The 144,179-nt window shown below is 39.2% G+C and overlaps 5 protein-coding genes across 11 annotated transcripts; 3 read left to right on the top strand and 2 right to left on the bottom strand.

Moving 5' to 3' along the window:
* Window positions 1-45,215: 45,215 nt before the first annotated feature.
* Window positions 45,216-50,130, top strand: SGO1 (shugoshin 1). Its single transcript, XM_009086367.4, has 9 exons — window positions 45,216-45,473; window positions 45,806-45,948; window positions 46,031-46,227; window positions 46,639-46,743; window positions 47,213-47,277; window positions 47,440-47,579; window positions 48,143-48,988; window positions 49,178-49,352; window positions 49,582-50,130. The coding sequence occupies exons 2-9, from the start codon at window positions 45,813-45,815 to the stop codon at window positions 49,712-49,714; spliced, it is 1,797 nt and encodes a 598-aa protein (XP_009084615.1). The 5' UTR covers window positions 45,216-45,473; window positions 45,806-45,812; the 3' UTR covers window positions 49,715-50,130.
* A 1,111-nt stretch (window positions 50,131-51,241) lies between these two features.
* Window positions 51,242-91,713, bottom strand: KAT2B (lysine acetyltransferase 2B). Of its 3 annotated transcripts, XM_018909773.3 has the most exons (18): window positions 91,404-91,712; window positions 82,499-82,625; window positions 77,008-77,153; window positions 76,420-76,509; window positions 74,522-74,703; window positions 72,066-72,257; window positions 69,568-69,674; window positions 68,833-68,958; window positions 67,266-67,402; window positions 65,284-65,492; window positions 62,966-63,092; window positions 60,624-60,734; window positions 59,478-59,621; window positions 57,789-57,903; window positions 56,988-57,024; window positions 56,565-56,628; window positions 56,383-56,467; window positions 51,242-53,252 (listed from the first exon to the last, which is right to left on the bottom strand). In XM_018909773.3, exons 1-18 carry the CDS (start codon window positions 91,623-91,625, stop codon window positions 53,059-53,061), a joined length of 2,415 nt encoding a protein of 804 aa, XP_018765318.3. In that variant the 5' UTR covers window positions 91,626-91,712; the 3' UTR covers window positions 51,242-53,058. The 3 variants fall into 3 exon arrangements, with proteins under 3 accessions (XP_018765318.3, XP_030087427.2, XP_050826490.1); XM_030231567.2 differs by lacking the exon at window positions 56,383-56,467 and having other exon boundaries at window positions 53,144-53,252; window positions 91,404-91,713; XM_050970533.1 differs by lacking the exons at window positions 51,242-53,252; window positions 56,383-56,467; window positions 56,565-56,628; window positions 56,988-57,024 and adding an exon at window positions 57,033-57,058 and having other exon boundaries at window positions 91,404-91,713.
* A 9,163-nt stretch (window positions 91,714-100,876) lies between these two features.
* PP2D1 (protein phosphatase 2C like domain containing 1) lies at window positions 100,877-106,688 on the top strand (the record flags this gene model as incomplete). The annotated part of the gene is given in 6 exon segments (XM_050971001.1): window positions 100,877-101,181; window positions 101,183-101,275; window positions 101,277-101,324; window positions 101,326-101,551; window positions 104,891-104,918; window positions 104,921-106,688. Coding segments are annotated over 6 exon segments (852 nt in total), but the record flags the coding sequence as incomplete, so codon positions are not given.
* An 8-nt stretch (window positions 106,689-106,696) lies between these two features.
* On the bottom strand, window positions 106,697-122,499 carry RAB5A (RAB5A, member RAS oncogene family). 5 transcript variants are annotated; one of them, XM_018909588.3, is made up of 6 exons: window positions 122,478-122,499; window positions 116,452-116,704; window positions 113,048-113,199; window positions 111,858-111,980; window positions 109,949-110,042; window positions 106,697-107,576 (listed from the first exon to the last, which is right to left on the bottom strand). In XM_018909588.3, the coding sequence occupies exons 2-6, from the start codon at window positions 116,612-116,614 to the stop codon at window positions 107,461-107,463; spliced, it is 648 nt and encodes a 215-aa protein (XP_018765133.1). In that variant the 5' UTR covers window positions 116,615-116,704; window positions 122,478-122,499; the 3' UTR covers window positions 106,697-107,460. The 5 variants fall into 5 exon arrangements, with proteins under 5 accessions (XP_018765133.1, XP_009084356.1, XP_018765130.1 ...); XM_009086108.4 differs by lacking the exon at window positions 122,478-122,499 and adding an exon at window positions 122,324-122,471; XM_018909585.3 differs by lacking the exon at window positions 122,478-122,499 and adding an exon at window positions 122,216-122,372.
* A 5,926-nt stretch (window positions 122,500-128,425) lies between these two features.
* On the top strand, window positions 128,426-142,864 carry EFHB (EF-hand domain family member B). Its single transcript, XM_018909771.3, has 13 exons — window positions 128,426-128,491; window positions 128,802-128,861; window positions 129,657-129,800; window positions 131,139-131,319; window positions 131,947-132,057; window positions 133,656-133,782; window positions 134,136-134,219; window positions 135,947-136,014; window positions 137,398-137,552; window positions 138,355-138,562; window positions 138,929-139,132; window positions 139,619-139,800; window positions 142,657-142,864. Exons 1-13 carry the CDS (start codon window positions 128,426-128,428, stop codon window positions 142,819-142,821), a joined length of 1,755 nt encoding a protein of 584 aa, XP_018765316.2. The 3' UTR covers window positions 142,822-142,864.
* The last annotated feature ends 1,315 nt before the right edge of the window (window positions 142,865-144,179 follow it).

Here is a 144,179-nt window from a genome sequence, read left to right as displayed (position 1 = left end):
TGAGGTGCAGGGACATCTTCTAGGTCAGGTTATGCAGAACCCTGTCCAAACTGACCTTGAATGTTTTCAGGGATGGGGCATCCACTTCTCTGGGAAACCTGTTTCAGTTTTAATAGCCCCATTGTAAAAAGTTTCTTCCTCATATCTCATCTAAAGCAAACCCTCTCTAAAGGTTTAAAACCATTGCCCCTTGCCATATCACAACAGCTAACATGTTTGCCCTCGTCTTTCTCATCAGCCTTTTTCTATACCTGAAATAAAGTCTCCCCGGAGCCACCTCTTCTCCAGGCTAAACTCTCAGCCTTTGCTTACAGGAGAGGCGCTCCAGCCCAGTGACCAGAGCTTCACGGCTCTCCTCTGGACTCGCTCCAGCAGGTCCCTGTCCCTCCTGTGCTGGGACCCCAGAGCCAGATGCTGCAGGTGGGGTCTCACCAGAGGGGAGCAGAGGGGCAGCATCCCCTCCACGACCCTGCTGGACTCGCTGCTTTGGCTGCAGCCCGGGGTGCAATTGTCCCTCTGGGCCATGAGCGCACGCCGCTGCCCCACGGGCAGCTTCCCATGCACCGACACCTTCCCGGCCCTTCTCGGCACGGCCGCTCTCGGTCCCGCTCTCCATCCCTTTACCCCCAGCCTGTGTCGATACCGGGGGCTCCCCCGAGTCCCTGCAGAGCAGGGACGGCTGCAGCTCGCGGTTGCGGCTGGAGCTGAGCCCCGGCCCGGCTCGGTCTCTGCGGGGTCCGCGGCCGCGTCATGAGGGCCCCGCACGGCCCGCGGGCAGCGCCCCCTGCCGGCCGCGCTCCGCACTGCACCGCGCCCGGGCAGCGCCGCCGGGGCACCCACCGGAGCCCGAAAAAAAATAAATAAAAAATAAAATAAAATAAAATAAAATAAAATAAAATAAAATAAAATAAAATAAAATAAAATAAAATAAAATAAAATAAAATAAAATAAAATAATAATATAATAATAAAATATAGGAATAGACCGTGCACGCACGCACAGAGTGACCCTGGATGCTTCGCGGTTATGCCAGAGACTACTCAATGCTCGCAGCTTCAACTGCTAAATATTTGCTGCATGCCGCTCTGGTCAGGCTGGTAACAGCATTGCCTTTCCCAATAGTGAGCCTCTTAATAAAATTAGGAGGCAGTTCATTGTGCTCCGTATTTAGGCTTTTTCTTCTTTTTTTCATCTTTTTTTTTTTTTTTTTTTTTTTTTTTTTTTTTTTTTTTTTTTTTGGCCTTTTTGGTGTTTGGGTTTTTTTTTTTAGAGAAACTTCCCTGGTGTGTATGTTTGTATATATATTCAAGTCCTTGACAATTTCGGACTCCACTGGAGCAGCAAGAAAGCTAAAGTCAAATTAATCAGAATAGATTACCTAGATGAGACAGTCATTGCTGCTGAGCAAACCTTTAGGGAGAAAAGTTGTCCTTGAGAAATATTTTATGAAGCTGCTGCACTAGGAAAGGGGCTAAATCTATGAATAAAACAGCCACAGAGAGCTCCAGGGTCCCCATTGGCTCAGTGTGTTAAGCAGAGAGAGGCAAGGGGGAAAAGGGAGAAATCGAGAGGCTGACAGGGAGAATTCCATTACACACAGCAACTCAAAACACCTCTAAACCCAGAGAAATCTAGGAGTCTGTCCCACCGAGTACAAGAATCACAAACAATGCTTTGCCCCAAGGTATTCCTTGAGCTAGTCAAAGCATTTAAAACCCTGGGGTAGGTATCAAGGAAGAAGAAAGGAACTTCCTTCCTAATCATATTCTGAATCACTGGTTTGTCTTGGGGCTCTGCCTCTATTCCATAGCCAGAAATAGCAATAGAGGTGTTTTCCAGGTCAGAATCCAGCCTGGGGACACCCATTTCTCCCATTCTGACTGCAACTTTTGCTCGAAGTCAGTTCAGTATGGGAGGACTCTTGTGCCATCCTTAATTCACATCAGATTCAGCTCACCTGCATTGGAGGCAGCCCAAGGGACCATGGCAAAGTTAGACCAGGATATCAAGAATCCCCCATCTTTCAGTCTCCCCCTGTAAAGCATACAAAATTATTTTTTTCCATTTACTTTTAACATTTCTAGAAAACATAAGTGATGCATGCTTCATACAACATGCACCTACAAATTTGACACGCAGGAATGATTTGTCTGGACAACTTGAAATTCAGTAAATGAAGAGCAGGAAACCTGGCCACACCAAAGATCCAGCTGACCCAATAACCTGTCTCCAGCTGACCAGCAAAAAAGTCAAGGGAAGAGGACAAGAAGAGTAAAAGTTTGAAGTGACAACCCTTCAGATTGCACCCTCACACCCAGTTTTTTGTAGATCAGGGACCTCATGAAATGAAGGAAACACAACCATGCATAGGGATACCTATTTTATTGTTTTCCTACTCCCATGTGCTTGCACATTTACTTTAGGCACCCATAGGAATTTTCATTTTTTGCAACACCCTATTGCAAAGAGTTCCATCACTTTATTCTCTATTTCTTGTATGTCACTTACAATTTTATAGACCTCTATCTTCTCTCTTATCTCCCTTTCTATACTGAAGTCTTCTCCTTTTACACTTTACTCATTTTCAATCATCCAGCCAAGTAACTGAAACAATACCACACAACTTAGCAACCTAAACACACACCTGTACTAAAAAATATTTCTTTAAAGGCAGGGCTGGGGGTAAAAATGTTTTTCAGGTGTTTCTTAAGTGAAATATGGTTCAAGTAAAACAGTGCTGAATAACAGTAGGTTCCAGGCATTTGTTTTTCTTTGAGCAAATTAGTCACAAGAACTAAACACTTTATTACAAAGGGTTCCCCTGGACATAGTAGTAAAGTATAAAATACTAGGGGAAAAAAGGAGGCACGTTATGATTGGGAGATGGTTTGGTAACCTGTCATTTAAGCAGCCAGTTTCCTCTCAGACTGTTATTACAACATTTTGCACTCTAACAGTAACAATAATAGTCTTTCTCAGGGGCATTTGTCAGCCCTCCTCTCATGTAAAACAAATTATATCCTCAGGGGAATATTATTTTTATATCACCACTATGGGTTTTAATAACTCGATAGCTCCCTGCAGAAACGTGTCCTAACCTCTGCGAGTGCCGTGACAAAGGTGACAGCCCTGAGTCAGCCCTGCTGGGGGTTCACTCAGAGTAGAGGGTGAGCACCACCAGCTCCTGCTGAAGCCAGTCAGCCCCAGGAGTCCTTGAGGACAGCATGAGGAGTGCCCTCAGAGGTGACTGAGATGTTCAAGAAGAGCTGTACTACTGCTGGGCTCACTGAATGCTGTAGGGTACAAGCCTCCCTCTGAACCCAGCCACGCACTAAACTCTGCCTGCTCCCTAACAGGAATTGTATGTCCAGTGATTAGGACAATGGCAAACTTAATGGCATATTTGATAGGCTATACTCATCTCTAAACTCATTTTTCCTATGACTCAGTGAAAGTAACACTAAAAAAGAAAAAAAAAAAAAACAAACCAAACTCATGCTCACCTTGAAAAGCACTGGGACAAGTTGACATCACAGAAAGCCTGTCTGTCGTAGTCTTTGCTCCCTCACTGCTTTATCACTTCCAAAGGACAGTGTGGGGATGTATGCAACTTATTTTTCAGTAGCTGAAGTGATTAATTGAGTAATGAGAACCATGCACATTTTTATCTGATAAAGTCAAACCCACTTTACAGAATTTTTCCTATTTAATGTAAGTCTTCTGGCAGATAATACTTTCATCTCAGTACCTTCACCATTGCTCTCTAGGTAAGCAGAATGTGTATGACTATACAAGTTTGGTTGTGAAGGGTTTCTTTGGAGGACAAGGCACGGTATAATGAAAAAACCTCCATGCTAATATTGTCAGACTGGAGCAGAGAGAGGTTCAGCTGATATTGGGACCAAATATATTACCAAACACAGCTTGCTAGGAATTTTCTAACCCAAATAAATTTACTGACTGAGGACAACGTGAACAGTGAAATATATGGATGTGTTCACCCTGAGCCAGCACAATCATGTCTTGTACTGTCAGAGGTATCATCCTACAGCAGCAGCAGAAAAACAAAGCCCTGATGACCAATATCATGAAATGTTATCACAATTCTTTCTGTGAGGATAAGTGATTCTCAAAGTGAATTCAAGCCAAATTTTCTCCTATGCAATTTAACTGTGTTTCCCTTTCTTCTAGCAGCATTGTGTAGTAAGAATCAGCACCTTCCCAATGCTTTCCTGTGTGGGCTGTGCAGCAGTGCTGGATTGTATGCTGCCCCTCAGCTATCCCCCGGCTGCAGGACTTCAAGGAGGATTTTCCACTGTTATTTCAGTGAAGTTATTCCCACATATGGTTTATAAAGCACTGTGAGATCCTAAGGGAGGAAAGGTGCTATATAAATGCAAATTGTTGCTGTTGTTATGCATGAACCATGGCCAGGTTTTAAACTAGACTGACTATGAAAAATGTCATTTATTCTGACCTTTCCTGATGAGAACCACTGTGAATAGAAAATCTCTAAACTTTTCGGACATAAAGACAAACTCCACTTTAAATTCTCTGGGAGGTAATAGCAATACTCAAAGTGAGCAAATGAGTTAAAGGAATAAGAAAAGAATGCTCCCTGACTTAAGCAATACTGATAAGAAACCAGCCTTCAGGCCAAGGAATTTGGGCTCCAATTTTGACCCTGTACTAGAGTCTAGGACAACTGGGAGGAAATCTGTTCGCTGTTCTGCGCTTCTGTTCCCAACTCTCCTCCTCCCTCACCCACCATCTGTTTTGTCTATCCATATGGTACATGTCTATCTACATTGCAAATTATCTCTAAGCTCACTGTTTATATAGTGCTTACCCAAAACCTCCTCCTCACAATTTCCAAGTGAACAAAGCCAGCTAAGTAGCTGCAACCCTGTCAGGTGCCCAGGCAAATGTAATTGGATGGTACTAATGGGAAAAGTGGAAAGCAGGGCCATGGCTCTCCAGTACACCACCTTCTTCCTCTCAAGTAAATATTTAGATGCTTTACAGCACTATTTTGGGAAGTGTGAGCTAGCTCAGAGTTAATTAGCTGGGGCAGAGCATTGCATTAATGTAGTTACAGTGCCTCAGGTGTAAGCTAGATTGTGCAGAACCAGACTGGGAATCACAGCATGACTGCACTGGGCTTTGAAGAGTTATTTTCAGTACTCACTAAGGAAAAATTAAAAAGATACAGAACAAAGAAACTGAGGAAGAAGTACAACATCTTCTTTCACTGATGATCTTGAAAGGGACTTCCATCAGTCCTAAAAGCTGACAGCCTTTAACATGCCCTCTCCACTAGATACTTACTGCTCTTCTACTCCGTTGTGCAGACACACATTGAGTTGCCTGTTGAGCCATCTGCTCTTGGAGGAAGTTGAATATGTTTGTCAAGAGACACCAGAGTAATTGCACCATAGCTGTTTGCCAACTATTACCTGACCCCTCTCCAGGATAGATTTTCTAACAGAAGTCACATCTTTAGCCAGACATGATAGCTGTAAACACCAAGGCAAAGTGCTGACAGTCACAGCTGGTAAGAAAAGGATCAGAGATGTCTTTCATACAGTTTTACTATTGAAAGTACATTTTCCTGTATTAATGCAGAAGATACTACCATTTTCTTAATTGATATTTCATTTTAAAATATGAAATATCAATTAAGAAAATGATGACTGAGAGGTTAATGTCAGGAGTTAAGAAAATGGATTTCCACCCTTTTTTTTTAATATGAGAAGGTGCAAACCTTTTACATTTTCTAAGGGTCAGCTTCAGCCCAACCTAATTTCATGGGTAGTAAAACACACCACTGTAAAGCCAGCAAGACTACATCAAAGCAGATGTTGGTTCATTTTGGCCCAGAGTAAGAAGGAAGTTCCCATTCAACCAAGCAACCCATCTCACTGTATTGATTCAGCCTTTTCTGGACAGCTCTCACACAAGAAATTATGAAGTGTGAAATTAAGGGAAGACTCTAGAAACTTGTCACTCCATATTGGCCATTAAACCCTCTCATTCACAGATCTCTTCTTGACATTGCCACAAACTCTCTCAGTGTCCCAGACTTGGACAAAAATAACCAAGTGACCAAACATTGCATCTAGTGAAACACCCAGTTTAAAATTAGGCTGGTGGTTTGTTTGGGGGGATTTTGCTTGTTTGCTTGTTTCTCCCCCTAACAAAAAATTTCACCTCTTTGGGCACTCTGTAAGTGCTACCTCACATACAGTGGTGAGTACTCTCTGACTAAATCTAAGAATTATCTACAATCATGGGACCCTGTGTGATAAAATTACTTTCATTGGAAACTTAGAGGCATCAAGAATAATATGATGAGAACATTCTAATCAGAAACCATATCAATCAGAATCTTATCTTTTTGCAAAGTAACATATAAAAGATACTTATTCTGGTCTCCAGCCTTAGAGATAACCAACTACTCTGTCTAAAATAGAAAGCCCTTGGGCTCCAGAACCTGTCTGGAAAAACCACATCCACCTTTATATGATTACAAATGAAATGAAAACTTCATGTAATTAAAAGAAAAAAAGGGTTTTAATCAGAAAAGTTAGACATAAGGTTAAGCAAAACAGAGAATTTTGAGGAAATTTGCATTTCAGACTGTCAGCCCATCTGTAGGCCCTTAGATTTCAAAGTGAAGAATTTGTCTTCCTGCGTGTGACATTAAAAGTGTATTAATCACAGCTTATTGCCATCACTATTCTGAAGACATAAGCACAGTTTATATTGCCTTGAATGGGATGTGCAGAAGATATTGTTAGAAGTAAACCATTGAATATCTCCTGTTTCCCCTTCTACTTCCAAAAAAGTATCCTTTTTCTTTAGGTTTCTATTATAAAAAAATGTTTTCATCTGGTCTAGGACAAAACTGCTTCTTGTATTATTTCACAGAATATGTGTGCATTTCCTTTACTGACATAATACAGAAGATAAATGTGTAAATTATTCAATGTATAAATATATAACCAATGCTTCCATGTGCTGATTGCATATACCAAAACCTAGAGTTTAGCAAAACTTCCCCAATGGTTGTTAATTTAAAACACAGTTTCAGTTTGAGAGTCTCCAGTTCTGAATTCTGAAGCCTAAAAAAAGGAGGCTATTTCTATACCTCCTTGTTGCATCAACTTTTATTAATCTAAATATTGCTACTTTTTTTTTTATTTATTTATTTGGTAGTTTGGGATCAAATGTAACTCTGTTATATTGTTAGAGAGAATCCCAACAGCCAAAAGAATTATTTACCTCTCCAGGTATACATGTGACCAGCTACTGAAACTCAGCTGGTGCTTGGATACTGAGTAAGAGCGACTCCTATGCCTGTGCCTTCAAACTCCTACCTTCTTTATTCACTTGCCTGTATCTTCCTCATCTTTCACAAATAATTGCTTAATTATTTTCACTTACACAGAACTTCCTCCCTTTTTTACGTACATGAAGCTTACCATGTGTGCCTTAAGCCAATGCCTGTCCTTTCAGCAAAGACAGATCCAGCAGCAATAGTGCATGACAATGGTTCCTGTAGCATGTACGTGACCCACACAGAATCAGGGGCACACTGTGCCAGATCCTCTCCAAACAGCAGAAGATCATCTCAGGTTTGAACTACATTAAGGGGTGACCAAACACCCCTTTAGGCTTTAGGCTTCTGGCTTTAGGCTTCTGAACATGGAGGAATAAAAACGACTTGCTGAAAAATTAAGGACTAAGTCAGGTGCAGAATCAAGGATAAAAACAAGTCTGCAGAACCCTAATCCTAACGCTTAAGGATGACCTATTTTCCATAGTGGAGAGGCTCATGACAAATAGGATTAGTACTTCTGCTATACAGGGTACAGCCTGTGCTGTTAGCCCTCCAATTATATGCTGTTTCACAATTCAGAAGGTGGGCAGGTTGAAAACATGTCATTTCTTCCTTTATGAGAAGCATTGTGACATCCTTTGAAACTATCCTTCAATCCATGCTATAAAGGTCATGGGAACATATGCTGCAAAAAAAAGTAGTTATTTAACATCTGAAACAACTGAGAAATGTGTTGGCATTTTCCTTCAACTGAGTATCTGTCCCTTTTTCACTCACAGTTAGTGAACAGTTTTTGGGAGTTGATGAAACTGATTGCCTGAGCACTATATAATTTCTGGAACCTGTTTGTAAAAGCCTATTTTATGACATAATGTAAATTACTTACATTTTACTCCCCTTTCTCTAAATAACCTTTTCAGTACCATCCCACACTCTCTTCTAATAAAATGCATTTCCAAAGAATGAAGATTTTGCAGCCCAGAACACTGGGTCTTTTTGCTCCAGATCTGAGAAGATTTGTCATCTCTTTAAAATTGCTAGGAACAGCATCCATTCATGTGTTAAGAGAAAAATAATGGGTTTTTTCCACTCTAGATATCATACTTTACAAGTTACTCCATAGATCAGTCTGTGGAAATATGTTAGTGTCCTTAGAAGATTTATGTGTTTGTGGCAAGAAGCATAAAAATTATGTATTTGTATATTTTATTATTCTTGCTGCATAATCCTAGCTGAAAGATGCTGGCTGTTACCATGGTCTGTAACACTGTATATGACTGATGCACCCCAGCATGACAAAGATTGATCACAGATATTCAACTGCGTGACCTAAGGACTTGCCTTACGTGTTTTATTTAGGGTATGGAACACATGGAGCCATAGCTGGCTTTGCTGAAGGACCACAGTACATTATGTTGCTTGACCTATAAAAGAATCCTTGCACAGGAGAAGTAGGGAAGAGCAAAAAGAACTATGTGAATGCTTGCTGAAAATTATAATATTCAAGATGTAAGGAACACAAGAAAGAAAGGAGATGCAGCGACGAATCAAGCTTCAGTATCTGGTATATGAAATGGGTCAGGATGTTGATGTCAGTCAACAGCTCCAACGCAAATGAAGGAGATAGCAGTGTTTGTATTTTCAAAATTTTGTCCTTCCCCCAAGATTTTTGGTTGGAGTTTTTGAGCCAGAAGTCAAAGGTCCTTTCATAGTACACAGTTTGTATTTTATAGCTGAAAGAGTTCTGCCTCCTAACCTAGACCACTCTTGGCTACATCAACCCTTCATTTGCACTTGCCTCTTTTATCTTTAAGCAGGATGAGCCAGCCTATGCCATACTAGTAATAAGCTTTGGGATGGCAGAATAATTCAAACAATGTCTTATTTTACTTATTTTACTTTGAGATGAATCCGTAGCAGGCAGAAGAAATGACCAGAGGAGGAGTTGAGATTGATATGTATTCCTTGTCATCACTTTACATCTGCTGCAGAATTAACCAAAATAGTTTAAGTGCCACATAACAGCCTTATTGTCACAGACTACCTTCCCTCACACTAAATTTGACATCTAAATCTATGCAGCTATATCATGGCACAGAGGCATTACTATCTAGAAAACATCCCAGAAATTAATTTAATTGCATTCATATTCATAAACACCAGGAGAAGCAGGTGGCTTTGTTTTAAATCACTGTTTTTATTTGCACTCAGCTAACAAACAAAATATATATTTCAAAAATTCATTTTATGTGGTATTAAAATTATTCATAAATGAAAATGATGAAGAATGTTTTCATGTAAAGAGGAGTGCAAGTGTATGTGGCCTAATACACAGTAAAAATTTCTGCTGCTGATTTGGAAGTGAACAAGTCTTTCCATGAATCTATCAAAACCAGAGTTTATGGAGGAAGTTCTGTGTCTGGGCTAGATCTCTCACAGCAAATTGGGGCAGAACTGCAGGATGCACTGAAGAATAAAGCAACACTGCCCAGCAAGAGCAGCCATGGAAAGCTCTTTTCTGGAATATCTAAAGGGAAACTTCCTTGTATGCACCTTTGCCATAATTCAGCTTCCCAAAGTCAACAATAAAACCCTCTAAGAGTTGTTTAGCCAATAAATATTTTTTCAGATAATAAATATCTTACTTGTGGATCACTTCAAATATTTTTTATTTGTATTTTATAACTATGACTTTACATTATTTTTATATAATCTACTTGTTATATACCCTAAAGTCTAGGACACAATTTTTCTCCCACAGGGCTAAAAGTGCACCTGACAGGACCACGATCTGATATTGCAAACTATGACTATAACACTGTGTAAGATCAAGTGCTGTCACTTGCTGAGCATCCTTATCCCCTTAGAGATGAAACTGGTCCAAGGGTTCATACAGAGAATCACACTGTAAGGCACAGAAACACTGTTATGCATCTTATCCAAGTGTTGGAGGCTTTCCTGCTGATAGGAACAGTAGGGATGAGAAAAGGGGGAAATTAAGGCAGCTGCACAGTTCTGTTGCTTTTTTATGACTCTTCACATGGGAATGAGCTGGAGAAAATCTATATGGCAGCATTAGGAATGCAGGAATTGTTACCTTGAGAGCAGAAAAGTGTGATTTCAGGTGTACACAGAGCAAGAAATGTGACTGAAAGTCCCCTTGCCTCTTGATGAAGACAGCTCCTGATCATCAGTGAGACAGCTTGTCAGCATAAATTTATAAAAACCTTTGTAACTATTTAGAAGTTAATATTCTTAGGTCATCTTTAGTGGGGGGAAAAGGAGAACCAAACAAACCCCAGGCTGCCTAACTTGGTTTTAAAACACAGTTTCTTTTGCTATATTTAAAAAGTCCAAATTTCATTTTTGACAAGTTCTTACTTGACATTTTATATCACTCATGTCTGTCACATTGTATTTTCTAATGCAAAGTGACATGGGCAGCACTAAGTCAGAGTCACCTGTCACACAGTTGTGTCTGCAAGAAGAATTTCTACGAGCTGGAATTTACTTAATTTCAGAGGTGAAGTAAGGGTGCCTTACAATGAACTTTTCCTTTTCTTTCCAGAAAGCAGATGATATAGTGGAGAACACCTTTCTGATCCCCTGCAGTTTTATTCCCTGGCATAGGGAATGAATTATTCCTATAAATGACAAAGAGGATACTGGCTCTTCTCTCCATTTAATAGTTTTAGTTTTAGTGAGCATCGTAATCATTAATAATCTACTTGACTAAGATTAAACTAAACTATGCCAGATGTTAAAACAAAATGTTAAAAATGTTAAAAAGCCAACAGCTGAAATGGGAATGGAGCAGTATAAATTATCCTTCTAGTACCTAAGAGAGGCAGTCACAGAGAGGATTTAAGCACTCTCTCCCAAAGGAAGGAAAGTGACAGAGCAAAAAGCAACATGCAGAACCTGGGGTATTACATAAAGTTATTTACTGTGAGAGCAGTTAAACATTGGAAGAGGTTTCTAGAGAAGTGGTGGGATCTCCTTTGCTGGAGGTATTAAAGACTTGGCCCTACAGGGCCCTGTTTAACCCAGTCCAATAGCTTGCTTTCAGCTAGAACTTGTACCAGATGATCTCCAGAGAGCCTTTCCAACCTAAAGGTTAGAAGAAAAGAAGAAGCTTAAAAATATTTCTTTGTCATAAAAAATAATTAATTAATTAGTAGAAACCAGGGACATCAGATGAGATTGCAGCAATAAAACTGCTTAAGATTTTCTGGAAAGGAATTTTTAATATAGAATGGGACCAGTTTACTGGCAGGGCTGTCAGGAAACTTGACCTGTTTTGTGTACCAGAGTAACTGTATTTTTTAGTAACTAATTTATTTCCCCAAAGTGCTTATTCAGTTGACATTATTGGTAGAAATGCTTATAAACTAGCAAATGCTCCCAGTTAAGTTAAAAAAAATTAAATACATTTATCCATTTCTATCCCCTTCCTCTTGCCCTTGTACTTTCTGGGAGATCCTGCAATTCAGTTTTCTTAATAACTCTTTCTTGAGAGGTGAAACAAAATTCTCTTTTTCCATCTGCCCATATCATATCAGGTATCTTAATCAAGACACTCATATTTACCACAGGAATGCCCTAACTACCAGACCATTAGAACAGTCTATCCCAGAATATCCATTCTCTCCTTTTGTGTTACACTTAATATTATATGCAAATGGGACAGCAATGCTCCCCTCTCAACTGAAAGATTAAACTACCCACCACCCCCACTCTCCCTGATACTGCTAGTACTCAATTATTTATGTCCCAAAGAAGTTTAAGAATCAATCCCAAGTGACACACATAACCAATTCTTTCTCTCTTTTCTGAATCTCTCATTTATTTCTGCATGTGTTTCAAAAGTAAGCCCATCTAAATGCAGAGCAGAGCAGACTCAGAAAAGGGTCCATAAGATAATTTTATTCCTAAACAGGCCAGTTAAGATCTGCATATTTTTGTGTTGATCAAATTGACATCAAATGATCTGCTGTTGTTTTAACTTTGTTTCTGGTGGAAACCTGGTATTTGCTGGCTCCTAACCTGTAAGAAAGACCCCAAGCAGACTATGGATAAATACCTAGTTGTGTCCCCTCTGGGTCAAAGTCCCACCTGCCTGTTTAGAAGTTCAAGGACCCTTCCAAAGGAAACACCAGATCAGACAACCCTACTTATTTGGTTTCAGGTTTTAAGAAAACTCTTCTGTTTTGCCAAAAACAGAAGTCAAAATTTGGAAAAGTCAAGGGCATCCCTTGCTGGAATGGCATGTCTGTCTGCACCAGACCCATAAGACAGAACAATCTCAGGTATAAAGAAGGAGTTTTCTTGGAGTAATCAGTAGTTCCTAAAAAGCAAAATTGGTTGACTTCAACAACCTTGGTTCAAACAATTTCTTACATTTTTTATTTACAATTACATTTACAATTTCTTACTTTTCATTTTAAAGATATTGAAGAAGTTACGATCTTAGGATCCAAGCCTGCTAATGAAATCCATAAGTTCTCCAGGAGATTTTTTCATCATTCTTCTCAAACAATTCTTTTTCTTTCAGGAAAAAAAAATAATATACCCCTTTTGCTTTTTATAGTTTTCAGGTAGGATGTATGTATCTTTCATTCTTTTAATATTCTTTTAGGTTCCTCTTGCTCACTCTTACCCATCTAATTCAACAGTCTCATTACTGAATGTTTTTACCTCTTTTTATTTTTTTACCATATATTTTTGTGGTTATGTTAAAGACAATTCTCTGAAAAAAAAAAACACCAAGATTTCTTGTCATTTTATTTCTATGTAAGCAAACATACACCATTTAAAGTTAGGGGGGGAATTGGTGGGGATTTTTGTGGGGGATGAGGTGATTCAGCCCTAACTCTCAAGAAGTATATAAGAATCCCATTCAGGATGTTGGATTAGTCATTGGCTATTTCCCTGACTATAAGTCTTTCTTTGAACAATTGCACTACAAATTTAACAGGCTGAATAACCATGCTGTTGAATTAATTAACATGTTACATTTATTAAACATTGTTACAATGTGTAAATAGAGCAATTCAAGTGTTCAAGGAGGATTTAAAGGAAAGGAAATTTCAATTAGTTCCTGAAGTTACAGGAGAAAAAACTGAGCTCTTTCCTACCAGAATCATATTATCCTTTCTATAAGATGAACAGACACATAACATAATTGAAAGAACAGCTGAGATTTAAGGACACCACAGGAAATTTCTACAATAGTTTTGCAAAGAAGATATTAAGATGAAGAAATCAAGTGCACTTTCAGCAAATTTCCAGATGACACCAAGTTGAGTGGTGCAGTTGGAACACCTGAAGGCTGGGAAGCCATCCAGAGGGACCTGGACAAGGTCAAGAAGTGACCCATGGGAATCTCATGCAGTTCAACAAGACCAAATGCAAGTGCTGCACCCGAGTCAGAACAACTCATGGTATCAACACAGGCTGGGGGATGAACAGATCAGAAGCAGCCCTGGAGAGAAGGATTTGGGGGTGCTGATGGGTGAGAGGCTGGACATGACCCAGCACTCACAGCCCAGAAAGCCAAACTGGTCCTGGGCTGCATCAAAAGGTGTGTGACCAGCAGGGCAAGGGAGGGATTCTGCTCTGCTCTGCTCTGCTCTGCTCCGGTGACACCTCACCTGCAGTGCTGCATCCAACTCTGGTATCCCGAGCACAGGAAGGACAGGAACCTGTTGGAGCAAGTCCAGAGGAGGGCCACCAAAAATGCTTAGAGGAGTGCAGCACCTCTTCTACAAGGGAATTCTGAGAGAATTGGGATTTTTCAGCCTGGAGAAGAGAATGCTCCAGGATGGCCTGATTGCAGCCTTCCAGTACCTAAAGGAAGCCCACAAGAAAGATGGAGAGTAAATTTTTACAAGGACCTGTCGTGACAGGAAACTAGGGAGTGGTTTCAAACTGAAAGGGGATGGGTTTAGATTTGATATTTGGAAGAAATTCTTTACTGTGAAGGTGATGAGGTAATTGAAGAGGTTGCCCAGAGAAGTTGTGGATGCACAATGCCTGGAAGTGCTTAAGGACAGTCCTGTTTAAGGACAGTGCCTCAAACCCATGAAAACCCAGGAAAGTTGCAAACCAGATTCCTGTGGCAGTATTACAGATTTCTCATGATGAAAATACCAAATACCATAGCTTGCTTTATACTTGCACAATACAAACACACTATGGGTCCTTCCACAGAGATTACTGTATGTGGTTGGTTAGTGTAATGACCTTTAAATTTTCTTCAGATAAAGGTAAACCAGAACAGCACCTGAGCTCTCCAAACCTTTAAATTCTCCAGTGAAATTATGGGTCTATGCCATTCAACAAAAGCATTTGCATTAATCAGACCTAGGCACCACTTTTAATCAATGAATATCATAGGCTTTCTACGAGTCAATGGAGACAGAAAAGCTCCTAAAAGGGGAAAAACCCACAACATCCAAAATTATTTCACAATTTGAATTGCCCTTTTGCACAATGCTGTGATCACCCTTTTTTCCAGATTCAGAAAGCACAAAGGAAGAGCAGTGAGGTATCTGTCCTGGATGTCATTTTCCAGCAGTGACACCAGCTTCCCATCCCAGTCCTAAATCATTCCTCACCAGTCTAGCAGATCCAGATTTGCCTCAATTTATCATATGGTCATTTAGGCCTCTGCTGCATGCCCTTCGCCTCTTATTGCTGTCAGAAAGATAAGAAAAAGAACTTTTTACAGCCCTGAAAGATATAGGAATGTCATTAAAATGAACATAACATTACTAAAACAGCAGAAGGGGAAAATGAGCTCTTACTGTTTAGTCAGCCCACTTAACAGTTTGGATTTGTTTTATTATTCTAATTTCACCACTCTAATTTTACGAACATTTACCCTAACCCTCATCTTGTTCAGATTCCTCCTCAAGTCCCAAGTCATGACTGTTTGCTTAATACTTGAGGGATTAAGCCAGTGAAATTTAAACAATTTACCACAGGTCTTAAAAAGGTTTCTTTTCAGTTTTACTAGCGGCTTACTCACTTGATAGATCAGCCTGTTCCTAAAGCTCGCCTCTGGTCCTGACACATTACCACAGTGGGCAAGCGGATTTATCCAAAAGAGATCTTATGGAATTCAAGTCTCTGGCTGCAGCCTTTGCAGGCTCAAGCTTGAAGGTGTGCTACAGTTTCAGCTGTGATTTCCAGGTTGTGAAAGATCCTCTGTCACAGAGGACGAGTGGAACATCTGGCTTGAAACATGTGAGAATTAAATTGTAAATTGAGGCTATGCAAACTGAAGAGAAGTTTGGGCATCCTTCTTTAAAGTTCCCTGATCTGTTGGAGAGTTTGAGCTGGAAAAAAGGATGATGGAGCAGAGTGTAGAAGCCTGTGACACACATTACATGCCACTTGGGCCAAACTGCAGATATTGACACCCATGAAGTGCAAGCAAAAAAATAATACTGATATAATAGTGTCTTTGTGCCTACTATGCTTTGATAGAGGTAGCAATGTGAGATACAAATTAGCTGAGAACCAGAAATCCTGCATGATCACATACAACTCATTTACCAGAGATTGGCTATCTGAAGGTAAATGGAAGTCAATCAGGTTAACTCCTACCCTGCATTCTCCTAAGCTGTCAGTCATATAAACAGACAGAATGCAAATGTGTTAAGCTGATGTGAACTGAAATGAAAAAAAGCCAATAATGACACCAGAATATTTTGAACAAAACCTCAGACTTGCAGTCATTCAACTTTTTCATTTTTCTGCATTTAAAATTTATGTTTTGCTTCATGTTATGGGAAATGCAATAAAAGCAGTTAACAACATGATGTTAAGCTTCATTTGTGAACTGTTTGAGAAAAATCAGAATCTGCCCAGCCCATTAGTGAAGTGAAAATTGTACAGGCAGAATTCCAGCACTTTTGAATAATTGAATCTAGATTTGTTCATTAGAATAACCTTCAGGGAACTATAATGCAGATCCATGACATCAGCAGCTTTAATAGGAACAAAAATGTGAATTTGTCCAGAAGAGCACCATAAGGCTGATCAGGGGGCTGGAGCAACTCTCCTATGAAGACAGATGGAGAGAATTGGGGTTGTTCAGCCTGTAGAATAGACAGCTCCAGGAAGACCTTAGAGCACCTTCCAGTGCCTAAAGGGGGCATACAAGAGAGCTGGGGAGGGACCTTTTACAAGGACATGCAGTGACAGGCCAGGGGATGATGGTTTCAAGCTGAAAGTGGGTAGGTTTAGATTAGATATTAGGAAGAAATTATTTACCATGAGGGTGGTGAGGCACTGGAACAAGTGGAAGTTGTGTATGCATGATATCTGGAAGTGTTTAAGGCCAGGTTGGATGGGGCTTTGAGCAATGTGTTCTAGTGGAAGGTGTCCCTACCCATGGCAGGATGATTGGAACGGAATGATCTTTAAGGTACCTCCAACCCAAACCACTCTAGGATTCCATGGTGGCAGATAGTCTCAAAATTTTTCAACAATACATTTCATTTTGCCTACATACAAGTATACGCTCTTTAAATCCCCTTACACAGAAAGTTATTAACATTGTCTCATGCCACATGTTAGTGGGAGAGAGTGACAAATATAAATATACATAAATGTTTTTTCAGGCATGAGAGCAGCAGCTGGGGTGTAAGTCTCCTCTGCCATCTCCCATTACAAGGTTCTCAAGAGGGAATGACCGTGACAGCGTCTCAGTCTCAGACATCCATGCCTATCAAGTACCAGCCACACTTGTCCCCTGATTTCTCCTCTGCCTGAGCCTATCCTCACTTTTTGCCCAGTCCTATGGCCCATCAGAAATCTGTATTTTCTAGGCCTGTATACCTGCAAAAGACTTCTTATATCTTGTTCTCAGCTTCTGAGTCTTACCTTACTTCAGTTGCTTCTAAAAATTTGGCACTAAATTGGATGGGAAAAAAAGTTTCCAAATGGAAGTATAGGGATCTCTTACTGTATTACGCCTTAGACTAATGACTGCATATCTTAATCCTCTTCTCTCTTGACTTCTTTCTGGATGAAGTCAGACCCATTTGAAAGGGATAGAAACATTTCCTTTAGTGTGGGAGCAGGGTGGCAGGGGAAGAGCAAAACTAGTATCACATCTCCCAAATCCTCTCTTGCTTTTCTAGTCCATCAGTAGGGTGGAAAGAAACATGTGAGAAATGGCTGTGGGAATGCTTTATGTGGATAGCTGAAGCAGACCTGTGAAAATGACAAAATACCACCCTACTTTTGTAAGCAAGTGATGCTACATGTACAGATAAATTGGGTATTTCACTAAATTTGGCGGTCCATGCAATATTCCCCAACTACAAAACTGCCTGAGTCTCTACAGTTTGAAACTATTGCATAAGAGACATAACAGGGCAATCAAAATGCAAACAGTTTTTACTGGTTACGGCTTTCCATTATTTATAGCTTCATGTCCCTTTTGGGAAATGCCATCCCAAAATTAAACTTAATTTTAGTCTCCAAAATTAGGCAAGTCCTATGACTCAGTGGAGGAGAGAATGTTACACATGCATGCTTCTAAATGGAGCGGGCAGTTTAGTCTATTAGAATTCATTAGAGACTGAGTCATAATTGTGAAACTGAATTTACTTAGGACAATAACCTTCAAGAGAAAATAAGTATGACAGTGAGCCAGTTCTCATTTCAACAAGAAGTCAGGCAGCCTCCAAGCTTCCTTAAGTGCGCTAATCCCTTCAAGTTCCTGCCTGGCAGGATTTAAGCTGCCTCCTCTTCTTTCGTATATAAGAACTTTACCACATATGACACCTGCAAAAAATGTCACATGAAACTGGCATTTGGCTGCCTGGAGTGTTTAGTCTGTGTAACATCATTATCAAGACACTAAGAATTCATTCCCAGTCTAGTTAAGGATTAAAATTAGAAAGGGACCACATACAAAAATAACATGAATAAGTGGAAACAGCTGAAATAATTCCCTCTGCATACAGCAAATAAAGTCTAATAATAATTTATTAAAACAAAATGTTAAATGTCAGCTGAAGATCCAAGGTTAAAGTTAAATATTGGGAGTAGTATTCCAAGAATGAGAAGGCCTGAGTACATCACACTTGATCACAGATTATTGACTGTTACTGACTTAAAAATCGGTGCCTAGAGAATCAATTCATTGTCCGTCAACACCTTCTCAGTTTGGCAGGAGAGAGCTGCACCCCACTATGGAAGAGTTTATTTCAGTGCTTAATTCTCCCAGGTTGAGCAAATTCTTCAGAGTCAGGTTCTTTCTCCATTCTGACTTTGGAAAATACCTGGGGAAAGGATAACTTTAACAGCAGAGAATTTCCATCTATTTGGCCTGTTATGGTGTCACAGAAGCAACACTGGTGAAGACAGTTTAGCTCAGTTCCAAACTTTGACAGTGATTGCAGAACAGCAAGCATTCGCTTTTCATTCATTCCTGGTTGAGTGGCTGCGCAGTGTGTGATATTCATGTACACTCAGGTGGTTCCGAATTTAATTTTGTCCCTAAAGTACATCGTTTACAATTAATACTGATGCTTCACAATTCATTTAAGCATACAGCAGTCTTCTGTTTTCCACAGTGGCAGTTACGTTCCAACTCAATTGGGACCCTCCCTAAATCTATCCTCTAATAGCTTGTTTAATTTTATTTTTGTATTCCACAGCCCTTGATAACAGCAAGCTAATTTCTGTAACTCCGTTTGATGAAAATGTGCTGATGGAACTCATATTTCACTTCATTGACTGTAATGAGCTATTTCATCAAACTGTCCATGTGACACTATTATACAGAAAATGATAAATTTACTAATTTATTCACTAGAAATTTCATTGGAAATTTTAAAAGGAAAAGAAAAGAGCCATGAAGTGAGTTACATTAGACTTCCACCAAATGATATGTCAGGGTTTACATGAAACAAAAGCACTGACTACTGCTACACTTAATGAGGTGTAAACATTAAGTATGTGTTGATTAATCAGTAGGTTGCTTGAAACTAAGAACAAAAACCTGCACCATAATAGAGGTTTTCCCATGTAAATATTTACAAGCTTTACCTTTTCATCACATGGGGTGCTGCTACCATTAGAAATCAGAGCTTCATTTACACACCTCCTCCCTGCCAGTGAGACCTCTTACCATGTTAGGCACATGGATTTGGATGAATTCAGCAGCTGACAACCAAGCTGTCATAGCAAAGAAGTAATTCCTCCAAAGATAATTTTAACAAAGATTATTTGCATTTGCCTCTTTTAAAGAGGAGGTACTTGCAACTACAGCGTTGTGTGGGATGAAACACTACTTTGGAAGAACATCAGGAAGTATGTAATTATATGAGGCGATTCATCTCATGCTAATATTAGGCCTGGAAATAGAGACAAGTATCACACGGCCTGCCTGGCTTATTTTAATTAGATGTCCTCCACCTGCTATTACAGCTCTGATCCACATCTTTGATTGCTCTGCCACAGACCATCCGGAAACCTGGGAACTAGCCTGGAGAGCCTGCCACTGGAAATGCACAAAACCAACAGGGACAATTATTCATCATTTTCCTTGCATCACATTTTGTACCTATTTGGTGGCTTTCTTCATCTGTACTCAAACCTGCAGCATACTCCTCCTGCAATACTAACTTCCTACACTTGATCGTTTTGGGAAAGGATTTTGTAGGAGGTTAAAAAAAATCATTTTAAAACCCACACAATTTTAATTACCTTCAAGAAACTATAAAAGCAATACCAAGGCCTCAAAATAAAATAATATTTCATAGAATGGTTAATTAATTATTTTTCTGGTCCATATAGTTTAGAGGAAACCATTTTACACAGAGAAGTGTACTAGGGGCTTTTTTGTTTGGTTGGTTTGGGGTTTTAAATCCACTTGACTGTCACAGTATCACAACACATAAAACACAATATTAGAATGAAATGTTAATTAATACCTATAAATTTCTAAGCACACTGTAACTAATCCCAAGAGTAACAGCATCCTCCACATTCACAGTTGCATACACACCACTCTCTCACAGGTCTCGAGGGCAATGAGCCCTCACCATTCTCTTCTGGGTGTACAGTTTCCCCTACTTGCTCCCCCATCCTGCTGGAAATGTGGGTGCTCTTGCTTTGTTTGTATCCCTCACCGATCCCTACGTGGCTGAGACATCACACCACTAGTTAGCACACACAGATCCTTATTTTTTTTGCTCCCAGTCCTCTGACTGCAGTGGCTGGATCACTCCAATGCGAAGGATGCTCTGTTAGGTCTAGACAGAAATTGTCATGCCAGAGGATAACTTCTGGAAGTAACAAAATAGGTTTTGACTGCTGCTTTCTTCCCACTTCCCCATCCAGTCACAAATTTACATGATGCTTTCATACTTCCTTTCAAGAAAGTATAAATGACTCATTCATTTATTTTAAAAAATCCTTGGTTAGATGGAGGGTACCCCAATGAGGTTGTACCAACTGGTCTAAATAGGGGAAAAAAACAGTGAAGAAGCTCTTCTGGACAGTTTATTAGTTTCAATACATTTCTACCCTCATCCATTTGAATAGCAGCTTACACTCCATCAAGGCAACATTTGGGGTAGACTCATGGCAGGGGTTAGCAGACCAAGAACATGGTGCATTACACTGCTACCAGACTCTTGCTGGATTGCACTCTCCCTGCCTGGATCAGGCATTGGGAAAGTGCCATTTAACCTCCTTCTCTGGCTTCACATTTAATTAGCCCTCAAATTGTCACAACATTTAGTCACATGAAGGATCAGCACCTTGTTCTGCTAAGGTACCCAGTCCGTAGGAACATAACCTCCATAGAAGGTACTTTAGAAGTTCAAACTTGGCTTTAAAACTTGGCAAACACTGAGGAATGGAAGCTGCTCTCTTTTTATGAGAGCAAGTTCCCCACACTATAATTGAGATGTATAGTTATGTAAGTCCTGAGGGCATCAAGCAGCAAGAGAGTCTTCCTAAGAGATTTGTGTGTAATAGGCCAATCAGTCCCTAGATCCCTACCCTGGATTTTGAAAACAGTGAGAAGATCCAAGAAAGACTGATTTTTTTTTTGCTATTAGTGATACATACCACATACCCATCTTCATGCATGCTCAACAGTAACCACTATGCTGATGATACTTGTTCAGTATCTGTCTGAGGAGAAAAGTTCTCTTTCAGCAGCCTTTTCATAACACATAATTCGGTGAATTTAACTGTCCCTGCTAAATCTGCAGTCTCCAGAATTCCACTGTATGGTTAATTTACTTCTCTTTGTTCCAGACCTATTGTGCTGGTTTTTGTATTCCATGGATTGATGTAGCAACCGTCTATAAACATGAATATAGTCATGGCATAATAGGAAAAACACACAAACAAGCAAACAAACAGTTTCCTCTGCCATGCAAAGGAATACCTTTAGCTCAGGCCAGATAGTTTTTATGCAGAGCACAGAGGTAAGTAGGAGAAGAAAGTGGCCTCTGAAAGTCACTTTTCTTCTCTATGCTATACCAGGGAAGCAGAAGACACAAAATAAAGGAGATATTAAAGATACTTTGGTCCTCTTAGCCAAAGAGCTGAGCCTGGAGACTGTTACTATAGGGGTTTAGCCTGCTAATTTAAGGGGTTTTCCTGGTGGAGTAACAATCTGTTAAGAGTAAAAAAAAACCAGTAAAACAGACACAGAAATATCATAAGCCTCCCAGTTCAATGCAGTCAATATTAAATATTTAATCAAGTCTATTAAAATGGATAGCAATGCAAGTCTTCAAGGAAAACAAGAAAAGTAATTTAACAGAAAAGACTTTTAAAATAATTTTCTGATTCTGTGAGCAGAGTAACCAAGCATCAGAGACTACAGATTAGACAAGTCTTTTCCTGGTTTCCTTACACATGTTCCAACCCATACTCAACTTTACAGCAAGATAGGTAGCACCCATCCATAAGAATATGAAATAACCCATTTGCAACACTCTCAGACCATGCTCTCCCCACAATTCCTCAAGCATCAACCATGTACATCATCCCAATGCCTCTAATTTATGTCCTGTTTCTTAACAGCAGTGACGAGAGTGATCCTAGAATCACTTTGCAGTGGACTATTAGTGTGAGAAAAAACTGATCAAAAAAAGCTCACATTAAAAAGTCAACTACCCAGCTGTCAGTCAAACGTCTAAAACACACATTCTTTTAATGGCGGTAAATGTAAGACCCTTGAAATTGAAGGGCTATTCAAATAGCTCTATATAAGCAGAGGCATACAGAAGTAAAAAATTATTAACAAATCTCAAAATGAAAACTGCATAGAAATTTTGACTTGTCAAGCTGTTGGCAGTGCAACTGAAACAGCCATTCCTTGGCTAAAGTGCCCTTATACCATGAATATCATATGCAATAAATACAAAGTAAACCTAGCAAAGGAGACCAGTCAGAACAGAATGATGTTTGACAATCACCAGGGTGAACTTTCAACCACAGGAAATTGCCAGTAATCAATTCTAATACTGAAATATCTTGTTTCACAACAATTAGAACACAATTTACATAGCACAGAAATTATTTAAAGTTACGAATCATCATAAAACACATTCTTTCTATGAGGTGGTAAATTCTGCCAACACTAAGGTCTGCCTATATTTTGCAGCATGCAATTCAGCTGGCATTTCAAATTTAAGTTTCAGTTATTAATATGATGCCAAAACACCCTTGGTCAGCAGGCCTGGGACTAAAACATGCCTGCTCATGATTCAATTGCACTCTACCTTTGGGTGGCACAACCCATTTGTTGGGCAGCTCAGACAAAGTTTGCAAGCCTAACCAAGCAGGCTTTTTCATCAGCTCAGAAGAATCTCTTGTTGACATGGCTGTCCATGTGGCAGTATAACTTGTTTTGGTCCTGTTTGCACAGACAAGATCAAAACACTGGTCATGGTACTTGGAAGCCAACTACAACTTGCATGTTCTATATCTGTAGGGAAAATATGAACAAATTAAAGTTTTAAGAATGCTCCTTAAAATGCCAGGTTTTCTTTCAGAAGACAGAAAGAAATTTTTAAGCAATGTTTTGGACATCTAATCTGAATCATATTACACACTTGAGCAACTTTGAGAGCTCAGAAAGAATAAAAATTAACGGCATTTAATTAAAGCAAAATTTCTTTGGCAATTTCTATCTTGCTAACCTTAAAACACCAGTTCCAAACTGGATTCAAGGGACATTTTATTGGTACAGAAAGCAATTTCTTGCGCTCTATCACTCTTTGGGGATGGACATTTAACAACCTGGCTGATCAAGTGTATTAATGAGGCACTAAAATGTTTTAAGGCATAAAGTAGGTATTAAAATTTCTTTGATACATTGTATGCATTTAAAGGCAACTAATTTAAAAGTTTCAGGTCTTTTTGATGACTATATAAAAAGGTTTGTTATCCTGAGTTTTTTCTCATTATTCTCTTTCGGAGTTCATTTACCCTTGATTCACTCATTAATTCCAGCAGGCTTCACTGTTCTCAGACAAGGAAAAAAACCACCAGTTCACATACTTTGGCACAGTTATGGTAGATTAGGAAAGAAAAAGACAGGAAACAGAAGAACAATCCATAACCCAAAAATGACAATAAACTTCACCTACATTGCTCATTTCTCCTCTAATTTATCTATCCTGTAACAATGACATAGCTAAGGGCTGAATTCAGAAGGCTTCAGAAGAGAGAGACACTGCTCTTTCCAGGAGCAAGGTGAACTGGCCCAAACTATTGCAGGGATAATTGTGCTTCACTAGCAAGAGAAGAGTTTTCAATGAACCTGTTCATTAATTGAAATTCAGGGAGATTTTTTTTGCAGTGCAAACCAGCAAGAGTTTTGCTTTATTTCCTGTACAAACAAGCAGAAGGTATGAATCTGAATTAACTGCTCTTCAGGAAGAAAGGAAAGACCTAAGCAAGGCTCTGAATAGTTATCAGCTAGGGAAAAGCTGTAAGGAATAGCAAGCAACAAAATTGTCTGAATTACAATTGATTGCCTTACCTACTCCTAGAGAAATATTACAAAAATTTAGGGAGGTTTTCAGGACTGTATCCTTAAATCTAGATGTTTAAACTCACTAACAGCATCATAAACTTTTTTTTTCTTTTTTTAGATCTATGGAGATCCACTTCAAGTCACCTGTAGGTTTCTTTGCCCTACTATCATAAGCATTTTGTTCTAAAAACTGCTTGTAAATCTAGCTAGAAGCCTTTGCAAACTCTAAGCCTATTTTTCCTTATGGTCAAATTTTACTTATTTCCCTTCATATCAAGGCCAGCACTTACCATTCTTTTCTTTTTTTTTTTTTTTTCCTTCTCCTCTGTGGTATATCTGGACTCAGAAGCTTTGTCTCCACCTCTTGTTTGTTTTACTAAACATGAACACCAGGCTCTCCAAAATCATTACCCTGGGAAGAGCTGCCCACAAACAATGCATCAAGGTGGTTTTACAGCTGTAGCAAACAGCCCTGCTGAGAAACAACACCTCTTAGCCCAGGGATGCAGTTAACATAACCATGCTGCCCCAGACAGGCTAATATCATTGGACACTGCTTTTGGGGTCAGGGCCACTCTTGGTGATGGACCCCTTTGTTCTGGATGTTTCTGGGATCTGCCAACAAGTCCCTACTTTTGGATGATGTAATTTCCATAGAGCTTGCCAAAAGTCTCATTTGGGTAAGCAATCCATCAGGAAAAGCAACACATCTCTGTGAAACTGTATAATGGACAGAAAGGAAGCAGATATTAAGCGCAGATAAGCCAAGATACCTTTTACCACTTGAGGTACTAATGATTGAACTGTGCAGAGTTTCAAGGCAGAGTTGCACCAGAATCCTAGATCTTGATTCATCAGTCTCATGTCAGTGCTATTTATATATATGTTAGAGTCTGTCCAGAAATGAAATTCCCAAGGTTTTACTTGCTTTAGTTATACTAGTTGTAATTTTGTGTTTGTAGTTTACTAGATGTTGGGACAAAAAGCAAAAGAGGACATTAGCAGTGGCTCATTTTTCATAGTAGTTTTTGGTTTTTTTTAAGGGATTGACAGAGCCTTTTTCCCCAATTATAACTGCTGCTTTGAGCAGACAGTCAAATAACAATCCCCATATCCATGGCATAAATCTTTTTTTGTTAGGCTATGTTTTACCATTACCATTTGGCCTTCCAATGCAATTACAGTTCATCAAGCACAAAAAGTATTTGTCAGTCTATTAATTTTCTGCTGGAATCCCCCATTATTGCTCACTTGAGTGTGCAGATCAAGCTTCTTCAGGATCCAACTGGTAGTGACCCCTGTCATTAAAGAGGAATTCCATCCACTGCTCAGCCCTCCCCTGCATCAGTGGCTCCTAACTTTCTCATGCAAATTCTGTCAAGCCAAAAATGTCTGCGCCTGTTCTCAGTCCAGTGATGAATTATTTTGGAAAGCATGAGTAAAATCAATTCAGTCACTTGAGTTAAGCCAGCATGAAAAATAAGCTGCGCTTTTGCCATATGTGCTGATTGAAATTTTCAAGCATGGAAATCTTAAAAATGGCTAATTCTCCACACATCATTCCAGGTTGTTTCATAAATCCTCACAGAGGAAGAAAAAATTATTCATGGCCAATGAAAAATGGTTCAGTAATTGTAAACTTATGAGCATTTAAAGTCACACATTTGTTTAAATTTTCCCTGAAATAAGGGATGAGTTAATGCTGCTCAACTTTAAAGCTAATCAATTATCAATAATGTCTCTTTCTCTAAGTCTGTTTTAGTGTACAGTAAGTGCGGCTGTATCTCGTTTTTAAGGGTTTTTTTTTTTTTTAAATACAGTAAATAATACTGACATGACATTCATGAATCAAGATCTAGAATTCTAAGGTATTCCCAGAAATACGTGATTCCTTCAGTATCAAATCTACCATATTCAAAACACTCAGCACTTACAGTGACAGCTCTGCACTGTGTGAATCTTGATGACCTATTTTTTTCTGTTATTTAAACTGCTGTTATGCATAAAATATACAGAAAGAATACAGCGGCTAAAACAACAAAATAATGCCAGTGGTCATGTGTCATGGGTTGGGACAGGGACAGCTCCAGCCAGAAGGGTGAGAGGGAGGAAGAACTGTGCAGTCAACACAACCATATTACCTTCAAGATGGGGTACACCAAACTTGTGAGTCACCACTTAGAGAGAAAAGGGAAAGAAGCTTTGTGCTTTTGGACCCCACCCCACTAAATTAGCATTCACTCTTACAGTGCAGGAGCCAAAATTTCCTTGAGACACCACAGAGTCAAATGAAGGGAGACAAATCCTACTTTAGGAGCTTTCAGATTTGAAGATAATTGAGGCCTAGGGAAAGTGAGATAATATGTCAGTGGATCATTACAATTATGGCAGTAACTGTCATCTTGGATTTATTTTATTTGATGGACACAAAGGTAAAGTCCAGAATTATGGCAGATATAGGGTTAAAACAGTCAGAGAAGTATTAAAGAAGAAAGTAGGGTAAAAATACTGAGATGAAGCAAATGAAAAGAGCTATAGTACAGAGCATATGAGAAGATTAAAAGACCTACAATCCTTTAAGGAAATACCACTACCTAAATGTAAATAAGTGAAGACTATTGAGCTAAAGACTATTTTTCTCCCCCAATTTCCTAACTGATCTCTCTGTCAAAAGTTTGATCCATCTAGAATAAAAAGAAGAAAAAAGTGCATAAAAGTGAAATAAGGATCTCAGAGTTAGGCCTCTAGTATTTTCATCTGACCTATTTTTCATCAGTAACAAGCTACATCTTTATGTTAGAAAGGTAAAGCATCTGTGTAATCTTAGTCAATAGTGTTCTCATTAGGAGTAACTAATGGTCTTACAATTGTTTGAAACACTTTATTTGCAATAGGAGCAAGGTCAAAGTCTTGCAGAAGTAAATTCAGTGTAGCAGTGTTTGTGCTAGTTGAGAACACCTGCAGCTATTCCTGAGACTCAATGGTCAATGACACTAACCTAACCTGGGGAGCAATGATATGAAAGCAAGGACCTTGTCAGTTAAATTATCTTCCTGGTTTTAAAGATAAGGAATTTAAAAAAACACACACACACACACACACACACACACACACACCCCGCCACCCTACAATATTTTAGCATAGCTAATACCTTTTAAATAATGATCCAGCTCTAAAATCAACATCATGGGATCAGTACCTTCCATGATGCTTTTTCATCTACATTTATTCCTTTATATTTTATTTTAGTGGGGTTGTATGTATTCAACTCTGCCAAATATACAAGTGTACACTGTTCCAAAATTTATACTGCAGGCAGTGTCAACAAAGGTTTGTTCACAGGTCTGCTGGATCTAATCAGAGCACAGGCTCTCTCCCCCAGAAAGTGTCTAAATGCTTTTGAAACATTCCATGTAATAGCTGATCTCAGTTGTGAATTGAGTCTGTGGCAGAGCTAATACCTTGATGCTAGTCAATGATCAAATGCTCTCAGTGAGAAAATGCCTGCTGCCTCAGGCTATGTTTCAGATTAAAGTCAGATCCAGCATTTGGTTTTTTAGGCATTATATATTTGTATTACATTTTTAAACTTTTCTTGAAAGTTTTTAACACCAATATAAACACATAATCGAGAGATTAATATATTTTAACCATATTGATTCTCTCACAATATTTCATAATTGTGAAGTCCTCATGTAACCACTTCCTGTGAAAACCAATAACAAAAAAAAAAATCTTTCATTTTGCTAATAGTGTGAACAGATGCCAGTAATGGTGGATCCTTCTACCTCTAACAGAGCAGACATTACTGGACAGATGATCCATCCATATGAGAAACTAGCAGTAGGACACCTGATACATATCTGCCCCATGCTAAGAGAGCAGGGATTCTCTGATTTGCAAAGGGTTTTGAACCAATCTGCAGCAGCTGCATCTTTTCAGTGTGTTTTCTTTGTGGCCCTTTTCTTCTATCCATAATTGCTTAGTGGATAGTATGTTCAAACAGTGTGTAAGAGAGTAGAACTCATCTTTCTTTTACCTCAGTGGTTTAAAACTTATTTTGACAGGAAACTTAATCACTTGATTCTAAGTTAAGAGGGCAGATTATCTGCACTCTTCTTGATGTGGTTACACTGCCATATAGCCAAGAGAACAAAGATTCCATGAGAGGTAATGTTTCAGCACCACTACAGCTGAGGGTTAAAGCTCCTCTGTTCCCATACTGAGAATAAATTCACTTTTTAAAATCAACTCTACTTCCCTATTGTGACTTTTACAGGTTGGCAGCCAGCAGACTTCCAGAATGGGCAAAAGAACTTAGTCATCATGTGGCCACGTTGCACATATGCCTGATAACCTGGTGTTACAAACCTCCTGAAATGTGACAGGACTATTTTAGCTGAAATGCAGTTCATTGACCTAAATCAGGATTTTAATTTGAGGAGATATAAATACTGGGGGAATATCTAGATCTTCACTCAACACAAGGATAAGGTATTCCAAGCATTGTCACTGAGGCATCTTTTTGCAAGTGTGCTGATGAAAATAAGAAGACCCTCAGTTAAACAAACACTGTTGCCACCTGTTATCCTTTCAGTTATTACAATCTATTACTCCAACAGCTACAACTCAGTGCCAACTATATGAAACAGTGCTGCCATCTGAAAAACATGAGTATATCCTGAGAATAGAGCATACACTGTGCACCACCTTATATTTAGTAAATAACTCCTGTTTAACATTAAACCTCCTTGTAGTTCTCATGCAGTTGCCTAGCTGCAAATGCAATGTCAGGTATTTTTATCTTGTGCAAGACTTTGCTTCCACGAGCAATTATAATCTAATTAAAGTCATTAATGTTTTTGCCCTAGGGAAACATTCAGTTATTTGTAGGCATATGAATTTTTCCTGTCTTCCGATCCTTCTTGTAAGTTCTGCTTTGTTGAGCACTTCTAAATATCCACAAGTCACTTCACTTGCCATCTTAAAGCTGTGCCACCATGTAGCCTATGGCATTGTTTTCAGTGCTTCTATTTAAAATTATACTGAATTAAAATGGGTAAAATATCCATCAAAGTTTCAGAACTGCAGCAGCTTTTGAAGCCAGGGTTTCTTTTTTCCTTTTACCAAAAGATGTTCAAGTTTTTCATACCATAAATCATGCCTTAATCAGAGTTCAGAACTGTCTGTGCCTTTCACATGCAAGCAGATACCTAGGAATGTCTGAAAGAATACACCAGCGATTTCAGAACCTAGTGTACTACTATAATCCTCTATAAAAACTATTTTGGAGCTAGGAAGTGTCAGTGAGGTAAAGATTTTAATATAGGTTTGGAAATTTTCCTATTATTTATCAATTATATAGCAAATCCTTTCACCACTAAATTAATAATATTTTGTAAAGTGCTAGAGTTTTATTTTCAGAGTTCTGCTGGGAGTTGATCCATAGACACCAAAGCCAATCCAAAGGATCCCACTGATTGAAGTAAGCCCTGGAACTAACTTCAGTGCTCTCAGTGTCAGGACACAGGCCATGAGGCAAAAGAAGGAACAATGGTACAATTTTCACAGGCTGTCTCTAATAACTTCCCAGGTTTCCAGGTTAGGGCTTTTTCTGATGGGAACTGGGAATGTTTGGGTGCAAGGTGAAACAGCCAGCCAAAGAACACATGATTTCATTTCAAGCAGTCCAACTCAATTACTGCAGAGGGTGTGGGAAGTGATCTGTCTGTATCACTGCTGTCAGCCCAAGGGAGGATCACTGCTGATGGCCTGTGACAAGCAAAACATTTTCACAGCTATGTCTACTAGTCTATCATAAAAAAATGTTCCCCATTACTTTAGAGAAAAGGGGGTTTTAAATACAGCTGTGAAAAAAAAAATTATTTTCTCATGTAATTCCACATTTCAAGTATTTTTCACTCCACATGAGTATGCAACTAAAGCTTCTTGAAGGCTTTCAGCAAGAGAAAGCATGCTTTTTTTTTTCCCTGACACTTCCAGATTAGGTTCACCATGGTGTACAACCTGGTCTAAACAAGGGGTGTGAGTTTAAGCCTTTTTTCTAACATAGCATGAGCCCCAGGTTTTCTTGGGGTGGAACTTTTGCATATATTTGTTATCTATAAACACTCAAACATTTTACTGCAGCCAGGATCTGATCTCAATAGAGTTTGGGAACTTGATTGCTGTGGTTTGGGACAACTGCTTGTCCATCTTTATCCCTCTCCAGCATGGGGTTGAGATAGCGGTCCCAAATGAAGCTAAATGTACTTCAGTTTGACAACCAGTCACTTAATGACAAAAGTAATTTTGGTAAAATATTCCCAACCAGTGGCAGTAATGCTCCTTTTGGAACACATTCTAAACAGCAATCAGCATGGTCAGCCTGACCTTGTCTGAAATCTGTTCAGAAGACATTTACTTAATGAGACTAGAAAGCTAGAATAGAGTCTGACGTGGCCTGTATTCTCCACAGACTGGGGTGCTTTTTAGCTTTTTAGTGCCCTTTAGTAGGGGTCTGCTGGCTCTAAAGTACAGTCCCATGGGCAAGGCAATGTGGGTCATTAACACCGAGCCAGCAGGATTTAAGCCCATATTGTTACATACAAGTTGCTCTAAATATGGATTATGAAATCATTGATCCTTGGGAATTATTCTTAATATCTGCAGAATTAAGAAATGCAAACAGACATTCTGTCTCAAAACCATAAACATAACTCTATTCACAATGTTTTTAAGTTGACTTAAGAACATGTATAGACACAGTCTTTCTACAAACTGTTGCGATCACAATCCTAGGAAAAAAAAAGTAAAACCTAAAATATTTTTCTCTATTTTCAAACTAGAAAGATGTCAAGCTGTTCTGTACAGCTGAGTTGCTTGCATTACTCAGGGGAAGTGTTCGTCAACATTTAGGCATGTAAACTCCATATATTTTAGGTTCCTTTAGCATACCTTGTTTACTGTGTATGTCAGGACATTGTAAGTTTAAACATTATGCTGAGAAAGTTTAATTATCTGCCACTTGCATCATGCATCTCCAACCCACACTTTACTGTCCAAGCTATTAACTGGAAGTTTGGAATATGACTACAGGTTAAAATGGATTTACTTGATTAATGTGTGTATACAAGTGTGGGTTCTCTTGTGAACTATTCAAGTGTTGAGTTTAATTGAGCTACAGCTGGTGCTGACTGTGTTTTCAGGGAGTAGGGATTTACTGACTGATTGACTGTCTCTCCCTTTTAACCTGGATGAAGATGTGTTCAGGAAGAAGTGATATTTCCTGATGATACAAAACCACAGGGAGAATAGAAAAAAAGAAAAGAGCAATAAACTGAATGAAAATAAGAGCACATAAAATCAAGTAGTTTATATAAATGGAATGAAACTAGACATGCCAGTTAGAAAATGCATGAAATCAGGGATTTTGTTAGTAAATCTCCAATTCAACTGGGGAGGAAGGAAGAGAAAAAAAAAAAACAGATAAGAGCTACTATTCCAATGACAATGCAAATCTCCTTTGGAGAGGCAGAATAAATTAAATTAATGAACTTTAAAACCCTTCAGCTGAGAACCTCTCTCCCTTGTTGGCAGAGCTAGATACAGCTGTTCAAATGGTATCACAGAAGAAAAGCAGAAAATAAGAAAAAGAAAAATTCAAAAATTTTCTTCCTTGCTCAAGGATGTCAAAAATCCTGTGTAACTTGTAATAAATACTTCTCATCCTAAGAAAAGGCAGAGAAACCAAATGCAAATTTCCAGGGTATAACCAAAAGTATAAAAGAGAAATAGAGCTACCCAGATAGAAACAAACCAAAAAAAAAAAAATCCCCAAACCTCCACAGACTTCATCATCTGGAAAAGCACTGCAAAATTTAACACTTGCCATTATTTTGCCTGGATAGAAGTTCTGGACAGTGATCCAGAAAGAGGCCACCACAAGGGCTCTTTCCAGATATTCTGGATGTGCATAACCAACACCCACACCTATCCTGCCCCTATTCCATCTTCCAACATTAACAGAGCACATCCTGCCCTTTTGTAGGTGGGAAAGTCAGTTCTGTATTTCAAGTTTTTCTTCTGTTCGACCTTTCCTCTTTTTCACCAGTAATGTCATTGCTGTCTTTCCATAAAATGTGATCTGTTCTTTACATGAAGGTTTGATATACCTTCTTTTTTTCTCCTCTCGTGCAGTCATTTTTAATTCTCTTTAACATATATCTTGTTGCTGCCCACCGTTATAAATTGAGATGTTCTAGAAATATGGTTTGTTTTCATGATGCATATTTTATACTAAGAAAGAACATGTTCTATGCAAAAATAATTGAGGAAATCTAGTTATTTAGAAAATCAAAGTGGTTCTGAATAATGTCCCTAGTATGATTTTGCATGTACACTCTAGGAAGCTGCAACATCAGATTTTCAAGAAATTTCTTGCTTTTTTTATACTAGGATAGGAGAAGTCATAAGAACACTCTGTGCCAGGTTTGCCAGTATCTCAAAGGCTTGAAAATCTCAACTGTCATCTGACTTGACAGGTCACGGAAGCAGATGTACTTCTAAAAACACACATGGGAGCTGGGAGCGAAGGCATGCAATGTGTGGGACTGTCATGCCATTATGTCACTGAGAATTTTGTCTTTTAACTTGGATTTTCAGAGCACAAACCCCTCTAGCTGGCCAATCTTAAGCTCCTCTCCCCAGTGTTGTAGCTTCTCTCCTGTTTTATAACCCTGGTTGCCAGATATATCTGTCAACAGATGGCTGATTGGAAGAACTGGCTCTTTTTTGGCACAGGGGGTCACCAAACAGGAAAGAGACATGTGCTCAATATAATGCACAATAAAATGTGAAGCTTGAGCTCAAATGACAGTCTATTCCCAGTAAATGAGATCTGACAAGTCTAAAGAATGTATTGAAAGCGTAAGATTTTATTCACATGGTAGTCAGAACAACTCCTCAAAAATACCTATCCATCTCAGAGGAATTCAATGCATGCTAAAAACACTAAAAAATTATAATAATAGAAAAAAAACCACCACACAAAACTACAAAAAAATACACACATTCCCAGTAGTAACCTCTGATGGCTGAGTATCACCCTCTGATTGCTGAGTATCACAATGGCAGAGAGAGCCATAAATTCCCCAAGTTCTTTGTTACAGTGTGCACAGTACAGTGCAGAATAAGAATGAGTAGGTGCTTCTGCTGTTGACACTTCTTTAAATAGTGTCCCATTCATATGGATAGAAAAGAAATAAGTTGTGAGGAAAAGTTGCTGAGAGTTCTTCATACTTAGCAGGGTATAGAGCTAAGTGTGGTATCCCCTCCTTTTTTCCTCCAGGTATAATCTGTTCTCTACACAAGAAATAAATTAGGTGTCTTTCCAGATTTTATAAAGAACATTTAGAAGAGAGATACAAGTATGGAAAAAAATTAAAATATTGATGGGAAAATAATGTAAAAACATATATAAACATTAACATGTTGAATTAAAAAAAAATGGTACCAAGATTGACAGCTATGGCTTCATCTTTGCAGGTTTGCATGTACGTTATCAAATATCCTGTATTTCCATTTCATTTCAATATCCTCTATTTCCATTTTATTCCAGCAAAAGGAGATAGCCTTTGCAGCAGCCAGCACTTCTTCTGTGCTGGAGTAATTAAAAGCAAAGCTGAAAAGCTTCTAATTCCTAAAAGGATGTATTGAAATCCCACAAATTTTTTATTATCTTCCTCCAAAGTACTATTTATAAATTCTGCCTTTGATAGCTTTTCTGCAAACTATTCGTAAAGCACATTCACTTTCAGAGTAATTTGGCTCCACCAAGTGACGACTGCTGTGATTGCTAGTTGACACCTGGACCTAACAAAACACAAAAGGGTACTAAATATTAACCTAATTTGGTAACATGGGATTTTGCTGGATAGCTTTGAACTTCACTATATCATACATTTTAAACAGATTATCTTGAAGTGTAGATAGTAAGTGAAAACACTGAAGAAATGCAATGAACTAGTCCCACTGGATGAAATTTTGTCTTACAAAAGTACCCATTGGATTACTATTAGTAACTGCACCAACAACACCTGTGAGAATAATTGTAGGAGGGTAGGTGGGAGGCAGGAGAGTAAATTATTTGTCTGAAATTCATTCCACATCTTCCAGGTGCAGATAGATAATGAGAGAAAGTCTGCTGGAATATCAAGAATGTGTATGAATGAACTTGCCACACACAGTCCTAAGTGTAAGGTCTAAGAGAACATGCTCTAGACAGCTAAAAACAAAGCGGATGAAAACCACAGGTGTAAAGAAGATTATTATAAAATGTTTTCTGCAAAACTAACTTTGAACAACAGCACATTCTGAAAGGGAAGTTTTTAAAGCACTTCAGGTGGCGAGGGATGGACTATGAAGCCTGACAGTGAAACTGGAATTGCTTTGGATGCTGCCTGCATTGACTTTGTGAACCCACCCACAGACCCTGGGCTTAGATTTTGCAAGCTCACAGGGGCATGAAAAAGTAGCTGTGTTGAAATTTGAAACTACCATGATGCAGTTGATAGGGTTTAAATATCACTGTTAATCAATTTTACCATAAACAGCAGGATTTCCTTTATCATCATTGTTACATCATTGCTACATTGTCACATTGTTATTTTTGGTGAGGAAGACTATGGAAAGGCTGAGCAAACTCAGAGTTTTACTTTGATTAATTCTTAACAGAAAAACCAATGCAAGGTGTTGACAGCTACTGATAAGAATCATAAACCTACACCCATGGATGTACACACACATGGGGCATACAAACTATTAGAAATTAACTTAATATATATTAATATCTTTGGATTATCATTCTCCCTGCCGTTGTCCATACCTATACAATAATGCAGTGCTTATTTAATTTTTGTATTCTCAGTTATGTGCTCTGTTCCTTTGAAAAGACTGGTTGAGGAGGAAGTCTTCTCCACATAACAGGAGATAAATCAGCATGCCCAAGGGAAAGAAAACCAGAGGGCACCACAAGAAGGAATAGACAGGACATCTACAAGAAAGAACAGCCTGGCTCTAGAAAAACTGGAAAGAAATTGCAAACAGGACTACACAGAAATTTTGGGCACCCAGCAGCTCAAACCTAAGGTCTGTCTGCAGTGATAGTGGACAAGAAGAGAACAATGCATAAATCTTTTTTCTGTATGTGTCACCTCAAGTTGCCTTAAGAGTTCTTTATATTAAAAAAAGTAGAAATGCAACTATTTATTTAAATAAAGTTTAGCTATTTTTAGCCTAGAATTGTTTGGATCTTTTGGGGGAGCTCATTATAAGATGAAAGCCTGAGGCATTTCACATCAAAGCTGTGCTCCACTCTGCATCTTGTCACAGGAGGGAACAGACAACCTTGTGGACCAATAGAAGCTGCTAGTGTCCTAGATCATGGTGTTATTCTGAGAAAGGGCAGGGGGGTGTGAATAAAATAGCAAGGAAAATCACCTCTGGATCTGAACTGACTTGATTTTTGCTTCGATTTCTTGTTAGTCTGACACTGCACCTAATGGGGGGGGGGAATTGTACATATTCTTCATGCTGAAGATCGGGGTGAATAAAAATCTTGGGGTTTTTTTCTGGGTTTTCACCAAGATCCTATCCTTAGCATTCTGGGACTTTAGTCCTTTGAAATTGCAGACTTTCTATGACTTATCAACTTCAGTACCAATCAGAGAGAAATGCAGTCCTTGGAATCCTGAACAATTAGTGTTATTGTCTCTAACAAAAGCTAGAAACACCAAATTCCAGTGGCCCATAAGAAGACATCTACTCCAGAGTTAAAAATCACAGTTATCCCAAACTGTAAACTGACTGTCCAGCAAACAGCAGCTTAATAAGGAAGTAGAGCTATAAGACGGTAGAATACAATACAAATTAAAAGAAGAAAGTGAAGGTCTTAGTAAAATCTGTGCTGAAGGCTGCACTGAAGAAAATAAATACTTAGTTGAAATATCTGGTAATTCTGATTTTAAATTGTACTTTGATGTAAGATTTCAGGATTAAAAAAAGGCCCCAGTGAGTTTTCATGAGGCAGCAGATAAGCTACAATAAGCCAGTACTAAGGCAGACACATGAAAACATTTTTAGCAAAAGAATTATGGCAACTGCAGACTCCTTCATTCCTTGCTCACTAGTAAGTACTCCAGTTGACTACAGAAGACCATTCACTAAGACCTAACCTTCTTTGCTATCAAATAATGCACAGTCTGACAAATTATATAAAAATAACAGAATTAAAATGGGTTTGCAGCTGGGTAATATGTGGTTTTCCAGTCTAGAGGCAATCAGATAAAATATGGTGTGCACATTGAGCTCCTATTTTATGCATAGCAGTATTTTCCTTCTATTTCTAGAACTTCTGTGTTTCTAGACCTCTTAAAAAAAAAAAAAAAAAAAAAAAAGAGGCCTAAGGTTAGCCATCACTTCTTAGCCGGCCTAAGCTGACCAGGAGTATCTGTGTGTGTGTGTGTGTGTGTGTGCATGTGTTTATTTCCTTTGCTGACTGGGGCAGGAGCCAGGGTGTCTGATGAAGACGCAATAGCACCTGTAGGAATTAAACTAGGAAAGCCAGAAATAAGTAGCTTTATCTAAATCTATGTAACAGGAACTCAGAGAATCTTCTGCAGCAGTCTACATCTAGTTTCCAACACAAAAGTGATAGGACAGATGTGAAGGAATGTGACTGCATGTTGAGTGGGCTCCATGTCTGCAATTTCATTTTCTCTACAGCATCCGCATAGAAAACTGTCATTTGAGCAGCTCTGTTCAGATTTGTGCTTATTTCTTGGTAAACAATTACTTCAATCTAATTTATCTCAGGACATTTCTATAAAACTGCTTAGTACTAAAGCATTTTGAAATTTTTTTATCAGGTCTCCTCCCAGCCTTTTATTTTAGAAGTGAAAATTTTCTGGGAACATACTGATCACATTAAAATTTGTTACATAGTAATTTAATTACTTTTTTTTTCAGTAATATTCCAGCACTTATTATTTACAATCATGACAAATGCTGTGCTCTATTTCTATAGATCTAAATAGTTTAGATTGAAAGAAATTTGGTCACAGTATCTAATTTTTCAAATGTTCTTAAAATTTTAAACATTTGAATTACACAAAATAAACTAAAAGAACCATGGAACATCCATTAAAACATAGCCTTTTTCAGCATACTGTTTTTTTGCTTCATCTTTCTTAATACAATCTCTAGTTCTTACCATGCCTATTGTATCTGTCTACAAATATAAAATAACAATATCATATCTTTTTATTCTGATTTCTCCAATAAAACTGAGAGAAAATATTCTGAAAGGACAGAAAACCAGATGAAATTGTGGAAACGAAAAGCTGTAACACTGGACACGACAGTACAGTTGCAAAGCACAATAGAATGATAAAAGGTACCAAGAAACAGAGGAACACAAGGAGAGAGAAGTGCAAAGATAAGAGACCTTGGAGAATTCTGCCTCTGTTCCACTTTTCTGTCAGTCAAAAATCTTGTCATGTTTGAAGTTTACATCTGCAGCAGTTCAGCTGTCTTTCCATATCTCTTTACCACTGTCATGCCACTTACAGCTTTTGCTGGTGACAGATCTGCTTCAACTGTTCAAGTAAACATCAGGATGTTAGTAGCAAGTTAAGCTACAGAAACAAAACATCCTCAAACCTTAGAAGCCATTTTAATGGCAAATGTTCTAATGTCATTTTGTCCATACAATTATTATTTCAGTTGATCCTCATGAGTGTTTGTCATTCAAACCCCTCATTTCTGCAAAAGAAACACACCCTCAGTGTGAGTAGATCTGTTATCAACAGAAGCATCAAATGATGGTTGCAGGGTATTGCTTTATTTTGGAACTGACCATTCTTTTTTTGCCTTTGTTTTCTGTCTGGTGTTACCCACAGCATTTCCCACAAAGCATTTAAATAATAAAGCAATCCTGCTTATTTTAATATGGGCAACATACCTAGACCAGAACCAAATGGAGTACTGTGGGGTAATGGTGTTTGCTTCATTGTCTATCTTTGGCTGGGTAATGGTGTTTGCTTCTTTGTCTATCCTTGGCTGTTAGGTTTTATATCTTATTATAACATATCTTCCCCTGTCTACCCTGTCTTGTTCTCTGTGGTGGACTAAAGTCAGTAAAAAGCACCAGTTGTGCAGGACCTCTTCTGAGAGAACAGTGTCAATCTATATATCTCTGTCTCCTACCTATGAACAATGATTAGCTCTTTAAAAGTCATTCATCCATGACCCAAATCTCTGAGAGCTGACTGCAGCAATACAACCACAGCAGGAAGGAAAATTGCTTTTCCACACTTCATAAAAATCCTCCTTAACTGAATATTCTAATCTAGAGGAAATGCTGGCTGTCAAGACTTTTTTTCCCTACCCAGTACCAGTGTGTCCTAGCCAATGTGCATGCTAAATGCTGCTGTTAATTTCTTCAGTCCTCTGTCTTTCATCATGTTTTACTAGTGACTTTAGGAGCCAGTAAGGATTGTACACACTCAAATAAGGATTGTACAAGGCCTCAAATAAATACTTGTATGTAATTTGTATTTATAAGAGTACTCGTGCTTAAAGAGAAAGGTCAGCTTTAACCCCAGGTTTACCCATGGAAACCAAGACCCTCTCCACTGACACCACAGAACCTAGATAGAGAAGGTATGCAAGAGTGAGGAAGCTCTTGGCACCTTCTTCCATCAGGATACAGGATTTCTGCACTTATTATCATATGATTAATATTCACCTCTCAGATTATGGCATGTATATTAGCATTAAGAAAAGCCACACTAAAATATATTCTTGTATCCATGAATGATTTTCATTCCATTATGCCTGATAGAATCATCATCATCATCATAATCATCACCGTTATCAAGATCCACTATGCAGGTCATTTTTGCCTTTGTCTCTTTAAGCTACAATTCTACTGGTGGCATATTCTACTACTGAGCTATTTATTCATCAGAAAAAACTGGGTGATAACTGGTGGAAAGCCACATATTTGTACAAACAGTAGAAGGAAAAGAAATATTTTTGTCAGTAAATATCCAATGGCTAAAAAAAAAAACTAAAAAAAAATCCCCCCAAAAAAACTTTCAAAGCTTAAAAAGAAAAAAAGTTTACTGCCTGGTAACCTTGAAGCAGTGCTAATCTTCACTTCAGTAATGTGAGACAGAGGTTAGTAGGAGACTTGGGGATAGAAAATTTGAGGGGGAGGATGTTGCTTCTGACTGCATGCACTGGAACTGCTGTGTACTGGAGAAAGTCAGGTTTCTGGTCTACTGACAGATGGTACAATGATAAATTAAGGTACGTACTCAAAAGAAATGCTGAGAAAATGTTTAACATTTAATTTACACTTTTGACACATTATTCCTCTTTGCTCATTAGACCATTTAGCTTCAAGATTTCAGATTGGCACTTATAGTGTTGCATATTGCTATGGATTAAGATATTCTTTTGGGATTCTGGATTTTCCCTGCCATTGAAAGGAAAGATTTGGTGGCAACTCAAACATATATAATTCAGAGTGTCTAAAGTGGAAGAAACAGCTGTATCTGATGTATATAATTATCACTGCATATGTTTTTGTCTCTGGAATATTTCTCATAAACAGATCAAGATTCTTATTAATCTTTCACATCCTTACTTACATTAAACTGATTAATAATTAAAAACATTTTAGAGTAAGTTAGAACACAAAGATTTATGTAGATATATGCATTTAGAACAATTTAGAATACATATTTACATCAAAAAGACACTGATACAACTAATGTAGGAATGCTGATTTATAGCTAATTAATTTTAGCTTAATGAAACCCATGTTGCCTCATGCTTCAATTAACTCAGGCTTCTTTTCCTCTTAAATTTGTGGCTTTGCTTGTAAGTAGAACAAAGTTATTTTTGAGAAAGAAAAAAATTAGCATTTTAATTAGAAAGTGGTTATGGATAACTTAGAACAGAGAATGTAATACTAATAACATATTCCAAAATAGAAATGATCTGAACTTTAGCAACTTTTAGCTCTAATTTGATATATCTCTCTGAAATGCAAAAGAAATAGCACATAGGGACATACATAAAAATAATGACACCCAAAAAAATGCTCACAGTTCTTTTTAACCTTGCTGAAGGACAAATATCAATTATTTTGTTGTCAAAATCTTTTCAGGTCATTATTTCTATAGGATTTTCATGCAAACTTGCTCAAGCTAGTACACCTTATTTACTCAAATATGTCTGTGCCAGCTTCTTCAAAAAGCATTTGCTGCTTTTCTGTTTTCAGGAAGAAGAATGTGCATCAGCATCTTGCAGTTCCCACATGTCAAATATTCTTAGATTCCTGTCATGATACTTCCAAGACGAGGATAGCTACAAACATCCTACTCCAAGCTGATCAGAGTTGAACAGTTTAAAGGCAGCTCACAAATGAGCCATCCAATGGCCAAGCACTACAAGGCAGCATCAGTGTGCATGTCACAGCAAATGAGAACAGAGCTGACTCAGCAAGACATAAATGATCTTCCCAAACCCCAGAGGTAATGGAAAGCAAGACAGCCCTGTGTGCCACTAATCAGGCTCTCTCTCTGCTAAGGGAAGGAAATACTGCCGGTGTGTAAGAGCCACTTCTAAGGATATCCTCTAACAGGACACTTGCAGGATTCATGAATTTGGTACCACGCGTGACAGTATATTGTATACACTTTTCCTATTGTCCACACAGTATGCACTACATTCCATACATTGTGACTTCCAGCTCTGTACCTCTTTGTGGTAGAGGCAGTAAAATATAAGTCATATCTACCATCCTAACTCAGCAACTGTGATGGTTAACACCAGACAGCACCAACATCACCAGGGTGGTTGTCTGATGTAGGCTTGGAGGTGGAGCAGCTGAAAAGATGGGTAGGGTATTAAAGCTGGTTAATTGGAGGTTACCCAGCTGCCTGCAGCAGCAGAAGCTTGCCATCAGTCACCACATCATGGCTGCTCTTCTGTGCCCTACTGGTGATCACCAAAAACAAGTGAAAAAGTAGATACAGCAAGTCTAAATATCTGTTCTTCTACAGCCGTACACTTCATCCTCTTTCTGAAACCGGTAAGACTTTTAAAAACATTTTCCATCAAGTACTGGATTATCAATGCCTCATAAGCATTCACTCAAAAAGTTAAAATTCCATTTATTTGAAGACATTGGTTTTGGTAGCAATAGAAGTAACTTACTTAAATCTGCACAGATATTTAGTATCTGATTGTTTGCTTTGGGAAAAACAACAACTTTCTAACTTTGAGACCTAACAGAATGTATTGGACATCACCATGTAACATCACATCCAGACAACTCTGATAAGAAGCATCCAGAATGCTCCCAGAATCACGTCTGTGATTCTTGTAATTTGCTGTCATTAAATGTAGCAACTCTTGCCTTGTAATGCAAGACAATAAATCTAAGATGAGAGCAAATCTTTCCATACTGCAATTGCAGTTGCAGCAGCAGCTGTTTTGCCACATAAGTACACCCACTAGAAATAAACTAATAATCCACAGCAACTCTGGCAGCAATGACAGCATCGATCTTTATAGAGGAAAACATGAAATTGCTTACAGCAAAGTTTCAGTTGAGCTAGAAAAATTCACTACTTGGAATCCTCCACTACAAATAAAATGATACAGAGGGTGTAGCCTGCAAATAATCTAATAGAAACAAAACTGTCTATAGAGATGAGATTAATGCACAAAGGAGCACACCTCAGTAACAGTGAAAATGTGATTATCAGGTTGTAGAAATTCAAATACAGGAAATAAAAGATAATCTGCCGAAAGATTTCAAAGTGTTTCTGAAAGAGCTGTAAAAAAATGATGGAAACAAGAGAATGAAAAAAAGGTGATATAAGTATACTCAGAACAAAAAAAATTAATAAAGATTAGCACTTAGATAATAATGAGGAAAGCATTATTTTTTAATCAAAACAGGGTTTATTTAATTACAATCAGTGTATTTGTGTCAAGCTAATAAATGACTAATGGATAAAAGACCTTACCAGCACTGCTGGAAACCATTAATTGCTACCTGGCCAAATGCAAAACACCTGCTGCCTTTAAGCAAGACAAAGTTTGTAGGGAAAGGTATGGCTTTGGGTTAGAATAGCTGTGCCTACCTGGGGAAAAAAAAACCCAAAAACCTGAAAAACAACCCTTCAAGCCCCCTGAAGCTGAATTCCATGAGATAGCTTCATCTATGTTTAGAGACAGAGAGATTTGCAAGGCTCCAGGTGACACTGTTGCCTGCCTCTGAGTGGAGGAGTGTGCCCAATTATGGCCTTTAAAACAGTGAAAGGCCTGAGGGATGGGGGTGTGGAGCTAATCGTACAATAGCAGAAAACCAGCATTTCTACAGACTATATGACTCTTATTGTTCAGTATGCCTCCATTTTTCTTCTGGTTTGGCAGGGAAGGGAGAGAGGGGAAGGGAAACTGAGGTGGTTTTGGGGTTTTTTGGTTGCTTAAAAACATTTATTTTCTTTTTCCCCCAGGCCTGTGAGGTCTTGTTTTGTTTTGGTAGAGTTTTTTGGGGCTGGAAGGATGGGTGGGTAGACGTTACTTAGGTTCATCAGGCAGATGAGAAAACAGAAAAAAAACATGTAATGAGAAACTAAGATTGTGGGCTGCTGTGGTTTTGTGTGTTACTAGTAAGTAAGTGGGTCTACAATGTGTGTAAACTGCTCATAATTTTTCATGCTGAATCCTAAAGACAAGATGGGTTTTTTACACAGTCCCATGTCTCCAAAGGGAATTGTCACACTGCATCCAGGGCTGGGCTTGAAGGACAACTACTTTGCTAACAGGAATGCAACACCAACTTTAACGGTATCTACTGATGAAGTAGGAAAGTTAAATATTCATTTATACTACTGTAAAACTACATAGATGAGGCTTTCAAGGCTTAACTGAAGAAACAAAAATCACATGACTTTGCAAGGAGTGGGAAAGGACAAAAGCACGTACATCATGGTTTGCATCATTATCCATGAGAATTTTTCAAGTTTGAAATCAGATTGCCACAATACATCCAAGCTGTAATGAATAAAACCAGGAAATCAGGAATAGCTGTAAGACAAAAAAAAAAAAAAAAAAAAAAAAAAAAAGTGTAGCAGTTATGAAACACTGATTTAACAGAATCGAAAATACCATTTATTCTTTTAGTAAGACATCATGTCGCTGATCTTTTTTTCCTCCAATTTCTCTCAGTGATTAATCAAGGTTCAGCACGCTGTGGTAAAGACGTGTATAAACACACAAGAGGCAAGTTCCCTCACACTTGTCAGGAAAATCCACAAATACCAGAGAGGTTTATGTCCAAAAAGGAGACAGAGGAGTCCTGTAACTTTATTGTAATAGAGAGCCCACTGGGACACGCAGATGCAGGGTTTTCTCTCCTGAGGTTTTGAGGGGGGTGTTATGAACAAAAAAAAGGTTACCATTTTTTTAAGAGAAGGAACAGCAGAGGAGTTTTTGAGTTGATCTGAGAGTTGACCGTTGGCCAAGAGTTCTTTGTTAGTGAAATGTTGTCACCGCCAGTTAAGTATCCTTAAGTATCGCCATTTGACTCTATTGTGGAGGATTCTTGTTTTCCAGCACCACCCTAGTCTGTTGCCAGGAGGATGACAACCCCCCTTCGGGACGGTGGGGAGAGGGGGATATTTGCATCTCAGGAGGCATGCAAATTTACCCCCAAACCCAGACTAGCTTGGGACAGGACCTTTAGCAAATCCTGGAAAATACCCCAAAAGAGACGAGCCGAAGCAGAATTAAAAGGTTAGAGTGGTGTCTGGACAGCAGGGCCGAGGTCTGAAGCCGGCAGGGATGCTTGAAAACCTCGGTCACTCCTCGCCCCACCGGGAAACGATGCCAGTCAGACTCAGGACCCACTGAACTGACAACACAAACTGATAACCCTGGGTATACCCCACTGCCTTGCGAGGAGAGGACTCCCGGCTCTGCCCCCTTGGAGACAGAGCTGAAAATGCTCCACTTCTGATTCACTGCTGGGAACGGCGGCAAAACCCCCGTTCTTGAGTTGATCACTTTAATAAAGGCATTAAAAGGAGGAGAATCTCCTGCCCTGTTTATTTCAGGGGGCACAGCCTCTTTTTATCCTGAACTCCCAGCCGCATGTTGCCCTCTTCCTTTGCCCATCGCTGAGGCACTAGGAGGGTACAGCTTTCCCGAACCGCCTGCCACATATTCCCCCTTGAACTTTTTATTTTACCCCAAAGTTCAGAAACTCAGGCTGTGCAGCCCCTTGTCTGTTTCACAAGCCAAGCTGCCTGGGTTCTGCAACAAACCTGCCGCTCGAAGTCAGAGACACCAAAACCTATTTCAGAGACTTTAACACTCCCACCCTCACCCATCAAATTGTAAAGACACTGGCTTTCCTCTCGCCCTTGTCCTACACTTCACGGCTCGGCCGTGGTTAACTCTCACAGTGCAGCTCCAAAGTGTGAAAGGCTCATCCTGCTACGGCTGCAAGAAGGGGCCACAGGCAATGAAGAACCACAAATTAATGAGTTAAAATGAGGAATTAAATTAAGGAGTTTAATTACGGAGTTAAATCTCCCGACCCTGCCCTTTAACCCTCCGCCCCGCGGTTACTGAGGCGACGCCGGAGGTGGGCGGGGCCAGGCGCGGGTGCGCGCGGCGCTCGCGGCGTGACGCGAGGCTCGGAGCGCACCAATGGGAGGCGGCGGCGGCGGCGTTTGAACGGCGCGCGGCGGCGGCGGTGGTAGCGGCGCTCGCGGGTGGTGCGGCCCCGCGGGGCCGAGCGCGGAGCGGGGCACAGCCGAGCACAGCCGGGCCGCGGGGAGACGAGGCGCTGGACGTGGGCAGAGGGGGAGCACCGAGCTGCGGGACGAGGGAAAATCCAGGCCGCTGCTGCACCCGGAATCGTGTGGCCCTTCCGCCTCCGCCGGGGGCTTGAGCGGCCGCAGCCGGTCGAGGGGAGGGACCTCGCTCTGCGCTCGCCCTTCCGAGGAGGTACGGCCGGCCCGTGCGGGGTGCTGGGACGCTGTGCCTGCACTTAGAGGAGCTCTTGGCCCCAGGTGTTTAAAGCCCTGCCCGGCCCTGCCGCGGGCACCGAGCGCTTTGCAGTTCAGCCGCCGCGCGGTCGGGACAGCGGCCTCGCTGCAGCAGCTGCGGTGAGAAGGGCCAGAGCTGCGTGTCTTTTCCTGGTCGTGGGACTTTGCTGTGTGTGTTCCTCCGCTGAAAACTGCCCCCAGCTTCACTCGTCTCTCCTTGGGCCTTTTGGCGTCGGAGGCGCGTGGTGCAACCCCAGCTTCGTGAGTTCCTCACACTCTCTACTTTTAAAGGTAGAAGATGGCAGAACAATCGAGGAAGTCCTTCAAAGACAGTCTGAGTGATATAAAACAACGGATGAAAGAGAAAAGAACTCAGAAATGGTTAAAGCTGGGTAAAACTACCCAGTTCTCCACCATAAAGGCCAAAAGAGCAAGTAAGATGTTTAAATATTTTAGGATTTATAATTTATGTGTTTTCTTTGAATCCCATTTTAAATACTCGCTGTTGTGTTGCAGCCAACACCTCCAACAAAATGAAGATCATTCAAGCAAACAACAGAGATCTGGCTCTATCCTTGCAAGAGCACAAGCTCAAACTGAGGGATGCTGAAGCTACCATTCTTCAGCTAAGGAAAGAATATCACATTTTGAAGGCTCAGATGTTTGATTTGCAAAGAAATCATAGGTACCAGCAAGAACAAGGACGTGTGGAGGTATTTTTAATAATAACTATATGAGCTGGTGAAGCTGAACATCAGAATCTGTACCAATCTATTTATAGATATCTTTATGATCTTAAATGTTTCATAAAAGATTAACTCAGTATGTTCAACGGGGTTTTTTTCACCTATCTTGGTGTGCTGGTTTGGATACCTTGACACATGGTAATGAATTTTTTTTTCTCACTATTGTCTTCCATTTACTTAAAATAAGAGAGTTTAATTTTTGTTAATTAAGATTTTATGTTTACTCTATTTTCTGTGAATTTTGTAGGGAGCTTATCACGTGTGAAGGCACCTGACAGAGATTTCTTCAGATTTTAGTTATCTCATAATGCTGATAAGTTTGTTGTTAATACTACAGTATGATAGTAACAGTGTTACTATTCTTCCTTTGTCCATTAGAACCGACTGTCAGCCTTGAATGAGATAATTTCCAAAGTCTCTCAGAATTTACTGGACTCAGTCACTCTCCTTGGCCCAGCAAAGAACTTGTGTTCCACAGACATAGTAAGTGCCTTTTCCTCTTGAGGAATGGGACTTCTGTTACTGATTGCCTTCACTTCTTCCACCATGGATGCATGTAGATTTTTAGATCTGAGCCCTAGTTCAGGGGAAGGACTAGTCCCACATTTCCCAATACCCTGGGGAGCACACTGTGGGGGGTGTGTCAGTAAGTTATAAGTGGGACTGAGGCTCTGCTAGGCAGTGATTGGAGCACCCTTATTTTCTGGGGTTTTATGCTCAGTTCCTTCCCCTTTCTGCTTGCTGTAGGATTGAGCTGGGGATGAATGTGCTGATGTGCAGAGGCTGAGAAGGTGGCTGGCTAACACCCACAGCAGTTGGTGTTAGCTAGACAGAAAGAGGGTCAAGGGCCTCTTTGGTGCTTCTTAGGGTAACTTGGCTGTTGTCTAATATTTGTAGATGGTGTGAGCTTGTTTCAGCCATTTAATAACAGTAAGACTTATTTTGTTGACAGAATCAAAGAGTGCTTTCTTCAAGTCCTGGAAACAGTTGCAGTGTCACAGGACCAACACATTCAATGTAAGTATCATTGATTAATGCCCGTCTATGTTTGGAAAATATGTTACAGGAAGTTTAATTTTCTGACTGGAAAAAGGGAAGCAACCCAGTGTAATGAAAACTGTTGCTTGTGTTAAACTCTATTTCTGTTCAGTAAATTACTACCTTTGGTATTTTCTCTAGAGGACCTCTGAAGTGTGTTCTTGAAGATGGTCCTGTACTTCCAAGCGGGATGGAAGCTGGTGGTGACAGAAATTCTTTGTCAAAGATCTGTGTGGAATCTGACAGTGACATTTCCTTTACCAAAATAATTCCAAGCGAAGGTAACTAAAATCAAAGTACCAGACATTGCTCTATTTTTGAACTAGGAAAACAATGTGTGAGTACAAGTTTAAAAAATTGCTGCTTTGAAGGATCTGATAAGTAACTTTCTGCTTCTTGTCATAAATACTAATGCTGTCCACTGGTAAAATGTTTGAATGAAGATTCCCAAGAAAATGGGGAGGAATTTAAAACTACTTTATCTTCTCGATAGCTGCAATCCAGTTTCGTTATCTATTAAACAGTTCAATCAAGTAAAATTGCCTTTATACAGTCATTAACATTTGTGAAATCAATAAAAACTTGTTAACAAAGCAAAATACTCAGGAAAATAAATGATCTGTAAATAACCTTTCCAAAAGGAACACTTTAGAGGAAAATACTAGTGCTATATTACCTAACTTCTTTCTGCATGGAAGCTATATTAAACAGGGCTTATCTCAATTGCGAAATTCTAGTTTATAAAAATCTGGAGAGAAAAGCCAAAGAATAGAATGACTTTTTGCACATCTTAACATGTTTTTTCTGTTTGCCTTTAATATGACATTTTCCCTTCAACTACAAGGACAGCCACCTGATTTTCATCTGAACAACACCGAGCCAGAGCTGGAAAATGTTTCTTCAAGTGTAAAGTTTGGATTTGGTAGCATGTTACCAAAAAGTGTATCCACCAGACGTCGCATTTCGACGATGAGGAACCCTGATTTAATTTGTACTGGTGTCTTGGACCATTTAGAAGCACCCTATTCAGTAAAAGAACTTTCTGAACAGGATGAAATTAGGCTTGAGGAAAGTCTAGAGAAGTGTGCTACAGAAAATATAAATGCAGCTGTTCCTCACTTGAATGAAAGCAAGGTTGATTCAGAGCTGGCATTGAGGCAGAAAACTTCTGAAACTGCACAGTTCCAATTGAAACGTAATTCTGATCTTAAACAACCGGAGTGTAAAAGCAGAGAAAACCCTCAACGAAGGAAAGCAAAGCATCAGAAAGGAAAACTGGAATGGCCACTTAGTTCCCAACAAAGACCAGGAAAACTGGGTAAAGAAGCTTCTAAAGAAAAGCAGAATTTCTTGGGTGGCATCAGTGATGCTTATGACTTTCATTTGGAAGAGAGTATCCATCTTACACCTTTTCGACAAAACAAGGCAGATGACAGCAATACTGAAGTGGAGGATGAAGAAGACTCAGCTGAAACCAATACCATTGAGTCAAGCAGTACTGCAGGTGACTCAGATGACAGCCTCTATGAGCCTTACAAGGGTAAATCAAAGAAAAGGCAAAGTTCAGTGGATGAGAGCCGTATGTCACCAATCCATCCAAGGCCAAGGTCTAAAAGATGTTTGGCACAGCATGAGCGGAAGCTCTGTCATGAAGAAGAGACTGAAAACAAATCAAGTGATAAGTCTTTTAGTAAGTACAGAAAGTGTTCTCTAATTGATTTTGTTTTCTTGAAAGATAACATTGTTTTGAGATTTAGGCTTTTTTATTTTAGGGTTTTTTTTCTAACAGCAACTAAAAGAGTAATATTTTAAGAATGGTTAGATTTTCTTTAAAGCTTGCTTATCTGAATGAACTGAACTGTGCCTAATTTGTTCACAGAGCAGTCTTCTGAGCCATCTCGTGGGCATCTCTGTGATGTTACCAATACAGCTGCAGTGCTCCCCAGCTCTGGGGATGCAGAAATTGTCCCTGAAGGTGAAGAACCTCAGTCTCCAAAACGCAAACGGCGAAGCTGTGCTGTTACTGTGAACTACAAAGAACCGAGTATTGTAGGGTAGGTGTCTTGACTTCTCAGTTTGACATAAATATCCATCCAATAGAGGATTTGAAAGGCTTATTTAGATTTTCAAAATAAGACCTTAAAAAAAGAGCTCAAAGAACTCAAAATCTAGAGTTAATAATGCAGCCAGTTTGTGTGAAATGAAACTTACTTGCTAAAAGTTATTGTTTTAAGTGATGTAGGGAACAGAACTCAGTTTTTGCCCTTTTTTTTTTCCTAACAGGAAACTCAGGAGAGGAGATCCATTTACAGATACTAAGTTCCTGTGTTCTCCAATTTTCAAGCTGAAAAGAGATGCTAAGCGACATTCCCATAAGAAAGATTCTATGAAAATATCCAATGAGATAATTGGTTAGTTGTCTTTGAGATTCTCAGCAAAACCATGCTTCTGCCATGAAGAAAGTAATTTCCTGGATGAAATATTTTGTTGTACAATGTGTTATATAAATATGTAAATAGTTGTGTGTCTAGTATTAAGGAGATCAGATTAAGGGGGCCTGGATTTATTCTAGTGACTTATTTTTAATTATATGGATTGATTACTTTTATAACTAAAGTGATTCTATTCAAGTTCCTTTCTAACAGATCTAGGGGTATATGAGAAATCTCTGATGGATAAGATGGTGAATGTCGTTGTATGGATGAAGTTTAGGCACTTAAAATGTTTTGAGCAACAAATACTTTTAATAACTGTGTTTGTACAGATTTTGTTTACGTGACGGCTGTAGTTTCATATCAAATCTTATAATAAACATCTTAGTATTTGGAAACAGCTCTGAATTAATTGGTGTTCTTTTGGCAGTTTCCATAGTTGCTCCAAGAGCACTAATGTCAGCAGTGGCCATTACAGGCCTGTGTACTCTGTGTACAGGCCTGTGGTGATATAAGCACTGTTTGGAAGCAACTCAGCAGCTGCAATTTGATTCTGTAGCTGCAGCTCTCAAAAGCAGCAGTTTAGGCTTAGTTGGTCCTGCATTGAGTGAATGCAAGTTAGCATCAACCAGACAGAAACAAAGCAAATTTCTTGTAAAGGTTGGTGAAGAAAGCTCCACTTGGATCCCAACTGTTGTGGGACGTTTATAACAGTCTATAATAATTTTGTCCCTGCTTTGCCCAGTGCCTTTCCCAGAGGAAGAGGTGCCACACTAGGCCGCATATGAGAAAAGTGTTATCAACTGTCCACCACTCAAACTGCTTTCACTTTGCTTAAGACACACTTGAGTATTAACAGGTTTGTGAATACCCAAATAAAAGTTTTTGTGTTTTCCCATTCTAAACACCTAATGGGAAAACACAAAAACTACATGCTCTTCCTTTGTTTTGTAAGACTGCCTGTCCCCCTTCAAAAGGTGCAAGATCTCTCCCTTTCAATAATAAAACTATTACTTACTATTTTATTTGTAACTTCTTCCATGATTCTCTATTAATAACAATACTAGCTCCAGCTACTGAGGGTTTGAAAATGGTTGATAACAACATAGCCTTTAGATGTTTGAATAGAAACTTAGTTTTTTACCTTTGTGCCCTAAAATTCTAGCCATGGGGCCTCACCATTTCAGTCTGGAGTTCTAGGACTAGAGGTAGAGTGAGTGGTTGAACTATATTGGTTAGAGCCTGGTCCTAAAAATGCCAAGGTTGTGGGTCCTATCTCTGTATCAACCATTCATGTTAGAGGTGCACTGAGTGGTCCTTGAGGGTGTTCTGTGAACCTCAGGTGCTTTTTCAGGAAATAAATCTGCAACAGCTGTTTTAGCAGAGAGAGAAAAAGAACAGGGTGAGTGTAGAGCAACCCAAGGCAGGGTGTGGTGGGTCTGGGTAGGTTTTGAGCAAGCTTTAAAAATTGAAGTGATGAAGTACCAAGTAATGAAAAAAAGAGACCAAAATAGGGTTTTGTACATATATAATTTAAAACTATTCTGTACCAGTACAATATATTAATTTGACAAATGTAAAGTTCATCAGCTGTTAAAGCATTTGCAAAACCACATATCCTACCATAACTTTATTGCACAGTATCTATGAAAATATTAATTCTTAAATTAGAAAACACGTTTCAATATAGAAGAGACAATCTGATTGAAAGACGATAAGAAAATCTACTCTGAAAATAACAAAAATTCACAGGTTACCAAGCTTAACAGGTGCATCTGTAGGCCCAATCTACAAAACAGGTCTATAGTATCCTGTTCTGGCTATTAAAGTACTCACTGTACCTTTGTTATAGATCCCAATGTAGGGCAGACTAAATTCATACAAAACACGATGGCAAGTCCAGCATTAACATTTTGAATACCTTGGGTACCACATTTACTACTTCTAGATAGTTCCTGACATCTCCTTGCTGAATTGATCTGTGATCTAACATTGCACAGGCATTTTGCAGGAATAGATTCTTTGACAAAGCACAGGATTGGTTTTCTCTGTCTCATAACTTGAATTTTACCAGTGTAACATCTGTAAATATAAAACACCAAGAATGAAAGTTTAGTCTGTTTTTCACAAAAGCAGTTATAATTTACAAACTCTAATTAGAAAATGTCAAGGGACAGCTTTTTGGCCTGTACTGATCTCCATTAAGGATTTAGGTGTACCTCTAAAAATGTAGTGTAAGCAGCAAAATGTATATATATTATATGTATATATGAATGTGTGTTCCTTTTGAAGATATACTAAGAATTGTATAATGTTAATATGTTCCTGGGTCTAAATAATCACAGTTAATATGCATTTACAATAAAGCTTGGTAGAAAATCCAGTTTACCACAGAGCCAAGTATCTAAGCTCGAAGCTGTCCTATGTTGTCTTCCTTTGTGTACAATAGTCTTATTTCTGCTGAACAACCTAAAGAATTTAGCAGTGAGGAGTAGTAAGTAGGGTGGATCATGAAGTGCATAAAACCTTAACTCTACTAAGCCAATTAAAATTGTCTAGTAGATGCAAAGTAGTCTCTAAAGTTATTTTGGGTACTTATGTCCTGCATAAGCCAAGTCACTATGACATTGCGCATCTAGCCAGATTTTTTTTCTTTTTCCTTTTTTTTTTTTTTTTTTTTTTTTAAGAGTGGTTATGAGATTACAATTTGCAGGTAAAATATTTATCAAAACTGAAAATGAATAGAAAAAACTTGCATCTATCAAAGATCACAGGCGGTCCTTTTTCAGAACTGACTGCTCTTCTCTCACAGCTTCTCAACCAGCTGTTTCTTTTAAAAAATAATATCTTATAAAAAGATTCTACAAAGAAACAAGTGTTTCAGAACCCCCCCACACCTGTTGTTTTCCCTTACAATTTTCTTTTTTACTGGAAAAAATAATAAAACTTTATCAAATAGGTACTGCATTAGGTAAGCTATGACATTAGGTAAGCTATAACATCTGTTGTCTGGGAATTTTCTCTATCTTCCCAAACATGTGCAACTTCCCCCATGTTTGTGGGGTTTCTGAGGCTGTAGCTGATAAACTTATTAGGAACATAAGCTAATCGGCACACAAAAGAAATATTCCGTAATTAAATACATTATAAAGCATTTTAATAAAATAATTTTTGTAACTTCAGTATAATACATGTTTGCAAAACTAAAAGGGTTTTTAAAAGTGCTAAGTATTAAACAGAAGTTTCTTGAAAGTCCCACAACTCAGATATAGAACGGCTTTCCCTGTCCATAACATAGGCACACTATTTGGTTGTAAAAAAGACAGTGTCACTTGTCAATTAATCCAGCTTCTTTAATTTTTGTGTAGAAGAATTTCTCCAGTATATTGGCACATTTGTAGTATTCACTCTCGGGGGGGTTGTACTCTCTGCAGTTTGTAAAGACTCGCTGCAAGTCTGCCATGAATAATTTCTTAGACACGTAGTACCTGTTCTTGAGTCGCTCACTCATTGTTTTGAGATCTGCACAGAAGAAAAATAGATTAACAGCGTTGGATTCAAATACGTTTTGTGTGCAGTGTCCCTTCAGACTGATTTGCCATTTAACATGAACTGGCAAAGCTAGGATTTGGAATGGAAATTGCCTTCATCTCAGGCAGGGTCTGTATTTTAGCTTCAAAAGCAACTGAGCTGCTGGAACTAAGCAATACCTCAGCGTAAGGATGAATTTATGTAGCGTTTATTTTTAATTCTTTAAAACATTAAAGCTTTATTTGTTCTGTTCTCATACTTAGAGCTCTGAGTTTTCTGTGGTTAGTAGATGTCCCTAATCCTCTTCTGACTGTCCTGAGACAACCTGTTCTCAGCTCTGCTGGAGGAGGCCTTAGGGGTATATGGGCAAAGAATTCAAACATCACAAAACATGTACGTTGAACTAAAATCCTTACTGCTGTGCAAACACAGCAGAGAAGATACAGTGGTCTACACTATAAGCAGGATTTGTGGCCTTGAAAAAAAAGATAATTTTTTTTCTACACTCTACATATATTTTTATTACCTCTTCAGAGTTTATAGTTGTATATTCTTTTTAAGAACCATGTGAGAACTGATCTCCCCTGCTTTCAGAGCATCATGCAAAACATTTACTTACAGAACATTCTTTAAGAAGTGTTCTCCTTTAAACTAAAATCAGTCATCCCTAAAATATGTAAATCATCTGTGTTCTCCACATAGTCACTTTCCCAGTAATTCTCATCAAGCATTTTAAAATTCTGTCTATATTACAAGTGTTCTAGGAGTGAGTACAGGAATAGAAGTAGTGGGAGGTGTGCTGGATGCCTTGGCTTTTCTCACCTCAGATGCTCTAACTAGTTTTTTAGCAATGCTTGAGCCAGGCATCAGCAGCACTTTTGTGAAACAGAAGTAGTGGGAACAAAGAAGACTTAATGTCAATGAGTATTTCAAGGACACCAGAGACCAAAGACCTCCAATGCAAAGGAATTAAAATTTTTAACTTCAGATTTAAAAGTATGGTTGTGGTTTTGTTTTGGTAATGGTTTGGAGAATTTGGGGGGGTGGGTTTGGTTTTTTTAAGGGAGATTTGAATTTATTAAAAGAGAGGAAACGCTTTCAAATTGACAAGATGGGATTATTTAAGGAAAGTTTAGTGGACCTCACAAATACTTTTTCCAATGGTACAGAACTTGCCACTCCCTAGTTTTGCACAATATTTTGCAAAAGTAAAGGCTCATTCAGCTCCCATTAAGTCTAAAATTCAGGTGCCTCTACCTAAAGTAGATATCCCATAGACTAATTTTAGCACCCAGCTGAGAAGGCTGTTCAGCTGCCCTAAAGCAAATGTTGCCTGGCTAGAGAGTTGGGCTGTTCTCTAAGCACAGTGAAAGTTTGGTTCCATCTGTCACTCAGCCTTACAGCTATTGAATGCAAAAGGGAAAAAAAAACTCAAAGAGTATTGCTTGATACAGCACCTGAAAAACATTTAAAACAAGGTAAAAAAGCATTTATACATGAGAACTGACCTTAGGAGGCAGTAAAAAAAATTTACAGCCATACCTCTCAAAAACTGTACCATTTAGTCTGTATACAAACATAAAGGCAACTGTTCTATCTTGTCTGAGCAACTTTTTACAGTATCAGCATGCTGGCAGGGAGAGCAGAAAGAAATCTGAATTTGTCACAAATCAAGGCACAGTTTAATCATGCTTGATTCCTTAGCTGAAAAAACAAAGCAAAACTAAACCAAAGACTTCAGCTCAACCCTCAAAGTAAACTGCTGCCCCTACCTCTAATGTAATGCATCTGAACAAGGAAAGGACAGACAACATTCCTACTATGAGTTTTCCAACTCAGGTAAATTATTTGTAACCACTGTTCAGATTAAACAGATTTCTGAGCTAGATCTGCTCAGAATAGCAGACAGAGAAAACTCTGCCACAGAAGGGGACTCACATTCTTTTTCTTCATTGGTAGAAAATAAATTTGTGTTGGGGGTACAGGAAGCCAGCGATTGGTTTATTAAGTATATGAACATCTGCTATTTGGGAATGGTAATTTGAATATAAAAAATAATTAAACTAAATTGATAGACAGGGGCTTGGAGCCCATGCAAAGCAACATGAACAAATACTTTTATTCTCTGAGAAGCTGATTTCTAGTAGCCTGCCATGAACCTGTATTCATTCTCTAATGATATTAAAGGGTTCAGAAACTGTAATCAGAATAATAGAGGTGAGTATTGCGTAAATGAGAATTCTCTTTTAAATCTGGTACAGTACAAATCAATCATTCTTTAAGAGTATCACTGAATTATCATTAAAATTATACGTCCCAGAAGCTAAAAGCTGGGTTAGAAGAATTCGAAATAAAAACATTAGCAGTTGTGTACTTCCCTTTGCAAGCAATCCTACATAAACAACAGCTGTGTTACTTAGAAGTAAAAGTAACTAACTAACTAACTAACTTACTAACTTACTAACTAACTAACTAACTAACTAAATAAATAAATAAATAAATAAATAAATAAATAAATAAATAAATGTAACACCTCAGACAACTGTGGCAGATCTAAAAGATAAGGATAAAAGTTAACTTAAAATTAGTTGCATGAAGCATTTTCCTAAACTTAAATTGCAGCAAAGTATTAAGACTTACTTAGAAAACTCTGTGAGCTCTGAAAATATTTTCTCTATATGATTTAGATATCTTAAATCTGTATTTCAAAGCAACTCAAATGCCCAGGTGTTCCTGAAAGTTTGCCTTGCCTTCAGGTTTTTTAACACATGAGTAGAATCTGCAATGACCAGTTACCACATACAAGAACATATCCCCACAACTCACCTCCATCAGCTAGTCCTGAAAGCTTCTAGCTGACTGCACCATTTGAGAGCTTGCTAGAGCTCTCTAGGGCACACTAAGATTTCAGATAGGCTCACCACACATGTTTCACAGAGGTCACAGAGCACTCATCAATTTCAAATGACAGCATCACACTCTTGTCACTTCTCAGCTGCAAGGTATTCAGCTGCAAGTAACATATCTCTTTCACCATAAAACAATCAGATTAAAATTTATCTGCTACGTCTGCAGCTATAATGATTTTTAAACTCTACTTAAAAAATGTTAATGGCATTACCCATGGGAAACCTTATAACTTCATAATATCCAGGAGCTTCTGTTCTCTTCACGGGTTCCATGAAGGGCCAAGCGCTTTGATGGCTCTTTGGTAAAGAAAAAAGTAAGGTATCTAATATGGAAACTAGATATTGGAAATAATTTAAAAATCTTTACAGAAAGTAAACTAGAGCTAGCACTCACCTTGACTTGCTGCAGGATGGTTTTTAACGTGCTGTAAAGTTGATCTGGATCCTTGGACTCCTTACTTGAAGGAAAATAGAAATACAAAAATTTTAGTTTGAGTCCCTTATCTTTGCTCCTACAATTTGTATCTTACCTAAAAGCAACTCCAAAGTTTCAAGAATTTTATGGAAGAAATAAAATTTTAAACAAGCAAAAAAACCCAAACAAAAATCCTCAAAAAAGAACCCCACTCCCCAAACCACACTTGCCCATAATAAAAAATCAAATAAAAAATACCGCCAAAAAGCCACTTAGGAACTCATCTATTGTAGATTATTTGATTTCCAGTGGATGGAAGGAAATATCAAGTGGCATTGTTTAAAGACTTTTCTCAAAGGAATATCCCAACTGCTGCAACATTTGACTTTGTGTAGCACTTACCCTCTTTCTTTTCCGCTTGGTTTCCAGCCAGTCTCTCCTGTACACCAACAACATGAGATATTATATGGGAACTACAGTAGGTCAAAACATTAACTGAGTTATTGCAACTCAAAGAAGAAAAGCCATTTCAGCACTACTGCAGTAAAATAGGTTTGTTTTAATAAAAGCTACTCCTAATAAATAACATAACCATCTAGCCCGCAGCTCCATTCAATTTCCTACATGACTCTTCCACCAGACTGCTGAAAAGATTCTAAAATATTTCTATATGAAACACATTTCTTTTCAATAATTCAATGCATATTTTACTGCAACCCACCCCTGAAAAGAATAATCATGACAAAGTTATCTGATTTGACTCCCCGGGGACAAAGAATAAATTGAAGAAAAGCATAGCTGAAAAAAGTCCCCCAAAATATGATACTTAATTATTTTTAATTCTGTTTTGTCCTGTACATTCAAGCCTAGCACAGAAATCATTGTTGTTCAGGAGTACAGTGCATTAAAATGGTGCCAGAGGGAAAATGCTGCCTACACTGTGTTACAAATCAAAGAGGGATCACATATAAGTAAAATTATACACACGAACATAAAAGAGGATCAGCCTGGGATGCCTTGGGGAAATCTCAAAGACAGCAGTTGTAATGGAAGCACAACAATCTTCACAGAAATCAAATCAGCAGACCAAAACAATTACATTCTAATCAAAAAAGAACTATGTGGCTACATTAGTATTTCTGGTCTCAGACCTTTCTTGGGCTATTCTGCTTCTGTTCTACATTAAAAGAGATTGATACATACTAATTCCAGGAATGCTTTCTATAGGAATCTGCCGTACTCCATCTTTGAAGCAAGAAAGGCCAGGATAAACTTTTCGGATTTGAGCTTGTTTCCTTTCTATGAGCTTTTTAATGATCTGTAATAAAGCAGCAGAGAAAACAAAAAATAATTTATTTGATCTCAAGTCACCCAGAAGATTAATGCAAAACTGTGATGAACAGAAACATCCTCACTTCCTAACCTTGCAGTTCTTTTCCATGAAGCTGAAAATGGGGCTGAGCTACCTGACCAAACACTGATTCTGCAAATGTAGCTAAGTCTGTCAGCTATTTTGGCACAAATCTAGAAAAAAAGGAGTCATTGCTGGCTCTGTTGATCACAAACTGCACAGCTCTTGGGAAGACAGGAGCAGAGGCAGAGAAGGAAATTTTCTGGAAGAAGGTTTGAGAACTGGCTGTTAAATTTTAATAGCTGGAATTTCTGAAATGCTCCAGCACAGCTGGTCAAAAATTTCGAGGCACATATTGAATGCACATATTTTTATGTACATACATGTTCATATTCCAATATTTTAGAAATTAGAAACCCATTCACTTCAAAGTCTCCATATATCTATCTGTAGGAATTGCTTATGTATCAATCAAAGATACTCTCATGAAAGATTTTCTCTGGAGGATGTCAGAATGATGCCACTCTTCAGAACCAAAATTCTATTCTCTTTGCAAATTCTGAGGAAAGGTTTTTCCCAATCCAGGCTACACTCTGTTTTACTTTGCAATCTTATTACCTCAAATTTTAAGCAATTTTATTTGGGTGCTCTTGATACCCACTTAGATACTTCTCTAAGCTTTGTGTGCCCTGGATATGTGACTTTCAAAACTTCATGACTTGGAATAAACAAATGCACAGCCATGCAGACCTCCTGTCTGATAGAATATTTTCTTTGGAAATAATAAAAATGGACATCTATTTATTTTTAAGGACCTTCACTCCCTCATACATAGTATTTCCTCTCAAAGAAGAGAAAAAGATAAAACCAGATTTTTTTTCCTTATACAAAAAGTCAGGTTTGAACAACCTTGAAAGAACAAATTATAAATAGTATTTCTTTAAAAACCAAGGAAAGTGTTTAAACACAAGCGGGAATGTCATAATAAGTTTGCTAATAAACTGCTTTATTCTATAGAATATTATTAAGGACTAAATAAAATACAACCCACATAAAATCCAAAGAGGGACAGACTGGAAATTAAGACAGTCCACCCTTGATTTATATACTTTAAAAATGGCAGAAAAGAAGAATCCTCTTTTTTTTAAGTAAAACAGGCCATGCAATACAAACTCTTCATTTAAATGTCACTCCAATGAACACTACTGATATGGGAGGGAAGGAACTGACAAAGTCATTAAAAAAAAAATCAATCTCACAAGATTTTGCTTATTTTACTACTACAAAATTGAACTGTGAATTACTCCTCAAAATACCAGTACTTTAAAAGTCTTGCTCTTATTGAGTCAGTAAGTTAGAATTTGATGCTTCAACTACAAAATTTTGAACTGGGACTTGAATGAAGGGATTATTCTAACTAACAAAAGTATGTACTCAAATTTAAGCACCAAAGCAAAGAAGAGAGCTAACCTGGCACCCACTGAACTGTTTCTAAACATCTGAATAGAGAGTAACATTCAACATTTCATTTCAGCCTTCACCTCTTTTTGCTTTTTGATGATGACAGAAAATTCCGTGTAGGGGATCCTTGGATTTAATTCACATCCCATTAATGTGGCACCCTCATAATCCTTGATGTAGCCGACATATTTTGCTTTTGGTACTTTAATATCTTTGGAGAAACCCTGAAAAAGAAAAAAAAAAACCAAAAAAACTTATATTGTCATTATGCCATTTTCCTTTTACATTTTTGTTTTAATTGAAATGAAGGAGGATTGAGAACCAAATTCATCATAATGTAGAAATACAAAAATTACAACAGTGAGTTACAGACCATGGTTCAGTGCTGCATAAACCTTCTCACGGGAGGCACTTCATAAAAGAACAGTTAATTGCTAAGTAGGGTGATAGGGGAGATTGTACTCATTTTGAATGTGTGAAGAGTAGATTGTACCAGTTTTATACACAGAACCATAGAACTTGCTGGAAGGAACTTGAGGAGGTCATCTAACCCCATCCCAGTTCAGAACAGGTCTCATCATATCTGGCTGATCAAGGCCATGACCAGTCCTGAAACTGTAAAAGAGCAGAGATTCCACCACTTCCCTCAGCAACATTTTTCAGAATTTCACCACTCTCAGGACAGAAAAGGAAAAAAAAATTCCTTCTACCTGGTTGCAATTTCCCACTATTCAGGTCATCTTCACTGCCTAATGCTGTAAACCTCTGAGAAAAATCTGACTCCCTTTGGCTGACCAGATAGTTGACACCTGTTTATCAAATCTATTTGACAGAACAGATATTGCCATCTCTCCTGAATTTGAACCTCATGCTTCAAATCAGGAGGAGATGTAGGTGCAGGTCAGGTAAGTTTTCATCTGTCACAGGTATGCCTAGTCCTTCTTTACACTTCTTATAGAATCAGTGAATGAACTGACATTTTACTACATTTTTAGACTAGACAAATTATGGACTATACCATATACTTATGTTCAGATGATTCCATCAAAGTAAAACGTGTTAGAAGGCAAAACATTACTCGAGATGAGCACATTTTATAGGTAAAAAATACACATGTAAAATTGTACTATACATTTTATCCAATTCCTTTGTCATGCCTAGTTATTCAGTCAACCCTACTAGATATAAAACTTCTTGCACAAAGTAATTTCTTGCATTGAACTTACTTGTTTTTTGAAGTAGCCGATAGCATATTCGTCTGCATACGTGAGAAAGTTGAGAATGTTGTGTTTGATGTGGTACTCCTTCAGATGGTTCATCAGGTGGGTCCCATAACCCTGTGTGAACCACAGCAGGAAAAAGCCATGACAAAGCCTTTGGGGACTGCACATATTAGAACCTGTGCACTCTGGGTTATTACACACTGTTTTTCAAAATGCAGTCTGTCCTTCAGATCCTGTTTGAAAGATTTTCTCTTAATTAACTGAGTGTTGCACACTCAAGAGCAAACTCCTTTGAGCCTTGTAGGGGAACCTTTGCAACCCAGCATGGAAATTGTAATTCAAGGTGCCCACCTTGGTTTTGGTTTTTTTTGTTCCTCTTTTAAATTAGATATCAACCATTAAAATCATATACTTCACCCATGACAAAACTGCACACACTGTAACAATAGAGCATCCTTTCTGAGCCGTATCACTTCAAAACAACAAAGTAGTAGCAATACTGAAATTATTCCAGTGTTCTTTGAACCTGTAGCAAAACAGTCTCTGCCTCAAAGGATTTATTATCTAAGCTTATCATAAGCATAAAAAGGAACAGTGAACAATTACCATAATAAAGAGCAGAAAATTGTAGAGTCCACAATCAAATAAACAGCTACACCTTCTGACTGCACACAGGTATGGTTTCCATTTAAATTTAGCCCCAAAGTAAACAAAAGGTTGCATTTATTCACATTGCCAAGGAAGCTATAGTCATCCCCTTCTGCTGTGATATGAGACATGTAAAGTAGATAGGTAATCCCATAATAGTGTTTTGTTCCTGCAAATGTTTCAATTTTCCTATCATGCAGACTAACAGGACACTTAGAGAAACATACACGGATTCCTTTTGGGTACGCTGCTCTTGAAAACTGGGAAAATTTTTACTTATGTAAAAAAGCCAGTAAAAATGAAGTAGAAAACAAAAATTTCTGATTTAATTTACAATTTCATAGCCCCAAATATGACAAATGCCAGATAGGAAACTCATGCACATACACTAAAACTTAGAATTATTTTGTAATGGGGGACCAAACTACCTAAAAACCAATTCAATTTGCATGGAAAAAGAATTCCTATATTTTTTACTCCAGCCTCAAACTGAATTAAAATAAGGATTTATTTTTCCTAAGACCTGGCAGATCACCCATGTGTGAACTTTTTTTTCCTCAGTTACCTGTTGACAGGATCAGCTCACTCAGAGCAAAAAGCAGGAGGCAAATTTTCAGAAACACTCAACTGATACAGCAAAGCACCCAGAGGATAAAATAATAAATAGTGTGTTATGCAGCACTGGGGGCAGTCTGAAGGGTCAGAATTATCTGCTCTATTATTTTGAAAGATTATTCCTAGAAAATCACAGCACACGTTTGGCAGCCTCACCTGTGTAGTGCAGTTAAGCACAACTTAGGCATATTCTGTTAGGATTTGCATTTGCTAAAACACTCTGAATGCTGACAGGTCATTGCTTAATGTAGGGAAATGCTCCTCTCTTATCCCAGAGTTGAATAAAATCAAAGATAACGTGAGTATTAACAGTTGTTACAGACTTTCAATCCCACTGTGTTATTCTTTTGCACCAGGGTGTACAATTTTTGCATGTTAACTGCTATACACCCTGAGTTAACCCACATCTCAGCTCTTGCTCCTTGAAATGAAAATCATGAAGTTAGAGCACCATCTAAAGGCAAAACACTGAACCAAACGGTGAGTAGCTGGAAAAGCTGGAGGAATCTCATGTATTCATACTGCTCTATACTCTTTCAAAACATGCTAATTCTCCAAATTCTGAGAAAATGTTGTGACATTAACTCAAAAAAAAGTGTACAGAATTGACCCTGTGCTTATTTTGAGATGTAAGACTACACCTAATTTTTTTATTAGATGTCATTTAGATTGAAGTTCTGTAATGGCACAAAGTGCCTGAACACAAATTACTGCCCCACACAAGTAATATGTGTTTCAGTCAGCCACAAGATGTTACACTACACAGAGACACCACTGCTGGGGACAGAGGCATGAAAGTGCCAAGAATGGCAGACTACTGGCCACTATTGCTCCACTGAGAAAAATGTTATTTAATTAATTAAATGCAGGTAATCCTACTGTTACGATGATGATGCCAAATCTGCACATTTGACTTTGGTTTTTGTGTATTTTATTCAGAATTGCTGTATCTTTCAAAATCTATTTCTGCCTGGCAACTCAGCAGCATATTCAACATGACTGAAAGTATTAGCAGCACATGCAGTGGGTGAAGGGGATTCAAATCCATTTAACAAACACTTGTAATACAGAATTCCCTTTACCTTGACTTGCTCATTGGAAGTCACAGCACAGAAAACAATCTCTGTAAATCCTTGGGAGGGGAACATCCGGAAGCAGATCCCACCGATAACACGACCATCTTTTATTAATGCAAGGGTTTTATGTTTCCTGGGCAGAAAAAAATAACAATCACTTTAATTCATGTACATAGTACATCAAGTGCCATTAACCTTCCCTTTTCAGAAATTTGATTCACTTCTTTCCATGATGATAATGCAATTCTGTATGCCTCCTAAGTTAGCCACTTGTATCTATAGAAGAGTTGCTACTTTAATATCATGCTTTCAATAGGCCATAAGGGTGATCATTATAGAGCAAGCTCCTGGCCTTGCCAAGTACTCTGAGATACTCAGGTAATGCCCAATAAATAAAATTTGTATTGCTTTCATTAAATCTATTGCTGATAGTTACGCTGTTGCACAGTTCCCAGGATGATTTTATCCTGAGTAAATTAGAAATTAATGGAGTTACAGGAGAGCAAGTTCTTTCTAAGGGATTCTTGTTTCATTGCATGCAATCTCCATAGTTAAGCAATCAGTCTCAAATGCAGCTGATGAAGTAAGAGAGGACATTTCTTATTTCTAATCACACACTCCTCTGGGAATCAAGACCAGAATAAATATCCACTTCTGTTGCATTTATAGTGACTGCCAGGAAAGATGTAGCAAGGTGCACTCTCAGTGTACTCTTATGTCAAGGATAAGGAATTTTAATATAATCCTCAAGGTGTGAAAACAGTGCACCATCCTTTAGATTATTCAATATACAGTATCATATAAATCATTTGATCCCCTGCCAAAAAGCCCAAAGAGTAGTCATTGCCACCATTGAAGTAGATTTCATGCATATTATATATTCTTTTTTTCTTGTGCATATTTTAGTACTTTTTTTACTTGTGGAATGACAGCAGCAATGCAGTAACTTGAGCTTTTGTGGTGGTTTCACCCTGGCTGGATGCCAGGTGCCCATCAAAGCCGCTCCATCACTCCTCTCCTCTGCTGGACAGGGGAGACAAAATGTAATGAAAGACTCATGAGTTGAGGTAAGAGCAGAGAGAAATAACTCAACAACTACCACCACAAGCCAAACAGAGTTCACCTGTGGAAATTAGCTGAATTTATTACCAATCAAAATCAGAGCAGGTTGACAGAAAGTAAAACAAATCCTAAAACTACCTTTCCCCTCCTCCTTCCCAATTCTCTACCTTCTCTCCCAAGCAGTGTAGGGGGTTGGGGAATGGTGTTAGGGTTAGTTCACCCCATGCTGTCTATGTCACAGTTTCCTCCTCAGGCAGAAGAGTTCTTCCCCTGCTCCAGTGTGGGGTCCCTCCCAAGGCTACAGTTCTTCAGGAACTGCAGTAGCACAGGTCCCTTTCCATAGGGACACAAGTCCTGCCAGCAAAGCTGCTCTAGCAGGTAGTGTGGGCAGCTCTCTTCAGGTCACAGGATCTGCCAGGAGGCTGCTCCAGGGTGGGCTTCCCACAGGAACATGCCTTCCTTCAGGCATCCACCTGCTCTGGCACGGGGCTCCCTCACAGGCTGCAGGAGACACGAGCCTCCCCAGGGCGTTCACCATGGAAAGTCAAACTGCTGGAGCAATTCATGAAGAACTGCAGCCCCTGGGAAGGACCCCTGCTGGGGAAGTTCATGGAGAACTGTCTGTCATGGTAGGTTGCCCATACTGGAGCAGGGAGAGAGTGTGGGAAGTCCTTCCCTGTGGAGGAAGAAGCAGCAGACACCACAGTGGGAACTGACCTCCATTCCCCATCCCCCAGAACTGCTTGGGGGAGAAGGCAGAGAATCATGAATGCAGCTGAGCTTGGGAAGAAGGGAGATGTGGGGCAAATGTAGTTTAAGATGTAGTTTTTATTTTCTCATTATCCTAATCTGATCTGATTTCTAAAAAGTTAAAGGAATTTCATCAAGTTGAGTCTATTTTGCCTGTGATAGTTATCAGTGAGTGATCACTCCTTGTCCTTCTATCCAAAAACTTTGTACTTTCTCTCCCCTGTCCAGCTGAGGAGGGGAGCAACGGAGCAGGTTTTGTGGGAATCTGGCATCCAGTCAATGTCAACCCACCACAGTCCCACAACAAGAAGCCACTTATTATTAATACAGCCACCAAGGTGGAACTTGGGTACAACTCAATTAGATTGACCAGGGGTTATGAGGGCTGGAAAAGATGGCAAAAGCATAGCAGAGGCAGAGCTGCTCTCCACCCCTCCTCTGCTGCAAAGAGCACCAGAGTCCCTCTGCCTCCCACGCCAGCCCCCTGTCCGAGGATACCCACGGATACCCACGGATCAAAGACCAAGCGGGTGATGTATTCCTTCGGCATTCGAGGCAGCTGATGGGAGAACACATTCTGCAGACCAACCAGCCACATCATGATCTTCTTGTTGGGCTTCTGGTTCAGGGAGTTGCCGACCACATGGAATTCAATCACCCCCCTGCGCTCCTCCAGCCTCGCTGCCTCGTCCCGGGCCGAGTGCGCCGAGAGGAAGTTGGTCTGTGCCACACAAACGAGGAACAACATCTCAGTTTTGAGATTTCACATCCTCTGACAGAACAGCCTTAATGAACAAACAAATAAACCCCACTCTCTTTTTCCAACAGAACTGCCAATGATTGCCTAATGTAGCTCTGCAGAAGGGACACCATCAAATAAGCCAGATGGAAGTCTACACTACAGTCTACAAAGGCCAATCTGAATTAATATTGATACAGATTAGATAACAGCAACAATGGTTATGACTCAAAAAGTTCCAAAACCCCTTGAGGGATAGCCCAGAGCCAGTTGAAGCCTATGCCACTAAGTCTTCATACTTGCTTTACTCTTAACCAGCTCAGGCATGACTTGTGGATTTGCCTACACCTACTGCAAACCACACACTTTAATGGCAGCATAGAAAAAGTCAGGGTTTTTTTCATTTTATTAGCGTTTTCCACTATCTCTGCCACTACTGTAAAAGCCTAAAAAAATGTACTTTAATTCTTACAGAATTTGCTGTTACATATCTAGCAATAGCATCTCTATATCTAAATGCAGATTAAATTAATACAGAAAATTTATTTAGCTTATTTTTTTCAAGACCATTATACAATGCCAAAACATCTCTGCATGCACATACTGTTTACTTTTTTGAGCAAAGTTTGGCTGCTGGGTTTCCAGTCACTGCCAGCCCCAACAGCCAGGCTGGCACAGCATTTGTAATATGCAGAGCCATCAGTCACAGTACATAGTTTGAATAAAAAATGTAGGTGGTTCCAAATCTTCAGCAGCTTCTAGCTAAATCTTGGCAAATGAGCTGCTGGCAAAACATAGCCTGGCAGAGAGAACAGAAGGAGGAAAAGCTAGCCAAGGAAAAAAAAAGTGCAATTCTGTGCATGGCACAATTCCGCAATTCTGTTTGTTTTTCTCTTCCAGCCGAAAAAAAGAGCAACTGGGGAAGACAGAGCAAATAACTGTTTGGATCAGTTTCTGCATCAGACAGAGGTTTTAACTTTGGATCTTTCATTCTGCTGCAATTCTTGAACCCTATTTAACTTTAACAAATCACCTTTTTTAACCTTAACAATTTTTTAATTTAAAAATTTTAAAAAAATTAATATTAAAAAAATTAAGGTAAAAGTGCTGGAGCAGTTCATGAAGAACTGCAGCCCCTGGGAAGGACCCCTGTTGGAGAAGTTCATGCAGTACTGTCTGTCATGGTAGGTTCTCCACACTGGAGCAGGGAGAGAGTGTGGGAAGTCTTTCCCTGTGGAGGAAGAAGCAGCAGACACTACAATGGGAACTGACCATGGCCTCCATTCCCCACCCCCCAGCACTGTTTGGGGGAGAAGGCAGAGAATCATGAATGCAGCTGAGCTTGGGAAGAAGGGAGATGTGGGGCAAAGGTATTTTAAGATGTAGTTTTTACTTTCTCATTATCTTAATCCGATCTGATTTGTAAAAATTTGTTTAAAAAATTTGCCTTTTTTAACCATTTTGTAGCAAAAGCTCCTTGCAGGATAACCTGAGATCTATGTTCTTACTATCAATAGTTCACAAGTCTCTTTCCTATCTGTACACAACACAGAAAAAAAAACTGTAGGAAAAAAACCCTATTTTTCATGTTAATGATGTATTTCACCAGTATTTTTTTTTCACCAAATCATACTCTTTCAAAGTCTATTTTTCTTGACAAGACTCTTAGCTTATCACATTCCATCCATGTGGAACATTTACTAAGGACAGACCATTCACAAACAGACCATTTGCAACACCAAGCCTGTATCTCACCTCTGGCCCAAGCATTGCTGCAGGGTCTGTAATTGTTGACATTACTTCATTGATTAACTCAATAGGGATATCTCCTACAACCCTTGGTCTCTTTGAGTCCTCCACAGGATAGGGCTCATTATTTTTCCTCTTTTCTCCTATGAAACAAAACTCAGACAAATTAGAAATTACCAGAATGTCACAAACTAATAGAATGAAGTCTAGCACTTCTGTCATATCCTATAGTTTATATGACAAGTTTGAGGTTGAGGGGTTTTTGTTTGTTTTTTGGTGTTTTTTTAATCCCTATACACAAAGAGAAAGAGAAATAAATGAAATCTGAAAAATGTTTATCACATCTCAATTTCTGCTTTGCACTGGGGAATTAGCATGAAGCAGGAAAACATATCTCTCCTTCCACTACACCTTTGTGAATTCACAGTTAAACAATTTGCTTTTTCTTTTTGCTTCAAAATCCTCTGCATGGAACCTCTGTGCAGCTGTCTTGGAAGGTCAGTGCTCAATACACAAATTGCAGTGCCTATTTCTTGATAACACAAAATTCCCCTTTTAGGAATCACTGGAACTAAGTATCCATCATGTAATTCTTTCACCTCTTCTGTAAACCAAGCAGCACATACAGTCTGATGTGTGATACATATTAAAAAATCCATATAAAATTTCCAAATCAAAATATGCCAAGTTAATAATTAACTGCCCTACTGACTGCAGAGCCACATGTATCATACAGCAAAAGAAACTAGTTAAATTCATAGAAGAAATTCCACCAAGGACTAGCAGAGGTACAGTAACAGAGATGCAGCTGCCAGCTCAGGATTATCCCACTCATCATCCTACTCATTCCCACTTCTGAGGGACAAGTTGAGAAATGACCTCATGGAAAACTGCAGTTTAGTATTCTCTGTAGTGAATACTGAGATTTGAAATTCACTTGATTTTGGTTTTTCTTCTTCGTGGAGGATTCACTTTACATAAGACTGGGATCATCTCTCCAACCTAGCAACCTCTCTTGACAGGCTCATTTAATCCTGAGGTGTTTGAAAAAGGATTTATTAGAAGAATCTTTTCCTTATAAGTTTTTTGGGTTTTTTTTGACCTAACCTCATTCAGGTTTTAAATTTAACCTAGTTGGTATGTCTGTGTTGTTCTTCACTGCCCAAATGTATGCATTTTCAGTACCTTGAAAGATCGAAAAACCCAAATGTTATTATTAAACATTATTTAAATGAAACCTCTCCTCATGGCTTATCATAGATGTACTCCAAGAAAAGTATTTTTCAAAAACCTCTGACACCACCAGACCTGTCCCCATTTTAATTTAATTTAAACAAACAAATTGGGTTGTTTTTTGGTTTTTTTGTTTTTTTTTTTTTTTTTTTTTTTGCAAATACAGCTGTGATTTATGTTAGTTAAACATTACCATAGTGGAGAAAAAAGTATGTGTGTGCAAATCTTTCAGCAAAAACACCTCAAGTCTGCTAATGTAGAGTGAAGGCAAAGGTTACCATATACTGCAACTGCTGATAATATCAACAGAAGTCAAAAGGCAAAGCTCCTTCTCCCTCACCTAGGTTTGGGTCAAGGGCAGAAGAAACTTTACAAGCTGGACTCATATTCCCACTGTTGGATTGCTCCAGAGATGAAGGACTTGCACTGTATGCAACAGACCTGGCAACAGGAGGTGGACTGATAACTGCAATGACATAAAAAACAAACACAGAAAAAGCCAGGTCATGGAATCCGTTCTGGTGCTGATGGAAAGACTGTCACAAAGATGGACACCCACCACCCAAAAAGTAACAGTGAACACTGTGCAACAGAGCAATGCCACCAGTTCCCAAGTAGAGACATTAAAGCTTTATCTCAGGGTATTTTTCTAAACTAAATTCTACCTAAGGAGGGGCTGCTGGATGACAGGGATTGCAAACATCAGGCTTCATTAGTTCGCAGTGCTGAGCAGAAACTAAGTAAACAAACTTCTTTCACCTACCTGCCAAGCCTGCTGGCATTTAGCTTCATGAAAAAGTTTTTTGTAGGGCTCTATTGAAAAGCAAAATTTCATCATTCAGCTCCATCTGTCTAATTTACAGTGCTCTAAGACTGGTTGGACAAATCAAACTCAATAAAGGGAGAAGCTGTTTCACCAATTAAGAGAATGAAACATTATTTTAAAAGGTCATAGACTAACATCTCTCTCTCTAATATATATATATATATATATATATATATATATATGAATCCTCACATTAGTTCTAAATCATGCAGTTTTCATTTGTGTTACCCATCACTAAATGCAAATTACCTGTCTGGATTCCCAGCTGGCCAGTTCTGGAACTGGACACCATGAAATCCTGATCCCAAATAGGAGAATTCTGGCTGTACACTTCTTCTTCCAGCATAGACAGAAACCTAGGTACAAAACCAGGGAAAATATCAACTAATGGGATCATTCCAAACAGATTCTTTTTGAAAACAAGCACTTGCAATGTTTTTAAATTAAAAACATTCACTAAGTCAGTAAGAAAATGCTGTTGGCCAATGCTATTGGAAAAACTCCATACTTGCAAAAATCACAAGCCAGAGCAGACATGAAGTATCATTATTCAGTAGAGAGCTTTCACTTACTAAGCTTTACCTCTGATTACAAGCAATAGTTATTCACTTGCAAGTGCAGAAAAAGACAGTTACAAACTACTTTTACAGAACACAGCTCCACTAATGAGACAGCCATGAGTTGATTGACGTTATACAATGATAGCAAAATATGTCTATTTTGATGAATCAGTATTTTGCAGATGCATTTGCTTTCGGGCTTTGATAGAACCCCAGTGTTACTAACAATGCTCTTAGGAAGATATTTTCATTCCTTTAAGTGTCCCACTGTAAATTTTAACTGCATAACAGTATTTTTAACCTTACTTGGGTACAGCTACAGAAACAGCACCATGTTAAACCCCTCTCAGCATTATTGAATCCCACAGATCAGACTCTCCAGCACGCTCACCCTCTCAGGGCTGATACACCAATTCTCTCCCAGCAGCAAGACAGCTGCTTATCCTACATTGCACAAAAGGGATTTTCAGACCATGTAGAGTAGAAATGGAGCTGACATGGCACATTTCTACTTTCTGGAGTCATCTACATGTATAGAAACTGAAACCAACAGGACTGTTGAGTATAATTTCCTTGAACAGGACAGGGATTTCAAGGATCAAGTCAGACTCTCATACTGTATATATAGGACAGCCATACCTAAGCAATGTGCAGAGTTTGCTGCAGTCTGTACAGATGATAATGGCTAAAAAGTTTGTAACAGTGACCTGACCATTTGTGTCAGAGCAGAAGGACAAATTCAACTTTAGCCAAAGCTCCATTTCCAGGCAGAACAGAGGCTCTGCCTTCATCCTCTGTGATACTCCTTCCTAGGTATGCCAGACACAACCCCTGGGTGCTCCCTTTGCCCAAAAGGAGACCCAGGGCAGAGGGGGGCCCTGTGCCAATGCCAGGCTCCATGCTCTGAGACACAGGTCCTCTGCAGGGCTCACTCAGAACAATGCCAGAGGAAAGACAAATGCTTCAGATAAGTACAGCCTATGAAAGATTTAAAACATTATTCATACTTCTCACAGATCATCTGCAAACAGTACTTGTCTTTTTTTCCCCAGAAGAATATCAAAAGGAATTGCAGTGAATAATAATGCTTTCCAAATTACTGCAAAAGGCTTTAAAAGGCAGTGGAAAACAGGGGCATATGCACACCTGCTTCCTCCACAAATCTGCTCCTTGCATCAATGGGGTGTCAAGTCCTTTCCTATGTCTGTTTCAGAGCCTGTATCCAGTCTGCCCCAAAGACAGTGTACATTTTTCAAAGTGGTAAAATAAATTATTAATTATAGGAGGAGCAACAAATCCTGGCTCTACTCAGCTTAGGAAAGTTCATATTGTTTTTCATTCCTCTGAACTCTAACTCATCTTCTGGCCCAACAGAGTAGCTCGTATAGAAAGCATTAGCTCCACAAGGACTTCTGTAGGTTCAGTTCATTTGTTGTTAGGAGGGACAGGTTTTTAAACTATGACTTGGAGAACCAACCTACCCTTGTAAAATAAGGATATTTTTTAAGTGCTACACTATTTTAACAGGAATTCATTACAATGAATGATCCTGTCATCATCACTACCCCTCTTTACCACCAGTAAAATGTTTTAAATTAATGACTAACAAAGCTGAGCATGTTTCAATACCCCCATAGGTAATTATTGCTGTTTTATTGTGAGAGGTTGTCATCCACATTCCAGTACTGGAAAAGATACCCAGTATGAAATTTATCAGTTTAGGATTCAATGATGCAGCTTTATACTGACTCCTCTCTAATAACCCCATCTCTTCTGGGGGTAGGGTAACTACTTTGTTCACTATTACAATGTTGAATTAAACTGAAATTATTATAAACTTTGTACAACACTGCCCCTTTTTAATCTTCCATCACCAAAGCAGATGTGAGAATGTTTTTGGAGGTCCATTGTTTCCAAGGACTACAGAAAAAGAAAGTAATTGACCTACAATACCTGCTAACAGGAAAACAGTACAATCCCCCAGCAATATGAATAATCCTAGGACAAAACAAAGCAAGCAGTTGTGTACATAAAATACACTAATGTAAGTTGTGGCAGTAAAGAAAGCTGCAGTATCTAGTTGCTACTGAATAAAAAGATACATTATTTTAAGCTGCAGGCAATTTCTCCCTTTCCACAATGAAGTTGTTGGTTAACTTCGAATGCAGGCACACTGTGGCCCCTTACTTTGGAAAATGAGTGAGGATTAGTGTTCTTTTTTCTTGAGGAAGCTTGTCTTTTTCCTGCCTGGCCTGCTCCAGCAGTTGTCGTCTCATTACAGTAAAAACAGAGCGAAGCAATGTCCTACCAAAAACCTGGGTGGTTTCATACCGAGGTAGACTGTCACAAAACTGAGGGACATTGCAGTAACAAAGCCACCTGCAAAGAGGAAAAAAGCCAGATAATTATCACCATCTAACATAGGACTTAATGCAATAAAACCACTACCCACACCATTTATAATGCAGCTGAGAGCTAAATGACTGTATAAATCAGTTCCACTACAAGGCTGGACAGAGTTAAGCTGCATTTATATTGCCCAGTGTTTTACAGAAATGACAACCAAGTACTTTTAAGTTTCCATATATTATTTTTCTCTGCAGTCTAGTTTACACAAAGTGCTCTTGTTCCAGACAATAATCACAGATTACAGACAATTCATGGCTATGTCAGGGATTCTCTCCAGAGCTCATCCATTCAGCCTCACACATCTCCTGCCACTGACTCCAAAGACCCTCAGCACAGCCTGTTTTACCCTCTAAACTTTTACCTTTCCCCACATAGAGGCCAAATGGGTGACAGTTTTAACTAACTCCATCCCAATCCAACTGGATTCCTGCCCTGGTCTTCCACCATTTCACTTCTTCCCATCATACCCTGCCTTGTTACTCTTTCATTACCAGTATGTCCATCCATAATAAACTTTGCACTAAGGAAAATTACAGCATGTCCTGTTTCTTTTCTAGGAAAAGAGATTATGGTACCAAAGGGATAACTCAGGAGTACACTGCCCATGTACATCACAATATCTGTTAATTCTATAAACAAGATTTTGATATCTGTGTGTAAGTGAGCAGTCATTGGAATCTGGAGCTTTAGCAGAATCAGACCACAACCACTATGAAAGCTCCAGCAATGAAAAGAAAATATTAGGAATTGGATGCAAACATACTGTGCTGGATCCTGCACACATTTCCTCATCCAGACCCAAAGTACAGTCTGTCTCGAAATGTTCTCCCAAACTCTTTTGCCTTAATCTTTGCAAACATGTGTTGCAAAAGACTTGTGAGATAGAGCTGTTCACAGACTTCTCCTTCCCGTTCTTGGCTGATAAAGCACTGCTCTCAAAACACAAGAATGCTTGTGAAACTCTGAAACAGTTTCATTCAAATCCTCAGGTTCTCAAATGAAATTGGTGACTGCAAAAGTTCAGGTGTGCCCATGGTGCCCAGCAGCACCCTGAGCAATGCCTCAGACAACACAGAGGAGAGAAGCTCACAATGAGAAGTGAGATTTGGTGGGAAGAGCACTTTGGGTAGTGGGGGGACCTTAGGGACTGTGGGCAGGGTAGTTTGAGAAAACACAAGTGACAAAATATTAACAACAAAAAGCCACCAACAAGAACCAAATAGCTATTGATTCCTAATAAGATTTAACTCCTACCATCCCTGGGTGACACCTGTTATCACAAACAAATGGAAGTCAAACACCCACCAAACAAGGTCTTAGGAGCACCATGGATTATACGTGTCCTTTATGGTGACAGGACATCTGGGTCAGACACAGCACAGACTGCTCTGTGACCAGCCAGAGTCTCAAATCACACCAGGTTTGCTGCTGTAAAGAGCAAACCTCATGGAGAGGAGGTGTGTGAGAGCAAAGGCCACCAGTAAAGCAGCCAGAAGGTGGTGCTCACCCTGGGCCAGCAGAGATGTCCGGGTTGCTCCTGAGAACAGTGTGCTGACAGAGGTTAACTACCTGCTGCCTGACCCTGCTGCACAACCCTGAACTGCTCTCCCTGAACTGCTCACTGAAAAAGGCACTGCACCACTCCTGTGAGAAAAAGAAAATAAATAGAGATATGTCTTTTTATCCTAGCTCTTCATCTTCCAGCCACTCAGTTATTCCTTTGAATTCCAACAGCGCATTAAATGGTCATAACAAGCAATACAATTTTAAGGAACCTGGAAATATCTGTTCCCCATTTGGCATTCAAGCACTTGCAAAATTAGTTTGATTTTTCAACTCCCCTGCGATTTGGTTTCAAACAGTGATGCTTTACAATGCTAAATATTATCTTCTCTCTTTTTCTTTTTTAAGTTCAATAATAAATAGGGAACTTACATGAGGCTCAAATGTTAAGACCGAGAGCACTTCACAAATACAAATCTTGCAGAGGCATTGTTAGATACAAGTGTTCCAGCCTCTACTCCCTGTTCTTGGCTGATAAAGCACATCTCTCAAGACCCAAGGATGCATGTGAAACTGATATAGTCTCACCAAAACCCTTAGGTCATCATGTTAAATTCATGGCTGCAAGAATGCACAAGGTCGATCTATGGCATAAAGATCCTGGTGTACTCCTGAAGTTTGTACATGCTGTATTTGTAAGGAAGACTCCCAACTAGCAGAAGCAGCATTACCTGGTATAATTCACTTTATAGCCTGCAATATCATCATTGGGTGACCTCAGTCTTCGCTGAGAAGGTGTCTCCAGGTGCCAGTAGTTAATGCGGTTCAGAAACATTTTAGCCAGTTCCACTATTGTCTGCCTTTCCTTCGAGGGTAAGTGGCTAAATTTGTACTGCACAAAATTATTCACACCCTTAAAAAGTAAGAAAATTCTGTTTAATAATTTAGTCACAAATTTTACAGAAGCATCCTCAAACATTCCTCACTTTATGTTTATCATGAACTTGCACTGCATGGGAAAGAAAAGAAATATCAGAAACCATGAACACCTTGCTCAGCTGCTCATGCAGATGCCCCAGGTATCTGTGTACACAGCAGGAGGTACATTCAGGTATTTTCAACCTGCTCTCAGCAGCTGATGGAAAGGAAAAGAAGAAGAAATTCCTTTTTTCCTTCCTTCTCAAAGTAAGTGAACAGAGAAAGCTCTGGTAGCCTTTAATCCATACATAAATCAACTATCACCCTCAAAACTCACCAGCTACTTTTCAATAATAGATTAGGGCTTATGGACTTCTGCTTAAGTTTATGTCTACAAACCATATTATTTCTTCAAGAAGTCTTAATACTTCTCAATCATGTCTCCTCATTGCACTTTGGACACTGTCCAATTAGAAGAAAAATCTACTGAACATGATTAAAATGGGTAACTAAAAGTGCTGCAACACATATATTTTAAAAACTCATTATAATACCAGAGCTTAGCAAATAATTTTGTTTGATTGAGTGGCTGAGCTGCCAAAAACAAAACTGAAAATATTGGTCTTTTTTAAAGTGAAAATGATCTCAAAGTAAGATGCAACAAGAATTACCCTTCAATCTCTATGCTTTATTTTCTTAAGCAACTTGAACATTATGAAAGAATTGACAAAAAATTGCATTGTACAAAACCTTTTTTAATAGTGTATTTTATGGATTAGGAGCCATGAATAACATTTTTTGTTTAGAGTCAAACTAAAGGAGAACCTAAAGTGAAAACTTCTCAGAAATTCAGCAATAAAGTGGTTTGATCTTCCTACATGATAAGAAGTGAGAGTTGCAAAGAAATAATTACTACAAGTAACAGTCTTCACATTTAAATTACCCTTCTTAACACTAGAACATCCATTCATCCAGGGATGGGAAAACATCGAGCTCCTGTTTCATGGAGGTATGTGAGCCTCTGCATAGTCTCACTGGAGCTCATGGGCCCACTTGTCTGCCAGGAGTGCATTCTTAGGAGCTTGCTTAACCAAAAACTGAATTTGTCATATGTTCTTTATCTGCTGAGAGTCACAAAAGCCTCAATTATTCTTTGGTTTCAGCTTTGTTTTTTTTCTTGTGTACCCTTTGAAAGAGAAGGCTATGATCTCACTGAATTGGACTGTAACAATTTTCTTGATATACAGAAGGCAAGCCTCATTTTAATATTGGATTTCAAAACTTCAACAGCATTTTTCATCACTTGAAACAAAGAAAGATTAGAACTGCCCACAAAAAGTAGCATTTCAAGTTAATTCTCTAAACCCACAAAAAAAAGTCAGTTTCATTAAAGCCTAAGACCAACGATGAGAAAGAGAATACAAATAATGTAACTATTGTACAAACACTAAAAGGAGAACCAAGAGCAATCTCCTATGGCCTCCTATTTGGTCCTGAGCAGAGCACAGAAACATCTGCAAAGTGCCTAAAAAAATGCCACATTTTCAAAACCAGTGCTTACATTTACAAAAAGAAAAACAAACCACAAAAAAAAATCTCAAAACAATCAAAGCCTCCACGCCCCTACCAAAATAAAATTTAAAATTACATAAATAAACAACCACAAAAATCCCCACCACACACTAACAAAACCCACATTTTGACTCTTTACCTGCTCAATGCTGGGTTTCTCAAATGGGGGACTTTCCAAAGATCCTTCTACTACAGGTTTTCCCATCTGTAAAATGCACTTCCTCAAAAGCTGTCAAAAGCACACAAGTTTTTAAGAGTTAGGATAGAGTCAATGGAAGTCACAAGGTCACAAGACACTGTGAGCAGTGTTGGAATTCTCCTGGCTATATATATATATATATATATATATATATATGTATGTATATATACTTGTTTAATCAGCTGAATTTGTAATTACTAAACTGCACTGTGAAATCACCTTCTCTGAACAAGTTACCATTCATGTCAACTGACTCTTAACTGACTCTTCCTGGTATGTCAGTGAAGGAGGCTGCAGTTTATACATGGGACTCAGGGTCAGTTCCTCAATCATCTAGATGGCTTTTTGGAGTAGGAATCAGTGCATTGCAAGTACCAGAACATCCAGCCCACAGTTACTCAGTAGAGAATCATCCTAGAGAAAAACTGTCTCGGCAGATGAGGTCAATGCATGCACGAGTGGCAATGAAATTGGCTTCTGTGTGAGAAAGTGAGAAATCTGAGAAGACATTCCACAAGTTCAGCTTACTTTGAACAGGTAGAAATAAACTTGTTTGGTGTCTGCATCTTCTTCTTTGTGGACACAGGTGAACAGATATTCCACATCCAATACAATCCCCAGGAGCCTGTTCATTTCTTCTTCAGACACATTCTCCAGGTGAGAAACATGAGCAGCTAAACAAAATGAAAACCCAAACTTATAAAAGGCTCCTGAGAGGACCCATAGCACCAATTGTACCCCAGAAGACCTCCAACTAATCCTTGACTGTAAAGGCACTGACCCTGTAATAACCTACTTAAACAGAACACATCTTATCAGAGGTAACTGAAACCTGTGTCACATCAGAGCAGTTTGTAAAGGTTGACCAGGGGGGGCAACTTCCACAGCAGAGGAATGGCGGCTGCTTGGAATCACATCATCTGTTAACAATTAAGGCTGACCACACAAGTGCTGCTTGTGTGAATATGCTGCCACTACATAACTAACTACATACATTTTTGTCCTAGAGCTCTGCATTTGAGACAAGGTTTCTTGACTTAAGAAAATAAATCCAGAATTTCCATAAATTATGTAATCCAGATGTAAGCAGCACCTTATTTCAGTAAGAATGAAAAAAACCCAGTTCCAAAAAATGCCTTTTTGTTTTAAACTGGGCATTGTTGGCTAAATCCCTTGCTTTCATATCATGTGAGATCAAACTGTGCTTTGTGCACGCTATATTAACAGAGATTTTGCATCCTGTACGTGCTCATTTGTTCATTTCCAAGTGACAAACTCCCTTTTATCATCTCCAAAGGTAAATACAGTTCCACATCTGTAATTTTCAAAAGCTTGAGGTTGCTCCCTGTAAAATGGGACATTAATTTCAAGCTCCTTTGAACAACTGGCCCCGGGAAGAAGGAAGGCAGTGTAAAACAAAAAGTCAACTCCCAGAAAGAAGATATTTGCATTACAAAAAGCAATGATCTTAGCTGACTCCAGGCCAGTGTAGATGGTATGCTTATCCTTTCCTCCAAAAGTACAAGAAAATGTCCTTATGAAGAAAGAGAATAATACTTTTAATTTCAGGCATATTAGCTTTTTATATTTTAATACATTTTATCTATATTTACTTCTTAAGATTAACATATTTTTTCAATGGAAATCTGACTCCTTAGTTGGAGAGCTAGTGAGGAGAAATAACACTTGACTTGAAAACGATCGCATTTATTGGCCACACAGCAAAGATGGTTTGTTTTGAGAAGTTTAGAATGATACCAAAACGTTTAAATTCAATACCTTTATTTGGCTTCAAGTAAAAAGTACACTGTAATGCAGAACTTTAAAAGTATGACAGCAACTGTTTCCACTTAAATGAAAATTTATAATATTGTGTCTTAGGCACATGGCCACCATAAGCTTCTTTTGAGGATAAATATTCTGGGCAGAATAAAATCATTTAACTTCTGTCTTTAAGACAGGTATGAAGGGTTAATATTCCCAGCAGTCTGTCTTGATCATTTGCAAGTAATAAATATCCTTCTAGAGGAGCTTTGCATTAGAAACTGATAACCTACCAAAGAAACCTTGCCTTCAACAAATGAATAAAACATCAGCATAAGAAGCCATTTCTACGCAGTTTCCATAACAATACTGAACCTTGACTACTTAGTGGTGTTTAAACATTTTATTAAAGTAGAGAATTATTACCTATACCATGAATCTAAAAGTTAAGTGTATTACCAACATGTATTTGCCAAAGAGACACCAATGTTTATAAACCAGGCCAACAAACCATCTTTATTCAGATGTTCACGGCCCATTCCAAACTCTGTGGCTGATAGTAAGTGTTTTATTAAAATTAAAGCTTTGGTACACTGACATCAAATACTGCATCACTCTTGACTAGAGTTACACAGTCCCAATCACATGCACTGCTCAGCTGGTACACCCTTCCTCAGTAGCTGTTATGCCTGAAAAGAAAATTCAAATATCACATGTATAAGTTGCTAGGGCATGCACAAAAAAACAAGCAGGAAGAACAAGGCTTAGTGACAGGAACACCTGCAACTGCAGCAAGAAAGCACTGGAGTGCACGGATTTGGAACAGTGAAAAAACAGATTAACAAGGAATGTGTCCAGCCTATCTCAAAACCCTACAACCAAGAAATACCCAAATATGCCATGTGAAGGTGCACAGCATGTGGAAACCCAGGGCACCAGGAATATTTCTCTGTCTGCTCTGGGGTGCCCTGACCCCCAGGGGAGCACTGACTTTGACCCTCATTCATGGAGAAAGTCTCCTAGACTTCAAGATAGACTAGAATCCACAAGTGTGAAATAGATTGTAGAGAGCAGTATAGATGTATCACTTGGAGAAAAATTTAGGTTTTGGGATTTTTAGTATGTTGTGGATGGAAGCAAGATGGAGGGCACAGGGTGCTGTCCTGGGTTTCTTCTTCATGATGCTTCTTCTTCTTTGGCATTTTGTAATTGGGCAGAAAAGTCGGCATTGCAGGGTCTGTGGGATCAGTTATTGGGTTAAAAGGGAAAATAATCCAGGTGTCAGCTCTTAATTGGATGGTTTAGTCTTAAAAGACCTTGGAACAAGAGATTGTGAGCCATTTTGTGCCTTCTAATGAAAAGCTGCCAAACTCACAGTAGTGAGAATGTTTTAATGATAAGAAATAATAAACACTTGAGTCCAAACTGTCTCAAGTGCCTTCAATCCAGACCCAGAGAAACCCACAACAACAGAAACCAAAGACACTGCTGGAGAAAATAAAAAAAAAAAATTGAATGTATACATGGTGTATTAGCACACCAATTAACTAGTTTTAAAAGTGATTCAAGACTGACAGCATTTACCAATTAAAAAATGCACTCTGCAACACAGGAGAAACAATCAAATAGAAAAGAGACTCTGACCATGCCACACCTGGCCTTGTGGCTGGTGGACAGTGAATTGTCCCAGCATCTAATCCAGCCACAGTGTTAGAAAACATATCACTCAAATAAAATAAATATTCATTAAAACAACCCATTGAGTCAAACAGTGGGGCTGAGCACCAAAAGGATGAATATATATGTTGTACATAAATAGTCAATAATAAACACAGTCAAATAGATTTATGCACCAAAGGCTGCACTGGCTTGAAGATAAAACAACACCCCCAAGAAAGAGACATCTCAAGCAATATAGTATGTAAGATTAGCTCTGGATGAAATAAATAAATTCAGAAAAGAAAAAAAAAAAGAGAAAAGAAGAAGAAGGAGAAAGAAATCCTACATTTTTACATCATGTACAGCTTTAAGCAGCACATTTCTATATTGCTACTTCAATGACTTTCTGAGAAGAAAAAGCAGCATAGCCAATGGAAGCCCACACACCTTGTGGCTAATCTGGATTTAAAGGTATTCAACAGAAACACACTAATTTAGAAGAGATGAATAGGAAAATTATCTCGGAAAACACAGCTGAAAGACATATTTTTCCAGTAGTATGAGGAAGCACACAGAAACTCATTTGAGTAATTTTAAATGAAATACCTTCCTCATTAGCTGCAGTCAGAAGTCTTCTAAAAAAACCCCAGAACAGTAGATAAAAATACAGTTTCTTCATAGAATACTTTTATTCTGGTTTTACAGTTCTGGTTTTCCCTGGTTCCCTGGCTAAAGAATGATTTAATATTATTCAATAGACGAAAACCAGGCCAGCTTTTAGAATTGCTGAGTTTTTCTACAAAATACAAAACATCCACAAATTCTGCTGAAGAACAGAGAACTGACAGGCACATCTTGTAAGTTTAAAAAAGGGAAAAAAAAAAAAAAAAGAAAGAAAAAGCTCCTTCTTCAAAAGCCAGGATTGAAAGGGATGGGTAACAAAAGCCACCCTAATTGCACAAACAGAAGCACAGAGAAGCTGTGCAATGAAAAATTGGAACTAACTTGGCTAAAGTGACTGAATTTTCTGTGATACTATGCATTTGTTGACCCTCTCCTGCAAGCAAACCCAGAGACTTGAAAAAATCCTGCTGAAAAGCCTAGAAATCAATGACATGTAATGAGACCATAAAAAGAAGAGGGCATAAATAGAAATAAATCCCATGCAAAAAAAAAAAAAAAAGTATTTTGTTCAAAGTATATTATTTTTTTTCTAAAGTAAAATAATAAATGATCTATTGTGACAGTTTGATATTTCCCTTTTTTTTTTTTTTTAATTTAATTTCATTGTCCTAAGTTTTGGGCAGCAACAAAAATTAAATAGCAAGTGCTTCTTTTAAATTAGTTCTGAATTTTATTTTAGCTGAATATTTATTCAGTATTTGCTAAGAAGGGTGAGGATATATGATGGAGCAAGTGGAGAGGAGGGCCATGAAGGTGATCTGAGGGCTGGAGCACCTCTCCTATGAAGTCAGGCTGAGAGTGTGGGGCTGTTCAGACTAGAGAAGGCTCCAGGGAGATCCTAAAGCCTTCCAGGATCCAAAGGTGGCTGCCAAGAAAGCCAAAGGGGGACTTCTTCAAGGACATGTAGTGACAGATTGGTTTAGATTAGATATCAGAAAAAGGGTTTTTTACTGTGAGGGAGGTGGAATAGTAGAACAAGTTGCCCAGAGAGGTGATGGATGCCCCATCCCTGGAAACATCCAAGTTAGAGCTGGTTGGGGCTCAGAGCAATGTGATCTAACAGAAAGGATCCCTGCTGATTCTAGGGGCTGGACTAGATGATCATTGAAAGGTCCCTTCCAACTCAAACTGTTCTGTGACTCTGATATATACAGAAACAGCCATCAGCTTTTATTTTGGATAAGTATAAATTCTTAAAATAATAATACAGTGATTCAGCACTGTTTTTCAGGCTATGTGGGCAACAAATTCTCATTTATTCTAAGTCTGAAAAACAAAACAAAAAACCACAACATTATTTAACAGTGGATTTTGAGCAGTTGCTTCCAAGACATGCAAGCTGTCTGCACAATAACTCAGACCATACTAAGATGTAGAACCCTAGATTTATTTTCTGTGACTCAGAAAAGACACAGGAGGAGGTAGGAGTACCTGTTTCTTCGAGGCTCAAGAATATTTTATACTTTGTTCTAAAGTAAGGAAACATAATACATCCTACAGGAGAGAGTCATTCACCTTGTGTAAGGTTAAGGCATATGTAACACAAAGTAATAAAATTGTTAGGCGTAGATTAATGGTGCTTTTGCACTTTAGCAACTTTTGAAGGTTAGAAGTTGCACCTTAGCTGGATCTCTTTAAAACTAATTTCATGATTTTTTTCACATCAAACATATCTTTAAAATATTAAACATATTCCAATCGAAGCTATTGACATTTACACCTAATCGCAACTCCCATTTCTAGACCTTGACTTGAAATGTTGGGGCGAGGGTGCCGGGAGCGCGGGGGCGGGGAGGAGGAGGAGGAGGAGGAGGAGGAGGAGGAGGAGGAGGAGGAGGAGGAGGAGGAGGAGGAGGAGGAGGATGATGATGAGGAGGATGAGGATGAGGAGGAGGAGGAAGGAGCAGCTCACCCAGCGCGTGGCTGCAGCTGCGGCAGGGCTCGGCCAGGCTGACCGCCGCCTGCTGCAGCTCGGCCCGCGGCGGCGTGGGAGGCGGGTTCGGGTTCTTCCAGCCATTGCATTTACAGGATTCCTCGGCCTGAAATCAAAGCAAAGGGATATCGATCAACGCCACGGAACACAGGAACTTGCTGGAACTGACTTTTTTCAAAAGCAATAAAAAAGAATTACAGGTTGCTTCTTTTTTTTTTCTTTTTTGGTTTTTTTTTTTTTTTGGAGGGGGGTAGGGGGGATGAGACGAGGGGATTTGGGAAGTTTTGCTGTCGTTTCGTTTACATTTTTATATACCACATTACTTATTTCCTTATTTCTGGAAATTATCAGAAACATAATAGTATCCCAAACATAGAGATTAACAGGATACATAACCAACCCTGCCTAGCTCCTTTACAGACAACCCTCACTCTACTGAAAAAGGTACTCAAATATTTACTAGTAAAACAACATTTACAGACCTGCTGTTAAAAACAGGTTAGAAACTGTTGTAAGATAGTTAATAGATCGTTTAGCAAGTACTGTTAGTTTGGTTATCATACTGTAAAAGGGGTTAAAAAGGGTGGTTTTAAGAAGTAGGGTACTCAACGTACCGAAATACACCGAAGTAAAGTGCACCACCCCCAAGCGAAACGATCCAGCCTAGACAGAACTGTAATGGGCCGATCCAGCGCCTTAAACCTTCATGTAAATGAAGGATCCAAAAAGAAACCAATCCAAAGGGACAAAAAACAGGATAAAAAGGGACTTCTGACCCACTGAACGGGTGCTGCTCCATCTGACACATGGGGACATCGCTACATCGCTGCTGAAAAGAAGAACCAGCCCCGGCGCTGCCGCATCCTCGACGGGAGCGCTCCTGCTTGCCCTCGGGCCCCCTTGCTTTAGGCCTTTCTTTTTCTTATAATAAAAGCTGAAATCACTTAGTACCGGGAGCTTGCTCTCGTTTTTATCACTGCCACCTAGACGGATTTAATTATTTAAACATAAACAGGTTATCCAACAGGCAGAGCGTTTGTCACTGCCTCGTCAGCTACACTGGCACCAAGGAATCACACAGCTGAAACCAAGCCCATGTCAGCCCAGGCAGGGTTAGCTAATGCTGAAATAACCAAGCAATAAATGCACTATTGGAGAAGGATGTTTAAGGCAAGGAACGCTTGGCCACAGAAGAAACAGATGCCAAAGACAGTGGCACTTCCACTGCAACCTGCTGCTTTCCCAGGAAGTTTACTTACGCCCAGTGAGTGTGAAACAACCACCAAAAGAATGCCGCTAAAAGGGAAGACCAGGAAGGGAGAGGTTGTGACTTTGGTAATCGTGTCTCAAATCATTGAGAAGATCAAAGTACCAATTCCAGTTATCCAAAGAGAAGCTTCACAGGAGGGGATTTTCTTCGTCACATCCAAAAGATCTTGGTTATTCTAACATCATTTGTACTCCTATTTGAAGATCTAATTGGAAAGAAAGACTGCTTTTCTACTCTTCAGACATATCTGTGCAGCGAGTTGTAAAAAGATACTCATGAAATTGCACTGCTGAGACCTCAGTGAGGAAAGTGTGCCAATTGCTGCATAATATTTATGGCTGAAACAATCTTCATAGGAAAAATTGTGATGGTAATATATGCAGCACTAATGTATCATTTTTCAAAACTGATTCTGCATGCATTTAGTGTGATCTATTTCAGGAACCTATTTCATTTTCCTTTTAAGTTTCCAAATCCCATCCTACCTAAGGAAGAAGAACCCAGGAGAAGCAGAAAGGATCACAGCTTGACAGCTCCTAACAATGACAGCTTTGTAAATGGCTGGTATATTGTTCTTTTAAACTCATTTCAATATTCAGTAACCTGAGAACCAAAAAAACTGCAGTTTGCTGAGCACCACATGATGTTTTTACCATCTCTGAGGCTTGAGCATTTATCCAGCTGGGCTCCTGGCCCTGGGTGCCACGGCCTCTGCCTGGCCCAGGGTGGTCTGGCAGGCACCAAGGGCTGTGAGGAGCATTTTGTGCAGGCACCAGGGTGACTCAGAGATCCACCTGCAGGTGCCCAGCAAAACCATCTCTGCTTATTTCCCTTGGAAAAGGGACAACCTGCATGGCCTGAACCTCCTGGCTCTCCAAACTCACTGAGTGGGTGCAGACCGCCTGCCAGCCCATGCATTTATAAAGTGAAATCAGTGAGGCTTCAGAATGAAATGAGAGGAAGATGAAAACAATTTTTTTTTCTAAGTCTCATAAAATGCAATCTGAAAAGATTTATGGTGAAGTTTATGTTCTTCTCCTATCGTGTTTTCTGTGAGTAATGTGATAGGCAGAGAACTGAAGTGTAATTTGATGGCAGAAGCTGTCTCTTGCAGTTTCACAGGCATTGAGCCAGTTGTGTTTTCATCCAGCCCTACAGGCCCTCCAAGCTAAATGGGCTTGAGAGATCACAGATTGAGGGATACCTGTGAAGCACAGACTGCCCAGTGCAAGGACTCTGGACATCTGGGAGATGACACAGAACCCCTTGTTTTCAATTAGCTTCCCAATGCAAAACTAAGGCCAAATAAACTATGCACGTTTGTTTTGTGAGAAAAGCAACGTTGCCATGAATTTTTTTGCATTTAACATGAGGCTACAGAAACTGTCAACAAAAAAAGAGAAAGTCTGAAAATGAGATTATTGACAAAGAAAATGCAAGAGAAAATTGTGAAGGAGTTGTCAAACAAAAAGAGATTGAATATTATTTTAGGAAAGTAAGATTTGACCCTTCCCATGCAGCTGTCTGGACAAATGTTCAACACTGTAAATTACTGACATATCACCATGCTTACTATTTATTGCCTTAAATCATGCCACAATGAAGCATATCCAGAACTCCCTCCTAAAAATAGGCCCAAGCTTTTTTGAGATTTTTTTTTTTCTCTGAGTGGAAGCAGTATGTCACAGAAGCTCACCAAACAATGTTTACTATCAAGCCAAAAAAACCATAAACAGTGAGTAAGTACGCAAACTTTAGTGTCATACCATAATTAACAGCAAAGATGCAAACAGATGTACCAATCGTGATAACAGCTCAGGTAAACTGACAAAAATAAATATCAACCCACCCACAGAACAAAACCAGCATGCTCAATGACAAATTCTTTTCTGCTCTTTTTGGTATTTCCTCTCCAGATCTTTTTGCAACAGCTGTTAATTGGTATTGTTCGAATCATTCTAGAGACCTGAACCAACCAACCACTAGGGTGGGGTTTTTTTGGTTAATCTCAATAAAACACCAGAATCAGCATTAATGTTCTGTTAACCAAGGCAAAACAGAATCTAAAAAGGTCCTCTTTAAAACTTAGCTTTTATTGTAGATGTTGACAGTGCAAGTATTTTGCAGTGAATACGCAATGTGCATTCCTCAGTGGCTTAAATTGCTGAGTTGTTTTAAACGTTCCACAACATTTTGCTCATTCAATCCTTTCTTTGACTATCTTCAGCTTTTCCCTTTCTTCCTTTTTTTTTTTTTTACTGTCACTCATCTGCTTTTCATTAGAAAATAAAGTATGACTTCACCTCTGCAAAAACTTAATGTAAGAGCAAAACAGTTTTGAGGGAAGGAAGGAATAGTATTTGAAGTAGCACATCCCCTCCTTGAAGCCCTGTTTTCTGGGACATCTGCAGAGCTTTGATAAATCCACTGTGGAATGATGGGGACTTCTACACTAATGAGGCCTGAAAAATGATGACCATCATCTACACAGGCCCAGAGATCATGAACATCACACCTTATCTGGTGTTTTTTAGTAAAATTGGAGGAGTGCAATAAAATAAAACACAAGAACTACATGCTATTGCCTTCCCCCCTCCCTGCAAACAAACAAACAAAAAAGCCAACCACAAAATGAGCAAAAAAAAAAAAAACAAACCTACCCCATTGCAGAAATTATGTACATTTTGCACTGCATGACACAATTTCAATTTTCTTTTTAACTCCTTCCACGTTTGGTGGAGTGTTACAATGGGAGAGGTCAAACTGTCCAGTGAAAACTATAACTCTAGGAAAAATAAAGTGATTGTTCCCTTTAGAATACTGAGTAGGTATCCACTGATAGGTCAAATATGGACAGTGAAAAAATACAGCACTTTTTAACACAAATTGCCAGTACTGTATTTAAAAAAGAAGCCCCTGAAAGTTACAATATTGTACATATCTCAGCCCCTTTTAGGTGAGTTTCAGCTTTGCAAATAAGAATAAATTAAGAATGCTACAATAACCTATTGACTAAAATATCCCTCCCCCTTTTGGATAGTGAATGTGCAAACTTCAAGCTAAGTTAATTATAAGGCAAAAGACCCTAACAGTTCTAAATCTGAGTTTCAAATAGCTGTTGTGCAGGATTTTTCTTTCCAGCTAAAAATCATACAGGTTATGCTATTTGGTGATTGAGATGCAAAACAGGCTCAACAGATTATACACAGAACATTACAGATCTTCTCCATTTCCAGCAAGTATAATTACTCTAGAAAACATCTTCTTCCTCCCAGCACAAAAGCTGTGTAAAATACCTTATAAGATTTTTCCTGCTGGCAGCAAGCTCAAAGTGATGACTTTATGAAAGAGTATCACATAAATTACAATAAATACATTGATGAATTTAAATAATATATTTTTCCTGCTCATATGTCCAGTACCCAAGAACCAGACAGCTGGACACTACTCAAAGAGCCACTCATATGTATCAGGAAATTAGCTGACCCATTTAACTTTAACAATACAAAATAAGCAGTTTAATGGGCAGCTTAAAGGGCATGTACTTCATTTATTGATTGATCCAATTATTTTATTCCCTGTACTTTCCAGTTTCACTTACAGAAGAGAAGTAGGCTACCATATAAAGCTTTTATTAATAATAAGCAAACAGTTCCTACCTTGTAAAGTTAATGGTAGATTTCCTATTTAAAGGAAGATGATTTAATTTGGGCTGTAAGCCATTATAAAACAGATTCACTCTATAATGAAAGTGATAAGAAAGCTTTAGATGACTTCTTTGTCTCCTATACACTTCTGCAGAAAACAACACATTCAACAATACATTTCAAGTTGAGCTTCAAGGAGCTGTACTCTCACTATACAGAGCCCAGCAGTAACATGGCCAAATTGGCCTCATCTTAATCTGCCTTATAAAAATCAGGAAATAAAATGTTTTCTTATGGAAAAGGTGGTACAAGTTTACCTTATGAACTTTTTTTTTTTTTTTTAATGTGTGGGAAAACTAGAGGTCACTCTAGAATGAGAAGTGGGAAGAAGTCCTTCCAGAAAGGATCAGCAGCTGGTCTGGAGCCTGGGGCTGGGATTTTACTTCCACATCTGCCTGTTGCTCACCTGCTGCAGGGCCTTGGCCAAGTCATCTCATCACAACCCTTCTCACTCTGTCTGCTTTGGTTATCTAAAGCAAAAAGCTTTTCTTCAAGGAGGCATTATTCTTTGTGCACGTGCTTTAGGCTACTGGGTTCAAATTATACCTGTAAACACCCAGGCATTACTGTAAGATATGTATAATGAAAAATAAACGAGTTTACAGAAAACTTTTTATACTAAAATAGTACATATTTCACCTTATTTACAAAAAAAGCTCCCAGTGAGACGAGAGAGAGAGTTGTATTTTCACATATTGTAAACCAATAGGGGAAAAAAATGCAGAGGAGGTTTCCTCCTACATCTTCATTAAATATATTTATGTGTGTAAGTCACACAGTGCTGCTTTTATATCAAATGCTGCAAGCTCACATGCCTAATGCTCAATTTCACAGTGGACAAAACCAAAACGATGTATGCAGCCATTCATGCACACACAGACACAGCAAGTGCCAAATACAAAACCCCTCACAGCACACAGCACTACTGTGTACCTCCAAAAGTCATGAAAACTGCACCAACTCCTCTCATATATCTTGTTCAGAATGCCACTCTCCTCCTTCAGACTTGGGCTTTTAAGAAGGTTTTTACTGAGAAGAGCCTGTTCTATGCCTCCCACCCAGACTTTTCTCACAGAGGAGCAAGTCAAGTGGTGCAGCTCAACAGCTACAACTCTCCTGTCCAGTTCTTTTATCAGGAAAAAACCCAAACTCTATATTTGCCTAGTTTCAGCTCCCTAAACTTCAGGCTCATTCTGCTCAGGATAAGTGCACACCAAATATGTATTTGCCAGCAGTCTTTGTCCATGTTTCCCATGATGAAAAGGGATGGGTAGTAAAGAAGGACCAGGAGGTCCTTCTTGGGGACCAAGCACCCTGCCCCAGAGCAGTGCCTTTTACTCTCCTCTGCTCAGCATTTCTGCTCTCAGCAGTGAGACTCACCCTTGCACGGTCACTGACCTCTCCACCTTCTTGTGTTCTGACTTTATCCCTAGCTGACAGGTTGTTACTCCAAACATTTCTGAGGCTGAGCTCCCAGTAAATTCTGCACACTGAATTTTGCAATGAAACTCCTGTGGGAGAAGGTGATTGGCGTTAAGGATGCCGTTACATATTTTAGCACTCCAACTTGCACAGCTCCGTGTAGATTTACATAAGATCCACGTACAGTCACTACTTGAATGAAAACAGATGTCCCCTTTGGAGAAGGTGTGAGTGTTTGCCTCCTCTCACTCTTTTGCACTCACACACACAAATGCAAAATCAATGAAAAGAGAAGTTGCAACCCAAAGTAAGAAAAAGTTTAAAGTTACATTCTGCACCGCTACTGTTGGCAAACCAGCTTCTCCAGGCTACAATTTCCAGCAAATCGCTAATGTTACAAGCCAAAAAATGTCCTTCTGGATCACCTGCCACCCTGAACTATCCTTCCCACCTTATCCCACAGGAGAAGCAACTTTAACCTGAACACAGTGCAGTGTTTCGTGCTGGAACTGTGCCTACATCCCGGCAGGAGAAAGACCCCCCAACCAAGGTCCTGCTCAATTCATCACTGCAGTACCAATGGGACATGCATCCAAGACTTGTCACAGACGAGGGCCAGCAAGGATACCCAGCAGAGCACTGGCAACAGGAGCTGTTCCTGCTCTGTACCCAGTCACCAGAGTCTGCAAGAGGGAAAGAGGAGCTGACAGCAGGCCACAGTGTGCTCACCTCCCTTACCACAAAACACCTGCATGAGAGAGGCTGGTAGCCACCCAAAAGCAAAGGGTTTTAGAGGAGACAAGGCTTCTTTATAGCCCAGCAACATCAGCGGGGCCAAGCACTACAGGAGAAGGCTTTCACCCCCAAAAACATCATCGGGAGGTGCATCAGAGGGAAAAAAAAAACCACCCACCAGGGAAGAAAAAAGCAATTCAAACACACACACACACACACACACACACACACACACCTAGCAGCCCACGAAAAATTTACCCACTTCACAACCAGCTTCATTTATTAGCAAGTCTTGGTAACATTAAATTTTGGGGGTGCAAAAGGGAATCATCAGTCTAGGAAAGCTTCAAACCATATCGCTCTGCCCACGGTTAGTGCTGCAAAGTTCAAGTACAGCAGCTGCTCTTTAACCTTATTGGCACCAGTGTAATCTCACACTGTCCCATGCATGCAGCAAAGCTGAAGTGTAGGTGCCTGCACATGGGAGAACAGCTAAGGCATGGCTATGAGTGGCTTCCATAATTTGCCCTCCCATGGCAGCATTGCACCATGCCCTCAGCATACAGCTAAATCTCCTCGCACCACCAGCCAGGACTACAGAGCCATGGTGCAATGATGCTTCATCTCGTTTGTTAGCTTGGCCTTTCACTTAACATCTGCCAAAGTAGGAGAACAGAGAGAAGAATAAAATGCACTTTTTTCACAAACAGCCACTCTCAAAGCTGAAAGGATTACTAGAGGATCTGACATCAGCACTGCCAATCTAAATATGTCAGTCCCGCTGTGCATCCACAAATTGTCTTGACAGCAGCAGCGCAGCCAGCGGCCCGTGCTCTGAGCGCAGGCGACAACGCCCGCGGTCAGAGCTCTAAAGGCGGGAGCGACAGCTCTGACCCAGCTCCCTCGCTCTATAATAAACAGGCGAGTCCTGCTTCTCCCACCAAGAATAAAATCGGAGGTGGACAGAAACTGCTTGTGACAGGAAACCAGGAGCAGCACTCCTGAATGCCAGCGCTGGGCAGACACGGAGCAGAGAGCCCCGCTGGGGCAGGGTACAGGTGGACAGGTGACCCCGCCGTCCGCTCGGGCACCACACACCGGACACCGGCCCGGCGCTGCGTGACCGCCGGGGACGCAACTTTCCCAAGCGTGGAGGCCGCGCCCCTTCGCCCCTCTGCCAGAGCCGCTGGCGACGGTGGCAGCTCCGGCTCGGAGCAGCGTCTTCATCGGTGTCAACAGCTCCGCGCTGCGAAACCGCGGCCAGGGCCGGGCCGGGGCCGCGACCTCCGGGCGGAGCAGAGAGATGCCCCGCTCCCCGCCCGGGATGTTTACGCGGAGAGCGCTGCAGCAGCGCTGCTAACCCAGCGCTCACCACAGGCACCGAGAGCCGCCCCGCCCGCCGCCGCCTCCCGCGGAGGGACTGACGGAGCGCCGGGCAGCGGAGCGGCGGCGCCGGGACGGGCAGCTCCCCGGGCGGGCGGGAGGGAGGCGGCGCTACCCGCGCGGTCCCGTATCGGTGCGCGCAGGTTTAATTTTTGCGGCCGCCGGGCGGAACGCTCCGGGGGGAGCAGGATCCACCGGCACCGCCGTAGCGACCACTTCCTTGGGCAGCGCCGGGCGGCAGCCGGGCCGCCCCCGCGCCCAGCAGGGCACGGCCCTTGCCCACCGCCTCCCTCCTTTCCTCCCTCCCCTCCAGTCAATCCCCACCCTCCGTGGGCGGGGGGGCTCCCGCGGCCGCCCGGCCGGGTACCTTGCAGGCGGAGTAGACGCCCAGCTTCTCCAGCTTCTTGGCCCGCGGCGCGGCGCGCAACTGCGCCTTCTTCCCCGCCGTGCGCGCCGAACCGGCGCTCCCGGGGTTCTCGGCGGCGCTGCGGACCGGCCCCCCGGCAGCCACCCCCGCGGCGGCCGGGGAGCCCTGCTGCGGCCCGCCGCCGCCCGCCGCCCCGGCCCCGCCGCCGCCAGGCTCCGCCATGCCCGCGGCGCGGCGGCAGCCGCCCGTCCGTCCGGCCAGCCGGCGCGGCGCGGTGCGCCCGGCCTTAGACCCTCCCCTTCACCGCTCCGCCGCCGCCGGCTGCTCCCCGGGGGGGGGGGGGGGGGGCGGGAGGAGGGACCCGCCGCTCCGCGGGCGGCTCCTGCCCCGCCGGCGGGGGTGGGGGGCCGGCACCCGCCTCCCGCCGCTGCGCACCGCAAGGGCGCGCCCGCCGCCCGCCTCCCTCCCTGCGCGGGGGCTGCGCGGGGCGGGCGGCGCCCCCGCGGGAAGGGCGGCGGCGGCGGCGGCACCCGCTGCGTGCGGAGCCGCTATGGAGCCATCCCGGCCCTCCGGGAGGCTGCGCGGAAAGTTGCCCTAAAAAGAGGCGGCATCGCTGGCGGTGTCGCACGGTCCCGAACCGCGGTGAGCCCGCGGTGCTGCCGCAGCCGCCGCGGCCCCTCGGAGCGCCGCTACTTTGTTCGGCTTAACCATTGCCTACCCACATTGTGTACTCTGCGGCCACCTTTGAAGGGTTCAGTCTTCTTCCCCAGATGATTTCTAACTGAATGTAAAAGTACGGGTCAGTTTGAAATACGGGCTAATTAAAAAACTCTCTGCTCAGTTTTTCGTGTCGTGGTTCTGGGGGTTAGTTTTTTTGTTGTGTCCAGAAACAAGTGCTGAGAGCAGGTCAGTTTATACCTTAAAGGGAATACCCTTTAATTGAAACTTAAATTAAGGAAATGGCCCCGCTCCAGAGAGCGCACTCCGTGCACAGCAGCAAGTGCACCGGGTGTGAGGCGGTTCTGCCCCGCTGCACGTATGTAAAACCGTGGTTGAGCCGTGAGAAACCACAAATGGCAATTCCGTACTACGGCACCACGGTTTAAAGGGTTGGGATTGAGGCTGGGCGTTTGCGTGGGATTTACGGTTCTTTGATGTGTGAAGCTAAACTATCAAAAAAACAGTGTGAGTTTGGAGGGAAGTCCCAGAGCAGAGAGAGGGCTTTGCAGGCACAGGGCCTTGGCACCTTGCATGAGGAAAGCAAAAATAACTCTGGGTTTGTGCGAAGTAATACTTGGGGGGAAGGGTGGGTGACAAAACCCTGCGGAGTCCTTCCCTTTGCAGCTCCTGGGGATATTTTCAAGCATGGTGTCATACAGCGAGTTGACATATTCACGAAGTGACAGGAAACCAGAATGGAATAAAATGAAGTATTTAATGAAACAAGAAGATCTGTTGCTTTTCTCTTTTTACTTATTTATATTTTTATTTTGCTGAGGTTTTAAAATCGACAGAGGATTTAAAATCGATGGGGGTGGGGGTCAGACCTGTTCTCCGGCCTCCGGCGCGGGCTCACCGGATCCGGGGTACCCCGGGGAGCCGGCGGAGGAGCCGGGGCTGGCTTCGGGCTTCCCAGCAGCTGTGACAGCGACCCGTAAGATGGCTGCTGCCATCCCCGGCGCTTTAAGACGGACTGGTTAAGGTGGAGGAGCCGCTGCCCTTGGCGATAGCAGCCTCAAGATTAATAGGAAATTAAACGTGATACGAAAATCCAGTTTCTCTGGAATTTAGGAGAGAATTAACTTAGTCCCTTATTTTTAAATTTTTGTGGTAAGTGTCCGAAACACGTTTTAAAATAGCAAATAGCCGCTGTATGTTAGCAGTCCCTAAGAAGCTCTCTCTGGCATTTTCTTTATGCCGGTTAGGTTTCTTTCGGACTTGAAAATGAAACTGTTCTTGCTTAGTTTCGCTTTCAGCTTTCCCACGACTCCTCCTCGGCAGAGCAAATGTTACAAGCAAAGAACACATCTGGAAGAACACGCTGGCTGCAATGGACCTCTTAGTATCCCCGCCTGAACATAGACTCCTAGTTTTCCTGGGAGTTGATATACCTTTACATGCCCTTGTATGCTTTTCCTTTTTTCTTTTTTTTCCCCAAATCACCAGGTTGTCCTTTAATCAGGTACATAATGATATTTAACCCAGCATTAGGTTTGCACACTTGCATGTAATGAATTACAGTTTTGATACTGAAAATACATTTACTGCTTTCAGGCAGATGAATAACTCCAATGATGTGCATCGAGGCCACTCGGTGGGCATTTATGTCTGAAGCTGCACAGGTGAATGCTCACAGGATCACAGCCTAGGTGAACAACCTTATTCTTTAGGAACCTTAAAAGCCTAAAAACTTATTACTTCCATTAAAGTAAAATCAAAGACGAAAGTTGTCAGGAAGCAAATAATTTTACTGCGGTTCCTTCTTGAATCCTCAAGAGCATGGCTGCTTTACAATACCATGTCTCTTTTTTTCAATTATACCTTGATGCTTGCCAGATAACCAGAAATGTAAGTCTACCAGCTTGTGGCTACAGATACAGTTACTATAGTAACATTTATAAACACTAATTTCACTACACTTGCAGAACTGCTGCCTGCTAGAAGCTGCGTAGAAAGAAACCACTCTAACTGTGAATAGGTAAGCCTTCCTCTTTTTTTTTTTTTCTTAACATTAAGCCTGATCATTGCTCACATTCTAACTTTCTGCAAATATGTTGTTAAAAACAAAAAGAGAAAAAGCTTTACCTTGTCTTAAAGTGCTCTAGCAAAAAGCAAAATATTGCATTTAAAATTTTATCAAGACTAAGGAGTCTTGATAAAATTTTTCATGTTTTCATCATTAAACATGAATATATTAAATTAGATTCAAACTCACAGTATTGTCTGAGAAACCCTCACCACATTTTTCAGTTTCTGTCCTTTGGGGTATGTCAGTGGGTTTGCACAAGTTGAGCTGACTCTGAAACCCAAGTTGAGGAAGCACAGGTGGAAGCAGATGATCCTGCCTGTGCTGCTCAGCTCACAAGCTCAGGTGAGTAGCCAGGTGACTTCAGGAATGCTACTCATCTGCATCAAAGTAGGGAAGCCAGGGGCCAGGTGAGACACAAGTGCCAGCTCATGTGGGTTTCAGGTCTCATGCAGGCTGCTGATAGCCCCGAGGAGATCCCTGCTCAGAGCCCATGCTCCCAGCAGATCAGACATGCATTTCACATTTGTTGCTCCTGCATGAATTCACTGTGAACACCTGACAGGCTTAAATGCAAGAGCCTGTGTGTTACTATTATTCCAGGGAGGCAAAGGAGGCAGCTGCACTCTTGAGTCACAAAAGAGAAATCAAAATACAGTTCAGGGCGTGTCAGACTCCTGGTTATTACCAAGTTGTCATTTAGGGCTTTTGGGGCCTATCTTACTCCCATAAATTAAAGAATGACTCAGTTAATAGCAGCCTAATGCTGAATGCTACTGCTCTGACAGGGACCACCCAGCCCACAGCTGAGCTCTGGGAGTCTACCCCTAACCCTTATCCCTGTCTCACAGCCCAGTCAGATCCAGCAGGCCCAACCCAGCCTTGTCTCACTCCTTTTGTTCAAGAGAGATTTTCTTCCAGTGCTCACACCTGCTTTTATTCTCACCATTCAATTCCAATAGGAAGAGCTTTTGCTCTTCCAGGGAACTTCTCTGAGTATGAAATCCTATTGTGTCCTTTCATTAGTGCTTTCCTTGTGGGTGAAGTAGCCTCCCTCCTGGCCACCAGGCATTCAGGAGTGCTATCAATAATTTATGAATCACTGGAAGTATTACCAATACAAAAGTTTTGCTCATTAGGCTGCCTCTAGCATCTCGTCAGCTTCCCATGGTGCTTACATTTGACTCTAACACAGACCTTCCCATCAGGTTTTTGCTCTGGTAGGAAAACTCACACCCCAATTATCCAGTTTCTAAAGGAAAGAATGCAGAAAAATAAATGGAGAAAATGTCATTGCAACACCCATGGCTGCTCCAGTCACACAAATTTCTTGTTAGTAATGGACTATTTAGCAGTTTTTATATGCATCTTACCTAGAGGATGCTCTTCTTGACTGCAGTCAGACTTTGACTTAACCCAAACCAAGTGAGAAAACTAAAGGCTGGAGTCACTCCTGCCTTTGCACAATTTGAGCTGTGTGTGTGAAGTCCAGAAGAAGTTTGTTGAAGTTATTTAGCAATCAGCAGTCACTGCATAGGCTTACACTGTATTATATTGTCATAGTGAGAACTCTGGATCTCTTCTTGCAAACATGGGATGTAATACCTATTTTTCCTTCACCTTCTCTTTGACTCCCCACAATCCTTTTGTTTATTCCTTTCTCTAATGTATTTTTCTGTTCTTTCTATATTCCTTAATTCGTGGCAGAGGTCCCTGCAAACCTCTGGGACTCCACTTGGTGCATTTTGACTGCTTTTCCATGTAGGGCAGGTACTTTGGTGCTGGAAGCCTGAAATACCCCTGGGAAACTGTCATAGGTGCTGCTGGCAGGGATGGGAGAAAAAGGGCCTCCTTTCTCCAGGTGCCAGCCAGCACCCTTGATACAACACTGACATAGATTTTAGTTCTGTAAGATGAAGTTACAGTGGCCTAAGCACATCTGGTTGTGCAAACCCAGTCATGACCCTTCCACATATCCTGGAAATCCTAGATTTTCCAGGAACTAGAGACACAACCACAGGCACCACTGCTAACCACTTGGCCAAGAAGCAGAAACTGGACAGGTTAAAAACTTCCATTTGGACCAACTGTAATTGTGCTGTGTACAGCTGAAAAATGCAGAGGAACTGCAGGAGTACAGCACCAAGCCCTGATGGGGATCTGTGGGGTGAGGGAGGCAGGATGTCACTGGGGCTGCAGAAGGCACAGTTACATTATCACCACCCATCTTCTAGCTTCTGCCACAGCTTTCCTTGTGGATCCCCAAACCTCACATTCCTCACCTCCTGTGCCAAGGCTGGCAGGCTCACCATCCTCACTTGTTTCATGGCCTCTCTGCCCCACACAGGCCCTTGGGGGATAGCAAACTGCTACTTCTGCCCCACTGAGACTGACCCATCTATGAGAAAGAGCTGCAAAATATCTGGAGTGTAGAAAGAGCTGGTTTGTCATTGTTGCACTACTCCTATTTCCCATTTTGATGCTTCCTCCCAGCTAAGGAGCTGCAGCTCTGCACAAGTGGACAGTGTCACAAATTATAACTCTTGCCCAAGACCTAATGGTGGGGAGTCTTATTTTATAGGGTGGCACAAAACCAGAGGGCCTGGAATGCCGGGATTCCAGTTTTGGACAACATTTTAGGAGATAAATAAGGAGACTAATTATCTTAATTTATTCCATAATTATTTTAATTATCAATCACTTCCTTCTTTCTTACCTATTATCAGGTTTACAGGTGGGAGTACAGGATTCCAAGTCCTGAATGCAGGCTCTGCCCCTGGCATTCTCCTGTGACTCACCAAGTTTGTCTTTATCTCTTCCCACACCTATCATAACTAGACTTTCTTGAAGCTGCATCACTGCTTCTGGGGATGCAGTAAGCAGGCTATATATGCACACTTCAGTTGACTCACTTGGGAGAAGATGTCTTGCTCCTTCTGCCCCATTCCCTCTGTGGATGGTTTTAGAGAATGAGAGGACCAGCTCTGATAAAAAAATAATGGAAGGTATAGGGCATGGCTCCTGGGTTAGCAAATTGGTTTGTTTTTTCAGGTGAAGACTTTTTCAGAGATCTTATATGAGTTTAAGGAAGGTTTTGTAAGGGTTTTCACATAAGATATTTGCTTTTTGCTGCTTTGGCCAAGATGACCATGTGAACCTGGGACCTGCTAAGGCAGCACCCACCCAGCAGAGGCTGGCTGCAGCTGTGCAGCAGGGCATGAGCTGCACAGCACAGCCACACTGCACCAGACCAATGCCAATGTCTCACTGCCCACCCAGGGTGGTTGCTGACACATGCTGGTGGCATCAGGCACCCTGCAGCTCAGGGACAGCCCTGGCCATGCTGAGAATCTCTGTCACCATTGCTGTATGTGGGTATGATGCATTCACAGTTTTGCAGGAGCTGTGCTGAAGGTGTGGAGACAATGAAGCCATGTCCTGGTGTCACAGGCACATGGGAAGGAGAGGACTGAGAGGGAAGCACAACCTGAGACATGAGCAATAAGTAAATAAGTACATCAGGGAAGCAGGAAAAGACAGGCAAGGAAGCTGGTGCTCATTCAGCAAGAATTTGTTTATATGTACTAGTTGATAATATTTTGATGAGAAACTCAGGGAGACCATGACCTCCATTTTACATCCCACAGTCCTTCTCTGCCTTGTCCCATCACCCACAGGCAGGCAGGCAGGCAGGCAGGCAGGCAGGCAGGCAGGCAGGCAGGCAGGCAGGCAGGCATCTTCCCAGCGCTGGTTTCAGCATCAATAACAGTCACCATTTTCTAAGACCACAAGTATGTAGCAAATAATAAAAGCCCCAAACCTAGGGGAGGAAGGAGTTCAGGCCTGGAGATTTTGCAAGCTAAGTTCTGACTGTGTCAAAGGGAAGTGAGGAAGAAACACTCTGGGTGGAGATAGGAACAACATGTGTCAAAGGGAGATAACTGCATATGGGACTTGTCTGTTCAGATACAACTCAGATCCTCCATCCCCAAAGCTCAGGAACATCTTCTGTCTTTGGTAATTAAAAAATGATGATTGTAGTGCCTAATTGCAGAAACAGAAAATAATCTTGCCTTACCTTATTAACAGCAAGCAGCTCCAAGTGTCATAGCTAGAGAGGTTTTCCAGAAATATGAGATTTACTGAGAAAATGGTATCAACTCCCCTATGGGTCTCATTTTGTCCCTTTTAGACAGGCCAGTGTACGGCAGACTAAGCACTGACCAGGAGGCTCTTTGTTATGACACACACAGTAAATACAATTTTTTTTGCCCTTGAAAACACACATAATCTCAAACTGTGGTTCACTCCCCATTCTTCTATATCTAATTTCTTTTTATCTGCTTCTATTTTCATCTCAGAACATTAAACTGTGTTGGGTTTTGGCTCCCTAAATAGGCACAGGGAAACTGCAGTGAGCTAGAAAGCTGAATTTTATCTTTCACTGTGAGGCTGGCAGTGCTTTAGCTTGGTGTATTGTGCTGCCAGTATCTCACTGTTATCCTTTAACCTGACAGCTAAAAAACCTCCCAGTCTGTATTTGTTCCTGATAATAGAAATGCAAGGAGAGAAGGACATACAGACTAATCTTTTTACTTCAGAAGAGACAGCAAAGCAAATGTTTCTTTTCTATATATTTCTACAAGTCTTTTAGCTATTAACATAACCAATTTATGCATAGCATAAAAAATTAACATCAAGGCTGCCCTTTTAATAATTATAAGCAAAGTTATTGCAAGTAAAGAGTTACAGCCTATCTTGCTACATGAATTATTATGTATATTATCCTGGTTATTTACACATTGTAATTAACTGGGACTATTTTGGTGCTTTGAAAATGTGATTTATTAGCACTTACAGCCACTTATGGAGATACAAACCCATGTAAAATATATGTGAGTGTTAAGAATTCAGTTTGCTGAGATCAAACTAAATTTTGCTGAAAGTTATCAATTTCTTGTCTCCAACCCAAGGGGGTTATATACCCTAAATTTAAAATGGGTTAATATTTAAAAGACTGACAAAAAACAGCTTACCATGTGTTTTGTATACATTAGTCCTAATTTTTCTCAGGCCTGAATGTGTCATTGTAACGAAAACACTGAAAAGTCTTGTGCCATCACTCAGTCTCAAATTCAAATTATGCACAATAAAGGAAAAGGGATCTGCACAAGCAGCTTTACCCATGTACTTCCTTACCTTTCCCTGCTGGAGTGGTGCAGCATTTTCAGAGGAGTCTGATGTTCACCTCTTGTAGAGAGACAGACTTTCCTATAAACTGGTCCTACAGCAGATTGAGAGTTGTAGCCAGCTGCTAGCCACCTCTGAAAGGATAAGCTATCTGTCATGAGGGGGTTTTAAGTGGTTCTGCTTAATATCACCCTTTGCAGAAGATATGTTGTAATTGATCTACCTCAGCTGATCAGAGGCACTTGATTCATTAAGATGTATTAGGATTAATTTGAGCTGGAGGAGGTTAGGGCTTCGACTTTAATGAAATTTTATCTGCCATGGCAGAAAAGACACACGCATTGAGACACAAACTGCAGAAATCCTTATAATACACAGGTGATGGAGAGAAGTAGTGAGAACATAAAAAAAAAAATCCTGGAAGAGAAAACAGGTGCAAAATAGTTTATTCAGGTGTGGCTGTATGGAATGCAAAGAGAGAGCCCTAGTAAAGGAATGAGGTTAAAGTAGGATGAAATTCCCAAAGGCTGCTCTTGTAATGTGGCTGTGGGGTATTACTGCTGCTAAAGTACCTTTCTTTGCCCTGGTGATGAATTATCAGCAGTTAACAAAGATGAACAGAAACAGAAATCTCATAATAGAGAATACAACAGCACATGCATTTTTGTCTGATTTTTCTCATCCATAAATGCTAGACACTAAAAAAAACCCCATAATCAACTTGAATATAAACATTGTTTTTCATACTTGGTAGATACATGAAGTATAGGCTGGCAGGCTTAGCTGCTCACATGGTGTCAGGATTTTGTGTTATGTTGTCTGTGCATGTATGTCACATGCTGGTTTAGGGGGAGAGAATGTTATGCAAGCAGCAGTTGACACTGAAATTTTCCAAGCCTGAAGCAGAAATCACTTGGGAAAAAATTCTAGGTAAAATGGCTCACCTGTTCCTTAGAATAGGATTTGGAAAATATGTTGTTTTGAAAGTATTAAGCCAAAAGTCTAATTTTTTTTCCTATAGAAGCTCCAAGATGGTCAGGTTTTAAACTACCACTTGGCAATTTGGCTGAAATGGCATCAGCAGTGCTTCTTTTGTCATTCTTGTCAATTTGCCCAAACCAGAGCAAGTTACAATATTTAGAAAGCAGCATCAGTTTGCCCATGCCAGGTAGAGACATGCCAATGTGCAGGTAGTGAATTCAGACAGGTCCCTCAGTGCCACCAAGGCTCTGTCAGGAAGCACCTGCTCAGAGGCTCTAGAGCTCTGACTCTTGGCTTTGCAGCATCAGGGGCCAGGCCTGGAACAGCACTGGGTGTGCAGAGTGAGGTGAGAGAAACTGGGCTGATGGGGGAGACTGGAGCAAGGAGCTGGAGTGGAAGAATTGGAGGTACAAGGGGACAAGGGTTACAAGCTCTGGCTGGAGGACAGGCAGAGAAGCTGGTGCTGACTGACTAGAGTCAGGTCCTTTCAGTACCTAAATTCTATACTGCTAAATTCTCTGAGACACATCGGCAGAAGATTCATTACTCACTCTAATTCCTTGTGGATAATTCCACTCCCACACCATTTTGTGATATTGCCAATATCAACAATCCTGATACTTCTAAGAAAGTAAATAATTCTTTAATAAAAGCATTACTGATTTGCTAAGATAAAAATTCCACTTGGCAGAGAGACATGGAAGACAGGTTTATTGTGCTGGACAACCATGAAGGTAGGTCAGCTACATGCTTTCTGGAGATTCTTGATGGCTGTCACAGTGTGACAGCTACAGAAACAATTGTAGCAAAGCTTCCACTTCTATTTCTTGAACAGCTTTCTCACACGGATTCCTCCCACAAAAATAAGTGACAAAGAGCAAATTCTAGAATTTTTTGCCAGAGTAATCAAGGCAGATTACAGAGAAAAAGAGAAGAACCAGATAATGAAGAGACCAACAAGCCCAGTCTATTAGGAAAGTGTATGCTAAGTCCTTTTGGAGAACGCAGATTTTTACAGCTGGGACCAAATGAGGTTTCCAAAGTTCACTGGAGTGGCTCTTCAGTGGGAAAAAGAATTCCTAGTGAAGAGATGGATGGCACTGGGGAAGAAAGAAAACATCCTCATCCTGAAAACAACACATACCACCCATTAGCCAGGACAGCAAAAGGTGTTCCTGGGCTACTGCACCTTGCTATTATAGGCAAGTACATTCCACACCAGGATTTTTTTCCCTTCATCCAATTAAGTTAAAAAAAAAAAAAAAAAAAAGAAGAGGAAAAAAAAAAAGAGCAAGTCTAAAAGCCTAAATTAATCTAGAGATTTGTTGGCAGTTGGCATCTGGAAATAAAAAGCAGCAATTCCTTTAGCTTGACAATGTGAAGGAGACATGATAAATTCCCTCACAACTGATACTGCTATCAGACAATAGTATTCAGCTTATTAGATAAGTAGCTGGAGCACAATATTTGAATTACAGCATTTAATTCAATTGACTAATGTAAAAGAGTTAGGAAACGTTCCATAATACACAAGTGACCTCTGAAAGAATAGCATGATTTCATTTTTTTTTTAAATCAAGATGTTTAAAGTGTCATCACATTAGGACAGGCTTCAGATTTTTGAGGTGTCGAAGTCCTTGTGTCGGTGAAACATGCTTAAGATAATATTTTAATTAATTTCTTGCATTGGACTAAGTATCACCCCATTTTGCGACCAGCAAATTGAAAACATGATTTGAGGGAATAATCTGAATGATTACTTTCTGAAATAGGAATCTGTTGCATTTTACTTTTATGAAAGAACTATTCAGACCTGTTTCCTTATGAAGTAGAACCTTGCTTTTCTTCAGTGCAGAATCAGTTATTTATTATAAGCAGAAAAACAACTGTGAGATTACAAGCAAGATACCTGCTTTCCCACAAAGGAACACACAAGCAGAGTGGGTAAAAAAAAAAGCAGAGTGGGTATAAAAGAGCTAGTGGGTGAAGTGGTCCAAATGGATTTGTGTCTGCAGCTACATTTTCTTCCAGCCTCTGCTTGAAGCACATGCCCAGCACTACACCACTGCTCTATCACTCTCCCTGGCATTAGTAAGGAGTGGGCTGACATTGCAGCTGACATCAGAGGCACTCTTTCTTCTCTGATGCATGCATTCACACAACTTGTAAGACTTCTTCATATTTCTCCACATGAAATTTGAGAAAATTAATGAAGAGGGTCAAAGGGAGAACCATTTGAGAGACTTCATTGTTGTCAGGACAAAAAAAAAAGACAACAAAAAACCCAAAAACAAAACAAAACCCCAACAATTTGCACTTATCTGCCAGCCTGAGAAACACTTTAATCAACTTTATCATGCACTGACACTGATCTAGGTAACTGTGGTATATCCCATCACCTCCATTCTTCAATGCTTGCTGCTACAGCTGTACTTAACCTCAAATAAGCTTTCTGCAGCTATGTGACCTTGACAGGTACCGGTATCAAAACAGGTAGTTTAGCACTAGCCCAGCTATTCTTTCAGGAAATGCAGTCACACCTTTACTGGAATACAGCATTAACTCACAAAAAGGCTGCAGTGTTTTCAGAGGCATTTGTTTACACCTTATTGGAAATACATTTTATTTTAAAGAGATTGATGAAGGCAAGAACTGAGGCTGGGTGAATTCTTTACCAAATTGCTTCTGGGTCTTGTTACCTGCCTCATCTATTCCTTACAGAGAGGGTTTCATGCTGGCTGCAATTAAGGATACCATAAATTCAAGCTCTGCTAACAAGTTAAGGTTTGAAGTTCATCAGAGGTACTTTAAATCTTTTATGATTCAAGTCCACATTTCTGAACCACTGCTAAATACACATTTATTTAATCTAATACAGTTATATTTCCACCAAATGTACCACATCAAAGGAAAAAATTCACGCAACATGAACCTTAATTTTTCCCCAAGGAGTGCATTCTTACAGAAGTATAGACATGTTTCTTCAGCTCTAGGTAAGCAACTAAAGAGGATGGCCAGATACAAGGAGCAGGAGGTGCTGACATGGGCCATCTTCTTCATCTAGTCCCATATTGATAAGTCAGCTAAGTTTTGTTGATTTTTTTGCCCCGTCTCTGGTTTGCAGACAAGAGAGACATGCATCCAAAAGGGACTAGGTTTACTCCTTCTTGCAGTCATATTGTTCCACATGGGTTATATTATGGCCTTGGTTAGGCTTACAGTTGGTGGTCTTGCTCCAAGGGTTTAAGGGATATTTCACACATTTTTCTAGCTCTCCGTGGAAATCAGAGGAAGGAGGGGGAAACAAGCAAAAAGAAAGATACAGAGCACAACTTAAGGCATCTAAAATTTATAATTAATTAAAAAGGTGCATCCTTCAGTTTGGTGTTTTGAATCACTTTCTCATTTAAGGCAGAAGAAATCTGCCTTCACAGACTACACTCAGCTGTTTCCTACACTCAATGATGCCAATACTGCCCAAGAAACACAACTACTGTGTAAGCAATGCCTACTCATACACCCTTTTCAGAGGTCTGTGCCCCAGCCTAGCCAGATGATATTAAAACTACAATATAAATGAACACACTGCAGCCAGCTTCATGCCTAGAAAACCACCCCATCCCAAGGAAGTTCCTTCTGCCTGGCATTGCTTTTGCCCTTATACCAACAGATCAGAGGGGACCAAACATCATCCCTAACACAGGAAATGGTCTCCCAGGGCATCCACAGAGGATCTCAAACAATACAGCACTTTGGTTCAGAGCTCTTTCCTTTATGCTCTGCATTCAAATCTGACAAGACCAGCCCCCTGCAGTGTTACAATTTCTAACACTTTTAATTCTCAGATTTCAGAAATGTTGAGGGACAGGGAAAATATCTTTTCCTACTAAAGCCAAGAAATTAGTCCTCAGCTTCCCACAATGACTAAGAATTCTTGCTCCCTTAGGTGCCTTAACCAAGTAAGAGATTTAAGGCATCCTGTAAGTAAACACTAAATCCTACATCATATCCAAATTATTTTCAAGTACTAAAATTTGTAGGCTGCCAGAAACAGTCTGAGCTGAAACTTCTTGCTGAGTTCATTCAGACACTTGAAAGCACATGTTCTCATAGGAGAAAAAGTATTTGAGAAAAATAGAGAAGTTGCACCTTGACTGGCTTTTAAACAAGAGTGCATATTTTTCATATTAGACTACACTTTAAGCTGAATGAAATGTCACCTAAGACTCCTCATAAGAGTTTATTTGCAGTCAAGAGATTAAGATTCCAGAACAGTCTTCTAAGAATGGAAGGGGAAAAACCACAGAAAACTTTGCTGTAAAACCAGAAACAGATTCAATGATGGACATATCATTGCCTGTGAAGTAGATTATTAGCTATGATTTCAGGTTTTTTCCCAGTCCTTAACAAAAGGCTGATACTGTAACAGCAGTATCTTAAAAAAAACCCCAAAACCCAGTATGCTATAAATACTGTTTAAACTTCAGATGATGTACGTGCAGTCTTACATAAAAATGGAGTCATGTCTCTCAAGAGCACAGCACTTCTAATATGAGAGAAAACACTTCAGAATGGTGTAAACATCAGCACTAATAAACCAGGTTTGTAGAGGGATACCTGAGAACTATAAGGGCTCTTGGACATCACAGAGCTCCAGTAAAAAGAACATCTGTTATACCTGTACCTCATACTGCATTTGTCCCTATCAATGTTATTTGCCAGTTTCTTATTTTGGCTTCTAGCGGGCTTTGAGGGGTGGTTTTGGACTACCTGAAGTACTTGCACCAACTCTTAACATTCACTCATGATTTGAGAATGCATGAACGCTGTTCAACAAAACAGGACATCGTGTGTCAGCATCTAGTATCCCTCACTGGAGACAACTTAACTGACTCAAACACTAATAATCATCTTCAAGACAGAATACAGCTATTTTATTCCAATAAAAGTATTTTTCAGAGTGACTCAAAAGGCAACCTGAAACAAAATCAGTGAAAATGTTCTAGGAAGAATTATAGGCATAGTAAAAATTCTAGCACACAAGGTGACTCTGAAGAACTCAGTTTGAAGACAGAAAATTTTATCTCAGTTTTCATCCACACTGAGACTTCAGAGCAAGAAGAAACCAACACTTTCTGTGAAACAGGTCCAAGTCACAGCTATAAACAGCTGCAAGAGAATGTGCTGGCATGAAGGTCTAAAGCCATGAAAATGCTCCCAAAATAGACAAAACCATGCTAGCTAATTCTGACTCAAATACACAGCTGGCAGAAAAAGATGGACTCCAATTCATTTTGTGACAAAGTTAATGCAGGTGATGTTGGTCAAGAACTGCTAAAAACTGTATCACCACTGGGTTCTAAACCACCACCACAGTTTGAAAAAGACACAAAAATTGTATCTGATCGATTACAAATCACAAGCTGCAGAAGAGACAGTCAGCTCAGAGACACTGCAATGCAACAAGTCACCTTGTGAACAACTGGCAAAGACTGCATTAGCTGCAGGTTGAAGAGACAATATTACTATTTTGATCATACTTCTAAATGGATGTGTTAAGATACCCCATTACCTCAACATTTAAAGATTTATCACAGGATAACTGGAGTGCCACAATATATATAGGACAAGCTTATATTTAGCTGTGCCATGAATTTATTGTAAGCATCTTAAATGCTGACCCATACAGTGAATCAGACATCTTGTCTGGAACTGTACAAATGCAGTAAAACCTCCTGAAACTTTCAATAAGAACCAGTAATCAAATTTTTTTTAAACCACTTTATTCAAACCTGAGCACCTCAATATAAAACTAAACACTGGTGAACTGTCATTTTTCTTGCTAAACCCAGATTACTGCAAATTTAAAATCTGCACAAGTAAGTTTCTATCAGTTCAACATTTAAATAGACTAATTCATCTCTTCTGACACACTTTGTAGATTTCATATAATGAAAATAACTAAAAGAATTAGTGCAATATACTGGACTGATCAAAATAAAATGTACTTTGGAAAACAAAGTTGCGAAGTTCATTACTGACAGACAGCAGTACTTATGTTACAGATATAGGAGCATCATTTATTACTGTTCTAGCCATAAAGGAAGAACTCAGAACCCCCTTTGATTAGAGAGGAAAAAAGTTAGCTTTAAGTAACTGTACATTCTGTATACCTTTAAGCAACTCTTAAATATTACAGAAAGTATTAAACAAATGTAGACTACAATGCAGAGTACCTATTTACAGTACATTAATATCCAAATTTAAAATCAAGTTGGATGTACATAATCGTTAGTGCACTATATTTTTTTTCCTTAGGGGAAAAACAAACTGTAATGGCCAGCAATGATCAGAAACAAGAAAGAAGTCACAGACACCGAGTTTGTTGTGGTTTTACTTGAAGAGCTCTTACAGTTTGTAGAGGACAAAAAACCCCATACCCTAAGTTGCAGAGTTGAATTTACTGGTCTGTACCCTCTGAACAGATTAGAAATGAAGTTAGACTTGATTCATCACTAATTCATTAAGATAACTAACTGGGTTGATATAATTTACATACAGTGTACCAACTAAAACTCCACTTTCTGGCAAGCATAGGATTCTTGAAATTGTTAATGCAAGTATTATTTGTAATAAAATTATTAACCTATGGAATGTATAACTAAACAAGGGACACCTGCAGAAACAACTGGTTGCATCAATACTGCAAGTAAGTTTAAGTAATTTTTAGACCCTGTTTCTAAGGAGGTTTTAAAGCACAATTGAGAATTATGATAAGACCCAATTCTATTTATTATAACAGTGATCAGTATTGAGGCTACAGGAACTGGCCGATTAGGTCCACAGAAAGTAGTTCTTCTACACCCCTAATAGTAACAACTGATTTTTGAAACCTTTCAACTGAAGGAAGTTTATTCCGCCTCCATCTCTCCTCTACTGCTGAAACATTACAGCCAGTGGTGGATACATGCATGTTAAAATTTTAGGTGAAAAGAAAACTCTGTATCATGAACTTGACTATTATCGTAAGTCTCTTCGCTGTTTGGAAGCTGTACTGGACCAGGTTAAGCACTCCAATTCCATGGTTATTAACAGTTAGGAAGCAGAAGAATATTCAGAACAGTTTAAGCAATTGATCTTTTAGTTACTACAACATTGACTCTTGGGTGGTTGCGTGGGTTCAGTAAGGTCTACTCCTCTTCCTCTGGCAGAGCTGGCTCCTGCATTCTGTGGTTCATTCTTTGGCAATTTTTTTGCTGTAAGGTGAATAGGAAGTAAGAGTTAAACCTGAGATTTTACTAAGATTAAATCACCTGAGTAAACAGAACAACACATTATAGGCATATCAGTGTACTCATTGTATATTCTGATTTGATTTGGTGCATTGGTAATGAAAGAAGTGAAGACACTTAATGATTAGCTACTTCATGATTTCCAGGAGTGAAATGTATCGGTAACTTGAGCAGTAAAATGTATCTGCACAGGTGTGCTATGCCAGTAAGTGACAGCTCTTGTGGGAATCCACCCACAAAGAACAGGCTTTAAGATCAGGATGTTAGTGCAAAAAGATACAGAAACACTGAAAAGACACAAAATACAGACAGAAATGGGTCAAACAGTTCCCAGATATCCAGCCACAATAAGTGTTTGCAGACAACATATAAAATGGCCCTCAACACCAGATCAAGCCACTCCTGGCTTTTTTTCAAGCTGTCTTTTCTCTCCAGTTCTTATCAGTCAATTGACTGGTAATTTCTTTGTTGCCCTTGCAGCTCCAAGGTTCCTCCTCAGTCTTAACACAAAAAATAAGGGTGAGAGCTGTCACCCTTCTGAGCAGTAGCTTCTCCTGGATTTCTCTCCATCAGAAAATTGCTAAGTTCTACACAAAAGGACTTCCATGGGCCTATCTTACCAGGGCCCAACAACCACCCGTGTTCTATAGTTTGGCTGAATGGTTTCACTCCAAAGTAATTACTTCTGTCAGTTTTTAAAATAACTTTTTCTAAAATGAATGAAACCCAGTCAAAAAACCGCAAAGCGGACAGCAACATGTTGTGGTGCCAGATAACCTCAGGGTGCTGGGCAAAAGGGTGGGCCACAGGGATCCTCTGATATCTGCTCCAACTTGGGCTGTTCTACTGTTCTGTGGTGAAACCCAAGAATCCACACGGTACTAAGCTGCTGAGCCAGTACAAAGGGTCAATGCACCAAGAGAAAAATGTCTTCAGAGCAAATGTTTTGGATTCTAGAACTGTACCTACAACTGAATTAACATTGGGATTTTTTAACTGGGAGTTCTGAATGAGTGCTGAAGCAGTCAATTTAGAAGCAGCTGCAGCTTGCATCCAACAATTCTTTCAACATTCTCATTTTTCATTTTTTCCCAGCTTTAAGATCATATTTACACATGGCCCTAAGGGTTGCATCCATATTTTGCAGGTCATTCCAAATTACATGCAATACATATAACCTCATCAGAATTTCCATTCAGAGTCTATTGGTGCACAGATCTTGTTCTGATGCACTGACAAAGCTGAATTTCACCCCACTGATGTAAAATTCTCACATGGCCAAAAAACACTGCAGACAAAACACACAGTTACTAATTGGGCATTTTTTTCCTCAAATTTTAGAGGCTTCATTAAAATATGGAGGCAAGAATTATTGTTGATGTATCAAATTGTTTTAAAAAAATCAGATTTTGGGGATTTTTTTAAACAGGAAACAACCTGCACCATTAAATATAATCTCGAAATTTCACCAGAATAGTACAGTTGAGCACTTTTGTATCATTAAATGCAAGCCTATCTGGAACATTTATGAGAAAAATACACTTTCCTGTCAGTTAAGTGTCTGTGTCTATCCTCCGTTTTCAATAATTTACAGTCAGTATAAAGCAAGAACTTTTTATAAAGTGTTGCTATGTTGATAATTTAATTTGCATCTGCTTCAAGTTTGAAAGACACCACAAATTACCTCCTGCTCTCCTGGCTTGGAAAGCAGAAAATTAGGACCTCTTTAAAGACATTTAATTTTAGCATCAATGATTTTTTTTTACAAAAAGCAGGTTAGAGAGGTGCAACAGACAAAACAGTTTGAGTTATTTGATGCTATACATTACTACTAGCAAAGCATCTATTATAATTAAGATAACTACTAAATAGATTAATCCCAGCCTAAAAATGAATTCTTTTTCCTCCGCTTTCACAAGTCTCTTAACAATTACATACAATTTTGGGTATCAATGGAACACAAAGGTTCTTGGTTTATACTTACTACTACTTGCTAGCATCTTACAGAAATCCCTAAGATTATGTTAAATTTAAAATATATGAGTAGCTTTATTTTTCACATGCAGCATCCTTTATTTGTAACTTGGACAAATAAAGTGAAATAAAGTAACTTGGACAAACAAAGTGAATTTAAGCACACACGGCCATCTTTGGCACAGCTTTTGGATTTCAGATAACTGCTTAAATAAAATTAAACAGATGAAAGGGAGTAAGAACACTTCAATACCAAAAATAATTTACATAAAAAACAGAAATCTTAGGTTAGGAAGGTTGCCATGGTCTGAATCTCATGAAAACCATTTCCTTTAAAGATCTTATTTTGTTCATAAACTTACCAATTGCCATGAATATTTCATTTACGTTCATAGATGTTTTGGCAGACGTCTCCATGAACAATAGGCTGTTGTCATCTGCATAAGCCTGTGCTTCCTGAAAGTTCAAATAAGAATATGTTACTTCATAAGGAAAAAAAAAAAGAAAACTCACACAATCATTACACACTGTACTTTTAATTGCTACAAAGAAACAATCTCTACAGCATTTTGAAAAAAAGACAGTTTGTGGAAACAGTCATCTGACAAATTTATACACCAGCTATGGAGAAGTTACAATTTCACCAATCAGTTAGACAATTATAAGTGGAGTCTTAAAGATCCCTACAAATCTTAAAAATATCCAGGTGGAAAAATCTCAGGCAAAACTAAATTAAAAATTAAAACATTTATGAAAGAGATAACCCTAATGTAGAACATTAGCTCTGACAGTAAGAACAAAAAAGCTTCAAAAGTGCCATCAAATGTCAGCAAGTCCATTATTACCCTGGAAAAAGGCAGTCTGTGAACTCTCTTGAATCTTTCAGCCACCGAGATCAGAACAGTTTTATTATCCTGATATAAATTCACAATTACAGAAATTAGGCAGTAATCAGTAATTTGCCATGTTACCTCCCTTTTCAGTGTGAATTTTAATCTGATACACTGCTCTTAAGAACCATGCTATTTTTCCCACTTCTTATTAGTCTTATAGTCAGCTGAGACTCTCCAGCTTCTTATGATTACCTAACTGCCTTTGCATTCAATAAGAAAACTACAAAAAAGCTGAACTACAGAACACCTATGATGATAAGAACAATCAACAACTCTCTATAATTAAGTGACAACTGCTAAGATCTATGTAATTCTACCTGAAACAACACATTAGCAACTACTTAGAAATCTAATATCTGATTTGCAAGGAGAAAGGCCTGTCAAGCCCACAAGGAGCCAATAAATTCGCAGTGGCAAACCCCCTAAAATTTGAAAAACATTGACTCTAATTTTTCAAAAAATAGTACAGGTAGGTCTGCTTTGGTAGTTAAATGTGATTACATTATTGACTGCAGTCATGTATGAAATTTTTGTTAAATACCACAATTTTTCATAAAACACCAAAGCTGCCTGTCAACTGTTACAGAAGCATAAAATTAAAAAACTGGCACAAAAACACCTAAACCACCTCTAACCTTTTAATTAAACTCTCTATAGTTACAAATGGATTCACCACTATATGCAGCTGTATCTCCAACAGTGACCCCAAACACAGATTAAAAACTGTCAATTACTGACAAATAAATACTATCTTAATTCAAATTCAGTCAATCATGAATGGACCAAAACTACCTGCAGTTAGCTTAATTCAGTTTAAAGGCTGTTTTCTGATGACTTGATTAAACTTTCTAGAAGATAAAATACACCAGTGAGAGCACCCCTAAACCAAAATAAATGCCATGAAAGGCTCAATTAAAATTTCAACACTGCTTCAACAGTACAGCCCAAGCAAGTTAGGTACATCAATGCTTTGTATCATACAATAATCAAAATTCTCTGAATGACAAGCCAGACAGAACAGTTTGCACTGATTTACTGCTATCTCATCCACTGAAAGTCTAATTACTGGTAATTTTGGGTAGAAGACAGAAAGAGGTTACATCAAAGAACAGATACTCAATTAGCCTTAAAGATATGCAAATAAATTAATTATTCCTCAAAGTCAAATTAATTATTCCAAAAAGTCTATTCCTCCATATTACTGTTACAGAAATAGGTTTTTCAGTAGCATGTATAATTTAATTAGTCTCAGTTGACATTTATATTTAACAGCATGACCTCCATAATAACTAGCTAGGCTATACATATAAACTCCCCATAGGTTTATTTACTATCCATTCAAAAATGCAATTTCTATGAACAAAAATTATGCACATACCTGGAAATCCACAGCTCTTTTGTTAGCTAGATCAGCTTTGTTTCCTGCTAAAGCTATTACAATGTTAGGACTTGCTTGTCGCTGAAGTTCTTTGACCCAATTTTTCGCTCTGGCAAAGGACTCCTGTTAATGATTACAAATGATGCAACTGAGTTTTATCATCCTTTTGTACTCACCTATTATCCCCATCTCTGTTATCTACACTTCAAGCACAAAGCACCAATGCAAGGCTGCTACCTTAGTCCAAAGGAACACTCCATATTGCCAACTGAGCTTTTAAAATGAAACATTCCTATCGTAATTCTCAACTGTGCTTAGCTGGGATAAAGCTGAAGTAAATATGTAGGAAGATCTTTGGGCAGACAGAGTAAGGAAAGAAGTGGTTAAGAGAGAAAACAGGAACTTCAGTTTCTCTGGAAGATTCAAGTGTATGAACAGCTACATTGAAAAGACCTCAAAATTACTTTTTAATTACTGAGGTCTGCTCATTCTGGTACATGATTTCTGCGGGTTTTTTAGAGTTTTGGGTTTTAAGTCTAATTTTATCAGATCTAGTGCAGCTTATCTCATCCTAGTTCAAACAAAAAGAACTCTAATAACCTTAGGTTTTGGTCTCAATTAGTTGTGTTACCTTTCCAATCCTTAATCAAAATTTGCAAAAATACAATACTAAAATAATGTCTGCACTATCAGAAATAAAGGTGCCACCAGCAATGTGATGAGAGTAAAAGCTCAAACTCTATCAATTGATTTGAGAGTGAGTTAGAAACCCTTTTACAAGACTATTTTTCCTCTTCCTTTCCATTTTTTAAATACAAAAAAACCCCATCCCAAAACAAACAAAAAACAAAACCAAAACACAACAACAAAAAAAAACCAAAAAAGAACAAACAACAACAAACAAAACTCCAACTCTAGAAACAGTCTTTTAGCCAGAAAAGTTTAGACACAAATTGACATTACACAGTGCAGTATGAAATGAGCAATCTGGTCCAGCAGAAGGCATCCCAGCCCATGGCAGGAGTGTTGGACTGGACAACCTTTAAAGGCTCCTTCCCATCCAAACCATTCTATGATTGTACAAAATGATGAACTGATTAACACAAGTCAGTGAGAAAAAAATAACCAAAGATCAGTGCAAGACTGGTAACTTCCAGATCTCCCTTGTGCATCCCTAATCCAGTACTTACCTCGTTTGTAATGTCGTATACCACTATAGCTGCTTGTGCTCCTCTGTAGTACATGGGTGCTAAACTGTGGTACCGCTCTTGCCCAGCTGTATCCCAAATTTCAAATTTTACCGTTGTATCATCCAGACATACAGTCTGGGTTAGAAAAGCAGCTACAAAAAAGACAGAGGTGCTGAAACCAGAAGTTTGCTTGTATCTCTATATTCACATATAGTTATGCTCACAGAAATGCAAAACATTTCAAGCCTACTATTAAAATACAACAGGTTTGATGCAATCATTAGCTGACAGTCTGACTCTGATTAACACGGAGGAGTTATTTAAACAACTGGATTTTCCTCAAGTTAGACATAAAGCAAAAACTGGAAAGAATTCCCTTTTTCATTATAGTGAATCTGAGTAACCGTAAGCCTTCTCTTAAAGCTTCTAGATACAGTCTGTTGAAGCAGGATGTATACTAGAGTACCAGTAACAGCATCCCATTATGCTATAATCCAACAGTTCACGTATTTTCAATTCTACGTATCTGTAGTACTTGAATACCATCTTAAAACTTCGATTTCAGCTCCTAACAATTTCACCTTAGCTAACAGGTCTGGAAGAAAGAAGCACTTCTTGTAAGTTCTTGTTCTCAAAGCAGCTATATTTTTGACTTTGCAAGTGATCTCAAGAATTAATTTCAGCACAATTTCAACAGGAAAACTTGCAGTCATTGCTACTACAGCTGAATGCATTACCATAAACAATGGTCTTCCAGAAAATACTAACTCATTCCAAGTCTTCAAACAGTTACTACTAGTAAAATTTTTCCAATTCAGATTAAGGTACAATCAGAAGTATGGAGATGAGTACACACACAGCATAGAAAACCATATTAAAAACTTAACTAAGGAAAGCCCACTACTTAGCTGAAGCAGGAACTCTGATCACTAGGCACACTGATGGACTGTGACCAATTTAAATCAAATGGCTGAAGAGACACTGACCCATAACGCTTGCATACCTGGGATTTCATCCTGTCCTACATACTCTGAGACATCATAGTGTATGAATCATTCCAAAACTGCTCCAACCTTAAACTCAACTCATTACAGAAACCAAAATGAAGCCAATCTTGCTCTGTAAAGGACATTGTAACTAGCATACAGAAGTGTCCCTGTCTCAGCTGTAAGGAGCAGCTGCATGGTACTTAGCTGCTGGCTGGGGTTAAACTGTGACCAGAAACTGACTCCTTAAGTGGTCAGGTGCTCCTGCTTCAGGGGTATTAGCATCCATCACAGATGAGCAGGCAGGCTGGAGAAGGTAAAAGCTTTGATGTTCCAGTGTTAAATCAACATAAATCTCTCTAAATGCTACATATTCTAAGCTGGAAGAACAGGCTCCACTTGGCAGCTCCCTAAGCAGCCCAGAACCAAAACAGAGTGGAAAAATACCATACATCCTGCACTAAACTAAAGGCTTTCTCCCCAGAACCAGCTCAATATTATACTTTTCCAAGGCAGAGACAAGATGTTAAGTTCTCACAGACATTATTCTCTTAACAAAAAAATGTACCTACACTGCATAAATGAAGGTATGTACTTGGAAAGAGAATTAACAAGAGGTTTATTCTTTGCAATCCTCTTGTTTTTGTCAAAAGTAACATTTCAACCACTTTAAAGTGACAGTTAATTTCTGCAAAAAAAGATAAATTTCTTCGACCTTGCCGAGGCCATAGTAAATTGACAATTCATCATCTGTTAATTATCTGAAAGTCTATCATCTTTAACAGCCATACTTTTGTCTTAAGCAACTAACAGGCCTTGCTACACTAGTCTGAAGTGGCAAAACCACACCACCACCATCCAACACGTCTGCCTTTTACTGCACTCCCTTTCAGATGTTTTTATCCAGATTCACAACGCACATAAGCCTCTCTTTGTTAAACGGCCCTTCTGTATACAAAGAAAATTATCCCTTAGGCAACTACAAGCCACAGAGTTAGACAGATTTGTCCATAGAAAACTTTTCTGAATCCCAACACAGCTCTCAGCTGTATTATACAGCATATCCTTGTTTCTATTTGATATAGAAGAGGCACAAGTTAATACAGATTACACTAAACCTTACATATCTGAACTTGAACTTAGGCTCTTGTTTAACCTTTGTTTAGATTTTGATCAGTGTAACAGGGTTTGGGTTATTCCAAACAATAAAACAAGAAAAAACTAAATAAATGTTAAATGCATTTTGGGATCATTGAAATTGAACAATGAATTTTACTTAATTTTAACTGTTTTTCTAAACTAAAACTTTCCAATATCAGCAAGGTTTAAGTCACAACACATCTTTGAGAATGCTCTCTGTATTACCACACAGCTGTTTATCAGAGCATACAGAAACTTTCATACTAACACCCATCCTCGAGCCATGATAAAATGCACAAAGCCAAAAGTGTGCATTAGTAAGATTGCTAAAGTAGAAAATATGTGGTTTTCTATTTATGCTGACAGATAGAAAAAATAAACATACGTAGCAGCTAGAAATTGGGCAAAAGAATGCAATGAAATTCAGCTTGCATTTATTTTTGTAAGCTTTCCAGCATTTTTACATTTCAACAACTGTTGGTGTGTGAAGACACATACAGACCATTGAAAGGCCTTCACATAAAAATTACAATGGAACAGGCTGACTCATGCAAGCTGCAACAGTAACTACTGGAGAGTATTTATCAATTCACAAATACCCTTACTTTGTAAAGTCTGTATGCTGTTAGGTAGTTTTAGAATACATTTAAATCTATCCAAGGAGGAATACAGCTCAAAGCACAAACAACTCCAAAATACAACATAATTAAAGAAATCTGCCAAGGGGAAGAGTGTGACAAAATCTGTTTAAAGCTAAACAGATTTTTTTAAAATTCTAGTAGCCAGCACCTGTTTTGTTTGAAGTCACAAAACAGAAAAACAGCACAATAAATTCTGTGATTACTAACACAGAAATATATCCAGAAATGTAGCAAATTCTCCAAAATCAAAGTCAGAGTGCCTAAGTGACAAACACAAGCTTTATGGAAGATGCAATGCTTGGGGTTTTTTCATAGAAACTAAGCTCATAATTCTTACTAAGCAGTTATTTAATGCATTAAGCATGCAGCACAATTAAAAGAGCCACACACCCACTTACAAATAAAATGTAACATTTAGCCCAGGTTTCAAAACTATGCAGTTCAAGAACACATTTACTAGCTCCTCTAGAAAAGGATGTTTGTGTTTAACTCAGAAAGTTATAGTTCTCAATTATTGACACAGGTTTGATCCTTGCTGTCAATGACCCACTCTAGAAGTGCCATTACATTAAAGGCTTTCAAGGGCAAGGACGATATAAACACAACATGAAACAAATTAACAGGGTAATTTTCTCACCTCCAATCGTACTTTCTTGAAATTCATGAAATTGTCCTTTTACAAAACGAAGCACCAAACTTGATTTGCCAACTGCAGACTCTCCTAAAAGTACTAGTTTAAACTGGCAAATTTTATTTCCAGCATTTGGCCCGTTGGGCCTTGTTGCTCCTCGATTAGCCATGTCCAAATTAGAAAGCAGTCTTTTGTTTCAACAGCTTTTGAAAGCAAGTTCCACTGAGATCTGAATCCTGGTTCTTCTGCCAGTAACAACCTATTTTGTGAAAAGACAGTGGGTGCATTAGATTTACAAACCAAGCAAGACAAGTCTCATTCACTAATGCAATATATTATGTATAACTTCACCTAGTATTTACCAAATTCAACAGTCAAGGCTACAGGTACCATCATTTGTAAGTTGTCAACTATAGTCAGAATTTATGACACATGAACCAGTTATCTTCTTCCACACCTAGTCTTCCCATCAAAGCTTCAAATTAGCACATTAAAATCCAATTATGCTGCTTCTGCTTCTGCTCAGACTCCTGTTATTTCTTAACAAATCAAAACTGATGTATAACACAACATATTCGGACTTTCAAATTGTCAGTAAAATAACAAATGACAAGCAGGAATAATTTTCCATAATTATGCTATTGTTAACCAATATTCCAAAGTCAGCACTGCTCAAGGATGCTAAAAAATGGAGCAATTTGGGAAAACTCAAACACCACAGTAGCTTCTTTGAAAGTGTAGTTCATCAATTCACTTCTATCCCGTCTATCAAACACAATTTCCTTACATACAAGTACAGATCTTCACAAGCAAACCATTAATACCCTCTCTAATTAACAACTGTACTGAGAAGCAAAAGTGAAGCCTTCCATATGAAAACCAATTGACCAGTAAGAATTCCAGGCCACTTTGCACAAACTACCAGAGAACTACCATACGATGATACATTTCAATTTCCAATACTTATGTGTGTCCTAGAGCAGTATTAACAACAGAGATTTTGGTAAGAACAAGTATGAACAGTGTATTGCTTAGTCTGCTAACTCTTCTTTCCAGCTGCTTAAAATAACCCCACCCACAGTACTTATTCATATAGAAATTGAAGCCTTTCGACTCTGCTGGTACCACTTCTGACCTTAATGTTTATGCTTTTACACACTTAACAGTAGATACAAAACAAAAAACCTCTCAAAATTAGCTCATAATTTTGTCCTGCTCCAACTGACCTTTTATTTGAATTAAGCACACACTTTGCAGGGATACAGCTTTTCTAACATCTAGGATGAGAGGTTAGAGTACACGCTCCTAATGCAAAAAACAGCTTTAATTCATATGTTGCAAAAAAGTAAGCAAACATAATACTTTCAAATGACTTCCTGTTCTTTATTCCTTGTGATAAAGCAACTACATTTTAAAACAAGCAGTAGTCTTTAAACACCTTCCTGTTTCAAACACAGGTCAGGCACTTAAGCATTCCAGCTTGCTACAGGCCTAGCACAGATGCTAAGCATTCCTTCTCCTTCCTAACTCTCCCCTTCCCTCAACCCAAGTCCTGAAGAACCTTTTTTCCTGGAAAGTGTTTCAGCAGTCCAGCAGAACCTTACTCTTCAGTAACATACTCCCTTACAAGCTAATATTCATAGAATAAATGAGAACAAAAATTTATTTGTGGAAAAACATAGCAGCTGAAAAACAGGTACTTTATTTCTCATTGTAAACAGAATACAGGTTTTAAAAAATATTTTCAGCATCTTAGAGACACTTTTATTTGCTCATGTTCCTCCTTTTCTCCTATTTCTCAAAATAATTTCCCTTCTTTGAGGTAGAATATAATGATTTTGCATTCTGTCCTGAGTTTGTGTTCAACTGACTATTACATCACTCTAAAAAATACATATTTTTAAAATTTCAATTAACATAACAACAATTAACAACATAACCTATAGAGAATTATCTTTTAGCTGTATATTCTTAGAAACATAAGAAAGTATTCCACAGTGAAAGAATGAAGCAAAAAAGTCCCTGCAAATCCTACCATCATTCTTGTTAACTACCACGTTAATTCTACACTACAATTCTTATTCATTAAACTAATTTTGGTGAAGTATTTCAGAATACAGGAATGGATCCAGTTATTTTAAAAATATCAGACCTTTCATCCTTACACCATAAAATGATTTTGCACTACTAGTCTGTTGGTTCTCTTCCCCCCTCCATGCTTCAGAAGTTGTGGAATGATTTGGATAAAAATGGACCAGTAAAAACAATTAATCTCTCCCTAATTGTACTACAATACAGAATGCAGCAAGGCATAACCAAAATATAGGTGGTTCAGAATACTGCTAGCCATTTGTTTATCTTTTCCTTTGGAAAAGTAATGAAGACAATTAAGTTATTTTTGTATTAAAATGGGAAAAAACCCATCTGTTTGCCAAAACATTTCAGTGTGTATGGACAACCATGAAATAATTTAAAACCCTTTAATCTTAATATGTCCCATGTTTTTCCAGACTCTGCAGCATTCATAAAAACATAAGGACAACATCCAACGACTGTGTGACTTAATACTCCTGAGAGCAAGTGACTTCTAGATGACACACAGTGAGGAAATCAAGCCATTGCACAGGTTACTCCCTATGACTGATTTTTTGCTCGCTGTTTCCCATACTGAGAGTAAAAGGAGGTATGAGAAAAGAACATTTAACTTGCATAATATTTATCAATTTCACCTGAGCATTTATGGCTGGAAGTTATTTCAGATTTTTATCACTCATGAAACATTAATTACTACCCTTGGCAAAACTACTTCAGAACACAAAGCTGACACAGGTTGTCAAGAAAAATACCTAGCTTGATTTTTATAGATGCCCAAGCTACAGAAGCTGTAGTTATCAGAGACCTTCAAAGTTTACAGTCTTACAGCATCCCTCCCTTGAAACCATTCTAGACAGTCAGATATCATGTACAAGGAGAACCAGCTCTCAAGCTGATAGCAGAACACAAGACCTGACAGGAAGGCCATCTAAGAAACATACTGCGAACCTCATTCATTCAACAGTCACATCAGTACATCTAATAAATTAATAATGAATCCTACTAGTCATACCACCCACTTTTCAACAGCTCAGGATAAAAGAAAATTCAAGACTGAAAAACTGATAGAGCACCTGATGATTGTGACATATTTAAAAAGTCACTAAGAGCTTCTATGAGTGTATATGGAAATTACAATATTTTGAGGTTTCAGATGATGCCAAAACCCTATAGTTGAAGTTCACAACACAGAAGCTTACTTACACAAAAAACAAGGAAAGTACCTGCTTAATCTGAAGAGAAACAGTACTGCAGTTTGACACAGCCACTGCAGAATGGTTTTGGCCTGGTCTTTTTACATCTGTGAGCTGAGCACACAGTGCCTCACAAAGATTCAGAAGTAGATTTCAATGCTACAGTCCCCCGTGCACACTCCAAGTCCCAGGTCACATTCATTCTACTATTTCTTAATTCATCAGTAAAATACAAACCTGGAAAACCCAGGAGGAATAGTACACTCAGTACCCTACACATACACAGCAAACTCAGGTCTGGTGAAAACCTCCTGGGAAAAAAATCCAATGATATGGCTCTCCTTCTCCTCCCCTTCCAATTTTGTATACAATGTAATCAATATGTTTGGAATATGTAAAGAAAGAAAACCTGGGTAAGACATTTTCATTCACCTACAAAAAGGCAAGTACACAACTGCTTGACTTGAAACAAGCTCTTAAACTGATACATTTGGGAGCTACGGAAGTGACCTACTAATCTGCTAAAGAAAATACTATAGAATTTTTTGAGATGGATGGCTTCATATGGATGAAAATGAGGGAGATTTTCTTACTTTTATCGAGTTTAACATAAAAACTCCATTCTGCAATCTTGGGCAGTACAAATACATAGGTCACTCTGCTAAGTAGGAACTTTCACTCTTCTATTCCCCCCATGACAGAACAGGTCCATGCTGAAATGCCAGAACACAAAGCCTGGAATATATTATTAGCCAAATACTCCTGGTAATCCCACCAACTAGTTTACTGGATGCTGGGTGTTCTCCTCACTCCAGAGGAGAAATTTGTATGTTGTTGGACAGTCTGAGTTTCATTTATGAAAGAGTCCTAAGTATTTTAATAGATCAAACACAAATCTTATTACGCTTGAGTCTGTGTACAAAACACCAACAGTCCCAGCCAATACCTACAAATTCTCAATTTAATGGCATAACTCAGTCATGTAAGCATAAGCACTGGACTATTTTCAACTACAATACAGCTAATACAGAAGCATCAAAGTAACACTGGTGACAAAAGCCAGCCTACTGAAGAGATCAAGACAGTGAGCACTGTTCCTACAATTAATGTGATCAAGTGTATTATCAAACAGAAAGGCCACACAAAAAAATTCACGATAAATTTAAAACTGGAACATTCCACTACTTTTATATCTCACAGCAAACAACACTGTTTCTTACTAATAAACTTTTGTACGCTGCATTTGGACACAAAGCATAAAATGCTGAGGCTGCAACTATTACCTACTTTAAATTTCTTCATACTGGACTTCCTTGAATGTTTTAAAAGGCAGTAACTACAAAGACTTATATATTAGCCACTCCTACTAACTGAATTTTCCTTCCAGGTTCAGCAGCATTAGTGTGACAACTTACTGCAGTGTTCAAGACAGTGACAGAGATAACCAACAAAATGATTGCCATATGTAAGCCATATTGAAACATAATAAGACTGTAAGTTAAACAAGTGAATCAACACAGTTGCTGCAAAAAAAATCACAGCCCTACAATTAAAGGTAATAGCCATCTCATAAGCTCATCCAAATGATGAATGGTACCAATTGCTTTCAGATAAACTGGTTTATCATACAGGAAACGCAAGTGATGACTACAATACCATTGTCTCTAGCCACCTCACTTCAGCCAACATCTACCTTTTCCTGACATTTCCCATTATGGAGAACAATACCTACATGCAATCCATAGGTAAGCACGACTATAACTCTGAAGGGACATATAAAACGGGACAAAAAAAATCCATTATTTTTTACTCTGCCTGAACGTTACATGAAAGAAACTGATTAATTTCAGCTGCTTAATTAGCTGTTTAGCCTCTCATTGCCACCCCCGAGCTCTGAAAGAGGTATAAGGTAGAAAAACAAATAATTAAAAATGCTGAGAGAACAGCCTTTCATGGCCCTGTCTGGAACATTTTGATAGTTCTTATGCAATTCGGCTCTCCTCTAAAACACAAAAAGCTTAGGTTTGTTTCTCCACCCTACCCCAGCTTTGTGTCTAGTTCCAACTCCATGCGATGCAGGAGATATTCAGCATAATAGGCCTGTCGCGATCCCCCCGATGGCGACGCATTGTCGGGAGCATTTTACTTCCCACCTAGTTCACCGTCCTTCTTCCAGACGCAAGCGAAAGGGAAAGCGAGGGACCCATCACCGAGGGGCTGTGCCCCTCGCAAGCAACTCGAGGGGCACAGCCCTTACGGCCGGCCGCAGACAGCGATACCTCTCTGCAGGAGCGCCCGCACGCAGGGGAGGATCCCCGCTCTCCCGGGCCCAGCCCCTCCAACCCCCGCCGCCACCTCCCCTCCCCCGCGGCTCCCTTCCAGGCACAGGAATAAGGGGAAGTGGGAAAACCGGGGGCGCCATTTTGAGCTGGGAAAGGAGAGAGCAGCGTCCCCTCCCCGCACGCCGGGCTGCCCACCCGTACCGCGGCACGACGCTCCCGCAGCGCCGGCGGAGCGGCCGCCGACAGGAGCCCGGACAAGGCGCGTCTCGCCGCCGCCAGGACCCCCCCGCGCCGCCACCGCCTCCTCACCTGGCCGGGGTGGGGGAGCCGGGGCGGCGGCGCAGCGACGTCCGTCCGTCGGTCGGGGCTGGCGGGCGCGCCGGGGCAGGGTGGGCGGAGGAGGGGTAAGAGGGGAGGCGGCTCCTCGGTGGGGGCGAGGGGCGGGGGCGCAGCCGTGCCTCACCCAGCCCCGCCGCCGACTTCCGCCGCCGCCTCTGCCCCGACCAAAACACACTCACATACACACAACACGCACTTCCGCCGCCGCCACGTCACGCCCGCACGCGCCGTGCCCTTCCGGTTCGCCCGCGCCAGTCGTCACGTGGCTCCCTTTTCTTTCCCACCTTCTCCCCTCCTCCTTTTGTTCCCGCTCCCTCCCTCCCGCCCGGCCGCTCCCACCGCTGCCGAGGCACTCTCGGCCGTAGGGTGTTCCCTCTCTCCCGCTTCTCCCCAGCGCCCGGGGAGGAGTCCCTGCGAGCCACCCGCGCGTCTTCCATCTTCCATTTACGGTGGGAGTGGTGAGGCACTGGAATGGCTTGCTTAGAGAAGTTTAGGATGCCCCAACCCCGACAGTGTTCAAGGCCAGGCTGGGTGGGGCTCTGAGCAACCTGTTGTAGGAGGTGTCCCTGCTCAAGGCAGGGGAGTTGGGACTGGATGATCTTTAAGGTCCCTCCCACCGCAAACTATTTCGTGATTCTCTGCCAATGCTCTAGGGACTGCATTGCAGCCTGAGGAGCCAGGCATGGGAGCTGGGTATTGCACATACAGACAAGTCCTGGTTTAATCCTTTAAAAGAACCGGTTTCCAAAACTATTAGTCAAATGAGTTGAAAGGAGGAACTGCATAGGAAAACCTGAATTGCCATCGGGAATTTGCCTTTTTCGAACAGCCACTGATAAAGCCCGGAACAAGTCTTGATTGCTTCATAGCACAAAGCATGACCTTGCGAGAGAGCAGGATAAAGGCCAGTTGGCCACAAGCTGTAAGTGGGTTGCAGCGAAAACAGAACAATCGTGATAAGTGTTTCTTCAGTATAGAAGCTTTAACAAGGTCTAAGAGTTGGCATTTGAAAGAAACAAACAAACAAGCTGGTAAGACATTTAGTAAGTGTATCAATAATGGTATTTAGTAATTGGTACAGGAAATAATCACAGGAATAATCAAGTTGATGTAGTTACATTCTCAATATATATTTTTTATTTCAACCACATATATTTAAATGAAACAAAAATCAAGTTATGTAAAGCCTGTGGTCAGTGTTATTCTACTTTCCCTTCCTTAGTGTGACATATCAATACTTGAACATACTGAAGTGAATGGAATGAAAACAGATTGGTTTTTTAATCTTTATCAGTTCTTCTTTTCCATACACTTTTCCATTGGTACCAGTTTGGTCTCAGAATAACAATTTCCCCTTTCTGCTTTATTACATTGAAGTTAATCACTTACATGAGTGTTTTGTGAAAGGCCAATATGTAACTTCAAAAAAAGGAAAATAGTCTTTGCATTCACCAGTGATGTAGAATGCCAGACTAGCTCCAGAGAAACATGTTTGTGTAAGTAAAGTATACAAACTTTTTTGAGCTGTGAGTTTTCTAAATATAAGAGTTGTCCTTTAAACCATGTAGTCATGCCCTAATACACTGCTTATTTACCATAGCCCTCTGACTGGTCTCAATATGTTCAACTGGATTGCAGGATTTGCTGAGCAAACAGCAGATTCCTGATAACCAAATGTGTTTTACTACACACCTGACAGGCATGCACTGGAGCACCGGAGAGCATCCAGTCAATCTGGCAGCTACTCACTCACTCACTCACTCACTCACTCACTCACTCACTCACTCACTCACTCACTCACTCACTCACTCACTCACTCACTCACTCACTCACTCACTCACTCACCTCCCTGCAGCAAGACAGAGAACATAACAGGAAGAACAAAAGCAGGAGAACTTGTGGGCTAAGATAAAGGCAGTATAATAGATGAAGGAAGGTGGAAGAGTAAAGGCAATACAAAGGAAATCGCTAGCTACCTCCCATAAAGAGGCCAGTGTCAGCCAGTCTCCAAGCGGCAGCCAACTTGGAAGACATCTCATTGGTCTACCTCCATTTTCTACTGCTGAGCGTAATGCTGTGTGAGATGGACCATCCCTTTCATCAGTTTGGGTTGGCTCCCATCTTCCCGAACCATCAGCAGCATTTCTCCGTAGGTGGGGCTGATGACAAAGTGGGGAAAAAGAGAAAGTCCTCACCCTGTGCAAGCACTGTTCAGCAGTAGCTGAAGTATCGCTGTGTTATCAACAGTAGTTTAATCACAAATCCACAACACAGCACCATTCAGGCTGCCATAAAGAAAATTAACTCTACCTCAGTAAGACACAGTACACACGTTAACAGTTTTTGTGGAAAAATATTACACCAAATCTTTAGAGTTTACACACTTTAGAATTACTTGAACTAAATTCATTTTAGAGATTAAACATGCCATACATGACATTTCATGTTTCACATAATCTTATCTAATAACGAACCATACTATTCCATATGTAAGGATCTTTATCTGTGCTTCTAATAGAAATAAATACTTCATAAAATTGAAATAATCTTTCAGATTATCAGATGTATCTAAGTTCAAGCCTAAATGGAATTTTTGATGCAGGAATTCTATTCACATGATATAGTTGCTGTAAGGAAGCCTGTTTTACATGCAGGAGGTTCCTGCTGGCTAACTTAACTCTCTGAGTGCAAGGCAGAGCTGTAGCACATCTCTCTCACTTTGTGAAATGCCCAAATTTTTCACAGCAGGTTGACGCTGACAGAGTGGGACAGCAAACACCGAGGGTTCACTGTGAATGTGTGAAAGAGGCACGAGAGAATGTGGCAGTAATCAAATGACCAAGTTCCTGTATTTACTGTATTTCTGTATTTCAGGCTTGACAGGTCTCTGCGAGTTCTAGTGGTGAAGACAAGTTTCTTCTGTTGTAGTTTGTATAAAAAGATGTGGAAGGAAAGCTCTGAAATCACACATATAGCCCCTACCAGTGGTCTTGTTTTCATATTTTATTTTTTTCATATTTTATTTTTTCATAGATCATATACCAAAAGGGAAACTGCTGGGTGATATTAACAAATTTATGTTAGTGGGTCATGGTTTCACCAGGTGGCATTCCATCTATTTTAGAATTTCTCTGTAGAGTTTTAATATTATATTCTGCTCAGCCTTTTTGTTTCTAAATCTAATACTAGATGTGTAATAATAAGTGGAAGTTGACTTTAGAGAATGTGCAGAATCTCTTTATTGTGTTTGAACTTCCCTTTTTTTTTTTTTTTTTTTTTCTGTCTCCTATCTCTACTTATCTACATTTTCTCTGTACCTACATTGGCTTGGTCATATCAGAACACACAGAAAGTGTGCAGCACATAGGAAACAGTAATTTCCTATCCATAAATGAACTGAATAAAAAACCATGAAAGCAACCAGGCAGTAACAGCAAAGTGTATCAGCATGGCTGATGTAATTAATACATTTCACAACATTTTGAGTGTTTTACACGGAGTTCTCTGGCCTTCAGAGACCTTCAGGAATATTCAAGCTTAGTGCTTTGACTCTGGTCTATGCCAGCACCATAGTCAGAGTGAGAGCTGTGTTGCAGAACACGGGGTGCTTGCACTTCATAAAGAAAGTAAAATGCAGGGTTTTGGACAGTTTCCATTCCTGTTTTAGCCTAAACAAGACAGAAAAAGGCATTAGGCTGTGGGAATTGGATGTCAGAAACTAGTGAAATGTCAGATACTGTTGAGGAAAAAAAGTGCTGCTGTGGAATGGAAAATTTTCAACTTTTTCCAAACAGCTTTCTCTAGAGACCCTACTTTTGACATAGGAGATGACAAATTCATGCTTAAGTGAAGAAAGTTTTAATCTTTTTTTTTTCCCTAAAATTGAGTTCAATTGTTTTTTGTTAATTCATCATCTTATCTTTAAAATTACAGGCCCTTCCCACTCCACAAATATTCTCTCTGTGGCCAAAATAACTTCCAGTATAAGAAAGAATGGATATGACACTGGTTCCAGAATGAGAGGAATTATAGGAAAGAATGTATGTTGTCAGTAGGTTTCATATTGATTTATAGGGACCCAGGTTTCTGCAAAAAAGTAAAGAACAGAGAGGCCAAAAAAAAAAAAATCTGAGGACTTCTTACTTCTTCTCTACTTGTTTCTGCAATAGGCACTCTTTTTACATGTCCAAGTCCTATTCTATTTTTATGCCTTTGACACAACCCACTCCATTGGGGCTGAGTGGATGGTTTCAATTAGCAAGTGTGGCCACCTACTGGGGAAAAAACAAGGTAAAAATAAATCAGCAATGCACAGAATATATAAAAATGATACCACCTTGAGCACAGGTAGAGAGCCATCTACAAATACAACAAACACAAGGACCAAAATTCTATTTCCTGAATTTTATCCTGGGATAAAAAAATCCCAGTTTCCTGTACCCTATTATTACCATCTAATTTTTACATTACTGTACTTTGCTCTTCTGCTCTATGAATAGTTCTCCCTTCTGGCAACTTTACTAGATAGAAATTTAATCTTACAGATTAATGGTTCACAAGGCAAGACATAACCAATCATTTTATTTATTAAACTACCAAAAAATATTGCTTTGTTTTGCAGGAAAACTCGAAACTTCAAGCAACAACAAATATGATTGCAATATGAAAAGAACTGAACACACTAAAACTTTACAAGAGCTTCTTTAGTTCCCAAGTAGACATGGATGTTCCATACTGGGGGTGTGGTGCAGCCACATCTAAAGCAGAAAAACACATAATGTCTTGAAAAAGGGCACCAGCATTGCCAGATCATAGTTGATGTTATACATGATGCTTCTTGCCTGGAGAATTCCAAGATACATTTGTATGTGCTGGAAGTTCATGGATCATGGCACTGACAAGCACTGTTGGTGACTTGAACACCTGGAGCACATCATCAGACAGCAGTGGCTGCCTGAGCCTCTCACCTTCCATTTGTAGAAAAAGAATTTAGTTTTAATTTAGCATCATTCATCTAAAGTCCTTACCAAACAAATGTTAGAATGGAGAATAAAATGGTGACACCTGGTAATGTTTGATTAATTACAATTAAGGTCTGTATATTTATCTAAAATTGGTTTTGCCTTTGAAGGACTATAGAGAATGGATTAAGGTGTGATTAAATTGAGATATTTTGCTGGGAAGAATAGGATGGTTTGCTACATGTCATCTGAGAATAAAAGTTTTTGTAAGAACTGAGGGTCTCTTAAGGTTTCTCTTAACACAGTGAAACGTGTTCAAGTCTTACCCACACTGCTTTTCTGAAATAATCCACATCTGTTTCTAAAAGGCAAATACAGTGGGTTAGATATATGAGGTGTTGACTCATTTAAGACAAACAGTAAGACCACTCACGTGTCTGATACATGGGGTAGTGCTGACGGGCTTCTCTCACCCACCTCCAACTGTGTGTGGGTGAGCTGCAGTTCTCTCTAGAGGAACAGCCCCAATATTTTAATAGCATGTGACAACACTTGTGAAAGAGGCAGTATTTTTTATTACAGTAATAAAGATTGAAAGTTTGATCAAACTTTTGACAGTGTAAGACCTCATTTCAGCCTCAAGATTCAACCCGCCTGTCTGAAACCTGTCAAAGGTTTAACAGTCGGTGTAAGGAATGTGCGACCTCTGCGGCTGGGCCTTAATTATTTTTCTAGATCATGACATTTACAAAACAGTCAAATGCAATTTATTTTCTGACTTTTCGCGAGGGGTGTGAGATGTAAGGGGGGTGGCGGGTGCTGAGGGCGGTGGAGGGAGGGCTGTGAGGGGAGAAGAGGTGGGCGCTGGGTGTGAGGGGATGGCGGAGCGCTGTGAGGGGCAGGACGGGGGGCGCTGGGAGGGCTGTGAGGGGAGAAGAGGTGGGCGCTGGGTGTGAGGGGATGACGGAGCGCTGTGAGGGGCAGGACGGGGGGCGCTGGGTGCGAGGGGATGGCGGAGCGCTGTGAGCGCCGCCCGCACCGCGCATCTCGCACGAGCGCTGCCGGCGCTGCCGCCGCCGCCGTTACCGAGCGAGCAGAGTACGCGGCGGCCATGGCGGAGCAGCCACCGCCATGCCCCAAAGAGACGCTCTCCGACGAGACTCCGGAGCTGCCGAACGTGAGTGCCTTCGTCAAAAGGGTCACACGTATGCCCCGGAGCTGCGCCCCGTTTGTGTGCTTTTCTGGGGCGGAGTCTCGCCGAGGGAAGGGCCTGGAGGAGGGGCAGGAGGGCAGCGTGTGGGAGGGGATGGGGCATCTCCCTGCGAGCCCCCTTTCTCCCAGAAGTGAGGGAGGCTCCTTCTCGCCCTCATCAAAACGGGGACGATTGGACAACGTCCCGTGCATAGTGCCAGATCCCAGTTTGACTAGTTGTCTGTACTATTACGAGTTTCGTTATACGTTATTTATTTTTTGATTGCATTTCTTAGGCTGGAAAGTTGAGTCACGCGGGCAAGACGGTTGCGAGTTGTCTCAAAGAGACACCCAGGGTGAGTTGGTTTTGTAGAGGCTCCCGTTTTGTTTTTTTTCTACATCCCTTCGCTTTTGAAACTACCGTTTATTTCAGTGTTTTTTATCAGGTGGAATAACAGAGACTAGCTGGCAAGATTGGAAAACACTTCTGGCAGTTCATTTTTATTCCACATATTTTACAGAAGTCACCGTGCATGCTTAGTTGGGACTAAATATAATTGTTTTAGGCAGTTTTCCCCTCTGGTAATGCAATTTAAGTAATTATTGGAAATTATTATTACTTCTGATGGAGGTTCTTCTTTACAAGGATGCCTGCCAGAATTGGGAATCCCATTGGCCCTTCCCCATAGCCCTAAAGAGTCAGAGGCTACTGAGACACAAATGGATCCTGTGAATAGCAGGTCTCCCTTTAAATGATAATTAAAGAAACCCAACACCCTAGTTTAAATTTTTCAAAATTGCTTCATTGATGGTGTAAATTGTGAGTCGGGTTAAAGGTTTCTGAAATTTATAATTGTAGCATTTAGTTTTCATCAAGAGCATGTGAAGTAGCTGTTACCCAAATTAAAAAAAAATAAATATGGGAAGCATTGAAACTTAGCAATGCCGTTTTGATAAAATATAGTCTGGGTTATGTTAACCTTATGCTCTCAGTGTCAGCGTCTGCACGAACATGTGCATGTACTGCAGCCCTAAAGCATCCTCATATTTTGTTCTTATATTTGAAACGACACAAATGTCTGCAGTACATTTTCTTTTCATTAAGGTTTTGTGAATGGTGTAAACTTGTTTTTGCTTTGCCTTACATGTAGCCTGTTACGCCCACTGCTGTACGAAAGTTTCGAAATACAACAAATCCAGCTCCTGGTGCTAAAATAATATTCTACGGCACTGCGGACGATCCCGATGTTGCAACTCACTTGACACATGGCATAAAGTCAACCGCCCAATTCACTGTAAGAATGTGACTCATTTACTCTTGTTTAAGAATGAACCTCTTAAGAGTGTTCTTAGTAAAAGCAACTGATGTCTTCATAGTCAGGGATAAAGGTGAGTGATTTATACTGCAGCATTTCACAGCTGCTGTGAATTATCTGAGTTCTGAGGTCAAATCATAGAACTTACTTAACATTATTGAAACTGGAATATATTTGAAGTTCAGTGACTGTTATCAGTGATGTAACTTTTCATAGTGACTACTGAATTGTTAATTTAATTTCAAGATTTAAGTTAATAAACAGTCTTCTGCCCACAAATTTTGCTGCTTGCTTTTTTTTTTTTTTTTCTTTGTGGGTTACAGAGACAAAACCAGTTAAGCTCTTAGCAAAATAGCTATTATCTGTGAATGTGTTTACGGTTTGGTGTAATTATTCTGTGTGCTTTCTTACCTTTGGCTAGAAACTGATTTTTTTAGCTAAAAAGTGATGGTTTGGATATGTCATGCTATTTAGAGTATATTCTTTAGAAATTGTCTTTGTAATCTGTAATCAAACAACTGGTGAGATCAGTTGAATAGTGTTATCACACAGTTAGTGTTCCTATCTTTCAAAATAGCAGTTGTATTTGTAAAGTGTATTTTTATGAAGGAAGTAAGTCCTAATATTACAGGATGTTGAGTAGGACATTTATTAGGCATATCCAAAATGAAAGAAAGCCAGGTTTTGGTGTCCTTTCTCAGAAGTTTTTTGTTGAGTGGATTGATTTGTACTGGATTAACCTGTACTGTCTGTTGAAGACTTTGCATTATTAATTAAAAATTATCTGTAGGAAGGGTTGGAAGCCTAGTCAGTTTGCTAAGCATGGGTTTGCATCAATTGTATTTTCTACTACTTTTTTCAATATTTCTTCATATAATATTTAATAAGAGTTTAATAATAAATCTTATCTAGAATCCCCATTACTTTAATGGATAGCCTGAAAAATCAAATCACTTTAGGTTTGGTCACATTATAATTTGACTATAGTTTCTAATATGTGCTAAGAAAAGAAAGACCACAGTCAGAAAGTGTATGTATTAAAAAGTGGAAAAGCTAGCATAAAAATAAAAATATCTCAAAGTAAGTATTTTATTTAGCTGGAAATTTAGCATAGCATTGGCTATTAGTGGTCTTCTCTCAAGATACAATTTTGGTTTGCAACTCAGTGGTTAAAATTATGTTAGTGTAACCATGGAAGATCTCATTAGAACACTTATGAGCAAACTTTTGTTTGTGTGGGTAGTCATAGTGCTGTGTGAATGATCAAAGTTTGCTGGTTTTTTTTCCTGACTCTGGTGTTGTTTGTGGTGTCTTCAGGTAGCTTCATTGATAAGTCCAGTTGCTAAAAGTGAATTTCAAGAAAAGATGCAAGACATGAAAGAAGCAATATACTCCAGTAATCGTGAAGCACCTTTGGGTAAATCACATGATCAATCTTTGAAGTTACCTGAGGGCTTGGATATCATTAATACTACATTTGGAATGAAAGTCTTCAAAGGTAAGAAAATTTGCCATTAAAACATATTTGCTATAAATACAAGATAATCTGCAATTTATCATCTAGCACATGCTCTATGATTCCAACAACTCCATTTCAGGAGAAGAGTTATAACAGCTATTGAAAGGCCTAAAAATTTTTCATTTTTGATGAAGAAACAAGCAACTGAGAACATATGGTAACTACCAGGGCTTTTAGCTCTCTTCCTGATCTGTCTTTATAGATTTCCTGTGAGAACTGTAGGGTAGCTGTCGACTTACCTTCCTTTTCCCAACAACTCTAATAGGTCTCATGGAAGAAACTTCCTTGACATGTGTAGCTTTCCTCCGTAGACTGGAGGAAATCACATCTGTGTTGTCCATGTAGCTTTCTTGCAAAAGTTATGTTCATCTGGGTTTCTGTGATTCTCTCCCTAGTCCCATGTCATTATGTGAATAATGAATTAGATGTTTATTATTCATCTATTCATTAGATGAATATAGATTGACTAGCAATGTGGTAAGGAGTATCATCCTTCCACAACATTAGCAACTTCTCTAGCAAGGTATTGTTTACAATTAAGAATAAGTGAAACAAGATATCCACCCCCCTTAGCTCCCAAACCCTACATTCTTTATTTGTTTCCAGATTTAACAGCTGGAGAGGTTGTAAATCCACCAAAAACCTTTGAGGAAGTGGATAAAGAAGCAAGAGAAGGACACGATTTGTATGTTCTCTCACATGAGGATTATTATGTGGGTAAGGTAAAAGGCTCATAAGAAACGACGTAAAAAGTTCCTCTATGTGTGTTCAGTGCCTACTGTATGCTGTTTTTTGAGATATAAACTATTAATTTTAACCACTGTAATAATACAATACATATTATTTTTAAAAATTATGTGAAAAAAAAGCAAGTGAGAGAGCATGATCTCAGTTTCTAGAACTGTCAATCACTTCAGGATGGGCATTTAAAACAGTGTAAGAACTTCATGAAGGAGCTGGAAGCCTGATTTCTTTTGGATGCTGTTTGAAAAGGAAAATATTTTCAGGAAACTAGAAACTCACAAATGCCCTGGTTGCTTACTGAATTTGGCATTGTCTATGCCACTGAAAGCAATCCCAGATTTGAAGACGTAGACTGTGAGCCCAACCCATTCCAGTATGTTTTCCTCTAGTTCCTCTCTTTCATCAGGATACAAACAGAATTTCAGAGCAGGCAGACTTTCTGATGGGGAGCTTAGGACTAAGATCTGGTTGTGAAGAATTTCAGGCTGCTGGGTGGCTCTCTGAAATGCAGGTTCCACAGCCTACAGAATCCTCCCATGGGTCTGTGGGCTGTGCCTGCGTTGCTTCAGCCCCTGGGGGCTGTACCTGTGTGATGTGGTCTGCTCAGGGATGGTTACCCTTTATTTCACAGGAGCACAGTGACAAATAGCATTCTAAAATGCAGTACATTTTTTTTTTCCCAGCCGCTTCTATTTTTCCGAGTTCCATGACTTTTTTTCACTTAGGCTGAAAATGTAAATTTTATGTGGAAACTATTACATAGATGTGAAATTATAGTACTTTGTTGTCTCACTGAGAAATTATTCTATAAATAGTATTGGTATAAATTGGCCCAACCTGTAACTTCATTTCCTCTCTTCTCTGCCTTTCTTGGGTGTTTTAGTGAAATTATTCATTATCTGTTTTTGTCTCTCTTTTAACATCCATCCACCGTGAAGAGGCCAAGTCAGAAGCAGACTGACAGAAAAAAGTCAACTATGTGCCCCAGCAATAGTATAAAAAATGTCATGCTGCCATACAGCCATACGGAGCCCTAATTAGAAAACATGCAGTGAATAATATTTTTGAAAGTTCTAATTATCATTCTTTTTAAAAGGTGATTGAAAAGACTTTGAAGAAAAAGAGTGACTGTTTTTTCTCTGACAAAAAGACATAGCAAGAGTATATCTGAAAATGCAGCACATCAAAAACATTTTTTGCATTTTTTGAAAACAATAAATCAAATGGTACACGTTTCTACTCAAGTGTAGATATTATACAGCAATGTTTGCTTGACCCCCACCACTTAGGCTATGTGGTTTAATTTATTCTGTTGGGCTTGTCTTTAATCGGACTTAAAAGAACATCCAACTGAAGCAGTTTTGCTTTTTATTTTGCCTTTTATCTTTGCTTTTGACAATCAGATTGTTCCTAACTACTCAATAAACAGGGAGAATGCAAATTATTTATCTTTAATTAAGCAGATTTGTTATTTGCCTTTGTTTCTTCATTGTTTTGTTTTAAGAATGGAGATACTGGGTGCATTTTTCTTAAGTGTTTTACACAGGTTGAAATGCCTGCTTTATCTGCAGGGGAATCAGTCAATAGGAAGTATAACTCACACTTTGACAAGTCTTTTGTTTATGGAATGGAAACCCCTCACTATGAAGATGGGCGAAATACAGCCAAGACTTTCAACTGGGTCTTGGACCTGGATTCGTAAGTTGCAATGAGTTAACTAATTAATTAATGGGATAAATTATCAGGAAGAGTGGGTCTTCATATTTGAAGGAAATTGTATATCTCACAATCCTATCCTTAGCTGTATTGAACTGAATAGAAAATGCAAGATGTGATTTTCAGAACAGTTTATCCAAATAGCTTTTACCATATAACAACTCTCAGCATGTCTTAAGCATTATGTAAATCCCTTTGATTTTTAGTAGTTTAATCAATAAGTTGAAAGGAGTTGCTGTTTTCTTTTAATATATAATAATATTTTTTAAATATTATTGAAAAAATATTGTATATTAAAAAAAAACATGTGCAGGAATTATTTTTGTAATTTGTAGGAAGAGAGCACCATACCTTGTGTCAAAACGAAGTGATGATTTCAAGGAAAAATACCAGCCTCTGATTGGAAAAGTTTTTGATCCGTAAGTAAGCAAAGATCCCTTCTGTTACAAATAGATCAAGCACAAAATTCACTCACTTTTGCCATTTCTCCAATATCTTTTTATATCTTGGATAAAAAATCTGTGTGCTTAATGCTTCAAGTGCAGCGCTCATTTAAGAGAAAAGGATCTCCTACCTGCCCAAATTAGGCTGATAAGTACACAAGTTTCTAGTAAGGACTGTACTGTGTCCATGTAGTGACATTAGATCTTAATGTTTAAGTGGTCAAGCACTCTTTAAGACATTTTTTCCCCCAGTATTTTGTAATTAGTAAGTTTTGAAAGGACTGACACATATCACCTAATGTTTTGGAATTCAACCATTTTGCTTACTCTCACACTATTTTTGGTCTTATTCGTTACATCATCTGTAATCTCACTGTATTACTTTCTTGGAAAAGGACATGGAACTAAATTTTATTACCTAGCAGCATTTACCAATCTCTGTTGAATTGTTAGAATAACTGACATTTATGAAGCAATCTGGGACAGTTTGTAATTTCACAGAACAGTGCTTAAGAAGCACCACAGAAGTCATAAGGTACAGTGGGGTTAGGATCCAGGTGTGCTGCAGATCTAGGGCTCCTGAATGTATCCAAAGGCTGTTTTTGCAGGTGCTCTAGATTTCTGTAAAAATATATCTGAAGGCTCACTAACATTGACTTTGGTGGCAAAATATAATTTCAAACTCAAGATCCCAGGCTTAGGTTGATCTGGGGAAGTGTTCTCATAAGTGCATGTGAGCAGTGAGCACAAATACAAATCAGTTTTTTCTCTCCCTGTCACTGTGTCCCAGCTTACTGTGAGACAGACCTGGAGCACGAGCAACACGAAGCAGTGTGATCAGTCAGGGATGGTTGCAGGCTGAAACTCACCACTAATGTTACAAGACAGATACAGGCTAACTTAATCTTATTTGGTGAATTTTATGCCCTCCACGTCCTATGTGTGATATGAAAATGATAAAAGAAAAATATACATAGTTTTTTTTAGATTGTGGTGTTTCCATTTCTGTGTGTGGGTTTTTGTTTGTTGGTTTTGTGCTTTAGACAAAGCACTGATAATCTTTTAAATTCTGATGGGGATTTTTGAATCAGATAAGTGTTTTAATTATTTAATTATTAAAAATAAAGTGAGCATTATGTCTTTTTAAAATTAAAAAAAGGAAACAGTTCTTTAATGTCAAAAGCAGAATCTTCAATTTTTGGAAAATAGAACTGAGAAAGGCTTTCTGCATGGATATGGGGCTTGGTTGCTGGTTTTGGTAGACACGAAATTGCATGTGGAAAAGCAGATATGGGATTCAATTTTTCCACTTTAGCCAAAAGTAGTTTATTTCAGACATTTCAGTTGGAGATTTTGTCTAAATATTCCTATTATTTGACTACAAAGACTTTTCTTACATGGTTCTATCATTTTCTCTGGAAAAATGGCATAGAATATTTTTTTTTGTAATGAACATAATTGTTCAAAAAGTTAATGTTTACATCTGGTTGTGTTATGTTACAAACAGTGAATGTTATAATCAGCTTTGTAAAGGGTTGCTTTTCTGGAATGGTAATGTTGAAACAAAGTCCTGATAAACAAATTTCAGGTAAACTATGAGTATCATCCCTATTATTAGTTACTTTTTTAAATAGTAGCTGAGATTTTATTTTGGCTAATAATAAGCTGTTTGACAATTAACAAAAAAATGTCCTTTTTGACAGTATAGCAGATACTATGAATGTTCCCCCAGACCATACATTTGGATTGGTGGTCCCACCAGATAAATATGGTAAGTTCAAATGCAGAATAAAATCTTACCTTGCTGATTAAACTCTGCTGAAGTCATAACTGTTGGTTGTATATACAATTTTCCTAAAAAAAGGTTCAAAAATATGTTGACAGTAAATTTCTGAAATGTAAATTTGAGTGGATTCGAAGTTGCTAGTGGGAAAAAAGTAAATGTCAAAAATAAAGACGCTTTAGGTTTGGGATTATCATGCTGGTTTTTTTTTGTTTTTTTTTTTAAAGCCTTTGTAGCTGAATGTAACAAAATGGGAAATGGCAGAAAAACCTTATTGAAATTAAAGTGACCAACTAAAATCAAAATCAATCCTGCATATTCCCTCTCAATGATTTCTCAAGCAATTCTCTAAAAAGAGTAAAAATTGCAAGCAATAAATAGGAATAATAAGTTTTTGAAGGTTGCAAGGAGATAGAAAGCAGAGTACAAAAAAAAAAACCTCTTAATTTTCATTATGACAAAATTCTGAAAGCTAATCAGCTCTAATAGTCAATGAGATTGATGATGTTTTAACATTGTGTTTAATAATTAGGGAATACAGTCAACAATTGGGAAGCAAAAAAATGAAGTGGATCATCAAAGTCATACAGTTAATCTGGGCCAGAGAAAGTCTGTTCAAAGAATGCATAATCTTTTTACATGTTTTACTATGTAATGTAAGAAAGTTCATGCTATAAGGAAGAGCAGAAGAACTGAACAAAAGAGTTAATAGGAAATAATGCTTGTGCACTGCTGTTAGAGGGGGATTAGGTGTGCTACTCATGTTGTTACTGTACTCTGAAGGAACTTCTTGCACTCCAGAAAGTGACATTGGCACCTTGGGAATTTGGATGAAGACTGCAGCTCAGTGTGCTAAAGTGTTTAAAAATACTGATAAAGCTAGGATACTTGGAAAATGGGAGCAGTAACATAAAAAGAGTTCATTGTCTTTCTAGAAACCTATGATATATAATTATCCAAAATACTAAATTTTGGATAGTATATAAGTATATACTTATATCTCATAAGTATATGGAACGTGACAGACTGGAAGTGGTAGATCAATACATGTTCTTTTTGCTCAATTATCTTGACATTGAGTAAAAACTACTGCTTTTAGAAGCTTTTGGAAGCAGTGGATAGATTTGTGAAGCTACTTTATTGCGTTCCAAAATTTTTAATATTAACTATGTGTGAGTAGAGAAATAATTATATGGACCATTTGATCTTGCAATGAAATGACTGTATCAGCTGTTCAGCAGTGCTGAAAATCAGCATCTTGAAACTGAAATTCTCCTTTTCCTAATAAATGCAGACTTTTTTTTTTTTTTTTTTGTAAATGTCTGATTACTGTATATGCACAACAAATTGAGGAATTGTTCATTTTTATAGACGTTCATGATCTTCTTCATGGCCGGGTTCCATGTGAGTTCCTCTGTGGGAAGGACAGAGAAAGAGTTATCTTGATTGCAGTTCGAGAAAGTCTGAAGAAAGCTAACTATAGGAATTTTGATGTGTTACTAGAAGCATTAAGACATTTTGATAAGGTTGGTGCTCTGAAAAGGTATAAATGTAAAGGAATGTGTGACATTAGCGCTTCTGTGCTCTAGAGATACAGACATGAAGAAACGTAAGCATAGCAAGGTAAATATGCATGAAGACTGTAACTGTGAAGATAACTTCATATTATTGAATGTCTCATCTACTGTGATATGCTAGGGAATTAGACACAATAGTATTTGGAGCTTTTCGTAATATTATTTGGAATATCCAGGTTAGAGGGAGCAAGGGACACACGAGCAGGAGTAATCTTAACAATATTTGGACTTCAAAATCTGGCATTCCTTCCTAAAGAGAAAACAGTGGAAGGGGTTACATTCATATTTTCATCCGAGCTGTATTTTTTGACTGGGTTGCCAAGCCTCAGAATTTCAGGTATTTTCTTTTTTTCTCTCTGGAAAAAAAATTGTTAATTGGCATTTCATACGTAACATTAATTGTAATGTATACAGAATGATTGATGTCTTACTTTTAAAGATATCTTGGCTTTTCCTCAACATTTATGATTAGACTGCTATCTCGTCACAATAGCTTGTCACACCTTTACTCTCAAATCACTGTATTATTTAGGTTGAAAGTAACTCTTTTTACACTTTTCAGATTTCTAAAATACTTAGGGTTTATTTTTGTATTCAGCAATATTACTCTTCTTGAAATAGTGTCTGGTGCTATATAGATATATCTATGAATATATATAAATAGCACCAGTGTTTCTTTTGGTGAAGTTACCTTATGATGGCTGTTAGAGAATCATAGAATATAACAACTGTTTTCCTTTCTTTCTAATAGAATGGAGGTGGAATGATCCACAAGGACAAGCTACGAAAGATCTTTTTTCAGCTGAACGTGAATCTGGATAAGGAGCTCCTGGAATCCTTACTTGACTGCTGTGATTTGGATAAGGATGGCCTGATTAATTACCAGGACTTTGCAAACTTTCTGAACTGGAAAGATAAAATGGGTGTTAAAGAATTTGAAGAAAAAATAATTACAAAAGGTAGATGCCTTAATACTGGGAAAATATGGGGATGATCTTGTTCTTAGGATAGCTGTTAAAAGGACATTGCTGTTGTAAACTAGGTGCTCCTTTTGAAGGGTAGGATTTAGAAACTGATTTAACTACCAACATCTCAGGTACAGATGTGTTTCAGAATCATGGAGTTCTGTGTTGCATCCTGAGGTTGACTCTGAGATGTTTTTTAGTAATACAGATCAACAGAGAGTAAAACATCTCCTAGAAGTGTTATCAGAAATGTAGATGCATTATGTTACCTCCTTTACAGTTATTCAAGGAAAGCTTTTGCCTCTTAGTCTATAATATGTTGATAATATATCTTGGCTATCCCATACCTTTTGTATATAGGGAAAAAATTAGATGCCTATCTTCCCAAAAACACAAAGAAAGAGGATGAACCACCGCCAGAACAGGAAGATCTTGAGTTAAAAGAACCAGAAAGCTCAGAAAATATGCCAAAACCACTTACAAGATCAACAGACTGTGTATATACAAGTTATCAAACATCATCTTCTCAGTATAATGCTGTAGTTGGTGGTATCCCAACATCCTGTAAGTACAGTGCTGCTCACTTCTGAGCATTATCTAAGACAAAATCAGGAGCAAAGTTGAAAAGTATTGCTACAGGTTCTACTAGTGTAAAATAGTGAATTAATTTATCTAAGCTAAGTTTTTTTTAGGATTAGGACTTGGAAGTGGGAAGGGATGGTCTGTACAAAACAAATTGAAATTAATCTAGATGTCTTTGAGAAATTATGCTAGTACTTTTGGGAGAACCATATCTCCTTACAATCACCTGAAATAATTTCAGCTGGGAATACTAAGTACTAGTGTATTACTGCAAGATTCCTTGTTCTCACACTTCATGATGTAGCTGAAGCCAGGATTTCTAAAAATATGAAAAAAGACACGAGGAAGAAAATTATGTAACTTGTTTTTGAACCTATGTCAAGCATCATATTTCTTCTTATTTCATGCAAAACGTTTTATCCTCCCTGGCACTATTTATCCATGCTGCCTGTTGATTGATTTTCACAGGTTATCCACTGTGTGGTGTTCCAAGTATTCGTTCAGATATTCCTGCTCCTCAAGTTCAACGCCTCAGTGACACGACTAATTATGGTGACCAGGGCAGTAGTTTTTCGCTATTGTTCCCTTCTGTCTTCAGTCAAAAGGGAGTGTATGAAAAACATCTTTTAAAAAAGAGACCAAAGGCAGAGGTATAGTGAATTTCTTGGGAATATTCTTCCAAGATAACCATTCTGCTAGCCATATGGGAGTGGGAAGTCATCAAGTAAACAGGTTGTAAAATTCATAGTGCAACATTACCATCTTGCTTTACATCCATTCAGCTATCTGAAAAATATGTACTCTCCACATTTTAAATCATTCATAAAGATGGTAGATATTTTATTGAGATTCAGCCTATTGAAATTTCTGAGCAAGGTCTCAAGCAACATGGTTTATTAGTAAAGTTAGCCCCACTTTGATTATGTCATTGGATGAATGATCTCCAGAGATCTCTTCCAATCTAAGTTATTCTATGAAATGTCTTAAAAAGCCCCACAAGAAGATTATTAAAGGTGTATAAAAATAATTTCTATCGCATAGGGGTGTTTAATGGAAAATTTTACCTAAAGCATCTCTTTTTTACCAAAAAAATTTACCAAAAGCATCCTTGGTAGGTTGTGCTAATGATAAATTCAGCAAACCACTTGAAAGTACCTTCTAAGGGCCCTGCTGAGTCACAGTTGTAGGCTCAGGTCTACAAAGGATCTGGATAGTGATGGAGGACATTGGGAGTCACACAGCAATGCTGTGCTGTCTCTTAATTCTCAAGACAAAAATTGGACATGAGACTCTAGGAACTTACTTGAGGAACTCCATGATTTTTCTGATATATCTGCAGCCTCCTACCACTCTGTTTTCTCACAGACCAGATTTCTCTCACATAAATACTAAAATAACTTTGCTGTTTCTTCTTCAGTATTGCTTACCACTTTGTTTTTACACTTGTATACAATTCATAGGGGAAAAAATATTAAGAGAGAACTTCATTACCTGAAATACAATTTATTAGAGAATTGTAATGAAATGTGAAATTCCTATCTAAAATGAGAAAAGAAGCTGTGGCAGCCTCTTCTTCATTACATTAATGACCTCTACTCATTATATTAAATATTCAGCAGTAAAGTTTGAAAGGGGATCTAGAAATTGAATATGTATATTACTGAAAATAGTGTTGCTGGTTGGTGACTGGGGGTAGAAGGTGTGGTGTCATGCTCATCAAACGCCTTGTCAGAATGTTGTGTACATGAGCATTTACTACTTTATAATCTAGCTCTGAAAGCAGGAAATGAGTGCATGCAGCAAATAGCTAAGAGTAAATGGAATTCATGCTTCATTGAGAAGCCAATTACATCTGCCAATTAGATGTCAGGCACTAGATAGAGCTGTTCTTTGAAGTTATAACATGTCCTGAGATGTCATACTCTGTTATAGACTATACCAGCTATATAGAATTCAGTGCAGAACCACCTCTGAGTCGACTAAAACACCCTATGTTCATGAAATGAGATAATTGGGCATTTTATGATTATTGTTTTGATATGTATAATTAATGTTTCCAAAAATTTCATGGTTAATGAAATTATTCTATGATTATATGATATTATTATTAGATGAAAGCTCAGACTAATTTAATACTTTTTTTGTATAGTATGGTAGAAATTAATGCAAATTCTGACTATGAAATAGTTTCGTGAGGTGACTCATCTTGTTGCAAAAGAACAAAATAGTTCTTGGGCTTGCTGTTTTCTTCACTGAAATTCTCACCAGTCTGTTGAAGAGAATAGAAGTTATGTAGTTGAGGAATAGTGTGTGATTTGTATGCAGCATGTTGATTATAGGTGAGAGTGAGTTTTATCCTGTCTGCACACAATAGTCTGTGGTTTGGTCAGTGATGATTTTACAGCAGTTGATGAGTCAGGACAGAGCTCTCTCTTAACATGGTGAAGCCAAATTATGAGAGCATGTAGTCCTTTATTTTCCCTGCAGTGGTGTCCTGTGAAGGAATATTGCTTTTAGTTTAATTTCTATATTTTACTATATTTTACACTGGATCAGATCTGGTTTGTTTTACCGGGTGGTATGATTGATGTAACTGAAACAACACCTATGTTTAAAGAAATAAAATTCTGTCCCTTTTTTCCTCCTGCAATTTCAGCTTGCACAAACATTCATAGATTTATTGGCTAAGATGAAGCTGAAGATTTGCTGTATTGGGGATTAAGCCTATATTTATACGAAAATATGAAAGACAGTATAACAAGGCTGATTTGACTGTGTTCAAGGTCTTTATCAAAGCATGCATAAAGTCTCCATAGCATAAATACAGACACATTTATGATATAATTGAAGAAGCCAAATGTTTGCTGATACTAACAGAAGCACAGGGTGCATCAATATTCTAAAGTTACCTTCCTCTAATGAGTCAACAGGACAGTGTAATGAGGCATGCAACAGGAAGCATCCAAGTGAGAAAACATGGAAAGAATCCCCTCTGCTGAATTATTTTGATGTAAAATTATAACAAGGCTCAAAGTTGATGTGAACCATTTCATTTTAGTCACTTCACCCACTTATCTATACCAGCTGATGACCTTGTGTGTAGTACTGTTGCTGTGAAATGCAGATAATAATATAATCTGATTTATGTTGGTAACTGTAGACAGCAAAAATAGAGTGGATATACAGAACTTTACTTAGGGCTTTTGAAAAACATTTACTTTTCCCTTAGTCTTCTGTATTTGATTTTTTTCTCAGTGTTGAAGTAGTGCATCAACTTTAAGGTATTAATTTCAGATAATTTTGTACAGCTTTCATTGCAATGAGATTCAAATTTACTTAAATAGGAACTTCTTTTATTAAGGATGCAGGATGTGGTCAGTTTTAATTTAGGAAAATATTCTTTGGCAAGTAGAGATTGCTAAATATGTCAAAACCAAACACCGTAGAGTTAAACAAAATGCTGACTAGAATTACATGAATTGCATTATTTTGTATTATTTTTGTAGATTAAACAAGTTCTCCACAATATGGGCATGAATGCTTCAGATGAAAGGTTTGAAGAAATATGGAAGCAAGTGTGTACAAAACATGAGATAAAAGAGCTTTGTGATTGCGAAGAAAGTATGTGGAATATACTGAATAAGATACATGAATCAGGCATAAATTTCTAGACTCTGATTCTAGTCTTTGGGAGCTGCTTTTATTTAACATTAGTCTGGTGCTGAATAAAAAAATAAACAATAAATATTTATATGTGTATTGTCTTTTTGAGTAGTGGGTTCACCACATATATATGAATCATTGCATTTGGTAGGAACTAGTATCCATGCTTGTAAATGTAATACAAATATTTACAAATATCTTATATCTCATTTTGCATTTTTTAATTTATTTTTTATCTTATAAATGGAAAGACACTTTTAAAAGTGCTAAAGATAAATGTTTTAGATATTCAAGACCTGTCAAAGATTATTATCATGGCATTTTCCCTTTCTTCTCATGTTCTGAAATTCTTGTCAACAGAGATCTGGTTGTGGCAAAGTATTTGAGATGTTTGGACGTTCGTGTGAGGAAGTGCTTTACAGTCAAATAGTAAGGAAGGTACATAGCAATAGGTGTGGGATCTAAAGTGTTGTCATGAAATAGATTCCATAAAAACCTGTAGGATAAGAAGTGCCAGAATTGAATGTCCAGTTTGTGGCAGAGGGCTCCTATTCTCTGTGCAAGCTTATGACTATTACTAAATAGTATTCAGCTTTTACAAAGAGGAGAAAAGCATTGAGAGGTGTTTGTGTAATAAACATTTCATTACTGAATACTCAGAAAAGTTTGTGAGGGCTTTCAGAGAGCCAGCTGTTCATTTGTGACCAGTGTGGTTTCTTGGGAAGAGGGAGAGTCATTAATAGAAAACGCTTAAAGATTATTATGCAGTTTCAATGAATAGATGTAACATCCAATAAGAATAAACAATGGAAAGAAAATAATATGAAAACCTGCAACTGTGAGTTGGAATGTTCACTCTTCTACTACAGTACTGACCTTTGTAAAACAGATGGAAGTTGTTCACTATTAACAGTGAGAAATATTTCTTCTATAGTTTCAAATGCAAATGAAAGATCCTTGCCCAATGTAATCTTAATATACAGGATTTCAAGAAGGATGCTATTTTGTCACCTATTAATGTTTTAAATACCTTAATAAGATTTGGAGAATGTTGCCAGCCAAAGGCGTTACTGAGTTTTACAATGAAAGTAAAGGTTTGTTTTGTTAAATACTAGAAATGCACATGTAATTCAGCTTGACATTTTAGTTCCTTCTTCTCTTGTGTTTGTTAAGATTCCTCTTTTGCCTGTGTTCTAGGAGCTGGTCATTTACATGTAACTAGCTTTTTATATCAAATCTGCAAGCCAGACCCTTTTATACATTATTTTTGTAGCATTAACAGTAGCTGTCTTATATCAAGTAGAAAGAATTTGCTTTCTGGTATCTCCAAGGAGCAGGTGGGGTAAATGCTGCTTGATGAAGGCAA

Source organism: Serinus canaria, chromosome 2 (genome assembly GCF_022539315.1).
Source record: "Serinus canaria isolate serCan28SL12 chromosome 2, serCan2020, whole genome shotgun sequence".
In the NCBI taxonomy this organism is placed as follows: Eukaryota; Metazoa; Chordata; class Aves; order Passeriformes; family Fringillidae; genus Serinus; species Serinus canaria.
Note: the sequence above shows the minus strand (reverse complement) of the source record. Positions and strands in the feature narration are given on the sequence as shown.

Bases quoted from the DNA above. Each gene is read 5' to 3' on its own strand.
- SGO1 (XM_009086367.4), top strand. From the start codon at position 45,813: ATGGCAGAACAATCGAGGAAGTCCTTCAAAGACAGTCTGAGTGATATA. The intron at 45,949-46,030 runs GTAAGATGTTTA...GTTGTGTTGCAG, and splicing joins CATAAAGGCCAAAAGAGCAA to CCAACACCTCCAACAAAATG. The intron at 48,989-49,177 runs GTAAGTACAGAA...ATTTGTTCACAG, and splicing joins ATCAAGTGATAAGTCTTTTA to AGCAGTCTTCTGAGCCATCT.
- KAT2B (XM_018909773.3), bottom strand. From the start codon at position 91,625: ATGGCGGAGCCTGGCGGCGGCGGGGCCGGGGCGGCGGGCGGCGGCGGG. The intron at 67,403-68,832 runs GTGAGGGAGAAG...TTTGTTTCATAG, and splicing joins TGCCCTTGACCCAAACCTAG to GAGAAAAGAGGAAAAATAAT. The intron at 57,904-59,477 runs GTGAAGGCTGAA...GCTTTATTACAG, and splicing joins TCATCAAAAAGCAAAAAGAG to ATCATTAAAAAGCTCATAGA.
- RAB5A (XM_018909588.3), bottom strand. From the start codon at position 116,614: ATGGCTAATCGAGGAGCAACAAGGCCCAACGGGCCAAATGCTGGAAAT. The intron at 111,981-113,047 runs GTAAGTACTGGA...AATCATTAACAG, and splicing joins TATACGACATTACAAACGAG to GAGTCCTTTGCCAGAGCGAA. The intron at 110,043-111,857 runs GTATGTGCATAA...TTGAACTTTCAG, and splicing joins AAAGAGCTGTGGATTTCCAG to GAAGCACAGGCTTATGCAGA.
- EFHB (XM_018909771.3), top strand. From the start codon at position 128,426: ATGGCGGAGCAGCCACCGCCATGCCCCAAAGAGACGCTCTCCGACGAG. The intron at 129,801-131,138 runs GTAAGAATGTGA...TGGTGTCTTCAG, and splicing joins AGTCAACCGCCCAATTCACT to GTAGCTTCATTGATAAGTCC. The intron at 139,133-139,618 runs GTAAGTACAGTG...TGATTTTCACAG, and splicing joins TGGTGGTATCCCAACATCCT to GTTATCCACTGTGTGGTGTT.